The sequence below is a fragment of the Carassius auratus genome, chromosome 14 (assembly GCF_003368295.1).
Source record: "Carassius auratus strain Wakin chromosome 14, ASM336829v1, whole genome shotgun sequence".
Lineage (NCBI taxonomy): Eukaryota > Metazoa > Chordata > Actinopteri > Cypriniformes > Cyprinidae > Carassius > Carassius auratus.
Genome location: NC_039256.1, coordinates 25,571,827 through 25,713,888, shown reverse-complemented (window position 1 = coordinate 25,713,888; position 142,062 = coordinate 25,571,827). Strand labels below are relative to the sequence as shown.

Genomic DNA, 142,062 nt, shown 5'->3' with positions numbered 1-142,062 from the left:
AAATATCATTAGTAATTCTCAATATTACAGTTTTATTTTTATTTTTAATCAAACTTGTTGAGAATAAGAATAGGCTGTAAAATTCATACAAACCACAAACTTTTGAATGATAGTATATGTACATCAGATTTTTTTATTGTAATGGCTTTTTACCATAAGCATTATAAAACTATGCAAATACATTAATATTGTATTAACGGCATTTTATTTAAGCCGGGTTTATAATGAACCATCTCTCTATACGCTAAGGAGTCTTAGCCCATTAAAATGTTTAAGAGTCCTGTACAATAAATGGCTGAAATAATTAATCTTTATCAGTGGATATGTAAACCACTGAAATTGTTTAATTGGCTTTATAATGTAGATAAACATCACATCGAGTCCAGAACGGAGAGTTTGTAGTGTATTTAAGATACACTATGAATCAACAAAAAAGAACCTTACTCTGGTTATTGCTTGTAGAAATGACAATGTGACTCATGATCAGATGACTACAGCCCACACCTGCCCACACTGCCTCTCTTTTAGCTGACGGGTTGTCTCGTCTCTCCGGTGCCACTTGTCATGAATTGGTCTGGAGAACAGCTGAGCCTTCAGACACTGGGCATATAACAAGAAGCAAAGAAAATTAAGCATTCAAGTGACAGAAACCGGACCACTCAAGCAACAATACCAAAACCAAAAGCAGATGTCACATTCGGAATACAGCTCTATTTCAGTAAGCCCTGGAAGCTGTTGTTGATGTTGTTGTTTTTTTCTCTCTCATTTTTGGCTCTCAATCAAATCTCAAAACATAATGTGAAAGAGATCTGCAAAGATGGATTAGGGGTTTTTGTTTGCAGGGTTTTTTTTTTTCCTGTCTCAATTTTTCCAGCTGGGGACTCTTAAAAGATCTCTCATGAATGCCAAATAGATGGGCGCTCCTTGGAAAAGTGGTGTCCTTGTAAACAGATGCAGCACTTATGAGGCCTGAGCCAGGGAAGCGCAAAACGAGAAGTAACATGTCATTATGCAAAAGATGTCTCCTTAGGCTTTGAGCCTACCCTCTCCTCCGGCAGCCAGCCGCTTAGTGTCTGCTCTCTTGTGTCTCTAGCTTTCTCTCTCTCTTTCCTTCGAACTCTTTCTCTTATATCAGTGCCTTAAGTTCAGGGATGTTAGCTTCAGCTGTGTCCTTTTAATTTTACTGTCTGCAAATTATTTTGAGAAGTGGCTGCCTTTCATCTCACTCACTCTAAAATGCCCTTTTGACTGAGAAGCGAATAGAAAACTTATCAAAGCATATCAATTAAATGTATACTTTTATACATTCACAACTCAAAGGCCATATTATGCCTAAATAAAAATTAACTGTGCAGTGTGTGTCAACCTACGCAGATGGTAGGCTAAAGAACACCTGATGTGGAAATATTTACTGCCCTCTAGTTGCTGAAGAAGGTATAGCCATGACCCTGATTTATGTAGTTAATGCCCCTTGCAGTTTTTCTTTTTATGTGGTACTTTATGTGGTCTTTTTACATGGTATGCAGAATACAGGTATAAAATCTCTACTTTAAAAAATTTAATTTACTGTATTTCATGTATATTGATGAACAATAACTGTCACTCATTCAAACAGTAACTGAAAACTGTTCATTTGATTAATTTCAACAAAACTGTAAATATGTCTTCTGGATAAATTTGAAGGCATTAATCAACAATGGATCCTCTACAGTGACTGGGTGCCGTCAGAATCCAATTTGTATTATGGATTTTAAACTGTATTTTTTGCCAGAAATAAATAATAAAATGGATTAACAATGGGTTTGTTTGTTTTTAAAAACATGCAACTTTTTACATCACAAAATGCTGTTTATCGGCTGTTTGAACTCTCATTCACTGCGGACGGCACCCATTCACTGCAGAGGATCCATTACTGATACAATGCAAAATTTTGTCCAAATCTGTTTACATGAAGAAACACTCATCTATATTTTGGATGGCCTGAGTAAAGTTTACAGCAAATTTTCATTTTTAGGTGTACTATTTCTTTTAAGACTATAAGATTTAAATATAATTTACCTTAGCAGCCTACACTCTAAAAACTGCTGGGTTGAAAACAACCCAATTTGGGTTATTTTGACAACCCAGCGCTGGGTCAAAAAGGGACGAACCCAGCGCTGGGTTGTTTTAACCCAACCAGTTGGGTTATCATATTTAACCCAGCCTGCTGGGTTGCCTTTTTTATGGTTTAAAATGACTATATTGCAGGGTTTCAAAAAACAGAGCGGGTGTTTTTTTATCACTGTATTTCAGAAGGAAAACTACTGTATTTAGAAAATGTTCGATATCATTTCGCATGTGCTTGATAAGGCAGCGTTTGTGAGCTCAGTACCACTCCTGCAGCCGTTACCGGAGAAACCTACCTCTCCCGCTCTTAGCGCCTCCTGCTGGCAGAAAATAAACTCGCAGAGTGCAGCCATGTGGGGAAACAATGCATTTCTACGTTAAAAATAACCCAAATTGAGCTAGGCATTAAACCTACAAATGTTGTTCATTTTAAATATCACTTTTACACACAAATAATAATTACCAAAAGGAAAATATTTATTAAAAACAAGAGAAAAGTCAAAAAGTAACATGTTAGAAGAAATGCAGAAATGGATGGCATTAACAGCTACAGAGTTCATAAACAAAGCATTGAACATTTGATGAATATAACTTAAGATCAAATTGGACTTTGTTCAATTGTATATATTGTATAAAAATATACGAAAACACATACAATAAATTTACAATTAGTTAGGTTTTTTTCCAACTATTCTGGCATGACAGTACACAAATAAATCACAACATTAACTTTGATATTATAACATTTAACAGACGCGTGTGTGTGTGTGTGTGTGTGTGTGTGTGTGTGTGTGTGTGTGTGTGTGTGTGTGTGAAAGAAAGTGACAGGTGTATGAATGACAGAGTGTAAACTCTTCTACTAAACAACGCAGAAAAAGCATTTAACTTTTTTTTTTTAACAAATTATACACTTACAGTTTGTTTCAAAGTCCATGAATACAGATCATGCATCACGGTAAATTTTCATGATCTCTTTAGCATAACTGATGTAATCATGAAGAAACCCCATCAGCACAGTATCTGACATCTTCTACATCATCCAGGGCAGCGTCCTCCTTTAAAACCACCGCTGCATCAGTTTAGGGGAAAGAAGATTCTCCTCTCTGACCAGGATTCATCCCAGTCACCGCCTGCTCTTCATCAGTGGCCTAAGAGAAACACATTTGAAAAAATTAAACATTTAATTAAACTATCCATTTTCAGGTAGAGGTGCATTCACATCCGTAACGATAGGTAAATAATCGGTTTTAAAGTTTCAACACTTTGTGCGGTTGTTTAATGTCTCAGTCCACCACAGCGCTCCAGAATGCTATAATGACAGCACTAGTGTGAGGACAGGTGATATTGTTTGAATAAATATTGCTTTCAGAAAGCTTCTTTACTGAAACATTAAAACAGACATGACATTCACATACCTCACAATATTCACGTACATGGAGGGCTGCTCTTCAAACCGTTAGTTCACCAAATAATTAAAATGTTTATAATTTACTCTCCTCATGTTTTTCCAGACTCATACAAAATCTGCTAATTTTTTGGAAAACGTATGAATATATTTAATATTCTCTTTTTGTGTCCTCCATTGCTGGTCTGGGAGATCAGTATTTTATTTTGAACATACATGTTTGCTATCATATAATTTAAGATGTATTCATATATAAATATCAGAATCTACTTCTACAATAACTCTATATTTATGAAGCTTGTAAATACTGATTATCTAAACTATAAATGGATTAACAAATCTTATGAGAAAACTAAAAATATATTAATTTATGTTGTAAAGACAGACAAAAGTCTTATAGGTTTGGAATGACATGAGGGCAAGTAAATGATTTTTTGTGTGAACTTTACCTTTAAGAGCGAAGACCAAGAATAATGACTCTCCAAATCAGACAACTCCAAAGTTGGTTTGAGTTCTGCAATAAAAAACACAGACATCAATGGTTTTAATGAAATGAGCAAGTAATCACACTGTTGTTGCATCAAAATGTGAAGTAAACTGGCAGGAGACAACAGAAAAATTTATTTTCTAAAAATAACTTACATAAAATCTCAAAGGAATGGTGCTCTCCCATGTCTCTTGCTTTTAACATCTACAAAAACAAAAAACAAACATTATTTTACTCTTAGTAAAACACAACAACAACTGATAACATGAAATTATGAAGTTTACTTGCCTTAAACGATCTTTCCCTCTCTTCAGAAGAAGCTGAGAAAACCACCTTCTCACACAAGCAGACTTGTGTGTCCTTAACTCCAGTTAGTTTGAGTTCTGCAAAGAGGGACATCAATGGCTTCAATAAAATATTAACATATACATACATACATAAAATCACACTGTTTTTGCATAAAAATGTGAAGTTAACAGGCAGGACACAACAGAAACATTAATTTTCAAAAAAAAAAGTAATAATAATTTAACTTACATCAGTCTCAAAAGAATGAAGTTATCTTGTCTCTGGATTTCAACATCTAAAAAAAACACACACATTATTTTAGTCTTAGTCAAAATAAAGATAACTTGATGTTATTCTGAAGTTTACTCTCCTTAAACCGTCTGTCCCTCTCTTCAGAAGAACACCTCCTCCTCATCCTCACACAAACAGCTTCTGTGTCTTTAACTCTCAGCGCGAGGACAATGAAGACACGAGCTGGACAAGTCTGAAATATTACATGTAAAACATACTTTTAACAGTTCCCACTTCAACAGCCTCAAAATAATTATGCTAGTCTTTACTACACAATGCCGTTTCCTTTAGGAGACAAACATACATTCAGTTTAACCGCGAAAAAAAAGACAAATTCACATGAGCGTAACCGTGACCATAACCGTCTGTTAACGCCTCAAAGAGAACAGATAATGTAAAATCTTATGTGAATATGACAAAATACATTCACAGACGTTATATTAAAAGTACATCCTCCGTTCAGTAACGTTACATGAGGCAAGACCTCTGTGTCCGAGGCGAAAACCGCGTCCGTTTTTTTATATATATATAACGTTAAGCTCCTTTGTTTCCGCCTTTCATAAAACCTTCCGCCTTTCATACAACCGGGTAAACAATAAAAGATAACTTTACATTTTGAATATTTAACGTTACTTACCATAGTCTTTCACTCGCTTCTCGCTTCTATCACGCTGAGAAAATGGCGGCTGCTCGCACTGGAGACGTACGATTTTGACGTGACGTGCGTGCTCTCCTTCACGTCCGCGTCCTCAACCCACCCCGCTGGGTTAAAAAAGAAAGTTATTTTCAACCCAAACTTGGGTTAAAACATCCCAAAGTCCTATCCAACGGCCTCAACCCAGCAGTTGGGTTGAAAAAACAACCCAGCGTTTTTTAGAGTGTATGTAAGAGAATATATTTGTAATACAAACAACAATAAAATAATAATAATAATAATAATAATAATAATGCTTTGATACAGTTTAATTGCTATGCTTTTAAACATATACAAATTAAAAACCTTATATTACTGATATGTAAATCTAGAAAACAAAGTCAGCCTTCAGATTTCAGCCTTGACTTGTTGAAATGTTTTAGCTCCTCTGAAATCTGTTGCATTATAAAATGTATTCTGTAAATAAAATTTTCCTTTAAAATTGTACTGTCCACAAATAATGTAGAAAGCAAATGCAATTTTGGAACAGGAAAAGTTTGAGCTTATTAAAATGTCTGGTATTGTAACAATTATCTCAAAGAGCCAAGGTGTTTAGGATTACAGAATTACTTCCCAATGACTCCTCTGTGAGGCTGTAGTAAGAACTAAACAGAGCTTGTGCAAACATTGCAATGCATTATTTATTGATGTGTACATTACAGAACACACTGCAAGAGCTTTGGTCTTGTGGGAATAGTGTGGCCAAGCATACAAATACTCATACAATAGCTGTATATATCTTCTCTCTTTTTCTGTCTCTGTTTTTCTATTCTTTTTTTTTCTTTGTCCCTCCACAGGGACCAAGCTTATGCGAATTTGTTGGTGGGACAATACAAGCTACAAAGACTACAGAATTAGAGTTTAAAAGGAGTGGAAATAAAAACAAATAAAGGCAAAGCTCTGGGACAGGACCTGTGCATTGATTAGTAATTCTTGGTCAAAAAGACAAAATGAAAACATGCCAAAGCATTGCATATGATTTTTTGACCATCACTGGTATTTTTGACTTTGATTTTAAATTTTAATTAAATTTGAATTAATAATTTTATTTATATCTAAGGTACCTTGAGCAACCAGCAAAAAGTTGTCCAGTCCTGCAGAGCATGGAATGCATGGAGAATGTCTCCACCTGCCCCAAAACCAGGTAGCAGCAAGTGATCTGCTCAGCTGAGAAAGTCACCAAGATTTATTTTCCTTCCATAAATATACTCATATGTGTTCATATTATCTGTGTAAAACATTGCAAATATCATATAGTTCAATAAACAATCAGTTCATATAGAGGAACTTACATTTTATAGACTATATTCATAGTAAATCCTTGTAAAAATATGTCAGAATAATAAAAATGTTATGGTAATATGTTTTCTGAATTTTGCGTGTCACTTTGTTTCTGAATCAAGAAGTTTTGTCATTTTTAAGATACCAGTAATCTCAAGTTTGCATGATTCTCTTCTTGATGTCATTCATATTAAAGGACAAGCCCCCGTCAGAGAGTGGAAAGCAGGGAGATTGAATCTCATCTTGTGCTTTATTTTGTTTGTCTCAGAGGATTCTGAATAATGTGTCTCAACCCGTCCACCTTACTGTGTCACCAGGCCAAAATCCCACAGCTGCCACTCCTCATCATCTCCTCTCGCTCTCATCAAATGGAACTTGTCTCAGCATCCAGACCCAGACATCTCTGGCTTTCATTTATAATTGGTTTTAAGCAGTTGGTCAAATGAAGTGAGATGTTACATTTCAACAGGCTGACTGGCTGTCTTGTGAGATGGGGAAAAGGGTTTTGTCTGAGCATGCAGATTGATGATACGTTTACATGATCTTCATTGGCAGATGCAGTAATGGTGTAATCAATTATCGCTCACTTGAGCTGTGGATTGAAGTCTTCACACAGGCACGAGAAATGTGTTCCTATTTCTCAAGATGATTGTTTTAGCAGTGTTCCAATCACGTTTCTCAATCTGTAAATAAATTTGGTGCAAGACTTGATTTGGTCCCAGACAGGAGCATCTCATTTACTTAAATTTCAGCATACTAGAAATATACTAAAACATGCTATCAACACTTAGCTAAGTGCTAAAGCATGCAATTAATGCAGTGAAACAGGATGTTGCTGTAACTCAGGCACGCAGTTTCCAATCTGCCCCAAATTTAACAGGTTTGATAAGAGTCCTGTCCTGAACACATCTACATGCCTGTATTCGGTTACAGACGTAGGGATGCAAAGATTTGCTTGTTTCATCGATACATTGATTAAGAACCCTGAAGATGCATATACATCGATCTTGAAACATAATTTTTTTAATTGTGAATCACAGTAATCGATTTAAAACGCTAAGAAATCAAATTCTTAAAAAGTTAATTTTTCCTGTGCTCATTTCATATAAGAAAAGAACAACAAATAACTAAGTATGCCTGAGGATGATAGATGAAAATCTGGCAAATTCCTGTTCACTCTTTGATAGCATTAATCTTTAAAGGTGCTTTTCTCATTTTCCTATATGATTGCCAATGTTATTATTGATGTTATGAGGTGACCTCTCCTCAGGCTGTGTTCAGCTTTCTGTATCTCCACATTTGTAGCAGGCAGTTTTATCAGGGTCCCAGCTATGCACTTCATGTCTGAGTTAACTTGCCCAAAGCCCTGAGCCAATTTATGAAAAATTCCTAGTTACAGCTCTCTATGGTTTTATACCAGATTTCACTCAGTTTTCATCATACTCCAGATTTTAGGGTATTGTAATTGTCGAAAGGATTGAAATGATTTGATAGGGAAGATTAGTGGACAGTGTCAGGCAGCTGCTTGAACTCAATCATTTATGTGCACAATGTAATCATATTTTCACCCCAGAGTACATGTGACTGGTGCTACACACATGCCATTTAATCAAATCATAAGCTAGTAAGATTTCCCTGATTGTTATCGCACATTTTCGAGAAAATTGCATGTATCAGATATTGATATTAGACTCTTCATCTTCATGGTATCTGCATATCCTAACTATGAATGTGCTTCTGTACAAGCTAGTTTATGGTCATCCCAAGCTTCTGACTGATGTCTTCTCCTTTTCTGTGCAAGTTAATGTACATTAAAATTGTATTTGTTTCTAAATGGCTGATGGGTTGCCATTTCTATTGCTACATTGTAGTTTATCCTTGTCCACACTACTAAATTAATGTTTTTATAAACACATGGAAAAATGGGCAAATATCACTTTAAATAAAGAATTTATGAAAAGCATTGACAACACTGACAAATTAACCCAATGATGGTATGTGGTGCAGATGAGTAACTGAAAATAAGCAGAATGGGTCTATACGTAGACAGACATGACATTTTGATCCTTTCAAATTTAAATCCATAATTGCTTGTTGACTTTGAAGCTCTGTCATATAGACAGACTACCTGGCATTGCAAATATTTAAACCTAAGATGTCTGGATGTCTGTCTACATTTAATCAATAATTCTCTGTTCGTACACTGGTATTTCTTCCTTTTTAGTTGCTAATACTTAAGGAGTTGGCCTATCAAGAACGTTCAAAACAATGAATGAATGGGTTAATTATAAATTATCGTTCACTTAGATAAATAAATATGTATATACATATATATATACTAGATTATTATATGCTTTATTGTCCTTTTGAAAAGTTTGCATTGTGTTTGACCAATAAGCAAATGCCCAAGCCTACTACAAGTGACTTTTTTATTGATTTTTCTAGTTTAAGTATTTGTTAAACATTTCCTGATAATCAAATCACGTCTTGTGGGGTTTATGATAAAAACAGCAGCATTACTAACAGCAGCAAAGTCTAAACTGCAGCTGGTTATTGATATTACAGCAAATTAATTAATTTTAAGATATTTCTTCTGTAATTTAGAATCTCCCTTTCGTAAGCAAAACATTAAATCCAGTACATTTGCCAGTTATCCGCGTCTTTTATTTTGTAAAAAAAAATACATCTGAACTTCCTGTTTGTATTTGGAAGGCCAACGCTGGCTTCACGTCGCTACTGGACGCGGATTCAGAAAGACAGCAGCCGCTGCTCACCTTCAAACTAATCACAAATCCCACTTATGAGCTCGACTGAAAACCAGATAATATAAATGGACCAATTTCAGCTGAACGTTTCTTCATAAAGGTTTTGTTACAGCACTGTTAGATCTATATATTTATACAACAGTAGTGAGGTTGCTAACAGCTGATTGCTAGCTAGAGCTGGGGATCATAACTTCATAACAGCAGCATCATCAACAGCATCTCTCCTCACATTCTGCGATTATTGAACGGCTCAGGTCTTCTTCATCTGAGCCATGATGCCTCTAAACTACCAGTGTTAAAATCATGACATAGATCCTGCTAGCTTAGCCTGCTGTGAGTGCTACAGCCGGTTTGATGTAGAGTAATGTCCATTGTTTTGTTTTTTTTTACCTCACTGAGCTGTTAATTAGTTTTGGGTGTTTTGACAGCTGTGAAAATTATCGTGAATTATTTACATGTAATGTGAAAATGACCCCAACCCCCCTTTTCGTTTTAATTGATGTAGGAGTGAGTGATGATTGTTTGTTGATGCCCCAACCAAGAAGACCAGGACAAAGGGAGTGAGTTTATTGCCTTTCCTTGGTGGATATCTCACTGCCCTGGACATGATGGGCCCACGGCGCAAGGTCACCAGGACTCATAGTTTGGGGGGAGGAACATTAAGCTCGCTTGGACATGAGGAACCTAAAGACTATATCAATGAGCTCTCACATGAGGTGCTCTGTCACATATTCCGGTCAGTACAACATCCCACCACTAGTGTGTACAGTAGTCAGCAAATGTGTTCCCTGCGATTCTATTCTCAACTCAAGTGATTTTTGACAGAGCTTTCATAGGTTAACTCTAATTGCAATGGTTTATAGTTTACTTGAATTATGATGCATAAATCCATCTCCCGGCAGATATTTACCCATGCAGGACATAATGTGTATGGAGTGTCTGTCACGGAAACTGCGAGAGGCGGTGACTCTGTACTTGCGGGTGGTGAAGGTTGTGGACCTTTGTGCCAGCCGGTGGTGGGAGTACATGCCCTCAGGTAGATGACACACTTAATGCTCAAAAATTCAGTTTGTTTAGAACTAAACCTGGTATCAATGTGTAGTCAATATGTAAGACTTTTTTTCTGCCTAATGGCTTTGAGGTTGCCTGAATTTAAAATCAGATTAAGTAACATACTCATTCATTTGACATGCTTTCACATGCCTCTACCCTGCATTTTTGTGTATTGAAAGTTTTCAATACATTTTCTACACTGTACTACTCTCAGATGTATATAGTTTATTACTGAGTACTTTCATCTTAATTTACTTCTTACAATACTTTAATCTAGTGGAAGGTAATGGTTTATGCGGAGATATAGAATGCAAGGTGTCTAGTGGAAGATTTTTCTTTGATGGCAAAGCTAAATTTCAGCTTAGACTAGAAATAATTCAAATATGCTGATCAAGAAATGTTTCTCATTATTGTCATTGTTGGGAACTGTTATTATTTATTATAATAGTAATATTTTATGGAAATTGTGATTTGTATATTTATTTTTTTCAGGATTTTTTTTTAGGATAATTTGAAGAATAGAAAGTAAAAGAACAGCATTTATTTGAAATAAAAATGTTTTGTAACATTATAAATGTCTTTACTGTCACTTCTGATTAATTTAATGCATCATCGCTGAATAAAATGATTCACTTCATTAAAAAAATCTGACCCAAGATATGTGTTTGTGTGTGTGTGTATGTATATATATATATATATATATATATATATATATATATATATATATATATATATATATATATACATACTAGGGGTGTAACGGTTCACAAAATTCACGGTTCGATACGATACACTGATGTCACGGTTCGGTTCGGTTCGGTTCGATACGTTTTAGATACAGCAAAATGTAAAAACATCTCAACTTTTCAGAATGCCGCAAGCGCACCGCGGGTCATGTGACAAGAACCAACCAATCAGCTTCATCCTTTCCCGTAACAACGTTGAGAGCTCAGCCAAGATGAAGGAACAGCTGATCATAGTTGTATATGGATTGCAATTTTGAAATAAATTCAGTAGCAGAGCTACTGCAAGCGATTTTTAGAGCTGCAAATCCATTTATCCTTCGCTGAAATTTCATTTCAATGTCATTGTTGCTTAGCAAAGACAGACGCCTCAGGAGAAAGACGCGCTTAGCGTTTTCCATGCGTTTTTAGGCACGACATGTGAACGGCCCCTAAGGCGCTCGCTCACTCAGCACGCGCTGAAGGCTCGTTGCAAAATGTCTAATGCATTTAACAGACCAGAAATATAAGATCCTAAAATAACCAACAGGTCTGGTGTTTGGGTTGGATTCCCTGTAAGCTATAGTGTCTAAATGCTGCAGGGATAGTTTGCTGCGTGCATGTTTCTCCTTTTTTTCGTCTTTTCCCAGATAGTACTGACGCATATATCCCAGATATTCCCGCTGTTTTTTTTTTTTTTTTTTTTTTGTAATCCCGCTGGTGTACCCTGTCATGTTGCAGATGCGACATACCGTTGTTTATTTATCCACCACTCTCTTGCCATCACCATTATAGCTTAAAGGGAATCCAAAGTGCACCCAAACACCAGACCTGTTGGTTATTGGAGGATCTTCTCATTTCTAGTCTGTTAAACGCATTGGCTATTTTGCAACGAGCCTTCAGCGTGTACTGAGTGAACGAGCGCCTGCTGAGTAGCCTAACATAAACATATAAGATGGTGTTTTTTTCTTCTTCGGGAGTGTCAGGGGCGTTGCCTGTTACGTTGTTTGGGTTATTGGGCTACCTTGTTGAGCGCATATCATTATATTTCTTTCTCTCTCTTTTTTTTTTTTTTTTTCAAATATAATTAATTACTCCAACGAACCGTTCGGTATACATAATGCGTACCGCGTACCGAACCGAAAGCGTCGTACCGAACGGTTCAATACGAATACGCGTATCGTTACACCCCTAATACATACACACACACACACACACACAGTTGTAACTAGAGTTGTTTTACCAATTTTACTTGTTTATTACCTTTTACCAAAGCTGTTGATAGATATTGGCCAGTGCCAATGATTTATGGTGATCTCTGTAAACCTTTCTTGAAAGATACATTTGTTTTTAACAGTATTCCAAATCAGTGAAGCCCGAGAATACCAATCCTAAAGCCGTAGAACACTTAAAACACTTGTGTCCATTTTTATTAATTCAGTTGTTATTATTAATGTGTAACTCAGGTTTCACAGACTCCAGTTTCCTCATGCTAATGAAGAAGATGCCTGATTTGGAACAGCTGTATGGCCTTCATCCACGTTACCTAGAGAGAAGGAGGGTCCGAGGTTATGAGGCTTTTAGCATCCCTGGTGTTTTGGAGGCTCTACAGGCCTGTCCCAACCTTATAGTGAGTATATGATATATACAAGATCGTTGTCGTTTCAGTTTATAAAAATGCTTGTCAGTCTGTTTTCAGCTGTTGAAAATAAGAACAATATCTGCTCTGACAGGGTGTGGAGACATCGCATTTGGAGCTGGTGGAGGCGATATGGAACTACATGCCTCAGGTTCACATTCTAGGGAAGTTCAGGAACCGAAACGGGGCCTTTCCTATTCCCTCGGAGAACAAACTCACTATTCCAGCTGCAGCTAAAATCCAGACCCTCCATCTTGTCGGTGAGTTTTAGATTGCTTTCACTGTGCAAATAGTTTTCCACATCATCTAGATCATCTTTCCTATAGGTGTCAATGTGCCGGAGATCCCCTGTCTGTCCATGCTCAGGCATCTGTACCTGAAATGGGTTCGCCTCACTAAGCCTCAGCCCTTCAAAGACTTTCTTTGTGTGAATCTGCGGACGTTCGTCATGAGAAACTGTGCCGGTCCCACTAATTCTCTCAAGTATGTGCCTCTTGTCACCGGTCTGGCCTCTGCCCGCAACCTAGAGCAGCTGGAGCTGGTGAGGGTGCCCTTTTTAGGGGGACTGATTCAGCATGTTGTGGAGGATAGCTGGAGGTCAGGTAAGATGAACATTTTGCTAGCTCCTTATAAGCTGCTGAGCGATATATTATAGTATTGTAAAACAAGTTTTTCTTGCAATAACTATTTCTCGTTCACTATGTGAATGCAATAATTGCATATTTTGAGCAAGAATAATAAATTTGGCATATTGATAAATAATTCTCTTCTAGGAGGATTTCGTAATTTGCACACAATTGTATTTGGTGCCTGTAAAAATGCACTTGAAGTGGATATGGGCTACCTCATCATTACTGCTGCTCGCAGGTAAATCTGTGTTTTAACATTTAACGAACACAGTTACAGTATTTTCCGGACTATAAGTCACACTTTTTTCATAGTTTGGCTGGTCCTGCGACTTATAGTTAGGTGCGACTTATTTATCAAAATTAATTTGACATGAACCAAGAGAAATGAACCAAGAGAAAACATTACCTTCTCCAGCCACGAGATGGCGCTCTGTGCTGCTCTGTGCTCCTCTAGTCTACCACTGAAGACATAGATCGCGGCTGTAGACGGTAATGTTTTCTCTCGGTTCTTGGTTCTATAAGTTCTATAAGTGCGACTTATAGTCCAGTGCGACTTATATATGTCTTTTTTCCTCGTCATGATGTATTTTTGGACTGATGCGACTTATATTCTGGTGCGACTTATAGTCCAAAAAATACGATAACTTATCCTGATTCATATATAGCTGTTGACAGAATTATCTCTGGTTGTCCAGATTGCATGAAGTTCGAATCCAGCCTTCCTTAACCAAAGATGGGGTGTTCTCCGCATTGAAGATGGCTGAACTGGAGTTCCCCCAGTTTGAGACTTTGCACCTTGGATATGTAGATGAATTTCTGTTGCAGTGTAAGTAAATATCTGTCATTACCGTCATCTCGTTCCAAACCTTTTGTTCATCTTTAAAAGATTTTTTTTTTATGAAACCTGAGAGATTTCTGTTCCTTTACCTGATATCCAAGCAAGTTTGAGCGTGTGTTTACCATATTTAGTGTTTGTCTCTTCAGAAGACTTGGATAAAACTGATTCATATGGATTCGTTTTATGATGTCAAGTTTTTGGTTGAACAGACTTTTAATGGAGGAACGTGTATCTTGTAAATCTTAATTTGTGTTTCAAAGATTAATGACATTCTTATGCATTTGGAACAACATTGAGGTGAGCACATTTTAAGGGGTGAACTAACCCTTGATGTATATAAATAGTAATAAAATCAAATGCAATAAAACATGTTTTACACAGGTAACATGAGCCATGCTGAGTTAGTCAAATACGGTCTTGCTGATGTAATTGAGAATCCTGGAATCATCACAGACATCGGAATGAAGGCTGTTAATGAGGTGTTTACCGCCATCAAGTATCTGGTTATTTATAACTGTCCACATCTTCACAATCCACACAACTGGATCACAGGTAATGGATCCATCCTCATTTATTTATGTATTTCCTGACTTTAAGATGCTTTTTTTTTTAACCGTACCATTTCTATCGTAATTATCTGGAAACCTGAAAGTTGATTGTATGCATTTTTTTAGTATTGGTTTTTAAATCTGACAAATTAGCTGCTCTTTGTTATAGACCACTCCCGCTGGAGTCGCTTGGTGGACCTCACTCTAGTGCGCTGTCATGCTATCAAGCTGGAGTCATTCAGTCAGTTCATTGAGATGCTCCCCAGCCTGGAATTCATCTCTCTGGACCAGATGTTTCGTGAACCTCCCAAGGTGAGCTGTTGTCCCATAAAAACAGAGTTAATGGAGTGATATTCATTCATTACCTTGACACCATCACTTAGATATCTTTACCATTTGAAGTAAGCAGACAGATCAATGTCATTCCATGTACTTTAATTACAAAATCTGTACTTTTAAACAGTAAAGAAGTCACAATATAAATGAAAATGATATATACTATAGGAGATGAAATGTTATGAGGCATGCTAACTTTATTTGTTCACCGCAGGGCTGTGCCCGCGTGGGACTCAGTGCAGGCACGGGTATCGGAGTTTCGTCTGCCCTGGTCAGCAATCAGAATTCCAACAATGATAATGATAACAATAACAACAACAATCACCAGAACAATAACAATGCAAACATTCCACCAAATAACAACGACGACCGGAATGAAGATGTGCCTCAGCAACACCCCCGTGGCCCAGAGGGTATATATATGTTACCATTCAAATGTTTTTTTGACAGAAATATATATTTTTATTCAGTGAATTCGAACAATGAATCATGATTAATTGCATCCAAAAAAAAAAAAAATTTGTTTAATAATATACATGTGTGTACTGTTTATATTTTGTATATATAAATACAAACACATACAGTATATATTTACGTGTATATATTAATATTCATATAATTTATATATTTTATATATATTTTATATATATATATATATATATATATATATATATATATATATATATATATATATATATATATATATATATATATATATATATATATATATATATATATATATATATATATATATATATATATATATATATATAAGCATAACCTAATTATCTTATATTATATATACATATTAAATATATACAGTACAAGCATATACACATTATGTAAACGCAAAAAGGATTTATTATTTTATTTTGGATGCATTTAATCGTTTGTCAGCACTAGCAAGGATGCATTAAATGGATCAAAAGTGACAGTAAAAAAGTCAGCTTTTACAGACTTTTTGAACAAATCAATGCCTCTTTGGTGCACACTAGATACTGCATTCAGGAAAATTTACCAAAATCTTACTTGTCTAGTGTTTGATGATTGTTTATTTGTTGAAAGCCTTGAATTTACTCTTATTCCTGTCTTCAATCAGAGATTCCTGACGTTGAGGGCATAGTGGCAGACAACATGGAGCCTGAGCCGGTTCTTGTGGCTACCAATCCAGAGGAAGAGACCCAGGGTTCCAGCCAAACAACTAATCCTTCACGTGAACAGGATGAAGAACAAGCAGGTCTTAAATAACCTAGCAAACAATGCAAACAGATGGGATACCTATGATTAAAAAATAACATTTGTGCTTTTTCTTTTATGATTTATTTCAGGGCCTAGTGGAGTTCAAACCTCAGTGAAGAAGCAGTCGGTGGTGGTGTCAGACTCGGACAGTGAGGATGAGTACTGTCCAATCAGGACACCAGCTGCCGCTCGCTCTCAAGGCCAGTACCCTGAGACAGAAGCCCAGGGGAAGAGCAGTACAGCTATGACTCCACATGGTAGTTCATAAATGTATATTATCAGTATACACTGTTCAATTTTTATCATGTCATTCATACAGTTTATCTGTATATGTAACTTAGGTGCCAAAACGTATATAATATTATTGGGGCCATATAAATTCAGAAAATTGTATCTGTTTGACTGCACTGACACTATTAGAAGAGAACAAACTTGATGGCTGACTTATGCTGATACACTTGTTGTGTTGTATTCTGAAAGGTAAAGGTAAAACTCCACTTCGTAGACGTGGACCACAACCTCAGGAGCTCAGCTCTGAAAAAGGCTGTCAGGTGACCAGTGAGCAGATCAAGGCTGACATGAAAGCAGCCACTGAGACGGCTGAGCGTGGGTCCAGAGACAGAAACAGTGGACCAGGGTCTGCTTCAGGCTATACTGCCGGCAGCTGTGTTTGCTCCATTCGCTGGAGGGAGGAATCGGCTAATCAGGACGACCAGGGTGGGGCGGATAGAGGGGAGGATGACCTGGAGAGGACTCGCTGCACGTGCAGCAGGTCTCGTCCCGGCTCAGGAAACAGAACTCGTGGTGGCCATGGCCTGCCAGCAGGGGGCGACAGCCATAGATCAGAACATCACAGCCCAGAGCAGAGGGCAGGAGATGAGATGGAGGACAGGCACTCCAACGCTCCACCCAGGACTCAGGGCTCTTCTGAGGGGCACTGTGAAAGGACTGCAGGCCACCAGCTAGGATCATCACACAGAAGCACTACAGATGAGTGTCCCAGGAGACCGGTCACTCGTGCCTGCAGCAGACTTTCCTCTGTGCCCCTGGTGTGTGAGTCAGGTAAGGCGAGAGCAGAGGTTCCTCACAGTGGGATGTCAGAGAGTCAACTGAAAAATGGAAAAAAGGCACAGTTGGGTAGAAACTGACCCTCGTGGCGTGCCGTTTGTGCATGGCATAAAAGCAGATGGCGGAATGCTGGAGGTCTGAATTGCTTCACTGTTAAACTATATTGGCAGTTATATTGCAGTATGTTTCCTTGTGTTCATGACATCTAGAAAAAGCAGAACACTTATTTTGATTCCTAATGAACCTACAGTGCTAAAAAGAATAGTGCACTTAGGAAATTATACTTTTTCTGATAAAAGAATGCATGCATAAAGACACTGACGGTGTAGAATGTCTTATATGTGTAGGTTCATTTATTTCAGGAATATTTTTTTTACTCTTTCAGTGTTGCATTTTGAGTATAAGTATAATAGATACCTTTATAACATACTGAATATTTATTGCATTACATACTTGTAATGCTTTCACTGTATACTACCATTCAAACATTTGGGGTTGGTTAGATATTTACTTACTTATTTATGTTTTTTAAGTTCTTTTGTGGGACAGTGATGCATTTTTTCATGATTCAATTACTAAAAAGGAAAAAACTGCATTTATTTAAAATAGATATCTTTTGTAACATCATAAGTCTTTACTGTCAGTTGATATATTTGATCTGTCCTCACTGATTACACTTTCTTACTGACCCCCAAGTTTTGAATGGAGGTGTATTAACAAATGCATATACTTTTATAATTACATTCAAATTTTACGTGGAAAAAATATTTCACCAAAAATGAAAAATTCTAACATTATTTATCCACCAGCTTCAAAAAGGGCTCAACAGCACCATAAAAGTTGTTCACCAGGCTCATAAAACAGACTGAAATCAATGTTGATGAGCACTGGGAATCTTGACATCCCTCTCAGTATTTTGTTGCGTTTATGTGAGCAAAGTAGCTATGTTCGATTTAAATGGAGACATTTTTTAAAGCAAATCTTTGGCTGATCCATGGAAAATTGCATTCATAGAAATCCTTTGAGACTAAAATGACACAAGGTCCGTGGTATGTTACCTTTTTTTCTCCTATGACAGTAGTATAGTTGAGATGAGATTTAACAAAGATGAATTGGACAGTCAGAAAAACTTCCATTTAATTTCACACTACCTTTTGGTATATCCAGAACTACCCAAAGCAAAGCCTCGGGTTGTAGTGAAGAGGAAACGGATGGCAGACAAGTCCACCAGCACCAGTGATCCTGTGACTGAAGATGACCATGTGCAGGTGGGGTCATGATCTTGTTTCAACTAAATGCTTCTTCAATGCACTTTCTTAATGAATTATCTTTCACATCATACAGGTGCTCAGCCTTAAATCTAAAAACTTGGTAGGAATCACACTTACAAACTGTGGAATCACTGACCTGGTCCTCAAGGAGTGCCCCAAAATGATGTTTGTCCATGGTGAGTTCATAGCAGAACATGATGACTTTGAAATAGGAGTCAAACTGTATCAGATCTTAAGGTGGAATTTGATTCTTTCTTCCCCAAGCAACACGCTGTAGGGTGCTGAAGCACTTGGTGGTAGAAAGTGCCCCCATAGTAAACCGCTTTGATTACGCACAATGTAAGAAGTTGGACATGGAGCAGGTGCTTGACCAGATCTTACGGATGCCACCGGAGAGAAACCGCATCATCTACATGAGGCCTATGCAGCAGGTCAGTGCTATTCTGAATATTGTGTTGACGTAAGACTTCCAGTTTTCATATCTGATGAAACTCATGAATATACAATATTTTGATTGCATAAGTGCAACATTCAAAAAAGTATAGAAATGCTTTTCAATAGAAATGTGTTTATAAATTCAGCTTATCTTCCCCCAGATTTACAGTATATTTAAAACATGGCCCAACAGCAAGAATGGCCCCGGGCCAGTGTGAGAAAGTTTGCTGACTGTTTTCTGCAATTTTAACAGCATTTTATGTTCATTGTTCAAGTGTAAATGTTTTTATGATTCACAAACTTATACATTTAGATTATTGAGATATATTGGATATTGTTATTAAATAGTTTTGAAAGAAATTAATACTTTTATTCAGAAATACTGCATTTAACTGTTCAGAAGTGTCAGGAAAGAACAATTAATTTTTAATTAAGTGCTGTGTGTTTGTGTGTGTGTGTGTGTGTATATATATATATATATATATATATATTAACACGTGCAACTATTTTCCAGCAAATGTGTATTTTGCATTTATAATTTCTTAAAATTTAGCCATTTAAATGGTATGAGGTATTTCTTTTCTACATCCAGATTGATTCTCTAGCTCTGGAGAAAAAGCTCTTCAGTGGTCCGTATCCATACCATATTGCTATTATCCATGAGTTCAGCAACCCACCCAATGTCAGGAACAAGGTGCGCGTACGTAGCTGGATGGACACCATTGCCAACATTAGCCAGTGAGTGGACTACATAACTCATAATACAGTACTCACAAAACAGCATCAGTAATAAGACTACTTACATTTTAACAGATTCTGATACACACCAAGAATAAAAGCATTGTATAGCATTGGTTTAGTGTCTTTATAATGCTGTAATATCTTTTTGTTGTTGTTGCATGTCTCATCACACTTAGATTCTGCAAAATTATGCCTGCTTTCCGAATGACTTGTCTGATTTCCATCCACCAGATGGCATTATTTTCTTATCATGGTAGACCCAAAAACTCACAAGCTGTGTTTTTATCCTTTCACAAGAGAACTCATCAAGTATGAATTCTTTCCGGAGGCCACACGGACGGAAGAGGATGTAAAGAAGTATCCCAGCTATCCCTGGGGGCGAGACATCTACACTTTAGAGGGTGAGAGGAAACAGATCAGGGTCCTTCGAGACTAACCCCAAGTTCCCCTCACTTCCTCTGGAAACACATTTATAGTATGTGTGAGAGCGAGGAGAGAGAAATTTACAGTTGCATTTACATTTCCCAAATCCCTTCCACAAACTTAGTCATCTTAATGGGTGAGAAAAGTTGCAGACTCCCATAATGTCGAAGCTGCTAATAAACATTTACAAGATCTGTTTCAGTTTTAAAGGAATAAAAAAGTAACGGCATTCAATCTTTCCCACACTCCCTGTGCTTTAGGAGTAGTAGATGGGGCGCCGTATTCGATGATCACAGATTTCCCGTGGCTTCGCTCGTTACGCACCGCAGAGCCCAACAGTTACGCCCGATACGACTTTGAGGATGATGAAAGTAGTAAGTAACACACTGTCCATCATGAAAGTTCAGGTGTTAATATTCACAGACAGGTGCATCATAACTATAGCACAACTTATATTTGGTAAACCAGTGTTGTTTTTGATTATACAATTACATGAATTATAGAACATAAGTTTGAGCTGGGTTAGATTGTTTAATGCTCTTTTGTGAAAATACCTTTTGTCTCTCTCGCTCCCTCTGAAATGTTCCTTTCTGTCAGCCACTATCTATGCGCCTCGGCGTAAGGGACAGCTCTCGGCTGACATCTGCATGGAGACCATCGGTGAGGAGATCTCAGAACGACGGCAGACACGTAGGGGGGTTTTCCAGCGTGTGGTGGTCGTCTTCATCCACTACTGCGACGTTCGGGGGGAACCGGTGGATGACGACTACATCTAGAAAAATCACTGCTCTGCCAGAGGGCCTGGTGATGCCGGAGAGGGCTCTTCAGCTCTCTGCCAGGCTCTGACCACCTCTGTCCAGGAACAGAGAAGCATCTTAGACGCAGCCTCAGTGTGGAATACAGAGGCATTTCCAGTTGCCTTTATCTCGAAGTTGACTTGAAACAGAGTGTGATTGCTTTCAATTAGCCATTGTCTTTTTGTGAGTTCATTCTAGACTAATGAACTAATGATGTCACCAGGCTCCTTTGCTGGTGTTCATTACTTGTCCTTCCAGGGAGTGCCAGCACACTTAGTGTAGAGAGGGGTGATGGTGTCAGCAGGAGTTTTTGTTGCTACAGTTGCACACATGGGGAAAGACATGCAGAGCCATGACAGGTGGCATATGAAATCACTTGTTTGGGTTTTGGTGGAGACAGAAATGTTGGTCTGGGTAGAATTATTTTTTGTTTTTTTGGCCACTTGGCATGATTTCACGGTGTGTTTGCACCGTTTCAGGCAATAACATAGTTCTCTCTCTCTCTCTCTTTTTTTTTTGCACATCATACATTTTGAGAGATCTTTGTTTTAACAAGTCAGATTTTATTTTTGTCTTTCTCTCACCTCTTCTCCAGAAGCTGGCCTGTGTGTTTTTTCACTATTAACGGTGCTGTGAGTGAAGAGATTAAATGTTTCTTGGCCCATGGAAGGAACGTGGCAGAATCAGTGAATAAGTGTAGCTCATTTTCCTTTTTGTGCTCTTCACAGAGCTATAGAATTGTGGAATAAAGAAAAGCTGAGAGTATTTTATGCACAAAAGGTATTTTTTTCTTTTTTTAATAGACTTTTCCCCTTAGTTAAACCCACTTTTTATGAAACTCCAGTAGAATAGTTTTAAATCAGAAGCACAGTGGCTAAAGTTGCCAGACATATCCCTTATTCATCTTCAGATGACTTGACACACATACTCTTTTCGTCACAAACTCGCTCTTTTTATATGGCATCTTCAGAAATGGCCCTGTGCCGTTAACTTGCATTATAACCTACAACAGAGTCAGCATTACTGTTTCTGGATGATTTTGTTTCTCCTCCTTGACTATTCCTTCACATAATTGCATTACTCAAATAATTTTAAATACACACTGTGTCTTAAGTGCCTGCTTGGTGCACAATAGAGTTCACCAACTGGTGTTTGTTGTGAATGGTAAAGAAAGAGGATTGAGAGTCTAGGACCTGTAAATGCATGAAACCCCCGTCTTGCTGCTCTACTTGTGCTTTTCTAGGTGACCCCCTCTCTCATGTTTAAAAGCCAAGAAACTGGATGGATTGAATCTGCACCCATGCTCTACAGAAACTTGTGTACAAAGTTTGTGTACAGATGTTCTGTATTTAAACGATTTGTTTTATATGTTTATATAAAAGAATAAATATTTCACCAAGACATTCTGTCATTGTTTTTCTCAGTTTTTGTGTATATACAGTATATAATTAATCTTGGTATAAGTACACACTACTTCGACCATATATAATGTTCTGTTTATTATAAGCGTGCATTGCAGTTATGCTGTCTGGAGCTTTAAATGTTTGAGCTTTTAAAATGTGTCATTGTTTTTATCATTCATTAGATATAAATAATCACTCTGAAACTGATTCCAATCATTTTCCTCTTTGTCCTTATAGGTCTGAGAAATGATAAAAACACTGATAGCAATCAGAATCCACCCAATGCTAAAGCTTTTGAGCAATTAAAATGGTAGGTGACATAACTTTTTCTATTGTATCTTTTTATTTATAACAAAAAAATATATATAACCCTTTTAACACTAGCTGTCTATTCTATTTCTATTCTATCTACTTATAATTTATTAAAAACCCTTGCTACATCACAGCATTAGTATATTGTTGCTCTTTTGTTTTTTGTGATTGCTGTTATCACTTTGGATAAAAGCATCTGCTAAATGGTTAAATGTAAATGTAGGATAAATGTTACAGATGTAGTGAATCATTCACTCGGTCGATTTGTTAAAAAATGCAGATAAATGATTCATTGCTGCATGTGTCTAATTATGTGAGCAAAGTAGAAGTCAGTTTCTCAATTAGTCTGTATTTATAGTATAACAGCCCCACATGCCTTCAGTACATGAAACGTGCATGTAAAACCATTTCCATACTCCGACACGGGCTGCATTCAGGAACCCACAGGGCAAAACAGGGGAGCTTGTCTACACACTTCGCTGTTGTAAATGACCCATTCTGGATTTAGTCCTGTCACGTTATTCACAATGTGTCACTGACACCGCAAAGGTGTTTAATGTTTCAGGTCATTTTTCACTTAACACTGTATAAGCAGGAAGAGGAGAGATTTGTGGTTCGAGCAGAACCCCTCCTGTCCTCAGTTCCTGTCTGACGGGGCTGGCCAAACCTGCAACATTTCCAAATGAAATCCAAATCAATCTCAGTGGTGAAACAGACTTTTTCCTTGTAGGACACATGTTAATCGGTTTCGGCTGTCTTGAGCCAAACACGTGAAGAAGTAAACACAAGCGTCTGGTTAGTTTTGATGTTTTCTTCTTTATAGAGAAACTGATTTTATATAATGCATAAACCTTCCACCGATCCACCATGACATCTTAGATAATATTTCTCTTTTTTGTTATTATAGAGTATATATATTTCCTATATAATCCATCATTTTTATTTTGATCGTCTCTCTAAAAGCTTAATAGGGTTAACAGTAGTTAAACTGTCAAGCACAGTCTTGTACCTTTGTCTTTTTGCACTTTTTGCTTCAAATCAAAGTAAGCAGTATTGCGATTAACCTCATAGGTAAGACTTTTAAAATCCCTGTGGAATAAAAAATTATAATAATATGAAGAATATTTCCAGAACCAGAAATTGTGGTTAAAGAACACTATGGGGCACATTGCAAAATCATCAGGTCAGTCATCTTATGATACAACCTAGAACTTCTTATTTGCATATATCTAAATCTTAAAATATTTTGTTTTTACATAAAAAATCATTGGCTATAAATCCATTTAAATTTATAAAACTCCATTTAAAGTTTTTTTATTTTTATTTTAATTTTTATCTTGGTTAATTTTTTGTCTGGAAACACACTTTTACTTTTGTCAGCTAGCGCTTTGAATTGTCTCCTGTTGTTGTTCACAGTTCATGTAAACATAATTTCCTCTCTTCGAGGCTCTCCGGAGCCACTTACTCTGCTCTATTATGTTGTTAGAAAAATAATCCTGCTTCAGACAAGAGAGTCCTTTTTAAACTCTGCATACATCGATCATCTTTGCATGGATTGACTGCATGAATCAATACAGTCAGGTTGCAGCTGGTCTCACTGAGTTTAATTTCCTGATGGAGTTTTTCCTCCTTTGTCCCATTCCAGCTAATTAAACTCCCAAGGAGATTTTTTTTTCCACCAGCATTATTTGTTTTCCAGCCCCTAACATTCCTTCTCCTTCCTCGGTTAAGGGCAAAAGATGCAAGTGGTTGGTGACGTAATGCGTTCTCAAAGGGAGGACAAACATCTTAGGGGTTAATGCACCATGTTGAAATGTTAAGAGTCAAAGCCTTATAAAGAGAAAAAACTCCTCCAAGCTGAAAGCTTTATCATCTTTAGAGCGTTTGCAGATAGTTTTCAGAGAGTGTGGCTAAGCTAGTCTTTATGTAAATAAAGGCCAGTCATGAATGTATAGTGGAATAAAAGTCAGACCACAGTAATTAGCTGTCATTTTCATTTAAATCAGGAAATGCAGGAATTTTGAGTTGTTTAAAATAAATAAAAGTAATGACGTAAAATTAAGATTTTTAACCTTTGGGTTCTGTTAGGGCCTGAGACATCCCAAGGCTTTTTAATAGCTAAAAAAAGAAAAAAAATTAAATATGCTGATTGTGATTAACTTTTCATAATCTCCAACTGCTTATAAACAATATTTCGATTTGATAATGTGCTTTACATAACCTCCGTAAAAAAATCCTCTAGACCTCTAAAACCTTTCAAACTTGATGCAATTAATTTCTAGATACTAAGGTTATCTGACTAGTGTACACTCAAAAATCTCATTTTAATACATATTACTGGTACATTTAATACATATAATTAACAGTTTATAGGGAGGAGACTGCAAGTAAAATATTTGTATGATTTCTTTAAATATTTTACTTATAGTAATAGGTAATATATATATATATATATATATATATATATATATATATATATATATATAATTTTTTTTTTTTTTTTTTTTTTTTTTTTATTCATTTCCAGTAAATCATGAACCTCTGGAATTTTTTTTATTTTTTTTTTAATGGTCGTTAACACTTCTGTTGTACATTTGTCAGTTGCATTAAAATGATATGGGGAAGGTATTACATTTATTTATATTCATCTAAAATTAACTTCCTTTTCTCATTATATTCATAAAATTAATTAAATTGTATAAAAAACAATCTGTTATTAATTACTCACCCTCATGTCGTTATAAACCTGTAAGGTCTTTGTTCATCATTTTAACACAAATTAAGATATTAAGATATTTTTTTATGAAATCCAAATGCTTTCTGACCCTGCACAGCAATGGATAACGGAAAGGTAGTAAGGACATCATTGAAATGTGACATCAGTGGTTCACCCTGATGTTATGAAGCTGCAAGAATACTTTTTGTGCACAAAGATACATTTTATTCAACAATTTCTTCTCTTCCATGTCAGTGTTTGATGCATGTTCACAAAACGTATTCTCATAGCTTCATAATATTGTGGTTTAACCACTTAATTTAATGATTTCCTAACTATCTATGGCTTGAACGTGGCAGTTCCATTGCTGTCTAAGCAGGGTCAGAAAGTCAAAAATATCTTAAGTTGTGTTCCAATGATGAACGAATGTCTTTCAGCTTTGGGACAACATGAATGTGAGTAATTAATGACAGAATTTTCATTTTGGTGTGAACTATCCCTTTAACAGGCTTCTTCAGTGCAAATAAATGTATCTTCACAAGTGGTCCTAGACTTTTGAATGCACTGAACAAAGAAACCCGTAAGATCCAGCGGTGTCAGATGTAGTGTAAACAGTGCTGCAGGAATACATGTAAAGAATGAGAACACCCCACTGGTCTCCATCAAACACAGAGCACAGCTCCAGCTGTCAGGCACTGGGAATCTATTGTTCTCCCTTTGCTGATACATCCTGCCATGTGTGTGCGCATGGCTTTTGTCATTTACCTCCCTGGCTACGTGCTAAAGGATGTGCTGAACCTGCTCTGGTGGACGTAAGTACAACCAGATGTGACAGGCCGGTTAAATTAGACACCTTGGCTGGCTCTCTTCCTTCAGGGCATGTGAAGGTAAAGCAAATGAATCTGGAGCGTGTAGAGATAATCCAGTGTCTGTCATATGAGTGTGGCCAAGGAACGGTGATCTACTGCAAGATATTCCTGCCGTACAGAGAGGTCATTCAGAGGACAGCGCCAGAATATGACTCTTAAGTGATAAACATGCTTTTATAACATTTAGCTTGACTGGAAATGTCCATAAGCCAGTCACAGTAAGTACGTTTTTATTAATTATTAGCAAATGGAAGTGTAGATTTGAAATCTTATTTTCCTGTGATGCTTTTCAATGCCCTTTTTGTTAATTCTGGGTCACTGCTAATGCACTAGCTTTCATAAATCGTAAAGAAAGCATCAGAGGACACAAAAATAAATATACATATTATGAAATCTAAATGCTTGTCCAAAGACTTGCCCTCTTTATCTATTTTGAGTCAATGACCTGCTGTATCCTCTGCAGAGTGGTTCATCTGACCCAGCTGAAACTTGTATGTTTGCAGTGGGGTCTGTACCATCTCTCCTGATAAAAGGATGCTTTTTGAGAAACGTGGTTGAGTTGCTTGCCACTGAAATCTCACTGCCTTTTGTAATTACTTATATTCATTTATATAGCCATTTTAACCATTTGCGAAATTAGCCTGTGTTACAATACTGGGAAACTGCTTGTATTTATATGGACCATAAATATGGCTTATAAACCCCTTATTGAAAGTTGTAAATATGCAGCCTGCTGTCTAAGGTTTCATATATTTGGTCAAAGATACAATAAAAACAGTAAAACCATGAAATAATAGCTGCTTTCTATATGTAAATTATTTCTGTAATGGCAAAGCTGAATTTTCAGCATCATTACTCCAGTCTTCAGTATCACATGATCTTTTAGAAATCAATCTAATATGCTGATTTGGTGCTCAAGATACATTTTCTTATCACTGTTGAAATCAATTGACGGTGCTACAATTATTATTGTTTAGTTATTTTTTTTTCAGGATTCTTTGATAAATAGAAGGATCAAAAGAACAGCACTCATTTGAAATAGAAATCTTTTGTGAAATCCTTTATATTTCATACAACAAATGTTACGTGATGAGTCACACGCTGAACCTCTTGCAGGTCCCACTAATTAAAGACACCAGTATGATATTTTTCATGGAAATGGACTGTAAAATTGGTCTCAGAATTGCAGAACCAGTTTTTGCAATGGTTTCAAGATGTTACCTGCATTGTTAACTTAAAAGTTCAGAATCGGCCCGTAACAGTTTGTTAGCCCAAGCAAAAAATAAAATCCAAAAATACACATTAATGTAAACAGTCTTGCAGATTGTATTCATCTTTGTATATCTGAGCTGTGTACAAGTCTTAACGAGTCATCTATCACTAGAACTAAACACGTTGTAAACTAAACACAAGTCTGTGGCAGAAAACAGCTACAAAACATATGGCTATAGAGTTAAAATGATGCATTTAGTTGCAAAAATAAAATGTATTAAAAACAACAACAATGAAGCATTTTATGTAATTGTTCTGCACTCTTCATTGTTTTATGCTTTTCTATAAATGTTTTCAGATGGCCAGATTTGATATTTTAAAATATACTTTTGAATTTATTGACAAAAAAAAAAGTATTGCAAAGTAACTACAGCCCAAAAATCGGTAGCACTTTATTTTACAGTCCTGTTCCTCATGTACATACTATGTACTTATTATAGTAATTTCAATAACTATGTAATAACTAGGTACAAACCCTGAACCTACCCCTAAACCTAACCCTACCCCATGTAGTTACCTTGTGTTACCAGAACTTTCTTAGATAAATACACTGTAAGTTCACTATAAGTACATGTTAGTACACGTACAGTAAAATAAAGTGCAACCAAAAAAATCTCTTGGCTAGAAAAGGTTTTATAATTCTTTCCATTTTGTTTACAATTTACATTATTTTTGCAATTAAAACGAGCTTTGCTTCTGCAATGCTTTGTTTTTTCAGCTATATACATCATCATTTTGACACCATAAAAAGAATAAAGCCCACGCATTCATCCAGAGCCATTATTCAAATATCATAAAATAAAGAAATCTAGCAAATAGGGAAATTACACTGCTACGCTCCACTAGTATGACGCACTCTATTTGGAGGAAAAGAACTCATCAGCCAGGCCATTAACGCTCAGGGCTGCCAAGCCACGAGGCACGGGTTGGCTGCTGTTTTTAAAAGCCCCTGTTTCACCAAATGTAAACAGAGAATCTTCCCCAAACATTGCCTTTTTAAGACTTCTCGGTGAGAGCTAGGGGGCGACCTCTTCTGCCACTCGCTGAAGCTAATGAAGGACTCGCTGAACAACGGCTCGCACTGACACCGTGTTGTCACGCTTCTCCATTTCACTCCTGTCTAAATTTAGTCTTTCCAGAGCATGGGTCTGGAGGAGACAGCCCCTCTAAACATTAGGCTTTTGCAGGCTCCTTTATGGACGAAGGAAAGAAGGGGATCTAACCGTGATAGACATTTCACAGACAGACCTCACCACCCCCTCGCTCTCTCTTTAGCCATAGCCAATCTGCCTCTTTGACCTCTGTGGCTTGACGTGTCCAAGAGGAAAATTCATCTGCCGGCGAGCACGGCCCAAGGTCAAGGCTTTGTCTTGCTTTCTTTTATAATCGCTCTTATCTCTCCCCTCAGCAGATGTCTCATCTATTGATGCCTAGACACGGTGTGAATGAATGTCTGGTTTGTCCAAGGTCTGCTGCTTATATGTACATTTTCAGAATTAGAAAGGGGTCAGCATATGTAAGACGACACTGAGCATTACATTACAATTAAATACATTTTTTAAAAAAATGCTTAAAGAATATCAAATCTGGCCATCTGAAGACCTCCACAAAAAGCTAATTGGCTAATAGATTAACCATTAACACACAGATTCCAGTTCATCTGTGCGGGTGTGTGATTTCATTAGCAAAATGTTTGTGTTGCCAGTGGTCAGCGTTATGATGATCTCCAGAGCCATATTATATTATTAGATAACAGTTTTCCCTAGGCCTTTTACACACACAATGTCCATCATCCTGAAGATGACCATTTCACTGTCGTTAATCTTTGTGTCATGTAAGCAAAAACATAGAGCGGCTTCATCTAAATATTTTTCAGATGTATAGAGAAGCCCAAGACTAGATGTCACATGGCAAAGTTTTCACAAAGGTTGTGTGTCTTACAAGGTTTTGAGTCAAAAGTCTAGCAGTGGTTGGTTTCAAACTATCCACTTCACAACTAGAATGTTTAGAATTATAAAGATAACAAGATTTTTGTCCTCTAGGTTAAAACAAAATATTAAAATAGTTTTAGCTCTAAAGGTGTGTTTTTTTTTCAGTGATGATATAGAAGAAAAATGTTGGGTTCCCCAAAGAACTTTCAACATAACAGTTTTTCTTAATGTGAAGAACATTTCAATAATCCAAAGAATCTTTTTCCCACTATAAAGAACGCTTTGTGCATTCAAAAGATTCCATGGATGTTAAAAAGTTTTTAATGGAACCATTGATGCAAGTAAAGAAATGTGTATTTGGAAATAATAAACCCACACTGGTGTATTACATGTGTTTTTCCTAATCATTTAAATGTTCAATAGTGTTTTTAGAGCCATGACTTTAGGATGAGTATAATAATCAATAGAGTAAAAACTGTGACAACTTGCTCTGGCTTTTATTTGTAAACTGTGATATAACTTTTCAATTTTGGCTTGATATTCTGATTTGCACAAATGTATTGTGACGTTTTATCTGGTAACAGTTTGACCAGTCGCCAACAGAGAACGTCTTTGTGTGAAGACCCAGTTTTTGAGCCCAACTGCGATTCTGCCTCCTTGAGGAACATAAACAAACGTCTTTCTCTTTTTTCTTACCCCCTCTTTAACTCTTTTCTAACTGTGACTTCTAGATGATTCCCAGCATTCTGTAAGCAAATGCTTGCCCATATGGGGAAGCGCATTGCTTTTGAGAGGAAGTTAATTATTTTAAATAACTGTGTCTGTGCAAAGCCTGTGTGTTCCCAGGCAGGAATGGCAAGGAGCCCTCTGTTGTTAATGCTTTCCACATGGACTCTCAGAGAGGCCGGCCAAGACTCCAGCACGGGCAGAAATCTCCAAATTTAGAAGAAATATGAAAATTGTCAAACGTGCCTTCCTTAGGCTGAGACGGCGGGCCCGGCCCCCTACCCTGAGCCCTCCCTCCCCGTCTCTTCTCATCCTCACACACCGCGGGTCACAGCTCGGGGTCACGGGGGCTCTTACACAAGCCAATCAGACAGCTCGGGAGGCTTTCCCTGACGTGCCGCTCTGATAGTAATCCGGCCCCTTGCCTCATATAAGGTAAAAGAAAAGTCTTTGCTCCCCAAGCCGGCCATGCTTCAAAAAGGAGCCTCGCTCCGGGAACCCCCTTCAGACGGTGGAGCGCACAGTGTCCATGAGCGGGGACCACCTCTCTGCATCTCTACCCATCCCGACAACCAACCACCCTCCCCACGAAACCATATCGGCCAGGACCAGTGTGAAACGATCCTTCTTCTTCAAAACACAGACTGTGGTAAGTCTATCTCAACCAACTATTATAAACATCCGACTCAGTTCGTAAAGGTAATTAATAGCAAATTAATTTGTTGGGTGGTCATCGCCCATGTTGCTCATGAGATACTGTGACATACCAGGCATATCAAGCTGTCATTGAGAGCAGGGTGACACCGAACTGATCCAGCTGGCTAAAAACACTTCACACGTTCCCCTTCAGGTACTGAGAGCAATAGGGTGCTAGGAATCAATCACCAAATGTGGCTTTCTGTAGGTGTGCACTTATGAATCAAAACTCAATCAAAGCCCTCTGATTAAGAATTACTCATGGAAACCTAGTTTTATGTTTTCAGATGGTATTGATGAATCGCTGATGACTTGCACTGTGCTTGCGTGGTGCAGGTTGACTGTGTGCTAGGGAGTGTAACAGGAGAGTTCACCTGGGGATAGTGGGATGAAATATGAATTGACCTCACAGAGCACAGTATCGAAAGCTTCTTTGGGGAATGTGATTCGGCTGCTGTTTAACTGGCCTTTGAACTTGACTTTGAACTTGAATTCTGTGAAAGCAATGTGTCCCCTAATTGTACTAAATCAAAGTAATTTTACTTTCATGTCCACTTTTTAGCAGTTATTATTACATTTTCAGAAAACCGACTTTCATTGTCTCAGTAAGTTCTCAGACTACACCAACTTTCCACCATGTGCAGTGTCTCTTGTCAATAAGCACATTAGGAAGTTTACTAAATATCTCAGCAGCAGCGGCCAATGAAATTGTTAGAGCGAGAGAAATGAGGGGCAGAACTCCATCCCCCTACACTCTCTCCTCCATTCCTCCTTTCCTTTGTTTCTGGAAAGACCCTGTTGCAAATGTCAGATGTGGGGGGGGGGAGAGATGCGGAGGAGGAGGATTGCCAGCAGATGTGGCCAGCTGTTGTTCGGCTATGGGTCAGCATTTAACTTTCCTAGTCCAGGGATACCACTCTGGTGACCTACTGAAACACACTCTGTGTCTTTCACACGCACACACATTCCAACACATTCGAGCTGAATCTTAGCATGCCCATATAAAGTAAAAGACATGTTAATCTACCGCTTGAACACATTGTAGAAGGACTGAAAGTTGGCACCAACAGCTTAAAAAGAACAGTTATGGCCCATCTGGTATAGCTTTTAGATTTTTCATGACAGATTTTGAGCACACTCAATCCGGCTGCATTCAACATAAACACTAGATTTTGACAACGTTCACAACTGTTCAAACCAGTATCTCTGTAAAACATCTATTAGCTAGTTTGTGTGGAGTATATTACAAATTATTATATTGTATTGTGTTATACTATATATATAGTATATTGTGTTGCATTGTTTGTTACTGTATTATTTACTCATAATATACACTTGTAGCACAAAATTGGAAAAAGTTCAAATGAGCACCAACAGTTCCTCATTAGCTGTGGAAAAATTTCCTTTGTATGCACATTTGCTTATCGTATCGTTGGCAGTGCTGCCCAAAGTCCTGTAACTCTCAAAGTCTTATATTCTAATCTACATTATACTGTAAGTCTTATTCTGCAGGGATGAACATCACATGTGAGTTGATGGACAGATTAGATAGAGGGTTATTGAGTTGGAGACAGTAAGGGAGGGAAAGGAAGTGCATTATTTATTTTCTGAGGAGTCAAAAGTCTGGCAGCCATAACAGCAGAGTGCTTTCACATGACCCTGTGGTGGCCTTGGTGCTTTGGCCTGTCCCCCGCATCACTTGCTCCCCTCCCCGAGCCCCTGGGGACCCCAGTTCCCAGGGTCACTTTCACATGAACAGTGGGAAAAGGGAAAGAAGGGGGGTTAGGTGCTCACCAGGGACTACCCAAAGCCCAATGTCCAATCACTCATATGGGTCCACACAGCCTTGGGCCCCCTAAAAACTCACATGTGACATTTAGGGACTATAGCACAACCCCCGGTTAAGCTCTGAGGTGCTGATAGAGAGCGTTGTCATGTCTGACTGGGAGTTTTTTTCCACATACACACCACTCTACATTCCATTTACTTGCGAATGCTTTAGGGGTTTGTCAGTTCCTTTTTGGGCTGTAAAGCGCTCCTGCTGGGCCTTTGGCTTGTAAAAGGGGATGTTGGTTTTAATGATGTTTAGATGTACCTGAGAAATGTTTATGATCTCATATCTCTTTGTCAAATGCAAATGTTTCCTTTTAAGCTTGTCAAATGAATATTACACATTTGTTGAAGAAAGATGTGGCTTATGAGAATGAGAAGAGAACGTTTGAAGGCATCAGGCATAAAATTGACCTAAGAAGTAACATACAAACAATGCATAAATAGGCCTTTCTATAGCTTTCTTCTTTTTGCCATAATAATTGCCACTAAATAGCTAACATCTTTTCTCAGAACTGAGTATGATAAATCTGGCCTTAATATTCTCTCATATATTTGTTATTTTAACAGGAAAAAGCAAAACTGTGACAATAAAACTTGGTTAATTAGTTATAAATTATATTTACTAAATATGGGATATATATATATATATATATATATATATATATATATATATATATATATATATATATATATATATATATATATATATATAAGAAAAAAAAGTTTGCCTATAAACATGGCACATCACATTTAATTTTATTAACATGTTTCAGTTTCTCCTTATTTATTTGAACAGTTATGTACATTAGGTTGTTTGTCACTTTTTATGCTGTTTGGTTAATATTTATTACATTATTTTACCCCTCAAGTGGTGAAATAGCCTTTTAATTAATAATTATGGTGGTTATGTTGTCTCCATATTTCCTACAGGAACAGCTGCAAGTTTAACCATCTATTTTTCACATTGTAAGTTCACCGAAATCATTTCTGATCATCATAGTAGTGATCGCTTAAAAAAGGATTGTATGGTGAGATTCATAGTACAAGTGCTGAGCAGAACAAACCCCATAGCATTGCTCTAATTACACTACATCTCATTCTCAGTAAAACGCTACAAGGTGTGCGTCAACAATGCATCTTTCTGAATTACATATGTTTCTCGAAAGAATCTAAAAGTAGATAGCGGCTATTCATTTGATGTTCCATTTGAATGGATGAATGTTTGCATTTGTGGTCCATGCATAAGCCTAATCTTCAGAAGAGAGATTAGCTTCAAGAGCTAGACAGAGCAGAGAGAGGTAATAGGCAGGGTGCCCTCCCTCCTCCCTCCCCTCCTTCACGTTTCCTGTCGTGATGATTTAAGGAGATGGGGAGAAATGAGAGGGAACCATAAAAGGCAATGTTTAGGCTTGCTCGAGCTCTCCATTATCAAGCCAGAGTCTGTGTCTGTGTAAACACAGCATCTGCCTCATCTGTGGAGGTGAGCGTTTTGGCACTAGTCTGGCCTGTCCCTGTAATAACTCTCTCTTTCGCTCCTTCACCGTATCTCTCTCTCTCTCTCTCTCTCTCTCTCTCTCTGTCCTGATCACATACACACATTTACACAGATCACATGTCATTTCCATCACCCCTATGATTCACTCTGCTCTGTTTCAGTTTTAGTGTTTTATGAGAAGTGTACTAATATAGCTTTTATGTATTTAGTCAGATTTTATTATCTTCTAATTATGAACAGTTCTTCCATTTTTTTGAAGTTTCCATTTATTTTCCTATGCTCATTTTTTATGTCGATTTATTTTTATATTCATTTCATATAAGTTATAAGATATTTGTCTTTATCTTTCTTCAGAATAAATGCCACAAGATGTATAACATCTTTTCTTAGAACTTACTGTAATTTAATATTAATATTAAAATGCATTTGTTTCATGTTTAATCAGGTATATTATACACAACATTAATTTAAAATATTGTGTATAATATACCTGATTAAACATGAAACAAATGCATTTTAATATTAATATTAAATTACAGTAATTTGGATTTAAATTAAAACCAAAGAGTAATTTATATTTTTATAAGAATTATTTCAGTTTATACAATTATTTTAGCTTGCATTTTTATTTCATTTTAGTTTCAGTTCACATTGAGCTAACAAAAATAATGTTAAAAATGTGTACACTATTTGTAAGTGACTTTCAAACTGGAAACTTTTTATGTTTGTCTCTGGGATGTTTTTTTGTTTTATAACTATTGCAAAAACAGAACAGCTGGCGTGCTGTAAAGTGTGTAAAGCTGGTAACACTTAGGCAATCTTTAGATCAGGACTGTAGACTTCCTCCTTAATGGCCAGACTATGTGTGTGTGTATCAGTGTTTGCAGAAACTGAAGGCCATCTGGCGTGAGTGGAGGTGTGTGAGGTTCACCTCAGCATACAGCCAAACCGCCAGAACTGCCTCATACAACACAACAAGCCAATAAATCTGAGCCATTCTTTGCATGTCATGCTTGAAATAACCATTAACATATTTTGGCCGATTTTGAAAAAGTATCCTAACAAAAAAAATAGGACATAGGATAGCTTTTGATTCACATATCTGGTCTATTCCCACTGTGAGACAAATTTAACTTTAAAAATTTAACCCAAGCAGGACAGAGCCTGGGAACTAGGGTTTAACCAACAGGATGTGATGTTTATTATTGGGGCTCGCTTATTAGGCAGTAGTTCAGTATGAGTTTATCCACAAGCGTAGAGCCTGGGAGCGGGATGTGTTTGTTGAGTTTTCCCTCACATGGAATACTAACTTGAGACATCCGGCTCCATAATATCTCACAGAAAGAATATTCACAGCTGTCAAACATGAGACCCAAGGCCTCGGCTACACATACCGAGGCAGATTGCCCTTGAAGTCGTGGTTGCCACTAAGTTTTCTGGCTTCTTCTACACCTTCGGTTCACATTTGCCTTTTAGGTCAGGCTCCAGCCGGCTGTGACTAGAAAAGGGAATGTATGCAGGCAGTACAGAGGAGAGCGACCCGGGGAGGGGAGGGCACACGGAGCTGTGACAAACTATCTGCTTCCACAATCACTGGCCGTAAGAGGCTGAAAGAGTGAATGTTTATCGAAAGCGCAGCTACATTTTCCATTATCCCAAAATAAAATCCCTTCAGAATTCCTTATAAGGGCTGAGGGAGATTCCAGAAGGGGGATACGAGACAACCTAAAGCTCTCAGTTGTTGGAAAAGACTCAAAAAAAAAAAAGACTTAGGAATTTTCATGTTGTTTCTCCACTTTTTCCTCCATTTTTTGGAAGAGCCTTTCTGTTTTGTAGCTAATTTGATACACCACAAATTCAATTAAGCAGGATTTGTTGGGATTCTTAACCTCCTTATCAAAGCCGCCCGGGGCATTCTGAAACCCTATAAGGATAATTGTTGATAATGTCTTTTCACACAAAGTCAACTGAGAAATGTGTGGATAATCACTGATATTTGAACCTCTTGGCTGAGATATTCTTTAGCATTGTTGCACGTGATACTGGAATGGTAGATTTAGCAGTGACATTATCCTGGAATTTCTGCTCATGAGATTCCATCTTTATCTCTCATTACAGAGTCTGCAGGGGGGGAACACAACATGGACAGTTGACACAAAATGCTTCAGGTGATAACATACTTTATTCTCTTCCATATCCTTGAGATTTATTTTATTTTTATGGATGCTCGTTTCCACTTTCTATTTCTGTGTAACAATAATAATAACCAAGGTAATTGCAACTTTTTTTTCCTCACAATGTAATTTTAAATCTTGCAGTTGCGACTTCATATTTCACAGTGTGACTTTATAATTCAAATAGTACATTTTATAGCTCGTAATTTTGACAATATCTCACAATTTGACATTAAATCTTGCAATTGTGACTAAATTTTATATCTCATAATTGTGACAATATCTCACATTTTGGACTTTATGTCTCACAGTTTGACTTTAATTTGTACATCGTATGACTGTCACAATTTGACTTGCAGTTTACTATCTCTGAATGTACATTTTATACTTCAATATTTTGCATCTCATAATTGTGACATTATCTGACATTTTTAGACCGTATCTGTCACACTTTTACTTTCTCACAGTTGTGACTTTATATCTCAAAAAGTAAATTGTATTATTTGTAATTGTGATATTATCTCAATTTGACTTGAAATCATGCACTTGTGACTGACAGTGTGATTTTATATCTCAAATCTTAATCTTGTAATTGTGACAGTATCTCATATTTGTGATTTTATATCTCAACATTTGACTTTAAATCTCTCAATATCTCTACATCGTGCAGTTGTAACTATAATCTCAGAATTGTATTTTTATATCTCATACATATAACTATATCTCACAAATATATATTTTGTTACTTTATGTTTCACAGCTGTGACATTATAGTCCACAATTTGACTTGAAATTGTAAGTGATTCTAGCTACATCTCACAGTCATGACTTCATATCTCACAATGTATTTATTTATTTATTTTTTTTACTTCACCTCACAATTAACCTGTACTCTAAAATGGAAAAAGGATTCTATATAAAATACCTAAAAAGAAGACTAAGTGGAAGTTTTTCCTTTGTTGTACTCAGAAATAGGTCACCGTGCTTCATTTCAGTCTATAAACAGCAACAAAGCGGAGCCAGACGTGCTTGTCAACCGAGCCCTTGAGTGCTTCTCCAAAGGATTTTTACTGTAAACTGTGAACAGTACCTTGTGGATAAGCTGCATATCTGTCTGTTAATGTCTGCTGCCCTCATCTCTCCCCATAAACCACCGCACTGCTGGAAAAGCCATTAGAGAGCTGTGTCAGAGCGAGCGAATGATCCTGCATAATCACACCCGCTTCCTGGATGGAGAAGTGAAAACGATCCACAAAATTAGGAGCGCAAAGAGTTGCCTGTCTGTGAGAATGAGCTCAGCTTTGGGTTCTGTACAGTAGCATTTTGTGGTTTCCACACACCACAGCAGCACATTCAGAGAGCTGACAGCACTGCTATGCACATGCCAGTGTGGTGTTATCACATGATTGGGAAGGGGCTCAGACTCTTTTAAACATATTTGAACCATGTCATCTCCTACTTAGAGAAGATAAAACTGGACTCTGACAGGTTTATGAATTTTTCAGACATCCTGCTTCTTGAATATGTGTCAAATCAGCCTGTTTAACCACCTCTGTTCGATTGTATAGGACGATTTTATAGGATGAGAAAGGACGTCCCCTTGAACCCGGCATGGCCCGTTCTGATTGAGACAGAGGAAGTGGTTGTGTATAAAGGGGTGTGGCCTCGCATTCTGCAGTACACTAACTCAGGGGCACTACAGCAGACGGCTGCATTGATGTTGCTTTGAACTTGAGTACAGATGTGCACTGCAGGAATAAACATCCTGTTCTGTAACCACCGATCTAGCAGAGCCACTCTGTGCCATATACCGCTGGGGGCAGGAAAGCGCTGGAAGTCAGAGCGAGTGTGCCGTTGTTTGTTTAATGAATTGGAGTCCCGCAGCTCCAAGGTTTTTCTTGGGTGACGGCCACCTTCAGAGGCAAGAGCTCATGCTAAATATCCCGCTGTCAGGCTGGCAAGCTTATTTCTGTCTGAATCACTACATAAAGGCTTTCCGTTATCCCGGGTGGCATATTACAAAACATAGGATCAAGACTGGAATAGGAAGGAAAAGCTGATAGGTTTATATAGGGAGATCAGGGCATGTAGGTCAAAGCCATTTCCTGTACACCCTCAACACTTCCCCCACAAAAACATCCATCAACTTCCATCAGTGTTTTTGTCCAGAAAGGGAGAAAATAGAAAATAAATACCATCTATCCATGTGTAATTGAATATTCATCTTCTTCCCCTGATCTTTAGGTTTAATAGCTGCAGGTCAGACCGGCTGGCTCGTGACAAACTAAGGTATTCATCCAAATTCATCCTCTGGTTCTTTATTTGAGACTGAGTCACCTCCCATGTAATCAACAATGATCAAAGATGGTAAGATGGAAAACACAAAAGGAGTCCTGCATGATTCGTTCGCCCTCCAGTCCTCAGACCCAAGGTGCAGTGCTGCATCTCTGGTCAACTGGGAGTCTGAGATGAAGCACTGTAGCTCGGGAGGAAGGGCAATACACTTTTAATTTACAAATTTGAGATTGTTATTGAATAAAATACTTACTTATAATAAGCAGTAGCCTAACCATTGTTGTTTAACATTAGCTTTATTTGGTAGACCAGGTGTTAGTATTTCTAGGATTAAATGGGCTTCTATTGTTGCCAGTCTTCTGTCAGTGCAATCCATCATTTCCCCATCCCCGGGGTCCAGTTTTCCCAGGAATCCCTTGGGCAATCATAAGGGGGATTCCTGGAAATACTGTTCTTGGGGGTGGGGCTGGACAACTGAATTTATCGAATAATATTTTGGAATGTGATCACTGGTTATACTCCATTTTAACATTTAAAAAAGTGTAACATGTATTGACATATATGCCATATGTTATATTGAAGATGAAGATTGTTATATTTTAAAGATGAAGATGCTATATATTATATTTTAATTAATTTACAGATTTAAATACTTGTAAATTTATAAAGAAACATGAACTGATCTTGACCTCCTTCAATGTTTTATTAAAACTAATGTTTACTCATCTGAAAGTGTTGAATTTGTTGTTTTTTTCATCAAAAAGTGTTGATACTGACTTTGTAATATATCCCTATATAAAAAACTGTTTATACTGCTTTGCAAGATATTGTAAAGCCTTTACTTACATGACATGAGAAAACAGCGCCACCTATTAGTGAAAATGTACAGAGCATCGAACACAATGTCCACAGGGGGGCGCAGTTTACATGGAAAGGCATTTCAAAGAGAAGCCGCAGCCAACACGTGGTGACTCAGATTACAGGAAATTTCCTTAAGTGTGACTGGAACTATATAAGTTTTACAATTCAGTTATCACAGCAGTCCTACTATAAGACCATGTATGGTAAATGTGAACAAGAAAGAAAATGTGAACAGGTAGCCTAATCAAAGAGATCATTCATTAAATAATGTATTTTGATATTGTTTTATAATACTGCTGTAGTGTACACAGATTTGAGTGAGCGCCTGTATACAGATGCTTAGGCACCTATGTGCAGTGAGTCATTCAGGATTAAGTGGGCGGTTGATGCTCATACATTTATGTGAGATTTCTTCTACTGTTTGCCAGTGCTGCCACTGAAATGTGTGACACTGTGTGAAGGAAAAAGATCCACACATTTTGCCCTCTGACAATTATATACATTTAAATAATAGTAAACAAGAAACTGCAAAGCAATTGAAATTCAAAACTACTCTCACACTTATCATCTTACTCTTATCAAGGTCTCCTGATAGAGATCAGTCGCATAAATGTTTATATGGTTTGCGTACATGCGAGGAGGGGGGAGGGAAAGGCACGAGGATCTGTGCTGAGTTGCACCGTGTCACGTTCAGCCCAAAAGCTGCCTGGTGGTGATTCTGATCCTCTGAATCCACATTGGCAGAGACATTGATACAAAGACAGCTGTGTGTGCTTCAGACGACAAGATGGTAAATAAGTGACAGGATAGAATAGCTTCAAGGCCGAATCAAACATTTCTGAATTTTTCTACATCTGTGTTATTTTGGGATATGCAGTACATCTGCATAAGGTAAAGCTACATAACCAGAAACAACAATAGATAGGCCCGAGGTCAAAACACTTTGCCATAGCAAAACACAGGAGGCAAAATAATTTATTCATATGATTTTATTCGTATTATGTAGTGCCTTTTATGTTGTTTCTTTCTGGCACAATAAAGTGAACTTGCTGGGTATATTTGCTATTAATGTAATAATTAATACAAATACTATTATTTGGGGCAGTGCTATTTTAGCATACATAAACTTAAACAAAATTAAAATTAGCTAAAATAAAACATATATATATATATATATATATATATATATATATATATATATATATATATATATATATATATATATATATATATTATTTTTTTTTTTTTCATAAAATAAAACATGTATATATATTTTTTTCATTATGAGAAAAGGAGTAAACATATGCCTTTTTTAGTAGTTCATATATATATATATATATATATATATATATAGCAAAAAAACATATGATGTTTTTGTAAGATCCATTGTAACATATTTTTATTTCATTCATTAATTCATTTAGATGAAAAACAGTGTTAGGAATTTACTAATTATGTGTATAATTACAATACTTGTATTTTTTTATATACATGTTATTTGCAGTTTGGTTTGCAATGTGTCTATTTGCAACTGTAAAAATGCCCTGTAAACATGCTGCTCGTGTCTTTTGTTTGAGGACTGCAGTTTAGCAATAAAAGTCTGAGTCATGATTCTCTGTTCAAACATGAAAATCACAATAGGCTAGTACACGTGTCTAAGAGCATTAGAGGAATAATAAAAATGCTGTTTTAGAAATAGTTATTGTGATCAAGTATAGTTCAGCAAAGAGTGCAGTAACATGTTTAGACATGAGTTAGATGGAATGCCTGAATTGAATCAAACTCAAACATTTAATCAGGTTATGGAAAGATTTTGAAGGTGGAGCTTTTATATGACCCGTTTTTGTATAAAATGCACTGAAATGTGATTAAATAAAGTTGACTAAATGCTAGTACAAACTCTGACCTACATGTAAAACAAATCTCTCCATTCTGGCTCAGACTTGCACATAATGACGCAGAGTAAGAGATCTACAGGGTGGAAGGACTTGCATGGCTGGTAATGCTGTGGAAATGTGACGCACAGAACTGATTAATCTGCTCATGGCACACCTGGCATGCCAAGGTGTGTTCTTCCTTTTCCCTCCATTTTTCTCATTCAAATGCCAACGTTTCCAAGGCCAAACGTCTTTAGCCATCTGCTTAACCAAGACCACACACTGCCATTCCATTTGGAGTGAGAAGATTTCCCGTGATTTGCCACACTGTCCGCCATGTGCTGGGTAAGACAGGAAGTATTGAGTGTGTTTCTCTGTGTGTGTTTCTAGTGACACATTACAGGGAAAATAAAAATAAAAACACTGTTAGATTATGAGGCAATTAATCAGCAAGCAAATGTACATTTTTTTCAAACATTATATTATAGTTTTTTTTATATTATAAAAAAAAATAAACTGGTCCAGTTTTCTTAGTGTTTCTTAGTGTAACTCAAAATATATATGTCTAGTTAACATTATTTTAATAAAATGTTATTTGATGGTTATCATAGTGTTCCTGCAACAGTCTTTCAGTTTGTTTTTTATATTAACAACTCAACATTCATAGGAATGCTTATTTGCAACATTTCCAGAATGTAAAACTGTCAAATATTTTACTGTTAGCATTATGTTCCTGCAACATTGTTTCAACTTACTTTTAACTCAACAAGGAACTAGGAACTAAGAAAATAACCGTTTCCATATGTCCAAACATGTTAAGTAAGCCGTTTTTTGTTAACATGTGAGACTTCCGGTTTGTTAGCGGCTGTAGGGAAATACCAAACACAGTAACAGTACGGTAAACAGTAAAACTGTTTGCACTACAAACAATTATGATCATAAATGAGATAATACATTAAATAATATTGTGAGGCATCATCTTGCAATGTCAAGCACCAAAACAAACTGTTTTGTAAAGATACAAATAGCTGGAAGCTAATGAAACGGACACAATAATTTACAAATGGTCTCATCCGCTCTTACGGGAAAAAACAAGGTGGATAGGTTTGAATGTTCCTCAGCATTCTTTCAAATGAATTTTCATTTTTAGGAAGCCGACCTGAAACATGCCAAAAATATTTAAAAAACATCCCAGGAAGTAAAACTTTAAAGAATTACATAATCTCTGCATTTTTTGCAACAATATACATCTTACCCACGTTTGAGTGCTTTGGGAACTGTGGTGTTTTACTAGCTTCACTTATTAACCATTTTTTGCTATTTTTTTAACAACATCTCAATAGTGGGCCTGATGCTAGTCACTGCAGATACTCTGGAATTTAAATCGCATGTCATTATGCAAATTACACTGATTAACCACAAGGTCATGAAAAGTGAACTAAAATTTACAAACTTGATAGTCTGGTCCATTCTTAAGGTCATTAAACAAGCCTAGGGACCATCACGGGCCTTTCGTTTTCTGTATGAGGAGTGGCTAAACCTTTAGCATGAATAATTCACACTCGCTCGTTCATTCAGCATTGTCCTCTGATGGATTCTGCTCTAGGATTAATGCAGTTGAAAGACTGTACTATCTGCGTGTTAAGTGCGCATTGCGAAACGTCAAAGCAAATGCCAGTTTAACAGGGTGTGTCGGAAATGTGTGAGACGGTGAATGACACCACATGCTGGGGGCATTTCCAGAGCACTGGGTGTGTCTGGACGTGTAAAGGTGCCTCGGTACTTTTCATTACGGTTTCATGAGAAGCACTAATTAAATATTTGAACCCCGTAATCCTTATTTCGTTATGAACATTACCATTTTGTTTGCCAAAACGGCACCTACTTACTACTTTACTTTTTGTATGAAATAACTAAATAACTGTATCGCCTAAAGTAAAAGAAAAGTATTACACTGTTTGCTTTGGTTTTTTGGATTCTTTCTTTTCCCACAGCTTGAGTCTTTCCAGTAATTACCGGTGCACACAGACAGTGCGCGCAGGGGAGACCTGCAACACAATCCCCTGACTCGGATAGCTCTGTTACAACACACTGATATTATTTCACATGGGTTGGCTTTCATTTACCCCTTGTAGTAAGCATACAATTACTGAACCCAGCCCACCAGCTGACGCTGAAACAACAGGATGAAAGGTGATCTTTTGTACAGGCTGTGTGTCACAAAGGCTCATCGAAACCGATGCAGTGCCCCATTAATGCCACAAGGAGGCGCGTGTGTTTGACTATGGAGGATTCACGGGTAAGCATTATATATGCATATGTGTGTGTGCGTGTGTGTGTACACATATATATATATATATATATATATATATATATATATAAAACTATCTATCTATCTATCTATCCCCGGAGCTGTCGCAGTTGGGTGTATGAGCCATAGTATAAATATATGGATGGTGTGAGAATATTAAAAGCTTTGCATTATTGTGCCCCTCATTAAAATATGCGACTTATACATAAAATTTTCTTGCCATGTCAACGAAAATCCAGAATAAACTAAAATGGATCTTGTATTGATTCAATGTGTCATTCTCGGTAGCTAAAAAGCTGGAGTGTTTATTCTTAGGGTGTGCTCTCTCTCACTTATGTGCAGATGCCCTACCGGAGGCGTGTTGTGCTGTATATGGATTGGCCACTCCCAGTTCATCCAGTAGCTCAAAGAGATTAATCTGCTGTTTGGATGAGATTACCCTAAATCTGATGTACATTCACCTCATGACACACGGACATTTTCAATCCTCAGACGCAGACATCACAGGGTTTTTTTCTTCCTCCAAAGATTTTATCCCAAAAAGCATGAATGAGGTGGAATGAATGTAGCAACTTTGTTGTCACCCTGAGGTTAAATAAAGAATATAAATTATTTGCTTTACAAGCACAGAATTCATGAGAGGCAAATCAAAAATGGTTAATAATGAACATACTTAATCATTTGTGATAACAAAAAGGGCATATTCTGGGCCAAATTACATCATAGTGACATTTTTCGGCCACGATGCACTGGGAAACTGTCATCAGAAAACCTTTTGTAGCATTTTTCACATGAAAAGAAAAAAAGGAATGAAGTTATATAATAATGCAATAAATTTGTTTAAAGTCAATAATCATTGTCCTAATAGAAGCTAAATGAATAGACAAAAGTAAAATAAATAAATAAACCTTTGATAACCTTCAAGGCACATCATTTGTCCCTCCCTACATGTTTAGTTAATTATTTTTAAATTATATTGTTTCCTTAAGTAAATTCAACCCCTAAAAAAAAAAAAAGGTAATATTTTTAAACATGGATTTCATGATGCCTTCAGAGAGATAGAGGAACTGAGGTAAATTAGTGTAGCATGGATTACATTACACAGCTACAGCAGTACAGCGTGCGGTCATGTGACGCCTGACTCAACTCCATAAAGGGAAGAGAGGCCTTCAGTGGGCAAGAAGTCATTCATACTTTATGAATGAAGGCAGTCTTTAAATAAAACACCAAAGGCTATACAAAGACTGTGTTTAAAAAGAGTATTTGTAGAATACAAACTCGTACATTATCATATTAGGCAGTTCTATGTAAGTTTTGGGTTTAAACTACACATACTGACGCTTTTTGTTGGAAAGGGTTGGTTCTACGAGCCTTTCTATTCACTCCCCCAACAGGCAGCAGCTGTTTTGTCCATGTGTTGATCTGAACCCCACCCCACCCCTTCTTTCATTTCCTTGAAGTGTCCCATTTAAGTCTTTAGACCGATCCACCGCACATTTTAAACCACTTTGTCATTTCCTTAATTTAATAACAGGCAAGTTGTGACTATGCTTTGATTTTGAAACACCTACAGATGACTCGGTAACAAGTCTGACAAAGCTGCTGCCCTAAAATAACATAGGATTTATTAAACTATATAGTTAGTAACACAAATGCATTAATGATCCAATTTCCACACCTGCCATTTGAAGCAATTTTAATATTTACAGATATAAATCCTGGAATTTTGAAACCCCATGAGCACACAGAACTACCCACCACCCCCAAAAGAACTTCTTTTCTGGATTACAGCAATGTCTTGAGATCATTTCCATAAAGATGTCCCTTTAAACACTTGAGACAGTCATTCAAAGCTTTACATTTTTTTTTTTCGAGAACCAAGCATTTTGCCTTCTCATTTTTAAAGCATTTCATTTTAATTTTCAGTTTCAAAAACAAAAGAAGTTTGACACCTGGTTGTGTGGTACTTCAACAGTAAATGTGCAGACTGGAGACAGATACCTGAACAAATGAAGGGGGGGGGGGTCTCAGTAATCGGAGTTTGTGCATTCTCATAAAATTACGTGAGACTGGGACAGCATTTCTGAGAAGTCATTTTAATTTATTCTGACATGCTAAAAGGGAATAAATTACACTTTTATAGAATGTCCAGCTGTAAAGTACTTATCGCTGGTTCTGAGGGACAATTTGGAGGCAAGGAAAACAACAAAAAGGAAAAGAAAGCCAGGTTACTGGTGTGCATTTGTCATGGCTAAAGGCTGTAAAAAAAAAAAAAAAAAAAATCTAATTGCTCTTGCCTCACAAGACCCAAAACTATATAGAAAAGAAACCTTCCAACCATGTTTCTTTGCAATAAAAAAAGAAAAGGAAATGAGCAAAAGACCGCTACCAAATAGCAGCGAAAAACTGTTGCAGAGAGAAAGTCCCAGAGATATTTTACAAGAGGATCTGCTTCACCACAGGAAGAAGCAACAAAAAACCCTTTCCCCAAAATGATCGATTCAATACAGGGAAAGACAAGTCTATAAAACTGAAAAAGTATATATATATATTTTTCGGATTAAAAAAAAAAAAAAAAAAAAAAAAGATATATGCATATAAAAAATGGTAATGGGAAGGGTGGAGTGAGCACATTTTTCTCTCAAAAACAGAACATTGAGCCTATCATAGCAATTAATCGCACGAATTGTTACGTTCTCAATCAACATGAACATTTTCCAGAGAAAAAACCCAGATCATATGCATACAATTTTCATCTAAGCATTTAACATACAGGTTTAGTTCAGAGTGATGCCTAATTTGTAATGAATATGCTTCTGTGGAGTTTATTCTTTTATTTTTTTAGACTTCAGAATACCAAGTACAATATAGTTAATGCAGCGTTCTATAGAGAAACCTAGTAGTCACTAGAATGTTTTTTTTTTTTTTTTTTTTTTTAATCTTCACATTAGAAGCTCTCTAGCACATCAGCAGGCAGAATCGTAATTACCTTTTTAGAAAATAAAAACAAATCCCAATGTTTGCCTTTAATTATTTGGATACATTTAAAAAAAAAAAAAATTGAATCTCAGATGTTTCAATTTGCTCGTGTAAAAGAAGAAAAAATATTGAAGGATGAAAGTGTGTCTCAGATGTCTCCATTCTGACAAGAGTGTCTGGGTTCGTGCCACGCTTGGTGACGAGAGGACGATGAGAAGGGAAAGAGGGGCCAAAACTGCTCTGATGGGCAACCAAGAATTCAGGAAGGACCCCAAACAGCTTTCCTGAAGGAGAAAACTCGGGAAAATATTGGCATGTGCACAATTATATCCCCATTTTCTACAGTTTGCAGTTTCATAGGAGGAGGGGCAAAAAGTCTTAAGGGACAGGACAATAGAAAAGGCTACAGCTTCCAACTCCAAACCAAGCCTGCTCTCTGTGTGGATATAGTATATACATACCAATATATAGATTTATGCAGAGCATCTTATCTATATATACCGATTACATATATAGTATATGGAACAAAAGTTCTTTAACAGGAAAAAGGTTGCCCACAGTGCCTGGCAGGTTCTGGTGAATTTGATCCTAGATGCCGGGGTGTGATTGGAAGGCAAATCCTGCTACGACCACTCTGCTCTGCTTCATTACATTGTCTTAATGCTTAGAAACCTGCAAGACAGGGAGACAGATAGATAGAGAGGAGAGGGTTAAGAGTTGGTGGCACAGATCTGAACGGGGTTGAGCAACTGTAATCAATGCGGCCAACCCAGTCCAAGCATTATTCAGTCCTGGAAGAGAGAAAGTGCAAAGTCATCAGCCCCTCTCTGCAGTAAAGTCGAGACTTGCTGCAGAGAATCTCAGAAAAACATTCATGGCATCAAACTCACGGGGGGATCAACTCTTTCACACAACAATCCAAGCTAAGTGTTTACCCCCGAGTAAAGTCTGAGCGGCTGCATAAGTGCTGAAGGGGTGCTTCCCTAACCATGACTGATACAGGTTACTCCTACACTTCTATAACCGACTGACACTTTAAACCAACTCAGCTGCTGCATGATCACAGTTAAATAAAACCAGCTCAGAGTGAAGCAGCTGTCCCTTCAAGAATCCTTCATGTCAAGAACTAAATGAGGGGCATGACTTTATTCACTTCAACACATACTAGATGATGCTACCAACCTTAAAATCAGCCCAATTGCCATCTAAAAGGTACCGGTTAAAGGGATAGTCCACTTAAAAAAAGTTCAATTCATGCACTTCAAAACCTCTGTGACTTACTCTGAAGAATATTGGAAACACTGGAAGCCAGTTGAATTTCAATAAAAAGGACCAAAAACTAAAAAATGATGTGCGTTTATTTGTATATATTTTTAGAATATAAATAAAAAAGTGCTGGGTGGACAGATTTTCAGAAATATATCAGTGTTCCACAGAAGAAAGTCACACAGCTAAGTAAATGACAATTTTAATTTCAAGGTGAACTATCCTTTTAAGATAATGTGAATTAAACTGACTGAGACAAACGAGACGGGTACAGATGTGATCTGAAAATGTAATTGCTAACCTTGCAAGGAACTTCAAGTCATGTACAATCACAATCCTGACCATAAAAAAAAAAAAACCACTGACAGACCTGTGACGCATTTTGAAATGTTTCCAGTGCAGCACTCTCAGCTGTGGTCTGCTTCTAAAAATCAATGTGCTTTTGCCTCAGGCAAACAGTGCACAATGATCAAACTGTATAATATGGACAGGGAATACAATCTAAAGAGTTGTTTTAAGACTGCAGTTTCAACATTAATCTTTTTAAAAAATTATAAATTGATATTACTTGGAAAACATAATATTTACTAGTTTCCTCATAAAAATCCTATTCAGGCTTTTAGAAGCTACAGAAAGAGATGTGCTTTGAAATGCAAGATTCCAAAGCAGAGTTGCTGCCCATTCATGCTTGTGTCATTTAGAAGTAATCCACAATGGACAGATGATTCAAACCAGTTGCCAAGTAACCTGATTGTTAGGTTCAAGCTGCTACTACTTGCAGAGTACAGTTACATTTAGCTACTGCAGTCTTGACATTTCTATAGACACTAATGGAACATTTGAGGAGTGAAAAAAGACGAGGGGAAGGGAAGAAAATTAAATGCTTGACAAGTCTCCTTTTTATTGAGCGTGAGGAACTATGCTGACGCAGCACTCTCTGGACAAATCTCACAATAATACAGTAGCACAAGCTCCAGGCCTTCATTGTTGCAGAACTAACAAAGTTACGCCGGTAACCAAGAAACCAACAATCCCCTGCAAATAAAGTTCTTTCAAGCTCAAACACTACTGAGCGTCACCACTTAAATTCTTGGCTGCAGCAATTCAGCCAAAAAGGAATCTTAAAGGGACAGTAATCTCAAGCCGGTCTCAGTTTCTCAAGCCTGTAAGAAGCATAAATCTTTTGACGGATGGAATTATCGCAATCCAAATGTGACAATTATATTTCTAAGCAAGGTACATGGTGATCAAACTAAAACAGCATGAACAAAGGATCAGGCCAATACCACCTCATCAGCAAATGCTATTCTTAGCCCTGCCACTTTTAACAGCAGTTGTTCTCTGCCTTAATTCAGGATGTACCTTCAGTGTAAAACAGTCTTCCTGCTTTTCAGCCAGCATTTATCAACAAAGAACATGACTTGTACCATGGGATTGAGAAAAAAAACTACTCTAAAAGCCATGTATAACGTCATAGAGGAAATAGATCACAAAGCTTAGCTGAAAAAAAAAAAAAAAAAAACTGCCTGCGTGTGTTGACAGCAAAGTTATTATATTAAACCTCCAAGTCCTGTGGCCATTTCTGCCTACAGATAAAAATACAAAAATCCATTCATTTCGTAATATAGATCACGGACCCTCAAATCTAGACCTCGAGATCCACTTTCCTGCAGAGTTTAGCACTAACCCTGATCAAACACACCTGAGCATGCTAACTAATGCCAATCAATGTATTTGGGATCGTTAGAAAAATCACAGGCAGGTGACTTGATCAGGGTTGGAGCTGAACTCTACATCGCATTAGATATTTTGAGGAACCCTGATATAGATAATTAAAGAACGATACGTATCTAAGTATCAGAACTACCAGAAATGTCTACACTATTATGGAATATATTCCAATATACACAACCTACAAACAGGGCTATTTTATAAATCCTGTAGAGATAAAGTAGTTTAATCAGACTGCAGATGTGACATTTAGGACTATTAAGCACTAAAGGTTACTCCTAGGTAGAATGATATTGATCTTTAAAACCAGAGATGTATAGCATTAATAGTCAAACACACAAACTGAATACTTGTTTAGTCCAGGGAACTAAAGGACAGAGCAGTGGAAGAGGAGTGACAGCAGCCTTTCCACTTAACTGTGCTCTTGCAAGTGTCAAGCCTACTCTGCATTAGATGCACAACAGATTTAGACCACATTAAAGCCTACACCACCTGACCAAGGCTACTTATCGCTAATGTAGACCCAAACAGACTCTATATGCTCATTAACATCCCTTTTAAAATCACCAACAGGAAATATAATATGATGGGATGAAAAATAAAAGCGCTCCAAGTCCAACTCCAAATCCATATACCTAGAATGGGCTACGCCTTTTGCTGGAAAGCAGATCCACAACTAGAAATCACAAAAAAAATATCACTGTTGAGTTATCACATGAACATAGAACAACATCACATGTCCCTCAACACCAAACATATAGAAAAGTACAGTAAGAGTCAATTAAGAAATGTGTACATGACATGATCTTGGTTAGTTTGTGGTTAGAAATCACTTCCACGTATCAATGTTTGAACTGAAGAGACCAATATAATCAAGACTAACAAGTGTTAGATCCAGGAACAATGATTGGGAGATATGTGTCAAATAGAGCATCCCATTTAGAAAGGGGTTAATTTGAGGGATGTTATCTGACATTCAAAGAAAAGATTATGAAGCCAACCCTTCGTCCCAGAGAAGAATGTACATTTTTTGGTACAAAGTTAGTAGTCAAATTTCCCAAGGACGTATTTGCTTTTGAAAGACATACCAATTGAATTATTTATTTATTTATTTATTTGGAGTGGGGTGCATCCTTGAACTAACACCGTTTCTTTGCATTTCATGAATCTTTTGGGGTGCAAATGATCCAAATCCACTTTTGTTTTTACAAATGTGAACAATTGGTGTCTCTGTTTTGCGCTGAAAACGTCGCTTGGCTGTTTGCTACTAACCTTTCATGTTACTCTTGGGTTTGTCAGTTTGCTTGCCTGTGGGGGTTTGTGCCGGTTGCCCCTGTCCCCCTGAGGAGGCTGCTTGCTGTGCTGCTTTCTGCTTCAGCATGGTCCAGTCAAATGTGTAGTCATACTGGTGGTTCAGAGTCCTGGAAGCGATCAAGCGAGAGTGAGTATACCCATAACAACCAAATTAATTTACAAGTAAAGAAATAATCAAGGAGTCCACAACTGGAAAGACTTTCTACTTGAAAATTTGACCTCAGTTGTGACTAGGGAGTGTCTCTGTTCTGGGCCAAAAAGGAGTGTTGAGGCAATGCAATAAATTGTCAGGCACCTGAAAAGAATGCGGAAAAGCTGACGCAGGTACATGTAGTCAGGTGCCTCTTCAAACCGCAACCCACGACAGTAGTTCAGGTACATGGCAAACTCTGCTGGGAACCCCTGGAGAAAGAGTCAAATACATATTATGAAAGAAAACTACTAAGCTCTATAAATGTCATGTCAACCTGACCGGCCATTTCTGAAAAGGCTGCTATTATGCGTTTTCACTTTTTCAACTTAAGTAATGTTGCTGTTTGAGCATAAAAAAAAAGATCTGCAAAGTTACAAAGCTCAAAGTCCAAATCAAAAGGAGATATTTTATTTAACAGAAATCACTTTAAAAAAACTACAACGAAGGACTCGTTTGGACTACAACAGATTTTCTGGGATTTGTGATATCACAAAGATCGACGAATGGGACGAGACCTGGTTGAGCTGCAAGCACGGTCAAACTGATTTTATTTTGAGGCAATATTTACACTGAAGCTTGCAGCAGGAAGCTTTGGTAAGAGGCAGGACATTTCCCGACCAGGTGCTGAGTGCTGTCAATCACAACACACACTAGCCCAGCTAACCAATCACAGCACATCTCGTATTCCAGAAGGCGGGTCTTTATTTGATACAGGGACTATTTTAGCACTTCATGCCAGACTGGGGAGAGAAGTGTTGTAATAATGTAAAATGTGAAAAATAATGTGTTTTTCGAACAACCTGCCTGTTCTATTACACCCCCAAAACAAAATCACGACTTTGTAAGAGAGCATAAGAGGACCCCTTTAAAAGGAAATTAACAAAAAGAAAAAACAATCTTTCTATTATAATGAATAACCAGCACTACTAGCAGGAAGCTAGTAAGGAAGTCTGTCTGAAATTACAGTCAAGTAGGTTAGAACAGAATAAGCTTCTTATAAGTTTCTTATAAGAGTTTCTTATAAGCTACTGGATGTTTGTACATAATTTGCTGACAAACGATATTTAAGCATTTATATTCTTAATAAGCACACACACATACACACAAAAGCTATGTAAAAATGGTCAAGCATCATATTTAAAGATGCACCGATTGACCGGCCAGGGACCAGAATTAGCCAGTTTTCCACATGACTGGGCTGAACCGGTGAGTCCAGTGGGAAAGTCAGTCTTCCTATTCCGAGTCTGTTTTGACGTCACACTTACTGCGACTGATAATGTATTTGTCATGTCAGATGAGTCTCACACAGCCTAAGCGAGTGTGTGAGAGACTTCAAAAATCAAAACAAATGAGCGAAACAACACACAGATGCATACTGCGATAGTAAAAAAAAAAAAAAAAAAAAAAAAGAGGAAATAATATGATTTAGGTACGCAACATTGCACTACCAAAAGGTTTCAACACGACTGCAGTGTGTAGTTAATTAATAGCCTTACATTTTAGACACAATATTGACCGTTTATGCTGAATTTCGCTGATGAAAATAGTTCCAATCAAAGCAACAGCAGAACTGTTTTGTGACTGAGCAAAGCGGTTTCTCGTTACTGAAGAAATCCATGTTTAGCAAATTGAGTTAAGTCAATGTTTCAGTAACCCACTCATAAAGACAGTAGTCACTTGCCTCGTTTCCGAATCAGTCATTTGAATGAATTTGTTGAATAAAGGACTAAATGACTCATTCAAACAGTCATTTGCCACCACCTACTGGTTTGGTTTCATTTAAACCAGTCATTAAAATTTTTAAAAATATTTACATCTAATAAAAATATTTATTCATTCGAAATTTTTCAGTGTAAATGCCTTTATGGCACCTTAGCTTCACCAAACAGTCTGTGTAAATACATCTAATGTCACTTCACTGCAGCGTCTGTGTTTCCTGCAGTGGAGAGATGGAGTTTCATGATACTGATTTGATTTGAAAAGGTAGCAGCTCTATAGTTTATTATTTTAACTGAATTAACTGAAACAAATGTAAGAATTTGATGTGAAAGATGACATTTAATAATGTCAGTGGGGGAAAAATAAGTTACAATACAAAACAGTGGAAAGTGACGTGTTACAGCAAATCCTTTTCAGTTAATTGTTATTTCTACCGCTTTTCTAGTCACAGAGTCCTTTATTCTTTTCTTTTTTTTTCAGAGTTTCAGAGAACATCTGTAACTTTGTCCAGATTGGGGGAACTGTAATGTTGAATTATATATATATATGTGTGTGTGTGTGTGTGTGTGTGTGTGTGTGTGTGTGTGTGTGTGTGTGTGTGTGTGTGTGTGTGTGTGTGTGTGTGTGTGTGTGTGTGTGTGTGTGTATATATATATATATATATATATATATATATATATATATATGGCAATAACGTATACGTTTGTTTTGTATGTTACCGTTTTTAGGAAAAAAATTGGAATCGGCAAAAGTCTGTATTAGCAGGTCACACTTAAAAAAAAATACATTTGAATCGGTGCATCTCTAGTCATATTGATATCCAGTGTCTATTTTAGCAGTATTGAACGTTCAGGACATGACAATTATAATGGAAGCCGAGAATTGTAGCATCACAACCTTTAAACTGAGCAGAGGTTTTGTGGCATGTATGCGCATACAATGTACGAGTGCAGACTTTTGAAGAGCCTTACTGGGAGGATGTACAAATTCACATACCTTACACAAGACCTCGACAGGAGTCGACATCTTTTTCTCACTAATCTTCTCATACTTCTGTTTCTTTGTGGCAGCCTGTGGGCAAAAATGGAAATGTTGCACACTATGATCTGGTACTGGCTGTCCATCAGTGTGCAATCCCACAGTGCTGGAGGCCATAAATAACCCAGCTGAAAGAAGATTTACAGCACTTTTTTAGGCACCACCTGTTGGCCTGTTCCATACTGCCTAGCAATTTTACGTTTATTCTTTTTTGGTTCTTCCCTCCACAGTAATAAATATTGAGCAGTATTGAGCTTTAATTACATAACAGCAAATGTACATACTAAATATAACCTGCATGCAAGATGAAACTATAATATATATATATATATATATATATATATATATATGTGTGTATGTATGTATGTATGTATGTATGTATGAATGTATATATCACTTATAAACTATAAATCAGTGTCTTAGAAACAAGTACATTCAACAAACCTGTCTCAGGCATTAGAATCTAAAATCCAGCTTTATAAATAAACTCCTGCATTATCTGTACTTCCTACCTTTAGTCCCTGCCATGGCAGGCTGGTTCTGTTGAAGTACATCAGCACGTATCCTAGTGACTCCATGTCATCTCGACGACTGTTAAGATGAGATAAGATTAAAAATCAAGAAAGGCTTTTTAACAAGTTTGAGGGCAGATCTATAAGAAAATAATCAAAAATGCAAAAGTAGCACGTAGAACATGAGCTGATGTGATTGTGTAAACCATCCACAATTAACTTGCTGACCACCAACATGCCAATCCACAGGTAAAGGGCAAGATAGCAGAGTCCAATCACTTAAGATCACAAAATGTCACGATGATACATTTGTTATGCTACTTGCCATTATAAAGATTTCAACAAGCTAAGGGCTTAGTACGGTTTAAGAAATTAATTTAGTAAGTATACATTAAATAAATTGACAATGGTATTTCTTAAATTCCCATTTCCAATAAATGTTTTTCCTTTGTACTATTTTTCAAAATAGCTTATTTTAAACCATTATAAATACTATTATTAGAATAATTTGACTAAAATTTGTAACCAACTTCAGCACAATGAGCAAAAATTTTATAAATATTCTGTGCCGGAGTGCTCACCTCTGCTCGATGCCCAAGTGTGCGTTGATGCTGGCATAGCGAGCTGTGCCTGTAAGATTTTTGTCTTCTCTGTACGGTATGTGCTGTCGTGTCCTGTTGTCTCGATATTTCTTGGCCAGACCAAAGTCGATGAGGAACAACTATACAAATAAATTGAAAAAGAGAAGCACAAACAGACATTTCATTTTTAGAACTGACTTTAAACAAGAACACACTTGAGTTCAAATACATTTTCCATTTTCTTCGAACTTCCTCCTGTGAGCTCTCTGACCTATTACCTGGACCTCAGAACAAAAACAATACATCAGCGGCTGTAATCAATGAAGCGATGGGGTCAGAGTCTACAACGCAAATGAAGCCTACTGGGAAAGGAAATACACCCTTTATCCAAGCAGAGATGTTGGAGTCAGCTCTAAGAGCCTGTCATTGACTGAAATATTCTCATTAGTGGAAAGCCACTCAGATCCTGTCCCCCACACACACACACACACACATACAGGCCAACCCAGCGAGAGTGCCTCAACCAACTGCTTATTCACTAAGGCAGCAGCCATATTGTAACATATCCACTCAGCCGTGCCTCTGTTTGCTTGGCTCAACCAGGGATTTGAAACGTATTTCCTCTTGTCAAGACAATTAGTTACACCAACCATGCAATTCCACTTAGACCATTCTATTAAAAAGGTCAAGTCAGGAGACAAGAGCTACAACCAAAGCTTACTAGAAATGCATTTAAATAATTATGATTTACCTTGTTCAACTTGAAAAAGTGTAAAAAAAAAAAAAAAAAAAAACACCTGGAAAACAACACACTGAGGCAAAGATGCCTCAAAGAGCACCTCCCAGGAATGGAACACCGTTTAGACTTAAAAGTATCAAGAAAACACAATCTTTAACGATAAAGAAAAAGCATTAAGTAAAAAGTGTTTTTCTGGCCAAACTGATTTAAACATTTTCAAATTATGTAAGAGCCATTCTCCTCTGAAATAGCTGGAGGTGCAAGTACTTGGCCATCACTGTAAAAACCCACGCAAACATTTAATATTTTGCCATTTTAACTTCCTGACAGTGCTCTGAAGATGACTACAATAGCGGAGATGCCAACAATCTTTGACTCCAGGAGCGGAGTACCAAATGTTATATCTAATTGTATTTCGCTAAACTTAACAATGAAATAAAGATGAGCACATCTCAAGACAAGAACATGCAAAAAATTTTGAAGGCCAGTGTTCAAGTGTGTTCAAGAGGTCAACCCTGTTAATACCAGGCCATAGTTTTCACGTGGCTTGTGCAATTGGTTGCAGGCTAGCAACATTCTGACAGCATGTTCCAAGAAAACAAGCTTCAGTACCATGAAGTGCTGCTGATAAACTGAAAGATCAATTCTGCAACAAGAACAAGCACCCAATGCAGTTTAACTTGGCCAATCAAATTATTCCATCAGAAAGTACTTGATCACAAATAACAGTAGAGCACTGGGCTTTGTCTATCTGTAACAACTCCTAAATAGAAAACAGTTCATTCTCTTACACTAAATATGGCAATTCTAGCTACAAAAAAAGCAAAAAAATAAATAAATAAAAAAGACGAGAAAATCAAGTTATGAAAGAATAATTTTAGTATTGACTAGGACTGAAAACAATGAGCTACTTCGTCCCGAAGTATCAAGTTCTTCACCCGCCTGTACAGAGATCCCTTCAATCTGGATTAGGAGTTAAATCTCTAGTTATGTTTAGCATGTGTGTCTGGTTTAATGCCAACAAATATTAATGGTAACTGTTGAAAATCAAAATTAAATGGGAAAGAGAACCCCAAAAGGCAAATAATAATAATAAAATAAAACAAATAAAAATAATTTGGGGCGATTATTAGGTGGTGGTTGTGGTTTCAGACCTGGTTTAATCCTGAGAAAGATGGATCTTGAGAAGAACTAACAGCCAAGCTTCTTTTCCTCTTCCCCACTGGAGATTCTAAACACTGAACAGACAATAGAGGGTGCAGTGCATCAAAAGTATTGCTGACAACCGCACACGGCCAGCGCAGACAGGCAACACCAAGGCTCAGAAAAAGAACGCAAGGAAGAGCAGAGGGAGGGGAAGAGAAAGCCTACGGCAATCCTTCATCCACTAGCAAGCGTCCTAGCTCAAACTCAGAGGAGGCTCTGCTAATGGCAGACGTCTTCCCATAAGCCCAGGCTCAGATACTAACCAATAGTTGTTTTTTCAGACTACATAATGCAGGGCACGTTTGCCTCCTCAGTTCTCGAGCCATAGAGGCAAACTGTACATGGCACCTCTGGCCGCCCAACCCAGTGATCTTTATCTCATCTATACCAATTGTTCCCAAGCCTGATTCTCTTTTTTGACTTTGCCAAGGCTTTATCCATAAACATTCCTTTAACATTATTTAACAATAGCTGTGCCATATGGTATTTAGCAGTTAAGTCCACCACAGCACAAAGTGAACGAGACAAATGGCACAACTAGGGTTAAGAAGGGCAAACTTTAAAGGCCATTCCCTATAATGGGCACCCGTTTTAAAATTAGGCATGAGAAGCTTTGAGAAATGCAACGAACCAAAACTCAGCCCCACCCCTTTAAAAGTCCTGTGATTGATTAATACTGCATTTCATATTTGACAGATTATTCGACCACCTACAGTAAGGAAGAGGCTAGAATACTTTGGCGTGTGGAAGGCCAAATCAGGTAGGGATGAAGTTCTGAAGAACAAAACATCAAAAAAAGCATGCAGTTTAAGATGTGCAAGACTTAACCTGCATGTTATTGCAAAAACAGTTTTAGTTTAGTTACAAAAGACAAGATGGGATAGCTTCGGTGGAAGTGACATTGGAGATTTCAATACAGCAGCCCAGGGTAAAGCAACAAAACAAGCCATTAGTTAACAATGGTGCGGAGCAGAGTACTGTTATTCGCAATGTGACACGAGAGTGGGGGACTGTGTGAGGAGAATATGTCAGGCTTAAAGTACGCTGCAAAATTTTGTTCTTTTAAATTAAGGAATTTTTGGACCTCATCTTTCTAAGTTATTCTAGGAAAATATCATTGCATGAAGCATTAGCAATTACCTCTCAAACAATTCCATTTTTAGACTTACTCTCGTGTGGAACTGATGTCACTTGTTGGCCTGCACCATTCTGGGTCAAGATATCCACATGCTTTACTCTTTCACCAAGTTAAGATAGTTAATCTTGAAAAAGGTTTTAACAGGGGCTGGATCAAGAGTGGTAATGATTGTATGAGAGATGTAAGCAGAGAGCAGTGAATAATGCAAAAGAACAGGCCTTTTGATTCCTCACCAAAAGAGAATGCGTTTGCGAAGCAATAGCTAAATCAGATTTTCCCATCAGCTGAGTTTACTGCACTTTCTTAACTACGTTTCTTTTCCAGGGTGGATGTCGACAGCTACACATCCAAAGCAGAGCGTGTGCATCCAGAATTTTTTTGAAAAAGGTGACAATTCCATGTGTATGTATCAAAATAAAAGCTTGAGGCTGGCATTCACACAGACACACAATGGTAAACATTTATTCCAGACAGCACTGCCAAAAATGGTAATACAGGCTTCACTGAAGTACTACAAAGTACCAGAATTTGTAGTGGAAACTGATCTGAACTGTTAGACGACCATCAGAGCTTGTACTTGTAAGTCACTGTATTATTTTGCACATGATGCTTTAACTTTGCCAAATGTTGCCTGTCTGCAAAGGCTCAAAATTAAGAGTTATCCGAAACGAAATACAAATCAGGCAACTTCTGTACATTTGAATAGAGAAATAAAACTGTGCAAAGCACTTCGAAGGCTCTTTGTCGAAAGGGAGAGAAAAAAATAAAATAAATAAATAAAAAAAACAACCACAAGTCACATATCATGCACAAGTTCCATTTGAGGAGTGAAAGACATACAATCCATGTCCACAGATGTCCACAGCCCAACCGTGAGGTGTTGTCAAACCACTGCCAAGTTAAGCTGTAAACATTGTGTCTAAGGACTCAATGCAGTTTTAATTATCTGCTCCTATGATTTCCCACCAAATCATCTTTGTCAAACCCAGCCATCCCAAATCAGCAGAGCAACATCAAACGTAACTATATAACAGGCTCTCAAGCCAGTGTTCGTCCATGTGAATCTCGGTGTAACAAGAAACCTTTGTGATCTGCTTAGCGATCAGTTTTATTCAGTCAATCCTCCATGTCACTTTAAAATCTTGACTGTCTCTCACATAAATAAAGAAATAGTAGGAGTTTACCTTATTACAGTGACGGCCAATACCCATTAAAAAGTTGTCTGGCTTGATATCTCTGTGGATGAAATTTTTTGTGTGCACATACTCGATTCTGCTGATCATCTGTGGAAACAAAAGAACCAGGTTAAGACAGTGCCACAGGACCATCATATTTTTGCTATAAAAAGCCTGAATTAACCATTGATTACCTGGTCTGCAAGCATTAGGACAGTTTTCATTGTGAATCTGCGGGAACAGAAGTTAAAGAGATCCTCCAGACTTGGCCCCAGCAGGTCCATCACTAGAACATTATAGTCCTTTTCTTGGCCATACCACCTGAAAAACAGCATCACGATTCATGAACACCAACATATGACAACTCAAAACTGCCTGACAATTATTAGAAAAGCAAGAGAACGATGAAAGCTGTGCTTCCCTCAAAAAGAAAAGATACTTTAAATCGATTAATTGATAAATGACACTTTGCTCCGGTTTACAAGATGAGGTTTTTCCACAAACAAATTAGTTAAAACATTAAAATTTAGCATAACTAAGTTATATTGAGCCATTAAAGCATGAATCTTATCAGTTAAGGAAGTGCTGGAGTTACAAGGCACACCCTGCTGGCAATGGCATCCAATATATCCAGCTTAGTGACATGACTGCGTTTAGAGTCAGCAGTAACAACTATATAGTCTGTGTCAGATTAGACTTTAACCATTCACTTTAGACACATTCTTCCAGAGTGGTTAACCCCCTTAAGGACCCCCAAAAAAGTAGAGTTTAGAGTATGCTTATGGCATGTACAAAATCAACTAAGGGGCTCTAACAAATACTGCAACTTAGACAACCAGAACTCCGATACACAACTTAGCAGGTTGAGGTTCAGAAGAGTTGCACATTTAGTGAACACATTGCTAGAGCAGTCTCCAAGCAACTATCATGCTAGAAAGTCTCCTAAACAAAGAGGTATTGTGGAGACACAAGGTGCAGCAGCAGTCTAGTGTTCATTCAGTCATGTGTGCCAGCAAACCAACATCTACCATTTCACAATGACAATAGAAAATGTACTTTTAGCCACAAACTGGCTCTTTATCCTTGTGATGGTTATATTGCAGAAGCAATCACATCCATTCAAAAAGCTGATATAAAAAGGGAAACTTTTTGGGATATTTAGTTTTAGGCCTTTTCATGTAAGTTCACAGGTGTGCAATTAGCAACTAGGGGTGTGCAATATATATATATATATATATATATATATATATATATATATATATATATATATATATATATATATATATAGTCTGCAATATCAATTTGTTTTAATGACATGAGATTTGCCACTAGTATTATGCAAAAACCTACATCTATGAGTGCGCATTTAAAGAGCATTCTTTCACTGAATAATTCAGTCTAACAAAGTGAATTTAGAATGATCACAAAATTCAAAATACTGGACAGAAAATGTATACATTTATATAATTTCATATAGTTAATTTCACACAGAGTGCCGGTTTTCTTCAAAAATTACCATGATTACAAATGTAATATTGATTTTTATTTTCAACAGTTCAAGTAGTTAATTAAGAGACTTATGTTTTAGACACCATATTGCCTGGTTTTGCTCTATTTCGACTACTACAATAATTCCAAACACTGCCTCAATTCTATTTTGCCTCTCTGAACAACATGATGGGTGTTTCGTTCCTGAATTAATCAGGTTAAATTATTTGGTTCAATAACAGTATTTAACATTTTATGTTTAATATATCAAAACATTATTCATGCATTTGTATTTGCAGGTTAAGTGTACATGTTCTCTACTAAACAGTATACATCTAAGTGCCACTTCAGATGCAACTTCTGTTTCCTCTGCATTGCAAAGGTGAATTTTATTGATCGTGATTTCATTTTCTTTCTAATGTAAATATACAGGCCTAACATGAACCTGTTTTACTGTTTTACAAGCATACTCAAATTCACAATGCTTACAGAAATTCATATCAACAGCAATCTCTTGCTTACGGAAACTACAGGCCTCTCTGTGGGACACCCATTTCCTCTTTTCAAAGCAAAACTAAGGGGAACGCTGAACAACACCGTGTAGTTTGCCTGAACATGTTAACTTTACTAAACTGACTTGTATTTAAATCACAGAGGTGTCAGTGTAAAAGTATACATATTTTTATATAATGCGAGTAGACAATATACGGTGATTGAGCTTACATAAAAGACTTTGAAGAGCACACAAAGCTCTTTTCTTAGATTAGCAAAGGCAGTGAGTGGTTTTAAGGAGTGTGGGGGAGGGAGAGCTTGTATGGCAGGTTTTCCCAGCTCTAGTAACCAGCAACTGAAACCCGTACTTTTACACATCCTTTCCACTGGAAACTTCAATTCATTCAATAAAAACAAGTTTAAGCCAAAGTGGCTCACAATTATGAGAAATTCACAGTTTTTTTTAAAACAAAGAAAGGTAGTTAAGTAGGTAGTCATTCAAAAACGTTTTTCTGCATTCAATCCAGTCATTGTGTAGAACATGAAGTACACTTAGCTTAAAAGCAGTAGGAGTTAAACTAGAAAGGAGTTTAATATGATATACTTTTAATTTAAACTAAACGTTGAATCTGGTCTGGTCCTTAAAGTGTTTGGTAAAACCATACATCCATGACAGGAGTTACCTATCTCTCAAGGCCGACGAGGGGCTAGTTTGTTTGGTGTGTTCCATTCGTCGGTGGCACGAGTGAGAGCTCTGATTGGATGTTCAAGTCATAGCCCAAAAATTAAAGAAAAAGTGATTATTGTTGATTTACAGATGCATAAACAGTATTAAGCGATTTAGAAAAAGTCTGTGTGAACTTGAATTAGCTACACTTCAGAAATCACTGATCCCAGATCAGGCATTAATGAACACTGTTACTCACAGTTTGTGGCAGTGCTGTCAAATACATATCATAAAAGTCTGTTTGTAACGCCTGTGCTGACATTGCGACTGAATTACATGTAAATATTTGGGCGGGCAAAGCAGAAAAAGGGGAGGTAACATTTCTCCTTATAACGTCACAAGGAGGAGATTCAAGAGCCTGTTTGAGCTTCCATTTTCTCAAAGGCAAAAAAAGATAGCAAAATCTCGATTTACACAGATTAAAATTTCTAGAAACTTGGGGACCATATACAGGCTAGGGGAACTCATATTAATGTAAAAAAAACCTCAGAAGGTGAAAATGTTATGCCATGGGCCCTTTAAAATTATCCAAGTTACCAACATTACTGATTTACAATGGTAAGCAAGCACTGCTTTGAATTATGTTCCATGAATGTGCGTTTATCTTGTGTATGTTTTTGGTTTCTCATTTTGAATTATGAATGCAGTGTGTTTGAGCGCAGCTTTGTGGTTTGACGATAGACGGCAACACTGTCAGCTTTCGTTGCCACTAGTTCTTTGAAGTCGGCTTGGTGTGTCCTGTAACTGCACAGGGTTAATTAACAAGCTACGGTCTAAGAGTTCAGATTTCTAATCAGCCAAGCTGCTGTCAGAATGAGATGCAATAGAAATCGACACCCTAATAAAACCTTCTAAAAGCTGGATTAGTTTACTAAATGATACATTACAACCTACGATAAAATGAGCAAATAATGAGAAATAAAAATCATGGCTGAAGAAGCATTTATTGCTACTTTAGAGCAAGCGATTTGGTTTTAATTGATGGATGAAATTAGGTGGTCAGATTTACCACTGAAATAGTGCAAAATTCCAGTCATTTCAACTGAAATACAAGCAATCTGGAATCTCACGCAAGGACATAACATTTCTCTATGCAGGTTGGACACAAGTTGGTTAATGTGACTCATTATTGCAAAATAAATGTTAATATAAATAAATAGAAAACTTCATTTTCACTTAAAAAATGGTATTAAAGATCACTATCTGCTGTCTGTAATATGTAGTACATTGATTTAAACATCAATTCTTTTTTTAAATAAACCAATCCGCTACCTCTTACCAATTTGAAATCTGCATTAAAGTTCATTTTTAATATATAGTCACCACTGTATTACATGTATATACAGCCAAGAGTGGAGGTTCATAATATGAATAATAAAAAAATCTGAAAGCAGATAAAGACTTATCTATCACATCTTCAAGTTAATTAAACTTAAACATATTTGAAATATTACTTATATTTTTTTTATTTAACAACTTCTATGTATATAGCATGTAAAAGTCTTGGGTTGCAACCTTCTAACATCAAACTACCTACGATGTAACTTTTAAATAAAATGGTTTACACTCGAAGTCATACACCACCCCAGGTAAATAAATATCCCAGGATAATGGTCAAAATTGGCACATACTGCACAACATCAATAATTTTTTTTTAAAGAAACTACGAGGAAGTAGCAAATACAAATTCTACACTAATTTAACAAATACTTTATCCAGTAGACAACTTCTGCAATCAGACTGTAAAACGTATGACGTTACATATAATTCAATGATAACATCCAAATCAAAAAACATACGTGAAAAACTCTCCCTTTTCCGTGTGAAACCAAAACAGCGACTACGTTTTATTTAAATGTGCATATAGAATCAGTTATTGAAGCTTCCTTGTCAATGGTTAGCTCTTGTACACAATTACAGTTTATATTATAGAACAAACGACTCTTTAAAGATGTTTTGACACGAATAGCAGCGCTCGCATTGCTCAGTCACCTTGAGAAGAGAGCAGCAGTATCACCAGGCCCTCAAACTTGTTTTCCCTCATCCGCCATTTTCTGATCGAGAGGGAGGACATGTTGAACAAACACAACAAAAGAGCAGCGGCCATTTCCCACTCGCTCCTTACTCATTACTCAGCAACGCACAAACACACACTTCGTGATCAAACCCGATTCATCACAGCACCTTATACTAGATCACAGAGAACACGGAACGTGATTAAAGACATTTAAAAACGCTGTTCATTCACGCGACTCATAGAAACGCTAACGAACTGGCTAACTGTTAGTTAGCCGGTCGACTCTTATCATAGGTGTAAAATCATATAACGTTATATTTATTAGATCATCCCATTCTCATACAGGTATATAATAAATTGATGATCTATTAAGAGAAGTATCGTGCGTAGGTGGCGTGTACTTTGTACTCGACCCGTTGCTTTCGATCTCACGCTAATCTATAATCCAGCTCAAACTAGTCCAGCTAACGTTAACGCATCACCATCTACATCAAAATCCATTATAATTTTCCGTTTAATAATCAGACATCTGTACTCACCTGATGTGTGGGATTCCGACTCCTCCCTGGAGAATTTTGTACAACTTGCTTTCATACAGAAGTTGAGGGTGTCTGGCTTTCTGCGATTCCAATTTCACAGCTACCTCCTGAAAATATTCAAAATTAAGATTATCGTTTAATTTATCTGATTAATATTTGAGAGTATACCATCCTTTATTCTTTGGGGGAATCATTCATTTCTATTCAAATCTGCATTAACATTGTTGACTGATCTCCCCAAAATTGTAACACTCAAGTCAACCAAATATTACAATATGCCAAACTTTCAAAGCTACATGAACTAACGTTTATTTTTCGATGACCAAACGAATTGTGTCCTTGTCATCAGATTGACCCCTCAAACGTTTTAGCCAAGTCACTCAGTACATTAATTAAACATCAATTTCATCTTTACCTCTCCATTTGTGATGTTGATTGCCAAATAAATGTCACCAAAGGATCCAGATCCGATTTTCCGAACGAGCTTGTATTTCCCACCGACTATGAACTCGGCTTTAGAGCCACTGCTGCTGGCCATGTCCTAAAATCCGAGAAGTACTCTGAAACTGTGTGAACGGGTGAGGTTTTCAGGCTGCTCTCTCTCTTCTTCAGTCCAGTAGAAACAATGCTAGCTAGCCTAAAAGCTGTTCTTCCTCACTAGCTGTGTCCTGAACAACTCACAACGACGAAATTGAGATAATAACAGACATTGGTTTCAAGAGAAGATTAGTTGTCTCTACATTTAAGTAAAAAAAAAAAACAAGACTACTTCCCCTGAGGCTTTTTCCTCTTGAGCAATTCCCAGATTAGCTGACTAGCAGCTTAGCCTGAAAGGACACTGAGGAGTCGGTGTCCTCGACGCTCTCTTCAAAACACCTCGCTTTGAGGGGCGACTTTTCTTCTTAAATACGGGCTTTCCAGTTTATTCGAACGTACATCAAGTGAACCGACGTTTTAACGTTGAAAGAATTGTGTGAGTCGCTGCTTTCTTTTCAAAGCGCAACCCACTCACTTCGCCATCTTGTCCGTCTCCAGATGAACAGATTCTGCTGATCTGAAGAGAGGAGCGAGACCTCGCTAAAGCGCGCCGCCGCGGGCAGGGGAGGGGTTCGCGCGTGACGTCAGCGGGGCTGCGGGAACGCGCAAGGGAATTTGTGGATGTTGTGAAGTCAGTGCCCTACTTATGTTCTTTTAAATTAAGGTTATATATTTATAATCAAGGAATATAACACCGAAATGATAAAACATTTGGTCTGCATACCATAATATTAATACTCGACTGAAATGTCAAGGTCTTACATTTCTGTCAACATATCAGAGCAATTTGTGGCATATTTCCTCACAGGATTTATTTTATATGCATATCTCTGTCACCATATAAATAGTTTTTAATAGCACAGATTTAATATTTTCAATATTAACACGTCTCGCGCATAGACGGTATAAAAACAGGTCTCGCGATGACAGTGCACGGTCACGCGCGTCGATGACCTGCGCTTAATGGTTCACTGATGCCACCTAGTGAGATCCTGCGACTAACAAGGTATAGCATAAATCACCAGAAAAGTGTGCTCACACTCATGATTTTTCAACCATATGTGACTGTCTTTCTTCCAGAACACAAAACAAGATATTAAGACAGAATGACATTCTCGGTCAGCATTCGCTTTCTTGTATGAAACAAAAGATTTCATTAAAACAATAATGTTTAATCAGAATGGTCTTCAAAGAGAAGGCAATCATAAAGGTCTGCGACAACATAAGGGTGAGTAAATTATTTTAAATGAAATATCTCTTTAAAGGATTCTCTCAAGTTATTCCCTCTTAATTATAGTTTTAGTTCTTTCTGACTACTCATCAAAACCGTTGAATTATTATCTGATCTCTTGATCGAATGTTCATGACAGGATGGATTTTTAGCACTTACTGCAGTCTTCAGTCACGTTATTCTTCAGAAATCATTCTTAGTTGGCCTGCAAGAAACATTTCTTCTTATTATCAATGTTGAGTTGTGATGCTCAATATTTTATTCTAATATTTTTAAGATGATTTGATGAATGTAAGTTATTAATGAAAAAAAGCATTTTATATACATTTAGCATTTACTACACATATATTATAAATGTCTCGTTGCTGAATAAAATAATGATTTTTTACCACAACTCACTACAAAAACCAGATTCAGAAAAACAAAAGCATCCCAAACTGATAGGTGGCCATCTGGAAAATCAAGCAAATGAGCAATTACTGCATATGTGAAGACCATGGAGATTTTGAAATTGAGGCATTTAGTGACCGTGAAACAATTACAGGTAACGAGCCATCATTTTCAGCAACAAGCATTTTGTGATTTCATGAAGTTAGTCATGTTTGTAAAAAGAGTCTATTATTTAGACCCGATTATCTAGCTTTGATCCTATCATGGACAAGGGGGACTTTATGCTTCAAAGCACGGCTTTCTGTTGCTATTTCTATTTATTAAAAAGTCAGGATAAATAGTAAGAAGCAGAAGCAGTTTCTTTAGGATGCATTTGGTTGACGAAGATTTCTCTTATCTAGAAACCACAAACAAATGACCTCAGTCCCAAATGCCCTTAGTCATTGTTTGTGGACCATTGCATGAATGTCACCCGTCAGGTTCTTTCTGCGTAGGCAGGAACAATGAGAGGGAGGGAGGAGTGTTGGTAATGTAAAAAGCTATATAACTACAGAGCCCTGGATACAAAGATACAGCTGCCGAATTTCCCACTGTCAACTCACACGACAACCGTGACCATGAAGTTTGCTATCCTGGTCTGCGTTTCTGTTCTCTTTTACCTCTCTGGTAAGTATCAAAATTGACATTTATAAATACAATCAAGTGTGAATATTGTCTGTAAATGATTAAATTTAAATGTAATATTGTTTAATAATTATTAATTAAATCCAAATCCAGATTTATACTTACTCAGGCTAATGCTATTGTTTAACATACATCATGTGACACTGATGTGTCATAATAAGTGTCATGTTTAAGATACACAATGTTTCTTTCACATATGGATGGTGACATCGTTTGCTCACAAGATGAAACATTTGTTCTTTAGACCCATTATTCATGGACCCAGACAGACCCACTCTGTGATATTTTGGAATGGGTCCATGTTGTAGAGATCCATGATAGCTGACACGACACTGATGAGGACTGGGATACTGCTTAGTGGGCCAGACTTTTTGCTGTTTTAAAAAAAATGAGAAAATATGGACAGAAACAGGGCAGAATCTCAAGGTTGTATTGTTGACATAGGGTTAGATATCCTTTATCCAGCCTGATTCTCTGATCACAGCCTTCTGAAGTATTGAAGGAAAATATATCCCTTTAATCTATGCAAATACGCTCAAGAACATTAAAGTCAAGGGCATTCATTGTGTTTGAAGTTACAAAGATCATAACAAAAGGGAGAAAGAAAGAAAAAGACGAGCACAAATACGTACAATAGTTAAATGTACAATAGGTTAAATAGAAAGTACAAAACTTGCTTAGCCACTTTTTTTCTTTTTTTTTTCTCCGAAGTCTTGTCTGGAATTTCAACAGGGAAAAACTAGTGCATTTCCTGGTTTATATCTCATAATAATATACAATTTTTAAATATTATTTCCACAGTGGCAGAAGCACAACAGAGCGAGGTAAGTTAAAGTAAAACTAGTCATTTTAAAGTTACCAGATGTTGAATTAACTATATCAGATTTTTATGTTTTATGCTCAGCAAGTTTGCATTTATTTGAACAAAAATACACTAGAAAGAGTAAAATTGCCATACTCCAGTATTTAGTGTTACACGTTCCTTCAGAAATAATTCTGATTTGGTGTTTAAGAAACATTTATTATTTTTTTTATGTTAAAAATGTTTTTTTTTTTTTTTGTGGAAAACTGTCGCACTGTTTTCAGGATTCTTTGATGATTAGAATTTTTTAGCATTTTTTTTTAATATAAATATTTTGTAACATTATACATGTTTTTTACTGTCACTTTTGATCAATTTAATGTGTCCTTGCTTGAAATGATTAATGTCTTTAAAAATTAAATGTACTGACCCCAAACTTTTGAACATTTGTAGAGTATAATCAAATAAAATGGAGGTAAAGTGTCATGATATTTGGTTTTATTTTGGGAATCTTTCTGAAATCTTCATAATAGGGCAACAATGTTCCTGATTTTGGATGTACTCGTGAGTATGTTCCAGTGTGTGGAGAAGATGGAGTCACATACTCCAATGAGTGCATGCTACACTGGGAGAACAAGTACGTGAGCAATATGTGAAAATGTACATCAATGTACAGCAATTCAATCAGTATTTGTACATCTTCTAACCTGTCTTCTCTATTTAGGCAGCATAACAAGAACATCAACCTAAAGCACACAGGAGTGTGTGAGACCTCCTAAACTCACAGCAGTTAGATCTATGGCATCCAAAATGGCTTTCCATTTAGATACTAGAGCAACTACCAGTGATTTTCTGTCTTATGTTAATCAGTATCATATAATGATGTATGCTATTGGAACTTTTTCAGACATTGCTTTGTCAACATGTAATTTCATGCAATAAAACAATTAAGCATTTAAGAGCTCTATCTTATTAATAAATAAGAACTGTAATTCAAATAAACCATATTTATAATGTACATTTTCTTTCTTCCTTCATAATTACTATGACTCTGTCCTTAAAAGGGCAACAGCGGGAATTTTTTATAGCTTTTTTATTTTATTTTTTGGGCCTGATAGATATATATATATCTTCAAAAAACTAAAATACTTAAACTAAAAAATTTAGTATATGGATGAATACGATTAGTTTTTGTTTCAATCATTCAAAAAAAAAACAATATACACACCAGCTTCAACATATATTTTCTATGATATAAATGTTTTTTTTTCTGAATTGCATTTTATTTATACATTTTTTGAAGGCCATAAAGTAAAAAGTAAAAACATATTGAGGGTGATACAACTGTCCTTATATTATAATCACCTGATTATAATTATAATGTTAAAAAGAAGGAAAAAGTGAAAAAAAAGTCCCACAAGAGAACACTTCTAAAATATTTAGGTTGTCCTTTTTTGTTGGTGAACACATTTTAAATGATCATTACTTATCATTTGCTCATCTAATTATGTGAAAATTATAAAAAAAAAAAAAAAAAAAAAAAAAAAATCTAGCGCTACAGCTGTAAAATTCTGATTTTAAGTTTTTTGATTTGTTATTAAAATTATATTTCATCTATAGGGGCTTCTTTCAATTGTTAAATAGCATGGTGAAGAAACTAATTTGTATTCCATTGTCTTAATGGAGCAACCAGACAAATCCATCATTTACAACTCAAATATTTTATTAGTTCACGGTGTTCCAAGAAAGCAGTAGCAGTACCAATTTATACCTGTTGCATTTTAACAACCACAGTGTCCACAAGTGCCAGGATCTCCGCAAAATAACCGTCCTGCTCTCCTACATCCTGCTCTGTGAGCACCAGTTCTTGGTACTGTTTTTGTAGTTCACTAAGGGAGGCTGTCAATGCGGGATTCTGTTTATATTGAGTCTGACATTGAGCCATCATGGCAAGCAGAGTGCGCAGAGCCTTCTCTCTGGAGTCATGCTCAGGTGACACTAAAAGCTCAGGCACAAGGCTGCACCACCCCTGCTCCACCAACACGGGCAGGAGGGAGACTTCAGCATACTGTCGCAAACGTTCCTGATGAGACGAATCTGGTATAAGGTCCATTCCCACCTGTGACATCAACTCCTTCAACACAGAGTACAACTTGTATTATTAGTATTATTATTAGTTCTGCTGTTCTGGATGGTAGTGTATCAAGGTTTAACCTTATAAACAAATATATTAACCTTCTCAGTGATCATATCATAGAGAACCGTGATGATTCTCACACGCAGAGGTTCTGTCCCTGATGTTTGAAACAGTTCGCTAAGCACCTGCACACCACCAAGTTTCAAAAAGTGACTTTGTGCAAATGGGAAGTGACGCAGGAGTGATGCCACAGCAAATAACACCTGTGTTAAATCAGAATGTCAACAGTTAATGGTAATAATAACTATTGACTACCCATATTAACAGCATAATGCCCATGGTTTCTGGTTGGTCATACCTTTTTCTTTACTGTTATTGGTTTCTGAGTGGCAAGCAATGTCAACAATTTCTGTAAAGCACCGCCTTCTATTGCCTCAACTTGCACTGATGGATTACTAGAAAAATGTAGATGACAATGGATTGCGTGCATCAATGTAAATGTGCATTCAGGTTTCACAAAATGTACAGAATCAGCTTGACCAAATTAGACCTTTTGCAAAATTTGCATGGTGAAATCCCTCCTGACTGCATGGATTTCTAATGAAATCACTGGATTTTGGCCCACAAAGCTGAACTTATCAGTAAACATGACCACCCTTTAAATAATTTGTAAGCAGCAGTTTTGATGGAGGGAAATGCCACTTACCTTGAAACAGCAGATCCAAGCACAAATGCAGCACTTTCTTGGAGACGGATGTCTGTACTGTTTAAAACATTTATAACCAGTTGCATACCTCCCATGGACACCAAATTCTGGGCATTATCTACCTATAAAAGGGATTCAGTAACTTTGAGAAACAGTGAACTGTATTTCAAAGACACTTTGTCTTAGAAACATAACTGAGGGTTCACCTGGTGCACAAGGTACTCCAAGTCAAGAAGTGCCCTGATTTTTTCCTCAGTTGTGCTGTTGGTATTATTAAATTGATTTAAAAGCCTCCTCATAACTTGAACATCTGTTTCCACAAGCATGTCGAGTTCCTCCATGTCTTTTTTCAGCTCTTCGATGGGGCGAAATTGAGCCTTCACTGCATTCTCATCCTATAATCAAACAACTTGATAAAAAAAAAAAAAAAACTCAAATAACAAAGCCAAATGGCTAGTGCTAAACTGAAATGAACATACTTGTTTTGAGTCCACAGGATCATCCATTCCTTCTTTAAACTTTTTCAAAGCCTCTTTCAACTCTTCAGATGTGAATGATGGGCTGTGAATGTTCATCATCCCTTGCCTGCTCCAATGATGCATAATAAGCTATGTGATACACATGTTTATTTTAGATTGCAACATTCTTCTAATCGCTATACCTATTTCCATCTCTCCAGTATTTGAGACCTTCTTCCTCTTCCATCTTGACCTCTCTTTGGCCCGTCTGAAGATTCAATCTGACATGAGAGCCTGCTGGAACTGCAAGACCTACATTTAAATACAGACAAATAAGTAACGTAATTGATCTGTTCACAACAGTCAGCATGGGAATAAACACACCTGGTTTGAGAGTTTGCCACTTGTCTGTAGGTCTGAACACCTCTAAATCTTCAGAATCCTCATCCTCTAATAGTGTCTCTTCACCCTTGTTATGATCATCAGAGCCTTCTTTGATGGAAAGGGCTGATGGTGACTTGAGTAGCCAAGAATTATAATGTTATTAAAGTGTTGCAATAAAAGAAATACTAAGATGTGCAACAACAGATCTCACCTTCTTGTGGGCACATACGAGATGAACACTGACAAGCCAGAGGGCGACTGACAATCCAAGTTTCCACTTATTTTGCATTATACGTCTGGTTATCAATATCTTGTACGAAACAAAAAGAAAATCGAAATCTACGCGCAGATAAAATATGAACAATAATCTGATAAACAAATCGCACGTCATCTATGCACAGGAGACCACCTGAAAGTAAAATCCATTCGAAATGTTTGGCGATGCAAGGTTACTAAATTAACTCAGTCCAGATTTGCCCGTTCTACGGATAAAATATCAAAATATGTTTTGTTTAAGCACGTTGATATACCGGGTTCAACGTCAGCACCATCCAGAAATAAACAAGCAGAAACCACGTGCATTTCTGCAGTCCATCCTGACGGAATACGTGAACCAATCAGACAACTGCAAGTGTGTATTTTTCGGAAAACGTCATTCATTCTGGTCGCAATGATTGGCTAAAGGAAGATGCACCTTTTCATGACGCAATACAAGGCAAGTTCAACTGATCGCTTTTTATTATCATTAAACAGAAAATGGAACTTATTTTTTTTATATTATGTCTTTAAAATAGGACAAGGCTATAAAATGTAATGTTAACTTCCTGTTAATTACGCAAATATGGACCCCCCCCCCCATCAGCAATAAGGCTATAGTAATAACTAATGGTTATATAAAGGTACCATTTGCACAAATACTGCTGAAGCAGAATTTATAAAATGGCAAAACTGTACTCAGTATACAACAACACAATAGCTTATACACTGCATGTTTGTAAACGGTTATAAAAAAAAAAATATATATAAAATAGGCACACAAGTTGAAAAAAAAATTAATCAATTAATTAGGCTGGATTAGTTCAGTTTTTTATTTTTTATTAAATAGTTCAAATAGTGAACTATATTACAAAGTATTAATACAAGTATAAAAGTAAATTTTTCTAAAAAGCATGTGCATATACAGGACAAGCCACAAAATAATGTTGTAAATTATACACTTGTAAAATACATACACAATATCTTCTTTTTTTTTAAACTATGAAAAACAATGACAAAGGATTCACATTTTACATTAGCCAAACTATTGTTGAGCACACTCGTTTGCCATAGTTTTTTCTGAGCTAACGTGAGTGGGCTGTTGGTACTTTCTCCTCTTCTTTTCAGTTCTCCAGTTCTCCTCCGTTTCACTGCTTTGATGAGTTTGATCCTCATTCTTGCTATTGGGGTCACTTACAGCAGACCTACAGGCAAATCATTCAGTTTGTGGTGGTTCAAAATACAGACCTTAAGTGCTAAAATGTAAATGTCATAAAACCGCATCAAGTTAATTGCAACTACCATTACTGCTACTGCCACAGGAGTGTTTTGTTAAAAGTGCAACTTTTAATTATCGCAAATTACTGTGCAAAATGTTAACAACTATGTATTTCTAATATTAATAACAATTTCTAATATTAGGCTACATTTCACAATGTTTTAACAGTCCTTTAACAGTTCATCTTCGCATAGTGTAGTCATTAAACCAAGATCAAATGAGCTTAAATGTCAAAATAAGTTCCTTCGAGCTACAGGGTTCCTGAGAGGTAGAGCGGGAAGTGACGGTCGAGGAGTGAGTGTTCTCATAAAACCCAGGAAGAGGAAGATGACAAAGACTGTAAAGTTGACACAGCGCAGGAGAAAAGAGATTGGTTGGCATGCAGAGGTTGGCACTGACCTGGGTGCATCAGGAATGCAGACTGGGGGATCGTCGCAGATTCGAACAGACTTGCTTTCACGGGGGTTGGGTTCTGTAGGTTGTGCGGACTGCAACGGGATCACAACCGGCTTCTCAACGGGATGACTGAGGGTTTCTTCCTCTGTATTTTCACTGGAGCCTTTGCTTGGCTCAGTATCCATGGTTGTAGTTTCCGCTTTGCTAGATGCTGACTTCTCCTCTGGAACAGGTACAGGAAACTTCTCCCGTCGGCGTTTCTGTACTTGTGCTTTGTTCACTTCTGAATACATAATGGTACATTTATTACCAGCATATAATTGCAGCACAAAGATGATTTATTACAGCAGTTAACCAATAGAGTGCAAAAGTACCCACCCACTTTTTCCGTGGCCTTTTCCTATACTTTTTTAGGAAAGTCTTCATGAAAGAGTTCATGAACCTAACCAACCAGCTAACCATACCAGCCTGTTTCACAGTGCCTTGAGGAAATGGATGCTAAAGAGTGCTTTTTTTAATTCACTTGGCATGATTCTAAATTGGTGCAGTTCTTTGCACAATTTGTCACTCTTGAGAAAACGAAAGTAATTCTTACTTACAGAAACTGACTGTTGCACTCTAAACTGACTTATGCACAAAACTAAGGTTCAGAGATGAAGAAAAAAAATTACCATTAGGTGTATATTTCATCTTTAGTTCTTCAAGTTTGACTTGGAGCCTCATATTGTCACTGTGTCTTTGTTTTAGTGCTTGCTCTGTGCCATAGAGTTTCCTCTCCAACTCCAGCACTCTCTGACTTTCAGAGAGAGCCTTCATTCTTGCCATGGACAACTCGTCCTTCAGTTTCTCTGCATCCTTCCTATACACATACATATCATATGCTTTGAAAGAGTCTGAGGTAACACCACCAGTACAAATAATTAATGAGAGATCACATACTTCGAATTTGAAAGTTGCATTTTTAATAGGTCTGTGTAATAAGTCTCATCCACAAGTTCGCCCTCTTTAGAGGGGGCAGGTGGATGCTGGTCTTTTACAGTCATCTGTTGGTGACAGAGTTAATAATTTTAGTTTCTCAAACTGTAATATTTTTACTTTTTATGTTGAATGTAATATGCAAAGCTCACCTTTTCTTTCTCCAGTTCTCTTACTTTCATCATCAGGCTTTCTATCTCATTGTTCTTTTCAGATAACATGAATTGCAATCTTTCAAGCTGTGCTGGGTCGGCCCTGTTGCCCTGGAGCTGCATAAGGGTGGCTATCTGCATCTAAAACAACAGACAAAAGGAAAGATAAAAAATAAAACCTAAAATAAAACACAAAACATTTCTCATAAAATATTATTTACCTTCATGCGGTGCATATGTTGCTTGGTAAGAGCATGCTGCTTTTGTAGAGACTCGTGCTGTCGTTTCATGCTGTTCAGCTGCCGCTCCATCTCTGCTCTCTTGTCCTCTAACTGTGCAATTCCGAATATTTTGTGTTATGGCACAAAGGAATTTAAGTATAACCCCTTGCAACATTTAATAATAACTATTTCTATATTAATCGTTTACAGCAATTTTACTATGTATTTTTTAACCAAAAAAAAGGGGTATTGCATAGGTATTATAAAATGTTTTTCAGATGCTTTCAAAATTAAGCTAGAGTTAGGATGAAATCTCTTAGCAGACATAAATATCTTTAGTAGAAGAAGCAATGCATAATTATGTACCTCAGAAAACAAGGAATTGCCTTTGCTGTTTGGATCTTGTGCCTGCTGCAACACCTGTTCCAGCTGGATTTGAAGGTCTTGGTTGGCTTCACGAGCTTTCTACATAAAAAAGAACAAATAATGTAATTTTATTTATTTTTTTAAATCTTGTAAAAAAATAATAATAATAGATCTTTCACTTGATTATGTTTTACACTGAATCAGCAAAAGAAAAAGTGCATCAGAATTCTGTGTTTTTACAACTTTCTATTTATCAAACAATCCCCCCCCCAAAAAAAATCAAGCAGCACGACTGCCACCAACACCAAAAGAATATTTCATCAGCACTAAATTAACATATAAAATTGATTCCTGAAGCATCATGTGACACACTAATGACTGTAATAATGGCTGCTGAAAACCACAGCTTTGCCATCACAGGAATAAACTACATTTTGAAATATATTAAAATTCAACAAAAGTTATCTTAAAGGGGTCATATGATGTGATTTCAAGTTTTCTTAACTCTTTGGAGTGTTACATGGTGCATAAAGAAGATTTGTAAAGTTGCAAAGACTAAAGTCTAAAATCCAAAGAGAACAGAAGATTTGCATTACGCAACCCAAATTTTCACACAAAGAAAGGAGTAACTTTTATTCTCGTTGTTACAGCCGGCGCCATGTTGTGGAGGACACGCTGTGTTTCACTGGCCTTCTAAAAGAGGACACACTAGAACTAGAAACACTAAAAATCAATGGTTAAATTGTATTTACAACACTGTTCCAGAACAGTTCAACCCAAATATTCAGATGTGTGGTGTGCATTTTATGGAGGGTGAAGACTGTTTCCTGAACCAGTAGCCTACAGTGCCTCTGTGCCACAACAGTTGTTTCTATAAAGTGAGGCAGTTCCAACTTTGCAAGGACAGTCTGCCACTTCTGACTCACAGCCTTTAAGTAATGTTAGGTTTTTTATATTTATTTGCCACTGATGATTCAAATGTGAGTTTTGAGCAGTACAGAGTTCCAGTTCACCAAATCAAACTGAATCGTTTGAAATGGTTTGCATCTTCAGTATGCACTAATCCACAAATAACTTCAGTTATTCGGTTTATTAACGTGCCTGACACTGCCTCTGATGCAAAAAAAAAAACTAATCTTGAGTCATTCAGTTACTCTCAACAGTACATTGACTGAACTGCTAAAGAGAACTGATGATGGGATGTGCACGAGCAGAGCAGCTGGATTGAGTCTTGTCCTGTTGGGAGATGGTATGACAGTTTGTTAAGAGGCGCAACATTTCCATCACACGCTTGAGGCATTTGGCCAATCTCAATGCACGGATAGCTGGCCGATCAAAGCTCACCTTTTTAGAACGATGAGCTTTGTCCAAATCAACGCGTTTCAGAAAGGCGGGGCATAGAGGAGAAACAATAATGTACTATATATGGAAAATGTGTTTTTAGAATCTTAAACTTCATAAACACATTGCATTACACCAAATACACAAAATAATGTGCTTTTTAGCAACATCATATGACCCCTTTAAATTGTAATATTTCAATTACTGTATTTTATCAAATAAACGCAGCCTTGGTGAGCCACAAGAGACTTCTATTAAAATATCTTACCGACATAATTTTGAAAGGTAGTGTTAATACATGTTGTTGTTTTTTCTAAAATGTTTACTATAAACATGCCTCCAATGCATTGTAGCAGGACACTGCCTCTTTCTCTCTCTCTTCCTTCTCTTCTGTGAGTCTCTCTAGTTGTCTTTGGAGGGTGGTGTTGGCCAAAAGTAATTGCTCTTCTTTGTATCTTGCCTCCTGAAGCTCCTGCTCCAAAGTCTCCTGCAAGACAAGGTCACACTTCAGTAATTTCTATGAAACCATGTTCTTCAATTAAAAATAAAGATGGTGAAGTACTTTACCATTGCTGATTCCATATTCATATTCTGCATTTGCAGCTCAAGGATCTCTGAGGACATTGTTTCATGTGCACGTTCTGTAAGGACACGAAGTTCTTCGGTTTTGCCGTTTAGGGCTTCAGACTGCTGGTCCAACTTGTGTCTCATCTGCTTCCCAGCAAGTTGAGCCTCCTCTAAATCGGTCTTAATTTTTTCCAACTACAAAGAAAGATATGAGATTTTTTTTTCAGGACAATATGTTACACAATTAGTAAGTTTTTGAAATTATGCTTTTTTTTGCTACTACTTAAAATTTAAAATGGTTTTCAGATTTCCTGCCCACTCATACCTTTATCAAATTATCAGAAATAATTTTAACACAAAAAAAGTTACATACTTGAATTTAATTGGATTAAAACATTGAAGATAAATGAATCCAATGGCAACTTCTGGTTCATATACAGAGAACAAAATAAAACATACTACTTTTGAAGATGAAAACAGCAAATATACTGACCTTATTTTTTAAATCACTGAGCTCAAGTGCATGGTTCCTCTCCAGCAGAGTTTTTTGCTGCTCGATTTGATGTTTCTGCTGGGTTTTGACAAGATCAAATTCTGATCGCAGACTCTCCAGCATCCGGGCCTTTAACTCAGTTTCCCTTTGCAACGAGTATTTCTCTTGTTCCAGGGCCTGCAATTAGAGAACATTTAAGGACTTGTTAACGGATAAACAGTACTGTCAATTGTCATACTGTGGCGATAAAATGCTGGGTCAGTAGTACCTCAATGACATTGGACATCTCAATTCGTTGTTCCTCCAATTTGTTGTGCAGATCCATTTTGTCATCCAAGAGTTGAAGTCCATACTGCCCAGCCCTCTGAAGAGCCTCTTCTCCTTCCTGGACCTTCCGCCGCAACACTTTAATCTCATCCTCTAGATCTGACATCTAAAAATCAGAGAATATGTGATAATCTACCTGTGTAGAGGAATCTGTACTCTTTTTGTCTCTCTCCTGAGATATATAAATATATATATATATATATATATATATATATATATATATATATATATATATATATATATATGTGTGTGTGTGTGTGTGTGTGTGTGTGTGTGTGTGTGTGTCTTTAAAATGTTTGCCCCAGTACGTTACAGCCCATTCACTTTCATTGCATCTTTCTCCAAATAGTAACAGTGATTCTCTTATTTTCATTTAAGAAAGAATGTCAAATAGGTCAGGAACAGCATGAGGATGAGTAAATGATAACATGATCTGATGTTTTTATCACTATAGCGTTAAACACATTAGTTTGTTACAAAGCGCTAACTGCAAACTTCGATCAAAAACATCGCTTGTCACTAGTAATAAGAACGTTTTTATAATGTCACATTTAATTCACAGCTACACAACAAAATACATATCTAAAAGTGTTTTCCTTTAGGTTTAAAATTTGGCGATACCAACCTTATACTGAAGAATGAAAAGCCCTAACCGCTTTCTAGCTCGAGATGTTTGTTTCAATTCAAACGGCTAGTTTGAATTCTGCAGCAGTCGTCAAACACGTATCGCGAGAAAACACGAGATGTACTATCCTTTACAAAACACCCCAATAGCGCCCTCTAGTCTCTCCAATCTCACCCAGTGGTCATACTTGTTATTTAAATAACTAATTTAGATCAGAGGTGGGCAAACATTTTTCTACATTAATATATATATATATATATATATATATATATATATATATATATATATATACTCACCCAGTGGTCATACTTGTTATTAAAATAACTCATTTAGATCAGAGGTGGGCAAACATTTTTCTACATTTTCTATATATATATATCAGTTAAGTTTCTCTATTTTTGGCCCACTCTTGTAATATGGCATGTAAACCATTCTATAAAATGTCAGTAAAATACATTTAGTCTAAATTAAATTATAAACAACAAAAGTCTATAAGCAGCAAGTGTTGTCTTGAAAATGTAACTGCAAAAGCTGCCCTTGTTGCAACTGAACATCTAACATTTAACTGAGAATGATTTATTTAAACAAGAACATAGTATACAAAAAAATATATTTTTTAATAATGACTGGCTGGGATACAACAAATACAATACCATTCAAAAGCAAGATTGTTTTATGTTTTCATAAGAAGTCTCAGTCTCAGCAGTGCTGTTTAATATTTTTTAAGGAAACCCTAACATTCTTTTTTTCAGGATTATTTGATTAATTCGAAAGGACAGTATTTATTAGTTTTTTGTAGCATTATAAATGTTTTACTGTTACTGAGTAATAGTACTGTTACTGATCAATTTAATGTGTCCTTCCTGGCTGAATAAAAGTATTGTAAAATAAAAGAAACTTGTTAAAAGTTTCATTCATAATATTTTAGTGCAAAATTGCATTTCATTATTTGTGTGGGTCTATTTAAAGTCCTGCCCTTGGTATAAATGAGATTGTAATAACCAAGAAACAAATATATGAAGTATTTTGAATGACATTAGTTTTATTTTTATTTTTTCCTTCAGGAAGTGTGAGGGTGGAGGGGGTTACACATCACTTAACATATGGTTCCTGGGGAGGTTGTCAACGGGTCCAAATTCCTTGCTTTTAGTTTCTAAATACACTCAGTCTGCAAACAACATGGCACTATTTAAACCAGGTATTAACATCTTTCTTGGGTGACCTGATCACAAGAACTGATCAGATTTGTAAATGTTAAATACCAAGTGTAGAACCCATGAATCACATTCTCATACTTATTGTGTCATTTGGATAAGGCCAAAAGTAATGCATTTCTACCTTATGCAATACAGTTAGTCATATTGCATATCTAAATTCTTTAGGTCAATTCAAAATAAGCAGCTATAACAGCTTGAGACCTCATCTCACACTTAGATGGTGGATGTGTTTTGCATATTAAAAGGTGAGATATTCTCATACAAAGACACAATCTCCGCCCATCAACAGTAAGTGTCACCAAATTTCTGTAAAGTGCTGGCTCCAGACATTTCATCTGTTATGCAGATCTCGCCTATCAGTTCCTATTGCTCATGCTGAGTGGAAAAGTCATGTATCTGCCCTCTCAATGAAACTCAAATAAAATGGAACAGCTTTATAAAGTTATAAAGTTCATTATAAAATTCAGCTTTAGTTACATTTACATTTACATTTATTCATTTAGCAGACACTTTTATCCAAAGCAACTTACAGATGAAGACAGTGGAAGTAATCAAAAACAACAACAAAAAAGCAATGATATATAAGTGCTATAACAAGTCTTAACACAGTACACGTAGCATGGGATTTTAAGTAATATAATAAATAAAAAGAAAACAGCTAGAATAAAAAATAAAAATAAAAAAAAGAATAGAGCAAGCTAGAGGTCTTTGCACACACACACACACACACACACACACACACACACACATATACAATTGCATAATAAATGAAAAGAAAATAGAATACAAAAAGATTAAAAAGGTAGTTAGATTTTTTTAAAGAATAGAAATAGAATAGTGAGTGTTAAAGTTAGATGGTCAAATAAAGATGGAAGAGATGTGTTTTAAGCCGATTCTTGAAGATGGCTAAGGACTGAGCTACTCGGATTGAGTTGGGAAGTTCATTCCACCAGAAGGGAAAATTTAACTTAAAAGTCCGTAAAAGTGACTTTGTGCTTCTTTGGGATGGCACAATCAAGCGACGTTCACTTGCAGAACGCAAGTTTCTAGAGGGCACATAAGTCTGAAGTAACAAATTTAGGTAAATGGGTGCAGAGCCAGTGGTAGTTTTGTAGGCAAACATCAATGCCTTGAATTTTATGCAAGCAGCTATTGGAAGCCAGTGCAAATTGATAAACAGAGGTGTGACGTGTATTCTTTTTGGCTCATTAAAAATGTATCTTGCTGCCGCGTTCTGAATTAATTGTAAAGGTTTAATTAATATGTTTGCTTTAGTTAGCAAGCAAATTTGTCTGTGATGTCTGACTTTTCCACCGGCCACACATTAGAAAATAATATTTGTGTGTGTGTGTGTGTGTGTGTGCACATAGGCCGATAGCCAACATGAATTATTATAAATAATCTAAATAAATACATTAAAATAGGATTTGTTTTACTATTTCATGTTACCACTAGTCAAAATCCATAGGCCTATATATTTTTTAGACAATTAAGCTGCCACCATCATGTAGATTCAACTTTTTAGGTTGAAGTTGTTAAACCCTACAGAGAATTAACATTTTCTAGATGGGTTCCTTCAAAAAAATGCATTGCCTCTATGTTTTTTTAAAACGTAAATTTTAGACCTATGAATACAAAAAGTTAGCATTTGAAGTGACTTTCACATTTTATGCTACCACATAAATTACAAGTGATTAAACTAACTTTACATACCAAGTTGTAGAAAATAAGATCCATATTTGAGAATTCGTTTTAAAATTAGGTATAGGCCTATTTAGAAATTTTATTTTAATTTGACATTCACAATTATAATTTTTTTATTTTTATTTCACATTTTATACGTTATAAACTGTGGTTTTTCAAAATGCTATGTAAAATGCAGTGATATATGTGATTTTTATTTTGTTTGTTTTGTTGCATAGACTGTATAAAATAGTCTTTTTTTTCAGTTTTTTTTTTTTACACAATTCCACAAAGCCCGCCTTTTCCAGCGAATGGGGTGGGGTTTACTGCAGGAGAGGACACTGCGTCATGACGACAGTCGTTTAAAAAAAGGCCCTTTCTTTAACAGTAGAGTCGTTACGGCGGTTGAGTGGAACGATATGTCAGCAATGGAGCAGCTTTGCAAACTTTTCGTTGGTGGCCTGAACGTCCAAACAACCAACGATGGGCTCCGCGCTCATTTTGAACAGTACGGGACACTAACGGACTGCGTGGTGGTCCAAAACGATCAACTGCAGCGGTCTCGTTGTTTCGGCTTCGTAACATACTCCACCGCTGAGGAGGCTGATGCAGCAATGGCCGCCAGGCCACATGTAGTAGACGGTAAAACTGTGGAGCTGAAGAGAGCCGTGGCTCGCGAGGACGCCGGGAAACCCGAAGCACTCGCCAAAGTCAAAAAGATATTCGTCGGAGGCTTAAAAGAAGACATCGAGGAGAACACCCTCACCGATTATTTCTCGCAGTTCGGCATGATCGAGAAATCCGAGGTCATCACTGACAAAGACACCGGCAAGAAGCGTGGATTCGGCTTTGTCCACTTCGAAGATAACGACTCGGCCGACAAAGCCGTCGTGCTCAAGTTCCACATGATCAACGGACACAAAGTGGAGGTCAAGAAAGCGCTCACGAAACAAGAGATCCAGGCAGCCGGCGGAGCTCGAGGCGGCAGGGGGAGAGGAGGAGGAAGAGGTATGGGGCGGAATCAAAATGGCTTCGGCGGCGGGAGAGGAGGCTACGGCGGCTACGGGGGTGGCTATGGCGGAGGCTACGGCGGCAGTGATGGCGGCTACGGCGGCGGCTATGCAAGCGGAGGCTACGGGGGTGGATACGGAGGAGGCTACGGCGAACAGATGGGAGGCTATGGTGGTGGTAACGGTTACAGTGACTTTGGTAGCGGATACGGCCAGCAGTCCTCCGGCTACGGGCCCATGAAGAGTGGAAACACGTACGCCGGCAGAGGCGGAGCCCCCTACTCCCGTGGCGGTGGGTCTGGATACGGCAGGGGTGGCTACGGGGGCTACTAAAGCGCGTTGGGAGAAGACTCAGAAAGCTGCCTCCCCCCCTCCCCCAGGCTCTCTCGGTTTCCACATTGGGCTCATTCACCCGGCCATGCAAGAGATGGCGGACACTGTGAACGCGTACCTTAAAGACCTCAATTCTTCACAGGTAGGAAGAAGATCTCTTCCCAGAAACCTGACTTGCTCGACCAGCTTTAGTTTTAGGACACGTTCTATTATATATCATTTATTTTCCACGTTTTAGGGTATGCAGCAAAGTTGGCCCTGGCTGTTTTCTTTTCTTTTTTAAGATGCGATTTGTTCGTAACCCATTCGTTTTAAAAATCAGTTTTGTTAAACACTGGCGATTTGTTGTCAAAATGCATTCTCAGTAACGTAGACCTGTTTTCTATATAAACTGTTGCCTATTGTCATGGGGGGGTAAACGCATGCAGTTTTGAGTTTTTGTTCGTCTGTATAAAACCCACCACGAGTTTTTCCAAATTAGTTTATCATGATGGGATAGATTAGGCTTCCTTATGTCTTTTTATTTTGTAAACCAGCGCGGAAACCCACTCATGTTCAGTTCAACGCTGTATGAGCATTTACTTCCAACATTCTCTTGTGTATTGTATATTATGTCTTCAGATCAATCCAGTATTGTTAAACATTGATATGCAATTGTATGTTACTTTTAAATAAAAGTTTCACAGCTTAATTATCCTTTCAGACGGCGTTTTGGCTGATAAGACTTTAAAGGTTTTCCTTCACACCTGAGATTTAAGCATATATATATTATATGTAGTTATATTAATACTTGACATCAACCTAACACTGCCCCACATTCAGTGCTATATAAGTATATATTTATATAGTGTTTATGGTTTATATTTACTTTTGATTCCCAAATATAGGTGTTCTTTCAGTTATTCCAGTACTTCAAAATAGCTGTAGCAGTTTGTTTGTACAGGGAACCTGTTCAGTACCTGGGTGCGATTGTGATAGGACTGAAATATCTCATTAGGATATCACCCTGCAATCTAGGTATGTAATCAACCTGTCTTCACTACGTGTTGGTCAAGTATTGCAATTTTTTATATAAATGGTTTATATTTATTCCTTAAGTTGTTTTTAATTAGTCTCCATAAGTCAAGTGGACTTTAGATGACCTGGTGCGATGGAATTTGGGTTTGTAACACCGCTGCTTATTAGGGCCTTTACTTGCTCTGCTATTTTAAGGATTTTTTTTTCTCTTGAGCAACTTTTTTTTTGAATGACTAATGTGTTCCCCTTTCTTCCTGTCTTCCTACTTAGGAAACCTTGGATTCCGGACTCTGCCCACATCAACTGTGGCCATGGAGTTTGGTTATCTACACAATCCACAGAGTAGTTATGATTTTAATAATGGACTGGTGAAATGATGACATGGAATTTTATTTTTTCAATTTAAATCATTTTATAAAGGTTTACATTTTAATAAAAAACATTAAAACCCATTTTTTTGTGTGTTTTTTAGTGTCTTTTTATAAATATTTGTATACATTTTTAATAAAGTTTTTTGAAATTATTCTTGTGTGTTTGAGAGAGATTATTTTGAGATGGATTTGTGCGCATGTGCCCACGCGGGTGGTCAAATAGATTGGGCAGGGGGATTTAAAGTATCACTTTTAAATTTGACTTGCATAACATGCAAACAGCTCTTTCTATAGCAGCTACACAGTACTGAGTATTTATGCATTGTGATATTGATGCAGGCGCTCTGATGTTGGTATGCATTTAAATTATACTTGTGTGGACTTTTTGTTATGTATTTGCATTATTAAAAAATAGCTGCAACCTGTTTCTTGCATTGGTAATGAAGCAGTAAGTCAGGTACTTTACTAATTTTTACTGAAATTTTCTGGGTGTCTTAACATTTATGAAAGTAATCTAAAAGCAATAGCTGTGCTAATCTTTTGTGTAAAATTGTATGTAATCTTATGTCTGATCTCTTCACTTTATACGTATGAATAAGATTGAATAGTAGTTTGGATTAATTAAATACTTCTGTTAATGTTTTAACATTTAACAAGAATGTTTTCCTTTTTTTGTGCCAAAATCACTTAAAGATACAAAAAGCAGACAACATTGGTGACCGCAACAAAGCCAAACATCTGATCTAACTTAAAACTTAATCTAAGTAAAGTTACCTTGGGGTTGTTCATAGTGCTTCCAGGCTATTCTACAAAATATAATATTTTTCTAATAAAAATATACTTTTTTAGAATAACAAACTCATTTGTGTAGAGTAGTTTTGCTCACCATGAACCGCTATCGTAATATGGTAAACTGGCCATAAAATTTTAAAAAGTGTTTTAAAATAGGATTTAACTTTGTAATGGGGTTTAAATGTGCATAGTTATAGTGTGTGTGATTTCTTCGCTTTTAGAAATTTACTACTAGACCGTACAGAGATTTAAAATATATTTTATATAAATTGCACTCAAATATTATTTGCAGCAAAATAAATACTACAATACTGGGTATAACAAATTTTTTTTTTTTTTATATACACAATAGAAATGTAAAAAAAATTATCGCACTTTTTCAATTCCCTTATATTTCCTGTATTCAATGAAGAATGGCATTTGCTACATGAATGTACAAGGTCACATATAACACATTTAATAATGTGCTTACTACAAAAATACATTTTTAAATCCAAATCGAATGGATGCACAAATTAGCTTTGATTCTAGTTCCAGTCTACAATGCGTCTTGCTAATTAAGGATGGGTTTAATTTAAGTGCTTTGCTTTGTATCCAATCAGAGTCCACTACGTATGTGTTGACGCGCAGAAAAGGAAACGCATTGACTTCTTTCTTCCGCTCCGCGTGTTCTCAGCCAGTACGTCCATTGTAAGAAAATGACTAACCAGCTCTGTAAACTGTTTGTTGGCGGCCTGAACGTCCAAACAACCGACGAAGGCTTGCGGGCACATTTTGAACAGTATGGACAGCTGACCGACTGCGTAGTGGTGATGAACCAGCAGCTGCAGCGTTCCCGGTGCTTCGGCTTTGTAACGTACTCGAGCGTCGAGGAAGCGGACGCCGCCATGGCAGCTAGGCCTCATGTCGTTGACGGCAACAACGTGGATCTGAAGCGAGCGGTGGCCCGGGAAGACGCCGGTAGACCGGAGGCACTAGCCAAGGTCAAGAAAATATTTGTCGGGGGACTGAAAGACGACATCGAGGACGAACACCTCCAAGAATATTTCTCCCAGTTCGGTGCCATCGAGAAAGCTCAGGTCATCACCGACAAAGACACCGGGAAAAAGCGAGGTTTCGGTTTTGTTTACTTTGAAGATAACGACTCCGCCGATAAAGCCGTCGTAATGAAGTTCCACGTGATCAGCGGACATAAGGTGGAGGTGAAGAAGGCTCTCACCAAACAGGAGATGCAAGGTGCCGGAGGACGCGGCGGCAGGGGAGGCCGAGGAATGGGCCGGGGAAGCGGCTACGGCGGCGGAAGAGGCGGTTACTATAGCGACTACAGCTATCAGAACGGCGGCTACGGTAACGATGGCAACTACGAAAGCCAAAGTAGCTACGGAGGAGGCTATAGCGACCAGATGGGCAGCGGATACGGCACCGGGAATGGCTACAGTGACTTCGGCGAGGGTTATGGACAGCAACCTTCAGGTTACGGCGCTGTGAAAACCGGCTACTATGCCGGCAGGAGCAGTGCGCCCTACCCACGCGGAGGCGGCGGCGGTGGTGGTGGATATGGAAGAGGCGGCTATGGTGGATATTAGAAGCACAGATGTGACTCTTTAAGCTGTACTTCTATTTGAATTTTTTTTTTCTTTTTTTACGCAAACTACTTGGACTCTGGACTTTTAAAACTAATTGTTTGGTATTGGGTATAAATGAGAAATGTTCTGTGCCATTACCAGTACCAGCAGACACGCATTGCGTTTTTTTGTTTAGGTTGAAGTGGTCATGTTTAACGCAAGTCAAGCCTGGTTAAAAACCGTGTAGGCTTCTGTATGATCTGTTTTCGGTTTATTGCCTGTCCATCGTTTGAGATGAAACTCAGGGGTAATGAAATTTAAGCAGCTCATTGTTTCACTTCATGGCTGCCTTTTTGTTTTAAAATGCAACTTAATTTGTTTTAATGGTACTACACAGTTCCTATTATAAAACTATTTTAAGTAATATTTAATTTGATCCAACAGTGGCCATTAAGAGCATTTTAACCATTAAACAACCTCTTTTCATAAACCTTGTCTGTATGGTCCATTTCTTCAATTGTCTTTTGATCTTTTCATAATGCTTTCACGTTTTGTCTTTTTAAGCTCTTGGGCAAATATTACTTTTTTTTGGGTTCTATATACTGAGGAATATGCAATGTGTAGGCATAAGTGTACTATGATTTGCGCAATTTATTTTGTAAACCCTTATTCTGAAGTCACCAGATCGGTGTAATCGTAACAGTGGTTTTCAGATTTTGTATGTGTTCTTTTATATGACACACTCCACTGAGTTCATGGAGCACTTATGAGTTGATCTCTGGCATGTCTGTTAAGGGAGCCATACAAAAATGGTTGAAAACCACTGTATTGGGATTTCTGCAGGATTATGTGACTGAAAACTGGAGTAATGGATGCTGGTGTTGCATCCAAGCTTTGAATAAAACCTATTAAAATCTGTATTAGTTATTTTAAGATGAATTTTGTTATGGTTTAATTTACGAGCATGTTGAGTAGAACACCTCATTCAAAAACATTGTCTCACTAATTCCATATTAAATTCACTAATTCACAATTTTACACTAATTCCTAATTCCATATTAAAATATTTTTTTTTGCTGGTAGTGTAGAGGTAAATTTGTAAAAGTTTCATAAGCCCACAACCAGTTAGGTTAATATATGAGCTTTTAATGGTGTTATATGTTGGCTGTGAATGAGAACTTTAATGCCAGTGAAATGTACTCCAAATGGACATCATCCCCTAATGCAGAACTCATAATACAGCCTTTGGATCACATCTCATAAAAAGATGGTGTTTAGAGACCAAACTTAGCCAACAGCCATATTCATATACTACCTCAGTCTTTTTATTACGAATGTCATTCTGAACAGTTGCTTTATGAGTTCACTAGCCTTCAATGCCTTTTATAAATGCAACACTTTAACCTTTCGGAAAATTGCTGTAAGATTTTATGAAAAGTGACAGGTTTATTAAAAGTATATTGACAAAATCGATACAGATTTTAAGAAAAGATCAGTTAACCACACAAAGACACCAATTTGTTTTGTAAATGTATTTATGGGTGTATGCCCAAGTGCTGAACTGTGCATATCCACAATTTTATTTTACATATATTAAGTAAGCCCTACCTACTACCCTCTACAACTGAAATCAACTCTCTGAATCCAACCAACCTTTAAAAATGTAAAGGTTAAGCGACAGTGTTTGACTATAAACAGATTTAATTTCACTTTTAGCTTCAAGTCTTCATCTGACCCTGTTCCAATCAAACAATAATACCGGGGTGATGGGGTACAACAATGTAATGTACAAGAGACACAGCCTGATGAACGGTAGTATTGTGTCTTTCTTAATCACTGGTGATAATACATGACCCCAGAGATAAAACAAACCAAATATATGCTTCTTGTCATTACAAAATACTAATGTTGGGAGAATAGTCAAAGAAATATCATTTTTTTTATTGTTTAGATTGGAACAAAGCTTCATCTTGAAATACGAACACTCGATTAGCGCAGAGTTACTAGCTCCTCTGAGGACGTTGGGTGGATGGCAATGGTTCTGTCAAAGTCTTCTTTAGTAGCTCCCATGTTAACGGCCACAGCAAAACCCTGAAGCATCTCATCACAGCCAAAACCCTGCATGTGGAGACCAACCACCTAAAAAGAAAAATGACTTATGACTTAATGTAATGCCTAAATCTTCAAATAAAATAATATATTATTCAAGAACCTTCTTGATATTTTCTACCTATTTATGATCAATGGACTGATTATGACCTCACCTTCTCATTTTTGCCAGCACACACCAACTTCATGATGCACTGACTCTTTCGAGTGGTGATGGCATAATACATGGGGGTGAAAGAAGTGGTATAAACCTTCACATTGTCCTTTCCCCAGGTCTTGATTGCTTCATCTGCAAAACATGATATTTTTTTAATATTTTTTGTGTGGGCAGTTTGTTAATATGTCAGTCAGTATATTGAACACACATTAGGACATGCTAAACGAAGACTTAGGACTGGACCAGGCAGACATAGATAGATAGATAGATAGATAGATAGATAGATAGATAGATAGATAGATAGATAGATAGATAGATAGCTAGATAATATTAGGAGAGGGACAGACAGCAGCACTGGCTCCAAGATACGTGTGGATGTGCCAAAGCCTGAGAGACTGCTGGTGAATGTATGTGTGTGTGTGCGTGTGTGTGTGTGTGTGTGAGAGAGAGAGAGAGAGAGAGAGAGAGAGAGAGAGAGAGAGCAGGTGAATGTGTGTGTTGTGTCTGACCCCAGTGTGTTACCCTACTGTCCACCACAGTGATCCTTAGTATGTTTGTGTGTTTCTATGTTTCAGAAGTTACTTACAAGTTAAAGACTGTGGTATCACATGTTCACACGCCGTGATTTGTTATAGTTTAATATTTCTAAGATGTTCTAATATTCCATTCTATTACTGTGATTTTCATTTAATTACTGTTAATACATTATACTTTTGTACATGTATACTAAGCAGACAGACAGACAGACAGAAAGACAGAAAGATAGATAGAGGCTGATCATCAATATACTGTAAGGAAGCATTATGTGCACATAAGCTCACCTTCAGTTAGTCCCACTGTGCCAATAGGTGGGTGGCTGAACACAACAGTAGGGATATTATCATAACTGATTTTGGAGTCTGCTTTGCCCTCAAACAGCCGGTGAGCAAGCTTTCTGCCAGCAGCAATAGCAACTGTCCATAAAAACAAGAACAGGAACCAACAACAGCTTATCAGAAAACAAAACTGGATATGCATTCCCCTTTAAACATATGATTTTTATATTTAAGTTTGATGTATGGTAAGCATGTCCAATCTACTCTGACCAGTTGATGTCGCTAGAGTAAAAAAGAAATTCACAAAATCTACTTCCTCATGAATGGAGGAGCTGTCATTTTAAACACAATGTGAAAGGTCATTTTACATAAACTTAATTGCACAATGGGCATCATGATCTTTTAAGCTTAATGAATTGTTTTAAGACTTTAAATCTCTTACGTAATTGGTTTCTTAATATGCTTAATGAATACCATGCCGAAAGAGAGTACAGTGTATAAAAATGATTTTATGTTTAAAAAAAAAAAAAAACACTCAGAATTGAATGCATGTAGGAATAAATTCTCCATAAGGATATGATCCTGGAATCATACCAGGTGTAAGAAGAGCTCTCCCACAAACATCCCCAACTGCATAGACACCTGCACGAGTGGTGTTCTGGAACTCATCCACCACGATTTGTTCCCTTTCATCAAGCTTCACACCCTGAATAACAATACATTCAACTGTTAGCCTTTATCACCAACTGATACAGTGCAAAGATAAAGCTTACAATACTATCTTGTGTAGCTCCTGCGGTTTAAAATAATGTACTGTGTTCAGCTGAACTTTATCAACAGCATCTGTGGAATGTTTCACTGACGCCTCATTTTGTAAAAAGCAAAAGTGGTGTTTACAATATGTGACAAAGCATTCCAGAAAGCTTACAAGCAGAAATGTACGGCTTGTATTTTTGTCAAAGCATTATTCAGTTTTTAAAGTTGTAGAGTGTACGTCTCTATCGTACTAGCTACATGAACGTAATAGCTACTAGTAAAGCATTAGCAAAATAATTCTTGTCCGCAGAAATTTGCACAGGCAAGACTGAGATTTAATCACACTAGTCTTATTATAACACATATCATAACTGAAGTTGCAAATTAATAGAACTAGCAACAGATCTATTCTTCTATATTGTAACGTACATCTGAGTAAAACTGATTATTGATCAAATAAAAAACAAATTGTAGGACTTGGATCTATCAGTCTGTCATTGATTGGATTAAAGAAGAACTAAATGAGAGCTTGAGGATGATTTCAAGAAGGGACGGAGTTTAAACTAAGTTACTGGAGAAGTTCAGCATATATCACCACAAGACTGACCATTCAATGGAAGATATATTTTAGGACATTTTGATAAAACATTGTGAGGTCCACAATTATGTTTATATGTATATATAAAATTATATATGTTTTACATGTAATATATGCAGTTCCACCCCCCATAAGATTAAATTGTATGTGCACTACTGTAAAAAATAAAAAAAAAGTGAGGAATTTGAATTATTTGGAAATTAACATCATGCCACAGATTTTATCAACAGAGTTTAATTTATAATCCTGTAACAAACCTTTAAGCTTATTATTATTATTACTAATAATATTATAATAAAAATATTAAGATTAATCAAAGTGAAATTCAGGTTTACTATTGATCTGAGATTGAGGCCAGCGGTGTTGGGTTCCCTGCCAATAGCCCAGAGCAGACAGTCCACCTCATGGATGGTATCGTACTTCTCCTGTGCATCTTTTTCGTCAGGATCTTTTGTCACCAGCGTAACAGAAAGGCCTTGGTCAGTTTTCTTCACTGACCTCACCTGTGAACAATATCAAAATACTTAGATATATTTTGCGGGAACCGCTACTGAAACATCACACTGGAAAGATAGACCAGCTACATAATACCTTTCTGAATAATACTCACTACTAGTTACCTGAGAATTTTTCCGTAAATCAATACCATGATTTTGCAATTCTTTTGTGCAATTTGAGCTTATCAAGGCATCGAAGTTCCTCAGTACCTTGAAAAGAAAGAACCCAGTAATTGCTTACTCTGGGATATGCATGACAGTAGCATTTAACCAGATGACAACCAGCACGGCTCTTACCCCTCCTTGCCGTATGATGATGGATGTTTTAGACCCCAGAGTGGAAAGGATACCAGCCATCTCCACAGCAATATATCCTGCCCCAACTATCACACTACGTCTAGATGGATACAGTAATCAGTTATTTTAGGATCACGAGAAAATACAATAATATAAGTAGAAATCAGCAATCAATCACTTACTTAGGGCAAGACTCAAGTTCAAAGAATCCATCACTGGTAATGCCTAAACTGGCTCCTGCAATAACATTGAAATTAACAAAATGCTGTCAAAAAAGTGATGAAAATAAGTACAAAAATCACACTAATGGCAAGTGTACATAACAAGGATGCACTGATAAGTAAAGCAGAATAAGGGGCAAACATAAGATCACCTGGAACATCATTCTCACTGACAGTGGACGGGTGGCCACCAGTGGCGATTAAGATATGAGGAGCCGTGTATTTTTTTCCATTGACTTCAACAGTAGGTTCAGGATCATCTGTGAACCTTGCATAGCCATGAATGGACTCAATTTTGGCCTGTGTACAACCACAAACAACTTCTTAACCTGCACATCAATATCAATTCTAAAGGTTTAAAGAGGTCATATCATGCATTTTCATTATGCTGCTTAAAGGGATAGTTGACCCAAAAATGAAAATTCTGTCATTAATTGCTCACCCTCATGTCATTCCAAACCCTTAAGACCTTAGTTCATCTTTTGAACACAAATTATGATATTTTTGTTGAAATCCGAGAGGTTTCTAACCCTCTATAGACAACAATGCAACTTAAAGTGATACTACACCCTAAACTGAAAATGTTGACATTAATCAATTACCCCCATGACGTTCAAAACCCGTAAAAGCTCTGTTCATCTTTGGAACACAATTTAAGATATTTTGGATGAAAACCTGGAGGCTTGAGACTGTCCCATAGACTGCCAAATAAATAACAGTGTCAAGGTTCATAAAAGGTAAGAAAAGTCATTTGGCAGAATAATCATCGGAAACCCTTTTTGTAAGCAAAGAAAACAAAAATAACGATTTTATTTAATAAACCCTTTGTCAAAGGGCTCCTCTGTGTCACTCCATATCACCGTGCTGCGGATGCTCTTCTGTGTCCTCCGCACCACAAGGATGCACAGTTTTATTTCAAATCAAAGTTAAATACACATAGAAACAGCGCATCCTTGTGGTGTTGATGACACAGAAGAGCCCTTTGGCAAAGGATTTATTAAATAAAATCGTTATTTTTGTTTTGAAAAGTAGTAAGTTATTATAGTCCATGTGACATCAGTGGTTCAACCAAAATATTATGAAGCTACAAGAATATTTTTTGTGGTCAAAGAAAACAAAAATAATGACTTTATCCAGCGATTTCCTCTCTTCCAGGTCAGTCAGTCTCTGCCTCTATTCAGGAGAATACCACAACGTTATTGTTTATTGATGTCCCATGGACTATTTTTACAATTTCCTTACTACCTTGTTGGGTCATAAAACATTTCAGTTGCATTGCTGTCTATGAAGGGTCAGAAAGCTCTCGAATTTCATAAAATATATATTTTAGTTTGCGGGTTTGGAATGACATGAGAGTGAGTAATTAATGACAAATTTTCATTTTGTGGTTAAACTATCCCTTTAATTTCTCCCTCGAGAACCACAGTCAGGAATATGCTTCAGGGGCTAGATAGTCCACCCTGTCTCTGACGATTAAATTTGCTTTTAGTATTTCTACATAAAACTTTCATAGTATAATGTAGTACTAGTACTGTAATTCCTCATGATATGACCACTTAAAACCATGCTCCATCCAAATCAAAGATTTTTTTTTTTATTTAGTACAAATTCACATTTCATTTGCTGATTTAAATGTAGCTTATTGCAGCCTACCTTGTCAAGGTTGTTCCGGTAAATCTGATTCAGGCGACTAACGTAAGCATCCCTTTTGCGTTTAATGAGCCTGAAAATACACATACCCAAAGAGTGACCTTTATTCTATTAATTTAGCTTTGTCATATCACAGAAATCCTGATAGCTGAACTCTCTACAGCATAACTCACCTACTACCACAACAAACTACTCCACCTCATGCCTTTGTGTCTGACAGAAACATCTACTTAAAGCTTTACTGATACTATATAGCACAAAAGGGAAGCAAAACAAACACTGAAAGCTTTAATGAATCAGAGCGTGCGGGAACTTGACTATCCTTAACTGTCACAAGAGTAAAAAAAAGCCTTTTTTGTGAAATTAATTACAACATCTTGCAGAAACAATATCCTCTATGGCAAACTGTCATTACATGTTTCCCTTAAAACTTATTATCTTTACTGATGTTGCTATAGTACTTATTTTTAAATACTATTAACTAATTACAAGTAAAAACAGAATAGGTACTTCCTTTTTAATTACTATTAACTAATTACTAGTAGAATAGGTACTTGAAATAAGTAACATAGAAAATGCATTTGAAATGTATACTAGTTAGAAGTGAATGGTTGATGTTAACTGCAAATAAATAATGTTCTAGTAATAACAGAGTGTTTACTGGTATGTTATAAACATAATTGGAAATTAAAACCAGCTAACTCACCAAATGTGGGTGAAAACCCACTGTGACATGTAGCATATATACTTTCTATAGCCAATTTGGCCGGTTGTGATTCATAATAATGAGCCTCCAAAAATAGAAAAACAAAGAATTTGTTTTTGTGCTTGAATAGAGTCATATATATATATCCTAGACTGTAAGGTGGGTGTGAATTGAGTCTTAGGAACAGCTCATTACTTCATGAATTGGTAGCCAGCCCAGTAATCTTCAATGTGTTAATCAATAAACTATTACGATTTTGACGTGAGCTACATTTAGAAAAAAAAAAAAAAGCTATTTTAAGAGAATTGGGGAGAATTTGTTTTTTAATATCTATTAAATTTTTATGTAGATAATAAACAGTGTGTGATTGTAGTAAAATTGAAAACCTGCTAATGATTTAGAATCAGATTTAATAATAAATGTAAATCTAAGCAGTGGTTTATTACTGACATTTACTGATATTTTTGGTTTGACTAATAATTCTGAATGAACTTTTTTAGCAGCCAAACTGACTGGTGAGTGATAAAGTAAATTTCAAACCTTGGTTATTTATAAGTATTAGTTACTGTCCGAATCAATACTATTATCTAATGAACCAACCCCAGCAATAGCAGAGAAGTAAATATACTAGTTATTAAAAAAAACAGACACTAGTAAAACAAAACTACATTTTATCAATGCATTTCTGTTCTTCAATTTTAGAATATTTAATGTTGCCTTGGCTTGCAATAACCCTATACACTCAACATATACACAAAAATAAAACCAAACAAGCCAGAAGAATCTTACTTACTGCCAGTTGAAATGTGCTTTTGCCCCCTCAAACCCATAGTCTTCATGATCATGGAGATACTCTGCATGGGTGGATGTGTTCCACATTACCTGGAAGCATGCAGAAAGGACACAACTTTATGAGCGTTTTTATTGGACAGCACTACTCACATTGTGCACCTAATCAATTTAGTGTAATGGGGGAAAAATACCTTTTTTGGAACACAACCAACATTCACCTGTACAAGAAAGATACGTTTTTTTAATGAACCAAGTCAATAATATCACAAGACAAACACGCATAGGTGCTGGTGCAAACCATTACACACAAAACCCCCCACAAAAAGCGCTGGATCTGGAGGTTTCCCAAAGCACCTCTGTTCATGAAGCCACCAGTTACTGTAAATAACTCGTCTAAAGAATACATCTCCGTGACTCTAAGGGAAATGTGGTGTTGCAGAAGCAGGACGGTCTTTACTCACGCAGGTACCTCCGAGTTTGTGACTTTCGATGACGGCAGCAGTGGCACCGAGTTCAGCCGCCCGGCGCGCACCGGCCAGCCCTCCGGATCCTCCGCCAATCACCAGAAAATCAAAGCGCGTAACTGTTGCAGAGGCCATGCTGCGACCGAAGAGTCTACGAGAAGATGACAGCGAACTTCCAAGAGTAACAAAAGACGCTCGCAGTCGAGCCAGAGGGCTTAATATCTCCATAAGCAGGAAGTCAACACCCTGGCAAACGCAGTGGTTGGACTAATGGGAGGGACGTGAAAGCCTGTGCTTAGTCATTGTGAATTGACACAATAGTGTGTAAATCCCAGAAGCAAATTTGGACAATAGTCATTAGTTACACATGCTTATTAAAGTCCTTCACTGTCAATCCCATCCCCAATATCCAGGGAGCTGAAGTTACTTTGAACTCACTCTTTGAACTCGCCATTGAGACAGACTGCTTTATTTGATAATGGGCAATATTTCGTATAAAAAGAAAAGAAAAGAAAATCAATTCACTGAACACAAGCTCACCGATTAAATGCAGTCGTTAGGCCTACATATACCTGTAGCGAAAATCCTTTTGCAGTAGGCTACTTTGTAAACATGTAAAAAATGACGTGTGGTTAATAAGAGGTGCTGAGTTTCAAACTCGTTAGGTGTATAGATGCTGCCCATCTTCGTATTCATTCGGTAGTGTTTATAACGGAATGAGTCGTTGTAAACTGAAGTCGGTATGAAAGCTGTACACTTAGCTAGACTGAGCATGCGCGTTCCAGCTTGCTGCGCCACTGAACACAAACACATGACAGAGCAGGCGTTATATTAATACACTGGAAGGAATGGAAAGTTCAGAATTTTGGGGTTCAGTAAGATTATTTCTAAATAAAAAACTTGTTATACTAATGCAATGACGCATTACATGGATCAAATATGACAGTAAGGATTTTTGAAATGTTAAAAACGTTATTCTTTTGAACGTTATATTAATCAAAGAACCCTGACAACTGCTTTCAACATTGATAATAATAATAATAAAGTTTAATGAGCAGCAAATCAGCATATTAGAATGATTTCTGACGAATCATGTGACTTGAGTAATGGCTGCTGAAAATCAACATTGCTATTGAAGAAATAAATTAGTTTCTAAATATAATCAAATAATAAAAAAAGTTATTTTAAATGACAATATTACTATTGTTAATTTTTGAAGGAGAGAAAAAAAGTAGCATTAGCGAAACATAAAATCTTTCCGCCCTCAAACATTTTAACAATCGTGGCATTGTTGTGTGTCCTGTCGGGCATATCCAAAAATAATAAAAACATTACCAAACATTTGAATGTATTCATTTGCATGTGTGGTTCAGTGTGCCAATGACAGAATTTGGGGTTTTGTAAAAACCTCTACCAAGTAATTAAGATGTCCATGAATAGTAGTGGGAGGGTAAATGGGTACATTTGTCAGCTTTCTGTACTGACACTGATCACTCTCATTGAAAAAGGCATGACCACTACAAATATTTTATTGAAATTCGTTAAATGTGAGAAATATTTACATGTTAGACAGCAGACTTTCTCATAATAGTGTTCATCTAACTTTCATGATCACATATAAAACCTCAACAGTTCTTCAAAATAAAAATAAATCTCTATAAAAAAACAATAAATCTTCCCTTCACATGGTATACAGTAGCAGGAGCAAAACAAACACTTGCCAGAAGACACCTGTTTTTCAAATACTTATTATGAACACAATAAATCAGAGGATAAATCTGAGTGAAGCATCTTATTAAGGTACTTTATTAAAGAGCTAAACTGAATTAAAGTGATTAATTGGCAACAAGTCAGAAATCCATTTTTCCCATAAATATTTCCTCTATTGAACAGAAACAAGATACACATTGACATCCTCAGGCAACGATTTCACTTGTCATTCTCATAGTCGGCAGGGTTCTTTCTTTTGGTCTGTTCGTGAACACGATTGCCCCATGTGTAGGTCAGGTACATCAGAACCATAGCTGTAAACAGAGATACAGTATAGAGGCATTTAACCACACAATGTTCGCTTCAGTTTATAGCTGGAATACAATAGATTATATATTTTAATAATTTTGGACAAAGATGACTCACGTGGTGCAACCTTGAATACAGATGTTTTGAATCGTCTCCAAACATTTGGGATTCCCTTAGAAAAGTAGTTTGGGAAAGCCCTCTGCTCAAAGGGAGAGATAGTGTAGGTGATCACATGCCTTATCTTGGCCAAATCTCCGAAGTGACGACCCATTGTGCCAAAAAAGCTGATCTAAGAGAAATTAAATTCAAGGTTCACATTAGTAATGTTTACAATTAAATAAGCATACACTTCCTAGACAGGAGTAATATTTCAATAAGTAACAATTGGCTGAAGCCACAGCCAATGGAGAAAGTTTTTGAGAAAGGAGACCCCGCCCCATTTTGGAGGTTCTGCCCAATTGAATGACAATGCAGTCTGCAGACAGACCCTTCTCAATTTTGGAGATCTCCGGTCTGCAGTTATACCATACCCACTCGGAACTCGGTGACCTGGCAAAAACTGTGACCAGGGGTCGCTGTTCAGCAGATGTTCACGCGGGAGCGCGCACACATTATCGGACACTGATACAGAAATTAATTAAACAATAATGCTGCAGCTGCAGGGCCGTCGCCAGAACAAACCAAATGGGGGGGCATTTAATTTTCATAGGGGGGCACACTTTTTTTTAATGATCTGAGACAGACCATAACATAAACCCATATTAGGCTATAACTAAAATAGACCACAATAATCTTGTTTTGTTCAATTATTCAAATAAAATACTTCACCGTTTGATCTCAACGTCTCTGTTTATTGTCTCTTAACATTTCCAAAACCGCCAAAAATTTATTCTGAGATCGCATGCAACGCGCAGCTCAGCTGCGCAAAGGAATTGCGTATAAACAATACAATACTGTATGCTTAACTAAATGAATTGCATGATTTATATATACATATACATATACTTACACACAAACTGCATATTGTAATTTGAATTAATAAAACTACTAACACAAAAATAACAAAAGGTCTGCTGCTGGAGACTTGCCATTGGATGTTGTATTTGAATAATTAATGAGGTAGGTCTTTGCAAGGTTTGGGAGCTGTTTTGGGATGTTTTAACAGTCATTTATGAATATAATTATATTTAAAATTATGTTCTGTGTAATAATGCGTTGAATAATGAACCTTCTGAATCATTTCTGAAGGTAATGTGTTATGCATTTCTAGTGTTACCGTTGTAGTGATTACTGTTCATGTGAGCCAACTTCTGCTGAAACAACGTTATCAGAGCAATGATCTAAATCAATAACAGTCACTGTCTAACTGCGCATTCACACAAGCGATGTCGGTAGCGTGAAAAATCGCCCTCGCTAGTCTGTTCACGACGCTGCAGAAATATTCGTGAGCGCTCAGATGCTCTGACGTACTCACGTAGACCGAATTCTTATTTTGTATTAAATGTTGCCGCAAAGCAAACAGACTTGTTGATCTTATGTAGACTAACCACAAGGAGGTTAACGTTAAAAGTTGATCTCATTAAATGTTGTTGTGGACGAAATATTAAGATCCTTTACTTAAAATGAACGATCTCAGACACATTGGTCCACGTATCACTTTGAATTATTTTCTTATGTCCCTGTACGCAAACAGGGACACATCATAGATTACCGCAAACGCGAAACAGCAATAATCAACCTGTCCTCTATTTTGCTTGGGAACTAATGTGATCGGAGCTGCGTCCTCTGGAATCCTCTCAAGCGGATGACTTTTACGTTCCGATTGGTTGCTGCCCAACCGCGTCATAGCTCATTACCATAAAGTTGCCTTGATTTAAACTCTGCTCGACGCTCTCAAAGGCCAAGTCGTGCCTCGCCGCTCCTCGCCACTGGTTTACATTGAAAATGAATGACTTCCGGCCACTTTGACGCTCTCGACGCCGGCGGTGTGAATGCACAGTAATGCAATTTTGGTTAATTGTTCTGTGCGTTACGTTTAGGGGGGCACTAAAAGTCATTTGGGGGGGCACTGCCCCCCAATGCCCCCCCTTGACGACGGGCCTGTGCAGCTGTCTGCTAATATTTTGGCCTACTACGAAGTTTCTTTATGAGATGTTTAGCACTTATTAAGCTATAACATATTCTGATTATCTGATAAATGTAGGTCTTTATTACTTTATTAATGTTTACTTTAATGTTGGAGATCCCACAGTCTGCCATGGTAACTGCAATCTGACATGTTAAAATAGCATAGCTAGAAATGTGGCCACTCTTAATTTAATAATAACTGACTATAAATATTTAAGAACATGGGTCATGTGATGTGTGAGCTCCTATTCTTTCTATTTTATAAAGCATATTTATCAGATATAGTATGGTATGATAGGTCACAATTATAGCTAACCAAAATGTTACCCATCCTTAAGTCTATGTTCTTTAAAATCATTTTAGCGATGTAAAGATTTCTCCTTTTTCCTAGAAGTTTATTCATGTTGTCTTTTGAGTAGCAGTCACCATTCACACATTACAGAAAAAAAAATCTCACTTATCTAATTTCTGTTTTTGTAGGTTATCATTTGTTTCTTGTGGCACCTCTAACCCTGCTGATTACAATTATCCACTGTATAAAACTTAAGTAAATAAATTGCTTTTAAGTTTTAAGTAGCCTACAATCAACTTAACTGTATAAGTAATTTCAACTTTAATTACATTAAACTGACATAAAAACATGAGTGTTGTAATGTTTCTTAACACACCTCTGTTTAGATGAGACAAGGCATTTATTATTCCTCCTGGTCGTAACAGTTGGTTGAAATTCTTTACACAATTTGAGTCAAGTATGTTTTATTTTTGATCACACATTGTATGCAATTAAAAACACCATAAGCTCACATATAGATTACTGAAGTGTGGAAACTTGCTCTTGAGCAGAGTTATGGCTCATGAAGTGATGCAAGAAGCAATGTGATTGGCTGATAAATAACATGTGTTGGATGCACTGGGTTGTATTTTTTTCTTCTTTTTTACACATTTACCACAAAACAATACATTGAACAAAAAATGGACATCCTTTTTTAAGAGCACGTGACTTATTGATTTAACCATTTTTATTGTACATTTATGTTTGCATACTAATAAAAATATGTAATAAAAATTATTTTGTATTTACTGAGATTCTCTCATGAGGTTTTACTTTCTTCTATGAGTATTTCTAGAAAAGTTAGGTAGTTGAAAAGTAAGAGAGGAGTTATTATTGAGGTAGGGTTCAAATTCTATATAATTTGAAAAAAAGTAGGATAAAATGTGTATGAATAAATAACAAGTCTTACGTAACTGTAAATACCTTATAGTGCATCATATCTGCTCACAGATCAACATTTAACAAAACAAATAAAGCAATACGGCTGCTTTCAGCTAAAACTGTACACGGTCAATATTCACTGTCCCTTAAACATGTCTAATTATTATTATTATTACTTTTACAACAAGTTTATAACACTATTTTACAATCAAATGCTAATTAAATCATGATAAACTACATTCACTTTGAAAGATCTTAGTTTTTCAGCATTACTGCATCTAAAAAACAGAGGAGAGGGTGAACATTAACAGAATACATTCATGTTCGGCCAAGGAATTCCTTCCTTCTCAATCTGCACAAGAATATCAGGATAAAAAACCTGTAAGCCTCAAAACAGGCATATAAATGTAATTTAATTCTGCTTTCTCCTGATGACACTGAATTCCTTTACTTATTAACATATTTTGATAAGTGCAGATTCTGATATCAATAACAAAAAGCTTATAGTAAAACAAGTTTACTGTATAGCTCTTATTCCTTTTTGGAAATGACTAAGCCAATTAATGGGAGGTACATGTCAAAACAACACTTGTGTAAAAGAAAAAAATAGAAGAGCTGAAACATCAAGAGTTACTTTATTAAGCATTAGTCACCTGCATGAAATAAAGAGTGGTAACATTTCAATAGCTAAAACCTGTCAGACCCATCTGATCTTTATTTATATAAAACAGAAAGAAGAGATCATCACACTTTATTAAACATTGATAGTCAGTTATTATGAAATAAATTGTGTTAACATTTGTAAACTGTAGGATATCCAACATTACTGGGTAATTAAAGTAAACAGTGATAAGAATAAATACCTAAATGTATCAGATAATCAGAATGGTATGTCTTTACTTACATAATAAATGCTAAACATCTCATTAGCAAACCATTCTTCGTAGTAGGCCAACATTTTAGCTGACAGCAGCATTAATATTGAATTACTTTTCTATATAAGCATGTAGATGCTCGTGTCGTGACAATATCTAGTTTGTCCAATGGAGGTCTTCTCTAGTATTAAGACAGAAAACTTATTTTACAGCACCGCTCAGCTCCTCTGACGCTGATCTTTCCGGTTCAGCGTCTGATAATGTGCGCGCTCCCGCGTGAACATCTTTTGAACATCGACTCCTGGTCACAACACCGGTTGCATAAACTGTTTAGACTTTAGACTGTTAGTCTTAAAACGTTAGTCATCTATTTTTTTTTCCTCAGGTCTGTTCATAACTTTTTATAATACAGTTATGAATAGGCAGATTGCATTGGAAATGTAAGACTGATTACGCATTGGCAACAGCTAGTTGGTCAAACTAACGTCACGGTCTTAACATGGTGGCTAAGTTTATGCAACGGACTCCTGTAACTTTACATGACCTAGCAAAGATGAAAGATAAGAATTAATAGGATTACTTATACATCAAAAAGATATCTACCATTTCTCAGCATAAAGAAACAGAGTGCAGAGAAAACTCAGTTGTACATTGATAAGTAGGTTTACGTGGCTAGGCTAGCAGCTTTCTGAAAGACCAATCTATCGCACTGTCTCCGTTTACTATATACATACACTTCTACTTCACAGACATGTAATTGCTAAATTAAGATAATGTCGCAATTTTTACCTCACCAAAATAAAAATACAAGACAAGGAAAGGAAAGACTTTCTTCTCACCAACCTCTCTGCTCTTTGACTCCCTTGTCGTGCTGTGGATTCTACAACTTCCGGCTGCAACTTCAAGTCACATCCGTTTCCTCTTGATTTCTCGCTTTCTCAATTCTCATTGGCGCTCCGTTTGACTGTTTCCTGGCTATAGAGACACGTGAAGGTCAGCATAGCGCTCGAACAGTGTACACAGTGGTCAAATATCATCATTTAGCGATTATTTATAGCATTTGCCATTGTTTTCCCCAATGGATAACCAAGGAGTCACGGCAGACCCTCAGCTGCAGCAGTTTATCGAGATCGAGTCTCAGAAGCAGAGGTTTCAGCAGCTGGTTCATCAGATGACAGAAGTGTGCTGGGTGAGTGTGTGTAGGTTTATGTATCCTGGTGGCAACTTAAACCTGTATACACAGACTAATGGGGACCTTAATTGAGGTCCCCATGGGTACAAAGGCTAATAAACATATAGCATTAGTTTTTTTTTTGGAAAGTAAAAATGCAGAAAGTTTCCTGTGATGGGTAGATGCTGGTGTAGGACGATATAAAATACTGTTTGTACATTATAAATAACATTACGCCTATGGACTATAGTCACTACAAGGATATCTGACCAGTCTTTCTCTCTCTCTCTGTGTGTATGTGTGTGTGTGTGTGTGTGTGTGTGTGGGGGGGGGGGGGTTCATAAGAAAAACATTTATTTGAAATGGAGTAACATAAGTCTTTACCGCCTTGCAGAATAAAAGTATTTTGATATCATGAGATGCATCAAGGTCATCAGTTATTGGTTTCTTTGGAGCTCATCGTGTGTTTTTTTTTTTTTTTTTTGCAGGAGAAGTGTATGGATAAGCCTGGCCCGAAGCTCGACTCCAGGACAGAGGTGTGCTTCGTAAACTGTGTGGAACGATTTATAGATACAAGTCAGTTCATTCTCAACAGACTAGAACAAACTCAGAGGAGTAGAGGAACCTTTTCTGACACAATGACAGACTAGTAGAACCACAGCCGATGACAAGACCGCATCATTTTAGCCACTTCTTGAGTAACGTGACAACTGTGAGGCAACAGCTATCAACAGGATTCAATTTATTTCTCAAAGACAAAGTGCCTCATTTTGCTCTTTTTATTAATGTAAAGGCCATATATTCAAACTCAGATGGATGCATGTCCCAGTCCCATTGCCTGTTTAAGACTTTGGTATGAAATCAAGGAAACATCATGGAACATCATCTGACAGGTCGGTTTTACGGATCTGATCTGGAATTTAGGAGGAAGCTCTGTTTTCGCTTTTTCTTCAACTTCCATACCAAGTCTGCACTCCACTGTCTTGCTGGGAATGCTTCAAGATCTTTTGCTTATTCAGTGTGTTTTGAAATGTGGACGTGAAATAAAAAGATAAAATACCTCCTGCAGTTATTCATATGATGTATACAATTTTGAAAGCCGAGGTCAAGTTGAATACTATTAGACATTTCAGAGGTTTCAGAGTCCTATTTATAAAAACAGATTACTGGGCAGTGGGAACCTCATAATATGTTATAATAAAATCAATGCACCACCTGAGAAATGTAGCAGTTGATAAAAAAAAAAAAAGAAAAAAAAAGAAAGGTTGTCTTAATATGATGATGTGTGTTCCCTAACACTAGTACAGGACATTTACACCACTGTCGAAACGTTTGGGGTATGCATTTAATTGATCAAAAGTGACAAAAGATTTAGGTTTCCAATAAATGCTGTTCCTTTGATCATTAATTTATTAAAGAATCCTGAAAAATATAACACTGTTTGCACAAAAGTATCAGCATATTAAAATTATTAACACTGGAAACTGGAGAAATGGCTGTTGTAAATCACCTCTGCCATCACAGGAATAAATTGCATTTAAAATATATTAAAATAAAATACAGTTCTTTTACATTGTAATAATATTTCACAATATTACAAGTTTGACATTATTTTTGATCAGATATAAAGACAGATTTGGACAGTATAAAATAATTTAAAAAAGGATGAGGCATTAAACAGTTGCTTGATATGAATATAATTCTATTTATATCCTAAACAAGGCTGGTTTGACCATAGAATAAATAATGTAACATTTAATAAGTTGTTGTACAGCAGATTTTTTAACACTTGCTACTTCAGGATTTTTCTATTTAAAACTAATGACTAGGCACACCATCTTGCACAAATTGCAAGATGGAAACAGAAATATTATAGAAAATATATAAGACAAGTACCTAAAGAAAAGAAAAGCAAATGAAAGTACTCTCACAGTATTAATGGTTTGCAATGCATGCCTGTAGAGTAGCGTACATCTGTGTTTTAGTAGTCACTCACATAAGCATTTTTGCTGATATTATGCTAAGTAATAAATGTACCATTGCTCTTTTTGTCTGAACTCTCAGGAAAAAAGCTCTTTGCATTTCTTTTCTTAGTCAGCTTGCTTTCATCGATCAAAGTAGTTCTCTCATCGTTTGGCAAAGCAATGTATGGTTGGTTCCACGTTCTGTTTTGAGAGCCAAGGTGCAGAAATAAAGGTAGAGAGTCCATCTTAAAGTTTATGTCCTTGAACGCATGGAGTAGAAAAATGCCAATGATGATGGTTAGAAAGCCGCTAACAGTCCCAGCAGCCCCGTCGGCAGACATCTGAAGCCACTCTTTAAACAAGATGGCTGAACAAGCCATGACGGATGTGGTGAAGAATACATAATAAATAGGTGTAACTATAGAAGTGTTGAAGATGTCAAGGGCTTTATTAAGGTAGCTTATCTGGATACTGATGCAGATCACAAGGCATATGAGAAGGGCCCAGAACAGCGGCTCTTTCAGAACGGCCTTTCCAGCGAACAGCTCTTTGATCCCAATGCCAAGGCCTTTCACACAGGACACAGACAACGAACCAATCACAGAGCAGATGAGGATGTATACCAGCACATTTTTCTGACCATAGCGTGGTGCGACAAAGAAGATCAGGGCCAGGCTGCTGACGACAATGCAGACGGCAAAAGCAATGAATCCTGTGATACATGCAAGAGAGACGACTATAAAAAAAAAGCAGCCCAGAGATCACAGTATGTCTAGTGTGTATATAAATTAGGTAGAAGAATACCTGGGTCTTTGAGTTTCTCTGCCATTGCAGTCAAAGAGGCAACTTCTTCCTCTTTCGGAGCATGGAGCACCATAACAGTGGAACCGAAGATGCACAGCAAACAGCCAACTTTGCCGTGGATATTCAGCCGCTCACTCAGGAAGTATGATGAAAGCACAGCACTAATGACAAAGAATTTATTTATTTGATCAAAAGTGACAGTAAAGACATTTATAACATAAGATTACAAAATATTGCTGTTTCTCATAAATCCTGTCATTTTTAACTTTATTTAAATCCTGAATATGACATTTTCCACAAAAATATTGCACTTCAACAATGATAATAGGACATATTTCTTGAGAACCAAATCAATGTATTTGAATGATTCTAAAGGATCATGCAACATTGATACTGGAGTAATGGCTGTAGAATATTAAGCTTTACATCAAAGAAATAAATTATATTAAAAAAAGAAAAAAAAAGAAAACATTATTCATTTTGAATTGTTATAATATTTATGACCCTTGTCGACAAAACCAGTCATAAGTGGCACAAGTATAATTGTAACAATAGCCAACAATACACTGTATAGGTCAAAATTAAAGATTTTTCTTTTATGCCAAAGATCATTAGGATATTAAGTAAGGATCATGTTCCATGAAGACATTTTGTAAATTTCCTACCATAAAAAGTACATCAAAACTTATTTTTAAGTAATATGCATTGCTAAAAGATTTATTTGGACAACATTAAAGGCAGTCCTCTCTCTCTCTCTCTCTCTCTCTCTCTCTCTCTCTCTCTCTCTCTCTCTCTCTCTATATATATATATATATATATATATATATACTTTTTTTTGCGCCCTCAGATTGCAGAATTTCAAATAGTTGTAAATCGGCCAAGTTTTTTTCTATCCTAACAAACCATACATCATTATAAATCTCAGTTTAAAAAAAACTGGCCCTGATTTTTTGATTCATGGTCACATTTAAAAATTTTACTGTATTTTTGTTCAAATAGGAAACACCAAACATTTAAGTGTTGTTGTGAGTAAATTTACCTGACCAAAACGCTCAATGCTCCCAGGGGTGTTACTAATGTGGCAGGAGCAAATGCATAAGCTGCAAAATTTGCTGCTTCACCTATTCCCACTAAAAATAAAACACATGACAAGACAAAAGATTCCGATGAGTGTCCATACTTACATTTGTACGTGTGAATGGCAAAAACGTACTCATGTAAACATGCACATTAAATTAACGTTGATATTCTGCTTATGCCTTGTAATTCAGCCCTGCTGATGACAAATAAATACATAAAATGATAATGTCATACTTAATATAAGTCCAGACCACCACAACCATTCTTTCAGGTATGCATATCCACCTTGACCTGAATAATGAAGTGAACAGACCTCATTAGACAGCACAAGAAAAATCCAGTGGGAATGTCAAAGGCATAAAAAAGGAAAACAATGCAATTCAAATAATGCCTAATAATATATTGTGCAATGATAGGTTACTCTGCAAATTTTATTGACCCACCTGCTCTAGTAGAGCCCTTTTTGGCCAGTCGTAGGAGGCCTTTCTTTTTCAATATAAAGCTGCCACCGATGAAGATAGTCGAGCTGACAGCAAGTGCCAAACCAATGTAGAAGTCAGAGCGGTTTGCAGCATCCATCTGAACACAGAAGTTCATCAGACATTAAAGTAACAGAAGTGGTTATGTCTAAGAACCTAGTAAGTTATCTACATAGACGGCATTTTGGAGCATTGTAAGCACAGCGGAGTAAGCTTACAGTTCCCCAACATAATGTCTATGTAGGCAGCACAATGAATTACAGCCACAGACTAGAAAAGGAAGCAAGTCAGATCATGTGATTCACGCCTGCTTTTCACATCGCCAGTTCATCAAAACAATAAAACATTATATTTTACTGTATACTGTTTGTCTATCTGCCCTATGCATTTATGACTACAGAAAATGGACAATCACAGCATTTCCAAACAAGGAAAACTACTTTTTTAGCATTTTGTGCTAGCAGGCAGTGAAGTTTCATGTTTCGGCAGTTATTTATATGAACATTTAAGAATACACTTGAAACACTGTAGAAATACGAATAAGTGTTAAACTGACTAACCTCGCATGCGAATCGTCCATCGGTGGCGTTCTAGTCTCGTGCGAATAAACTTCCTGTTGAAGTGACTCGAACGCGGGTTGCCAGATACTCTTGATTAACTTCACAAATAGTTGAACATTTTGTGGGTATTTATCTGAACGGAATTTGGCGAGATGTATACACCGTGACATTTTTGTCAGATGTCTTCTTTCGAACCCCCCGATTAATATCAAGTGTTTCATCAATTGTTCCACTGTCATAAATCTGCAGTTGGTATTTTGATGATAAAATATAAATAAATGTATTTGTGAAACATGGAAATATGTCAAGGTTAGTTTAGACCAGGACAGGAGACCATTTTAGACTTTTTTTTTTTTTTTTTTTTGTTGTTAATTATTAATCCAAATTATGTTTTTTTAAAGCATAACCGGCACTTAAAAGAACTGTCACTGTTCATTAAACAAGTGTTTATTGACATTAATGGTGACAAATGCATGTCATTTCAAACAGCATTAAAAGAGTGTTACAAAAATCAGTGGAGGCAGAGGAATGTTGGAAACTGTTCTCATTTTATTCAATAAACAGCCAGATGATAAAGACAAAGTGTAGTCTTTAATTAAATAGCCATCAGATTTCAACCACAGAAGAGAATGTGAAAAAAAAGTATTTACACATCAAGACTGGAAAATATATTCTAGATCGTACTTTCTTTTACTAAAGTTTACTTATTTATATACATTTTTTTTGTATACAAATACACAGCCAAATCAATAAAAAATCAATACACAGTCATTATTTATATGTACTTATACATTACAGTCATGAATTTTTATTTGTACTGTTGTTGCTGCTGGTTATTATATATATATATATATATATATATATATATATATATATATATATATATATATATATATATATATATATATATATATATATATATATATATATATATATATATATTAAAGAGTAGCTTTTGATTTAGATATGAAACTTCATAACGTGCCAAAGCTTTGAGGACAATGCAAGGAAAGACCGTTACGTGAGAAATCACATTCCAGTCTACTTTTTAGAAGTGTCTAACTCTGAATTCACATTATTGGGTTCCTTAGATTAAAGAAATTATGGAGGTTATTCAAGACTGACAAAAATAATGATTTTTGATATTCCATAGACAAGATTGCATATGAGGGACTGTATCCTTAACGTCCAAGGGTGCTCATAGTTACGTGTATTTTATTACATATTGAAAAGCAAATCCTTAATGATCGTGACAAGATCGCTGAATGTGGGCCGCTCATCTGGTCTCTACAAAAAGAGAGAGAGAGAGAGATTTACTTGAATTACTTGACTTTTGTCATGTTTAAATTGCATGATCTGTAAACTGTTTTGATTCACAAAATGTTTTCACTTAGTATAAACGTGTACCTCATGCCAACAAATGTTCATAATGGAATAAACTTTGTCATTGGCCAACTGTGGGCGATAAAGCCGATGACCTGCTGTAATTTTCTCGACTATCTCTGTGTTGTTCCACCGATCGTATGGCATTCTCCCCAAAGTGTACACCTCCCACATTAAAACACCTGTCAGAAAATTAATACAAGAGAAAATTAAACCATGATTTTTTTTAACCATTATTCTGCTGGAAATGAAGTGGTTTCGCACCAAATGCCCAGATATCTGACTTGCTGCTGAACTTGCAGTAAAGGAGGACTTCAGGAGGCGACCAGCGCACTGGAAACTTTGAACCTGCTGAGCTGGTGTATTCATCATCCAGAACATATCTGTAAAAAAAGCAGTAATTTTTATATAGAAAGTCAGTATGGAGAATTTCACTAAAATTGTGTCCTGTTCCATGCATAAAATTACCTGGACAATCCAAAATCAGTCACTTTAATGGTTCCATTTGAGTCTACTAAACAGTTCCTGGCAGCCTATGAGAAGAAAAAATCATTTTAGACATTTTAATGGTAAAATGGGTCATCCAGGTGAAAAGGAACATTATTGTGTCACACAAACCAGGTCTCTGTGGATGTACTGATTGTTCTCTAAGTAGGACATGCCCTCGCTGACATCTTTACACATCTCAAGGAGCAAAATACTTGAGGGGTGCTGCAGAACATCCTGTAAGTAATTCAGCAGACATCCATTGGCAAGATATTCTGTGACTATGTAGATGGGTCGCTGTTTTGTGCAGACGCCATAGAGCTGGACCAGGTTTTCGTGACACAGTTTCCTAGAGTTATACAGCACAAAATGATAAGATTATATACATAAACATGGTTAAAACAGATAAAAAATACTGTAAAACAGACTAGTTTTATGAAATATCACTACAATTTCACTTTTTATTGTTTTAATGTCATTTAAAATAAAATGTATTCCTGTGGTGTCAAGGCATTACTACAGTCTTCAGTGTCACACGATCCTGCAGAAGTCTTTCTAATATGAATCATTGTAATAATGTGGAGCCCAAGAAACATTTCTTCACATTATCAGTCTTGAAAACAATTGTGCCACTCAATTTTGTGGAAACCATTTTTATCAGGATATTTTGGTGAATATAAAGTTGAAAAAGATCAGCAAAACATTTTTGTTGTTTAACAACAGTGTAAACTTACATCATGACCTTGGCTTCCTCAATGAAGTCATCCTCTGACATTGAGCCCTCTTTGACCATTTTGATTGCCACGTCATGACGGCCTTGCCATTTTCCATACTTTACCACTCCAAATTGACCGTTGCCAAGTTCTCTGATAAATGTAAGCTGACGGGGATCAATCTCCCAACCTCCTGATGATGAAAAGTAGGAGAAGAGTTTTAATCAAACCCATAGTGAGAACCGTCAGAACCATACAGCCAAGAATTTACATGTTTACAATTATGCATTTGGCAGATGTGTTTATCACAAAACAACTTACATTGCATTCAAGCTATGTATTTTATCAGTTAATGCATTCCCAAGGAATCAATCCCAGTGCAATGCTCTAACAAATATTAACTTACCATAACCCAGACCAGCAGTGCAGGGAGCACTCTGAGCTCGATTTGACACAATGTATTTTAGTCTGCTTACCAGACCTGAAACAGACATATTTGCATTGATTAAATACTTTAACACCGACCATTTGTCATTGTGTAGTTAAAGTTAGATTTACCTGCTGCATTATGCTGGTGGTAATTAACAAGTTCTGGGATAGTGCTGAAGTTGTGCTTCTCTGCTAAATAGAACTGGCCTTCTGCGGTGACGCATATGTTGTAGTGTCTGCAGCTGCCAACATTCTCTCTGGAGAGAAACAAGAAATACAGTTCTCACAGTTACTTGGGAATCAAGTCAAATTCTTAATTTGTCTTACAGAAAATCTTGAGAGATGAACCGCACAGTCCCGTGACAATTTACACAGTGGGAAACCTGACCTATGATAGGAGTTTTGCATTGAGATTTACATCTCTCTTTCATAGGGGCAGTTTTCCACTTTCATTTTGATAAGTTAACTGTGAAACAAATGTGCAGCTTAATCGAACTTACCCGCCAGCCTTGGTGAATACAGAGACAGTGTATTTTCCAGTAAATTTGCCAGAGTCTCTCACCAAAAAACCACCATCTTTATTCTGTTTTTTTTTTAAAGACAACATTTCAGAATATAAATTAAACAAATACATAGAGTGAATTCAGCTCAGCAGTGCCACCTTATAGAGTTTAATTACAGATTTGTTGTTTCTGAGAATAATAAATCAACCCATTTTTTATTTATTTATTTTTTGCCACCACAGCTCTACTTACTTCTGTTTTGAGCAAATTCTCTGCTTGGCTACGGTTGATGTTCTTGCAGTACCAACTAGGAGACAGAAAATCTGTTCAAATGTGGCTGGACCGAGTTCATAAGGTTTAAAATCACCTTTTCAAACTAGCATTGATGGACAGAAATTGTCTATGTTCTTGAATGTTTACTTACTCATATTTCTCCAATCCATTTAAGGCCTGGGCGATGTAGTTACTTGGGATGTATCCTTCATTTCTGTAAACAGTGGAGAAGATCAGTTAAGTTTTTCATATCTGAAAAAACACAGCCCTGATTGCACAGCTAGTTCCACCTGACTACCACAGCCTGTAAAAAATTTCCCAGATATGTAAATAATTTGACAGGTGTTTTTTTATCAAATTCATTCTCCACTAGCAGATTCATACTATATATCTGTTCTTTTGATCAATGATTACTAGTCATAAACTTAATCATCGTCTCTTACCCATATGTATCTCTAGCTTTAAACCAATTGGGATCATTGATTTCTAAGAGTGTGTACTCCTCATCCTTTCTCAGCTCTAAGTCCTGGGGAGTCATAGGTAAATATTCATATTCAGCTACAACAGTCATGCCCACACTGAAGCCTGGGGTGGACACGGGGGGCTGGGGGGGCAGAGGCCTGGGCGGCTTTTCCTAAGGAAGTAGCATAGATCAGCTCTCAAGTGTAAATCTGAAGATATGTGTTGAATACATTGTCAGTCACTGGATAAATGGGTAACAGACCTCCTCTGGTGTTGGTGGGAGAGGCTTCCTGGAATCACGATTCTTCGAACCCCTTTTGAGAAACCCTTTGAAGAAGTGTAAAAGATATATTGACATGCATTGAAGAAATACAGATGATTAATATTGCACCATACTTAAAAGGACAGTTCACCCAAAAATAAAAATGATGTCATCATTTACTCACCCTCATTGAAGACTGCTGGTAATCAAACAGTAGGTGGTTGTCATTTGACTTTCCACAGTATTATTATATATTTTTTTCCCCATAGTATTTTGATTACCAGTAATTTACAAAATATCTTCTTTTAGGTTCAACATAAGAAAGCAACTCATACAGGTTTGGAACGACATAAAGGTGAGTAAATGAAGAATTTTCATTTCTGGGCGAACTATGCCTTTACATGAAATGATGAAGCAAAGGTGAATTGTTGAATATGGATGGAAATCATAAAGAATCATTAATGCTGTCCCATTAATGATTCTTTCAGCATGTTTAGAAAATAAATAAATGGAAGAAAGACAATTCCATTGCAAATTTATGATAATAATTTAAATTTAGACAATTTAAAAAGTGCATTTACACAGACTTTCTTAAAGGGGTCATGAACTGCGGTCATAAAAACTGTTTTTTTTATTTAGTTTTTTTACTGTTCTCTGAGGTCCACTTGTTATGTTATGAATATTTTTGCATTAAAAAACATAAACCTTTTTGTAACCCCCCTCATCAAAAATCAGTTTGAATCGTGGCAGATTGTAGACTTAGAAGTATATGGCCACTGCTATGATTGGCTATGATTCCATTCATAGAAGGAAGCTGCAGAAATTTAGGTTTAAAATGCATAAATACCACTGATCTATATTATAGATCAGTGATGAATACTCATATTTAATTATCTACTTAGCAGACAGAGCAGTAGTGACCTTGTAATAAAAACTATATATGCGACATTATCCAATATACTCAGCACAGCATCGTCTTTTAATTTCAGTCTTTTTGAAAATCCTGCAACCAATTGTGCATTACAAATAAAGTTTGTCCACTCTTTCCTAATAATGGCATCAGAAGGAAGGCAATGCAATTTTCCACAATTTGGCACTGCAGAGCATCTTGTTGTCTTCGGAGCGTCTTTATCATTTGGTTTCTGTGTAGATCTGCATTCGCTTCAGCGATGTAGAAGCGTGAGTTGATCTTCTTTTGTGGAGGCAGTGTTAATCCACACTATTCTGTCGTATAGTGGTACATTCCACAAGCTGCTGTTTTTTGCAGACCGGCTTCAATATAAGCCGTTTTTACACTCACAAGTTTTGAGTTCTGAAACTTACTGGGTGTTTTTATAGCACAATGACCTCTTTCATGTCCAAATGTTTCTAAGTTCATGACACATTTAAAAGGCATAAATGCAGCCCAATAACTGGCCTTAAAAGGATATTTCATCCAAAAATAAGAAATCTGTCATACTCATTCAAAACCTCTATGACCTTATTTCTTCAGAAGAGCACACACAGACACACACACATTTGTTTCTGTGAATTATGGGGACTTTCCATAGACTTCTATTACTTTTATACTGGCCAAATGATATTTTCTATAACCCAACCCTAAACCTACCCCTTACAGAAAACCTGTTTGAATTGTTACACTTTCAGATAAGCATCATTTTACACACACATACACAAGAAAGAAAGAAAAACAAAAACACAACACAAAACCCAAGTCATACAGCTTTGTAATGACATGAGGGTGAGTAAATCAAGTTTTTTTTTTTTTTTTTTTTTTTTTTTTTGAAAAGACACTTTAAGTACATATTAAACAACAACAGGCCTACTAAAAAAGCAAAAACGTGGTAACATACTTTTTACATATACCTAAACACATAAAGTGCATCTTTAGCTGCATTTTACATATCGGTGTAGTCATAACTTACTGTAATATGAGGTGCATCTTTAAGAATTTATGCAGCTCAAATAATAAATTACAGTAAATTACTCTATGTACCCATTACAGGTACCAACTGTAACATTAATCAGTAAATTACTGTCCTCCGACACTGCTCGAGTGCATTACGCCACATTATATTGTGAAGTGTACACATATTCAGGCAGAAACCAAGGATTTATGCAATATGCATTAACACACACATACACACGCGCTGACTGCCTTATCCTAAAAGTGAAGGTGTTGCCTCTTTAAGGCAGCCTGGTTGTCAAGTCATTTGTTTACTTTTTTAGCGTGCATTGTTAGTCAACCAGTTTTGACGTTTTCACGTTTTAAGCCTTAAAATGGAACCTTACACAAGGAGTAAGTAAACTGTTCAAATATAAGCGTGGTTTCTAGAATACTTTATGTGAAGTTAAATCATTATTATTTGTTCTTGGAGTTCCTTTGTTTCCAGAATGCTATATGGTTAGCTGAGATTTGAGCCTCTCCTCAAAACACATTGCATTGAAGAGAAGCTGGATTTTGCTGCAGCACTCTCTCCGTTTTTTGGTTGCTTTTATTTTTTTTAATATTGAGTACCAGGAGTCAGCCAGTGTCACACTTGAGCTTATTCAAAGGTAAGTGTTAAAAATCATTATGTCCAATCATGGTTTTATTTAAGGAATATCTCTTTTGCCAATATGTATTTGTTGTTGTACTTGGTTCTCATAATACAGTTTTTTTTTCTTTTTTTTTCTTTTTTCAGCCGCAAAACTGGGTCTACAGTTAAAAGAAAGGTTCAAAATGGGAATCCACATGTCCATACATTTTTGCAGAGCCTTACCGAATTTGAATAGAAAACATCTAATTAAGTAAGCAAAAGCAGTATTTCTTAAGACGTTCATTATAAAGACATAAACTGGTAATTAAATTTTTGTTGAATTATTACAGGTTTGGAACAACATGTGGGTCAATGGTGACTGAGTATTATATTTTGTCACTACATATTGTGTGTGTGTGTGTGTGTAATATTGTAAAGGAAGAAAACATTGTAAATATTGATTTCATTAATTTGCTTTTATTGAAAATATGCTTGATTAATTAAGTTACTAAAATACACTAGTGTTGTTGTTTATTTATTTTACTTCTGTTATTATATTGTTAAGGAAATAAGAATACTTGTATTTTGTTTATAAGTTTTACTGATGTTGTAAGATGTTATTTAGCCAATTCTATAGATAATGTGGTTGTTTTTATGTTTTTTTTTTTTTCATTTTAGTATATGTTCTGATTTGTTTAATTTTGTGATATATTTCATGTCACGTATTTGTTTTTCCCAAATTAATAAAATTTATTGTATGAAAATTTTATATGCATTCTCTTTAAAAAATAAAATAAAAAATATTGTCATTCTGGTGTTACACAAATATTATATACAGTAAATTTATATGCAGTATTATACTGAGTGGTTTCGTGTAATTACAGTAAATAACTGCCAACACTCCTGCCAGTTATTCACTGTAATTCTTTATTTACAGTATATAATCACCATAATGGTTCAGTTACAGTAAAATACTAGCAACACTGTTGTCAGTTAGTTACTGTTAAAGAGTCATTACAGCAACTTTACTGTAAAAAAACCTGGTAAGGTCTAACAGTGTATGCAAATTGTAGTGTCATTTTGTTGGAGTCGCTAAAAAGAAGCGACACATAAGTGTCATTTTGGCTCACTAGACGCATGCATTTGGAAATTAGACTGGATTGGCTGTAAGTTTTTGATTCACTAAGAATAGCCAGCTTGTAAGAGTTATTCATTTTGAATCAGAATACAGTGGTCATGCTGAGAAGTTTTGCATTGTATTGTATATTAAGTATTGCGGGAAATTATATGTTAGTACGACATTTAAGAAAAATCAAGCCATGAGAATGGAAATGAATGAAACCTAATTTAATTTCAACACTTATGTATAACTTTAACAGACCTCCATTTTTGGTGTCCAGCACCCTGCAGCCCATTGCCTGCTTCATCTCTTGCTGGCAACACTTCCATATGCCATCCTCCCAGAAGCACGGGTGATACTTCTGTGTGAGGTCCTTGTTGAATCGCACCACTTAAAGACAGGTACATTGGAAGTCATTTACATTGAATCAACACAGGGTTTTGCATAAGACTTGTTTGCTGTATTACAGGAAACACTCATACTTTTCTTCTTATCTTTTCTATGATGTAGCCCACATAAAGGTTGCTTGCTAATTTGAATAGAGTTTGTGATAATGACTTAAACACATACTGACCTTTTTTTAACTCATTTATCCAGTGCTTTCGAATTTGATCGGTCCTAGCAAATACATAAAGAGGACCTTCGTCATAGATTATCTGACGAGAGAGAGAGAGAGAGAGAGAGAGAGAGAGAAGAAAAAAGCATCACAATACAAAGTTATATATGACTTCGGCTGATAGATGAATCAACTGTTGCAATTTCAAAATAATCTACTATTGCCAAATGTTTCCTCTTTCTTTTGAAGTTTCATTTACTGTACAGTTTATTGAACTCAGTTTACATTTTTTAAGGTTTCCAATTATTTGTACATATAACCATCGCAAGTTATGTTTTAAAAAGATATATAAATACATATAGCTCATGATCTATGATCATGAAGAGTTAATCTCTTGAGAAACTGAAAACCACAAAATTTAGCTGTTTGACACGTTCATTTCCTGGCACCCTTTCTTTTTTACAGTTGTCTTGAGAATAGAAAATGCACTTTTTTGTGCTTAATTTGCTAAAGCTATGTACAAAGCTTGTATGCCTGAAAGTTTTACAATGTCAGCACCTGTTGAGTTTTGTTGTTCCTCTGATTTTAGACTGATTTTTAGAAGAGGAAAGGTTTCACTTCTGCTCCATTACTCTCAGCCTGTTATCATGGTTGAAAGCTTGAGCTGTGTTTCTTCTTGCACTCTGTCAGCCCAATGACACATTTCTACTAGCCTGAGTGATCATGTTAGCCTATACTTTTTTTTTTAATGACGTCGGTTTGATATCGATTCTCAAAAGCAGTGAATCTATCTTTTGAGGTAGTTACTTCTAGAAACATTTAAAAGAAGATCTGATTAATGTGAATCTTTTCATTAGTCTTCTCCACTAAATGTCACCCTCTTATTTACCTTGCGCAATGTTACAACAGAAAGCCTGTCACTCATTCAATACTAATCATGACGGAAATACTGTTGACAAGAACCAAGAACAAGCCAATATGGATGATTTGCAATGCTCAGGTAAAATCCTACTGTAATACTTATTATCTACGGACGCATTTGACATCATGCATAAAGGTGCCATTTTGTTTACACAAGTGCAGACCATGCTTGTGGTGTTTTCAGCCTCTGTCATCTCACTATGTTGATATGAATACATCTCCAGCTGCTCTGAGAGTCACTTCATTAGCATTTCACCATTTAATTTGACAAAACTAACGTCATATTACATACACAGCAGCTGCAAGTTATTCATGGCAACCCGTCAAAATAAAAGTTTAGTTTAACATGAAGAAACTATATTATTATTTAGCAGTCTTAAGACTCAATGTAACAACAATGCTACTACTATTTCTAATAATAAATATTAATACATATTTTTATATCTAAAAATATGGATATATTTTGCAGCACTTTGTTTGCCAAAAAAAAAAAAAAGTTTTTCATTTGAGTAGGAAAAGTTAAATTGTTTTATGCCTTCATCTGATTATCAGAAAAAATTAAGAAGAACATTGTATATGGCCATATTATTGTTTAAAAAAGGACCCTATACAAAAAAAAGACAAAAAGAGAAAAGGTTTAAAATACAGACCTGTGGCTCTTAATTTCTTTTTATAAATTCACCATTTGTAAACTGATGTTTACTGATAATTATTTTTTTTAAATATCAATAGCTATTATATTAAAACTATATTCACTGAATGTAGTCAACATTTTTAAGAAAAATTGATAATCGAACCAAGAGTCAAATAAAAGCGAATCAAATCGGAACAGCTAATGATGGAACTTTAATTACATTAGATACAGTGACACAGACTTCACTTAAAAATCACTTCAGCTCAACTTGAAAACTAAGACATGGTGATGTAAAATATATTAATGAGGGAAGTGGAAGCAACAAGATTACTGTAAATACTGTACACAAAGAATGCATTAAATATTTGTGTTGTGTTCCCACTGAAGTTGTGACAAGTATGATTTTTAATGTATTATTCTTTGCTGAGACTCACCTGAAATGGATAGAGTCGGTCAGGAGGTGCGCTGTCTTCTGGTAAAACCACCTCCACACATTTGATCTTTTCAATGTCCACATAACCTTTCAGGCCTTTCCTCTTCTAAAGAGTCAGAAGAAGAGGATTATGTTATTTAAAAAATAACATAAAAAGCACAAAAATACTGGAACTTGTAACAGTGATTTAAAAATAATCAAGTAATGATGTAACAGAACTAGCAACAGATCTTTTCTTCATATTGTGATGTACATATGTAAAAACGTAAGGACAGGGTTTAAGTAGATGAAATGATTACAGAAAAAAAGTCTGTCATTTTCACCAGAAGAATGAATTCTGACATTTCGATTGAAAATTAAAAGCAAAAAATAAAAAAAAAATAAACACATGGCAGACTAATTGTTTAGAATAAGATCAATTAGATGCATTTAGAAAACAGATGGAATATCCAATTCATGTTGACTTTAATAAATGCCTACATCAAAATCAAATCAGAATTATTTTCCAAACATACGGTTATGCTCATAAAATGAAAATTCAGAAATTCATAGATACCGCTTTTTCTGCGTCATAGTCGTAGTAGGATATCTTATCCTGAGTGAGTACAAACAGCCTTTCTTTGAAGTTTAAAGGTGAGGTCTTCTTTTTCTGCTGTGACCGTTTTATAAAAATCTCTTCAAGAATGATGTCCGGCATGTTGAGAACTGATGTGAACTTGGGGGAAAACAGACAAACTGTTATGTTTAATTTTGTTAGTTAAATTTGATTGATGGGTAACTCTATATTGATTATATTGGTAACTCTATATTGGTTATACTGGTATTTTAAATATGGGTTTCCTATGTTTCTAAAGAATGCTGTAGGGAACTTTTAATGCTTTTATGTCCCCGGCAGTTAAACCACTCTGTATCCCAATGTTAAAATCTCATGCTACGTTCTAGTTTTCCAACGGGACTGTTCTGGTCTTATACTGAAGGTGGATCCTGGTGGCTGTGCCCAATTAGGAATGGTTTGCATGGGTCCTCCTGTCAGTGTCAATGACATCCTTTGTTGCCAATATTTCCTCCTGTAGATCATCTGTTTCCTTTGAACACTTCTTCCTGGTCTGTTCTAAGCCATAAACCCACAACCTCTCTTCTTTTTCACTGCATATCTGCATCTCACCATGTATCTTCACTATCTACAAACCAAAACTGAACGTTCACATCCTTCTCCCCAAAAGGCCTGCGTATTAGTTTAATGCAACAGCAAGAGGTCCTATGAACACAATGTTTATTCAGCATTGATATTGTATGTTAAAATATATACAAAGAGTTTATTTGCAAAAACAGATAATTCAGTTTTTAACAATTAAAAAAAAAATCATGTTTTATTCTGTAAATTGTTTTTTAACCTAATATGCAGTTTGATTGAGATTAATTGAAATCCACAATAAAAAATGAAAATACATTTTTTTTAATTGCGTTCTCTGTTTTTGCAAATGAGCTCTTTAATACAAAACAAAACCTCACATTATTTTTGGACAAACATCTCAACATTAAACAACATCCTAATGGCCTTACTGGATGAGAAAAAATGTGATGAGGAAAAAAAGCATTTGTTAATCATTTAATGAACACGTTCACAAACATTTCATTTTGCTCTACAATCTCTAAGCTAATGCAACTTCACATATTTACATGAAGCTGTAAAGATTAGCCTACTAGGCAGTCTGCTTTTATATCTTCTTAATATACAAATACCTTTTTTGTATTTTTGCATTAAGATTTACTCTAGCATTGGCTAAATTTACCTGTATCTCAGTGTCCTTTAAAACATCATCTCAGTTAGTTCTGTTCCTCATTACTTTCAGTGCCTCCGCACTAAGCTTCTCTCATGTAATCGTTAAACGCTGAGTCGTCTGTGTTCTGTGGTAGAGAAACTTAACTGCTTATTTTAAACACCATGCAAGCATTTCCTGGTTTCTTCTTCTGCCACCAACACCGCCTTTTAACACCTTCAAAAGCTTGTCACAAAAACTTTGAGGTGAAAACTGTGGCAAATATGAACATTACTGACACTTTATGTTTGAGTTGACACTCTCTATTCTTTGACTATAACCATCCAGTCCTGTATTAAATGCACATCTGGATGATATAAGTGTGATAAGTGGTAAGTGGATTTGGTGTTGGTTTGACAGTTCAGGACTGCAGCGCACATGTAAAGCTCGACAGCTTTTTCAAAGGGCAATGACTTATAAGACTTGACACAGGGAAGTTGCATCAATGTTGCTCTGTGATACAGAGGAAGGGGAAACAGTTCGTATCGGCATCAGTAAGCAGTACGAGTCAGATAATAACTGTTAAGCTTGTCTCTGTTTCACATCAGGGTTTTTTTTTTTTTTCTCTCAGGCAGATGTCACACAAATGTAACCAATAATAGTTTGTTGATTTACTAAATACTGCCTTAATGAAGACCAGAACTTCCTATGTTACTAGGTGGCAGTGCAGGTGGGCCTTTATAGGCCAGATAGTAAAATGTTTTAGAAAAGTTGCTTATTTGACTCTTCTGTGTTCTTTGAGAGTGATATTGAGCAACAGGAACCTTCTAGAGTGACCTGTGTCTGTAAGGTTCCTGAATGATAAGTATGTGAGTATCACTCATGTTCGGAAGGAGGGAACTGGGCAAATGATAGTCTGCCACATGAGACCACAATTTATCTACACCGCTGTGGTTCCATACCAGTGAAACGTATTTTGCTTATTCATTTGGCTAATTTAAACTCAAATGCAAAAGTGCAAATATATATTGCAGTATTACATAAGCAGCGTTATGATTGGTGTTTTCAATTGTACCCTACTGAAGAGGTTTGACAAAAGAAAATCTATAATAATAATTTAAACTTTAGCAAAAAAAACAAAACAAAAAAAAAAACAAGGACAAGGCCTACTAAATGTGACAGATGATGATGATATGACGATCTCACAGTAAATGCTAATCAATGGAATTTAATTTTGCATGATATCCACCAAAATGTACTCTTTCTATTGTGTAAGGCAGAAATGCAAAGCACTTTTTTTCTGATTGTATCTTTCTTTTGCCTTACAAACGTAATGTCCACAAAGGTGTATAGGTGTATGGACATTTGTTTAAATGTTTATATGATTATACAAACACCATAAACACTGAAGAGGACAATTCCCTAAATTATTAGAATAATTATTGATAAATAGTGTCAAGATTCCTAAACTTTCCCTCTATATCTTCTAGGCTGCTTTGCTAAAACACCGGAACACTGGCTGAAAGAATGCAGCATGTGTCTCTAAAATAAAAACAACCTTATTGTACTTTTCGTGATCATTTATTTATTCACAGTCACTTTGGATAAAAGAATCTACTACATGAAGAACTATAAATAAAAAAAAAACATGGTTTAATTAGCTGTATTGTTTAGTTTTTTTTTTTTTACCTAACCAAAATAACCCAACTGCAGGTTGATTGAGATTAATAGGAATGCACAATGAAAAAACATGATTTTTATTAAAAACGGAGTTATCTGTTTTTGCAAATGAACTCTTCATATGCAAATGACGCTCATTAATAATACTATCAACCCTACAATACTGTTTTCAAAATGCTGTGGTATTGTCTGCGGATCTGTTTTTACAAAATGCATTGACATTATTGAGTAACACAGTAAAAGTAAAGTGTGAAGTAGACTAACCAGTGGAGTAGACTATTTTCATGTGCAAATAATCTCTGTAAACTCATTTCATATTAATACATATAATCTCTTATTCTATGAGGTAAACTGTTTCCCAAGACAAGCCACTTATTTCTCCCTTCTATAAGCCAGATATGTTTGCAGGATCCATCTAATTCAGTATAACTATGTTGAGTTGTATACAATGTATTAACAAGCAGATAAAGTGGAATGTCATTGTAGTAAGTCATTTTCTTATTTTAGTTATGCATTCTTATTTTTATACATATATATTTTATGTTATTATTAATATATTGTTGTGTATCCTGTGGTGTTCCTGTAAATATTACTGCAAAATATAATAAAATTGAATTAAAAATGTAGGCACGTTGATTTACTTTTATGATCATGAAGCAGCATGGCTAAACAGTAAAACTGGCCAAATAGAATTTGTACAGACTAGAGACAAGATCTTAAATGGATCAGTTAAGACATTTTAAGAGACTATCATTGGGTGTGTCTCTGTTACATTGTTAAAATCTCTATATAGCATGTTGCTATCTGTTAATTAACTGGAATTGTTTGCTTTGGCTAGTCACTTTATATCTATCAAGTAACAGCATTACTCTACGTCACAGCTAATGGCAGTTACGCAATCTTAGTGCTTGACAGAGGAACTCCAGTCTTAAGTTATTAAAGAAATCTATGAAATCTTACCTGAGCTCCGTTTTTTCCACTGTGATCTGGCACCGGGATGAAACCAGTCAGACTGAGTGCAGGCTATAAAACTGGACAGTGAATGTGATCAACAGTGGACAAGACTCCACCCAGCCACAGGACTCTTGTTACTCAGTTCCCCTTTTGCTTCCTGCTCATTTTCATACTGTCGCTCATGCAGGGCTACTGCTAATAGTTTCTTGTTAATACTCTGTTAATACTCACATACACTGCATGCAAGTGACCGGTATGCTCCTTTGATAAACTGTTTGAGAAGGCTGAATGTGGTTGATTCAAATAATTCATTCCAAAGCCTGCTTGACTCCTTTGATATGACCATTACAGATGGTTTCTCAGTTGTTATAGCACCATTTAAACCTACAAAATGATAAATAAAATGTGTATAGTTTGGATGTGATCTGTGTTGTTACCAGTAAGATCAAATAATTTACCTAGTCAAAGGGTTGATTTTTTTGAGCATTATATTCATGCTCTCACGTCAATAACTACGTTAAATATGTAAAATGATGCTGCAATTCAATCAAAATCATAAAAACCACCAGATGCTGCAATTCATACATGGTGTGGGTGACAAAAATGAACCCACTGACCCACTATGAAAACGAGTCATGTGCCTCCAAAACACATGGTGGCGCTATGACAATGTACTCACGAACTATAGCAATGACTTTTATTTGTAAAAAAATGTTACCTTTTGTATATGTCATGGGGAATTCATATTTGTTATGTTTATGACTTTGTTAAACTCTTTTTTTTAAGTCATTGGGCTATTTATAGAAATGTTATGATTACATGTTTTGTACTGTATGAATTTGTATGACAATTAACATGCGGTTTCCAACACAATACATAATTTATTGTAATTTGACATTTACTTGTACAAAAAAAAAATATTGTTGTTGGCCAACTTTTGGTTTAGGCCAATCTGAAAAGAGTTGTAAGAACACGAGAAAGAGACTAAAGAGATATATGAAATAAAGCTTCACCAGCATATTGATTCATATACTGAACTTAAAGTGCCCATCGCTTTATAGTGATGCAAAAAGTAACACTGAAACTTACAGAAACGCTTTTATTGAATTTAGGTATTCATTACAGAACAAGACAAATGATCTCTAAAATCCCTGAGGGTCTTTATGTATGTTAAAATAAGAAGTTAATTGGCAATGAAACCTTTAAACACACTGTAAGTCTTCACTGTGAAGTGGAACAGATTATCCATGAATATGATAAGGTTTTGTAGTACAGTACATCAGTAGAAAACTGAAAACATAGGTAAAACAGGTGTGTATAAAGGATAAACTCAACATTTCTTAGAGTTAAAGTGCTTTGAGAATGTTTTATGCACAGTAAGATGACAGATTACTACAACTGAATTTTGATTCCTTAGTGTGCACTTTTTAAATAGATTCTACAGCAATATTCAAAAGGGGGAACATCAGGAAGTTTAACTCGATTGCATTAGTGCAATAATACATTTCCCATTTCTTTGGAAAGTTTTGCTTTCCAAGTCATGTCACAGGGTGTCATGAGGATTGCTTTTGATAGGGGTGACAGTGAGAAGTGTTGTGCCTGTGGGATTGACTCGGACCATCACCTCTGAAATGAGATTCTGGACACCTATTTCCCGGTACACAGGCAGGATCTGTGTTACGTTGCACTTCGGATCACAGAGCTGCCAACTAGGCACCGTCGCTAAGGAAATGATGAATCTGCGTGGACCGCCGATCTCCTGTCTATTCATCACTGCCACGGCCAGCCTGTTGCCTGACAAGGGTCGCTCCCACACCTCAAAACTGTCACCCTGTGAACAAATGTATTCCAGCTCACTGACAGATACCGTAATGAAACAAAGGATAGGTTAAGACCGTCATTTGACACTAAAGTGGGCTAAGATACTTTACTTTTAATGTAAGATGGCCCTGCTTGCCCAGAGGGTCCTGGTTGATGGCAATGATCTGTTTGTTCTGCAGAAGTTCTTTGGCTTTGGGACAAATGTTTCGCAGGTCGTTGGACATCAGAAGTGGAGCAGCCATGATAGCCCACAAGGCCATCTGAGTCTGCTGCTGATCGTGGCTCAGGCCGAAGTTCCCTATGACCAGCTTGAGACGTCATAACCACAAATAAGATATGATAATAATTTCACATTAAGCTTATTTTAAAAGACCCAGTGTGAACTTGTGATTTCAGTGTAAAATAATCAGATGAGATGTTTCATACCATATCAGGGTCATTCCATCCACCTGGTCCTGCCACAGGGACCAAGATCTTCTGCTTATCAGCTGTCCAGTCCAGGATGCTCTTCACACTGGTCCACTGGTCATATACATCTCCATAGTTACGCCAGTGGTTACAGGTCTTGCGAATTGCATCATAGTCAGGCTGGAATATAAGATACACAGAACAATTTCACGTGGCCTAATGGTTAGAGAGTTGGACTCGCAACCGAAGGGTTGTAAGTTCGAGTCTCGGGCCGGCAGGAATTGTGGGTGGGGGGAGTGCATGTACAGTTCTCTCTCCACCTTCAATACCACGACTTAGGTGCCCTTGAGCAAGGCATCGAACCCCCAACTGCTCCCCGGGCACCGCAGCATAAATGGCTGCCCACTGCTCCGGGTGTGTGCTCACTGTGTGTGTGTGTGTGTGTTCACTGCTCTGTGTGTGTGCACTTCGGATGGGTTAAATGCAGAGCACGAATTCTGAGTATGGGTCACCATACTTGGCTGAATGTCACGCCACTTTCACTTCACTTTTTTCACTTTTTAAGAAGATCTTATAAAGAATTCGATTTCAAAGTATAGTACACCCAAACATGAATATTCTGTCATTATTTACTCACCCTCATGTCATTTCAAAACCGTATGACTTTCTGTCTTCTACTGAACACCAAAAAAGATATTTCAAAGAATGTTGGTAACTAAACAACAGCAGTTCCCAATGACTTCCATTGTATTGACCAAACTACAATGCAGGTCATTGTCAGGTTACAAACATTCTTCAAAATATATTTGTTGTCTTTAAGTGTCAATGTTTTGATGCAGAGTATTATTAACAGAAATTTAAAAAAAAGGGAAATGAAAAGAAAGGAGAAGAAAAAGACAAAATCAATGACAAAATCAATGACTTTTTTCTTTTTAGCAGAAAAAAGTCATACAGGTTTTGACAAACATAAGGCTGAGTAAACAATAGTTTTTTTCATTTTTAGATGAACTATCCCTTTAAGATAGCAATGATGCAAAAGTGAAACATAACTTGATGCACCTTTAATTAAAAAATCTCTATGTGTCTCACCTGTTGGTGTTGCCACTCATATAATGGCCATTCACAGGAGTAAACAATACTTCTGCCTGTCTGGTTTAGAGCTCTCGACATGTTCATATAACCTGGGAAACATCAAAACACTGTAAAACATTTCTTAGCAAAACTGAAATTTATCAGCATACTGCTCAGACTTGCAAATCAACCTACCTTCTCCTAGCTGATGCCAGTCAGGCATGAAGCATCCGTCGAATTTTAACAGATCCACACCCCAGTCTGCAAAGGTTTTAGCATCAATGTCATAGTAGCCCAAAGTCCCAGGGTAGCCTGCACATGTCTTTGTGCCAACATCTGCATATATCCCCAGCTTCAGACCTTTGGCATGGACCTTAGAACACAATAAAGCATTAATATTCATTGCAAATTATCTAACATGAGGTCAGAATGTCGTTTTATTGTGATATCAGTCAGACAACAGTAGGGGGCGATATATAACTGACAAAACAATTTGGAGCAGCCAAGCTATGGCAGTTTGCTAAATGACAACAAAAGATCATTTCTCAGTATTGTTATTGCGTGAAAAGTTAAGCGTGTGATAATTCATCTTTGAAATTACATTTATGTGGACATGAAGACACTTTCGTTAATTGGATCAAATTTTGAATGTACTGTACATAATGTTTTTTTTTTCCTTGAGGTATTGAACAAAGTGATTATATAAAATAGTACACAATGATTATGATATAAAATTACTCCTTCATAATTAATCTATTTATGTTTTTTTTTGTATATATTTATTAAATTAGTTTTGATAAAATTAAATTATTAGAATAATTAACTAGATGACCATTTAAAATATTTACCAAATAATTAGCAGAATATCCATTATAGCTTTGTGTGAGGACTACATTAAAAATATTTTATTTCCCGCTTAATATCATAAGGTGTACAACGTGAGATAAGGGCAGAATTGATTTGACAGAATTGTTTTGGAGAAGCATCCTTTCAATTCTAGGCAATGCCGCATGTGAGCCAGATGCATGTATTCTCTTCTAGCCTTTCATGAGACCAATAGATACCTACATAATCTGCTAGTTTTTTGATTCCACTGGGAAACCTCTTGGGGTCAGCCTGCAGACGCCCCTGGGCGTCCCTCTCGTGCAAGGGCCAGCAATCATCAATGCACACAAACTCATATCCAGCATCCTTCCATCCTTCTTTCACCATCACATCTGCCATCTCCATGAACAGTTCCTCTCTGCAAAGACACACAAGAGCATGAGGAACAAGGCATCATGGCCAAACATCTGCACACTGTACGGGATGGGTTCTCAGAGTTTGAAAGTGTGAAAAACAGCATCTGTTTTAAACAGTACCATATGAGACCCATAAACACCCTTGTCCTTCCCCCTTTGTGCACAGGATGAGAAGATATCTATGATGAGATCTTTCATCACATGCTGTAGCAGTCACCCATGTGACATAAGTATTCAGGTATATCATTTTCTTCTTCCTCATTCTCTTAGTCAACATGTATGCCTAATTCTATCACTGTATCCATGACAATATCAGTTTTTGTAACTATATAAACCTTTTTGAGTTTGGAGTACTACCTATTTATCTACTAATTCTGTACTAATTCTGCTCTTTTTATTAGTTTTCCATACCATGTTAGCCTAACATGAATGATACAGAAAGATTACCATATTCATATATAGATCATAAATTAGAAAAACATTCTGTCAAAAATATGGTGTTACTATGACACTTTTCGATGATAAGCATCCAAAACTGAACTTACTCCTAATATTATTTAATTTATCCATTATAATTTATTTAGTAAAACTTTGACAGTCATCAGGTCACGCTCTCACCTAATACAGTTCTGCGGATCCGCGTCACAGTCGGTGTTGCACATGAATCTCTCCCAGTGCAGCCAGCCCATGGTGGGAGTTAAAGCCAGCCCGTTATCCAGCGCCGGAGCTGGAACTAATAAAGACGCAAGCCCGATTAAAACTATATTTAAGACACTCATGTTTGTGCCGATGAATGACTGACTCTAGAGCAACAAGTTGTTTCACTTCCGTGTTCACAGCGTCAGTCAGGTGCAAACATGCACGCGCCTCGATCAGTGACGTCACACGTACGCTCCAGTCAAAACAATCATAAGCGTATGTATGATTTTGTTGGCTTTATTTCTTGGCGCTTAATCTGATGTTAACTGTGTTTTGTATGGTACATACAAGGAGAAACTTAAATGCTCAAGAAGACCAAGGAGTGTAATGCATTTAGTTTCTTTTAGTTGTCTTTAAACTGTGTAAATTAATGTCAACGTGTCCTTGTGTGTTGAATTGTAGTGACGCTAATAGAAAACATTTTGGGTATGGATTTTATTTTGGATTTTATTGTGGAAAAAACATTTATTTGTTCTAAAAATGTATTACTAACCACCCCCAAATTACTATGTGGGGCCAGATGAAGTGTTACGACCACTGATCTATAATATAGAGTTATATATATAGATAAGTGGTTACGACCCTTCCCACCACGTTAGTTTTTATATATATATATATTTTTTTATTTGGTTGATGCTAGTTTTGTCATTTAACATCCATGAACATGATAACAAAATTCTTAGAAAGGCATGACATTGTACTTAGGGTGTAGATTAAGTATGATTTTGGCATCATTCCTGTAGTTCATTTCTAATTGGTTGAACTGGTGATGCTACAACTTACTCCTTGTCACAACACCATTTTTTTTTTAGGTAGGCTACTGCATTTTATGTCAGGCATGGGTGTTAGGAAGAAATATAGATTGGAATGCTCTTCATTCTCCGATTCATTAAGTCTTCTACACACTGCACTATTTCCGGCTGTCCTAGACAAAAGACTGGCATTGTGAAACAATCGTGGCAATTTCTGGGATTGTGGCTCCTAATTGGTGCTCCTATGTCGTACAGTGAGTGAGGTTCAAAGACGGCCGTTGTTATAATCTTGCAACCAAAGAGAGTCTATGATTATTTTCTGACAGTTTCAGAAATCCAGCATGATCATCGCACAGTGTGTTTGCTTCTACGACCCACATTTACTGACAGTAAAAATGGGACATGAAATGGTGTGTTGATCAACTTAAAACTGCTTACCTCAAACTCTTTTAAGTAACTTGTGACGGAGCCTGCGAGTTGTGTCATCATTGTATAGTCTGCATACATGTTGTATCCAAGTTTATAAGATCCATGTCACACAGCGGGATTTGCAATGATATTATAGGATTGCTTGAATAAGAAGGCTTTACACCTCCTGGTATAAATCTTGTGCTTTTGTTGAGTGCGTTGGACAGCAATAGCAGTAAGAGTGTTTGCTGAACATGCTTCATATTTGCTAATTCATTTCCCAGCTATCAATTTCCCTGAATTGATTCAATGTATCCAGATCTACTTTTTCTATCAAATAAAAATCTCTTGCAAAACGCACTTGGCAGAGCATCTGTGAACAATTTATCAAACACTCCATAATCTGGCACTACTTTGATATGTCATTCTGTATTTCTCTGCTGTCTATGCCTGAAAATTTACTGTTTTGGGGAAACAAAGTCTGACCTTTTTTCCAAATGTCAAGAGTTTGGTTAACTGTAATATCAACCTAAATGTTGTTCCAAGGAGGGCAGGCATGGTAAAAACAATTTATCACTCACAGTTTCTATCAAAGCAATGGTGTAAAGGCCTTAAAATGTCAGAGTTCAGTTTTTCTTGGGCTTCTTGATGGATGGACCAGTCACTGGGTCTGGTATCAAAACTGGTTTCAGTAGTTTGGCAGCATCCGGGTTCACAGCAGAGATAAATTCTCCAATTTTTTGATGTTTGTTTCATTGCATTGAAGGAACTGTCCAACTCAGCTGTGTTTTCAAAGGATGGATTGTAGAGGCCCACAGCCCACTCATTTTCTTCCTAGTGCACAAATGCCTATCCATCACTTTCTGTTTTGCCACAGTGCCATTTAATTGAACGGGTTGTCACCTCTGGCTTATGTATAGACAGGTTATGAAATAATGGTTAAAAATGGAATGGAGTAAGGGAGGTGTTGGTGGGAGGCTCCCAGTGCTGTTTTATTATATTTTGTAAGATCTGACTTATCAGGACCTTTTGATAAAACAGCTTGCCCTTGCTTTAGCAGATGAAATTGATTATTTATTTTATTTAAGGGTTGAAAGCACTGGAAATTCCCTAAATACCTTTTCACAGGCCTTTCCTGTTCTTTGTGAATATGTAATATTTCACTGCCTGCTAAGCCATTAGTCTGGATGGAGCTGGTTGTACCAAACTAAAATTGGAAGATGGTTGCAACATCACCCCCCTCCTTAGTGCTCCTCTCCTTTATGAAGATGCCTGTCAAATGTGCAACTTGAGAAATTATGGTCTTAATTATAATCTTAGTGTTGGGTTGCTTTGAAAATGGTTTCCAATAATGGTTTGTTTTTTATTGCTCTCCAACATTATTAACAATGATCTCATAGCAAGTCCTTCACTGAGGAGTTACAAGGCTGAGGTGAGTGAGCTTTAGTGTATTTTGAGAAAATCAATTTTAATATTGTGATCAATACATGATCCTGCTTGCAGTCCTCCAAAGCATCATGGAGTGAGCAGAAATGACCTTCTTGTACGGCATGATTACTGCACTATAATAGTGTGGCCTTTTACAATCTACTTTTTGTAAGGACTGAATGATCTTTTGCTCTTGTGGTAATTAGATATAACTGCTTGTTACTGTGGTGTTGCAAGAGTGGTGGTGGGTTTTCTTATTATATTTTCTTGTAGGGTAGAGTTTTTTTAAACTGCAATTAGTCTATACTAAATAACTACTAAATAATTTTTGGTCTAAATGATTATTGGTCCTTGTTCCTGGAGGCACCCCTATCACTGCATATTTCCCATGTCTCCATTGTCAGACACACCCATTTCTGGGCTGCATCCGAAAACTGAAAAATGCTGCCTTCGGAGGTCGCATTCCAAGGTAGGAAGGCATCAGGCACATCCAAAATCAATGTTGAGTTAATTTCCTGTCTCCTAAGATGCCTTCATCTGGCTGGTTTTTGAAGGCAGCATAGATGTATCCTATGCTGCCTTTGATATCCCACAATCCCATGCGTTCCATTCTTTGACAGTTAAGCCAAAATATAAAGATGGCATCTGAAAGTTGCGGTCAGTGGTCAGTTTGTGTGTAAATGTATGTTTCTGAACAACGTTTTCCACTTTGTATGTAATTTCTAGCGAGAAATGAATATTGCAGTAATGAAATATCCACTTAGTTATCACCAAAGCTCTCTATATTTTGCTGTAGATCATTAAACCTTTACTGGTGCCTTCGTGCAAAAAAGCTGCCTGCAAAGTCATTGCCTGATTAGACAACAAGTCACCTGACTAAGTTTTCGGATGCAGCACTGGTCTTGGAGTCGCTGCTAACGAGCTGATGACCTGATTCAGGTGTGTTTGATTAGGAAGGCATGCAAAATGTGCAGTGTTTGGGTGCTTCCAGGAACAGGGTTGGGAACCACTGTCTCTTAGACAATAGCCAATGCAAAATTCTTGAGAAAGTTTGAATTCCTCTGGGCCCTAACATATAAAGATGCACACAGCACAGGCTCATTGGATCAAATTGCCTAATCCAGGCTTCAATATTCTGGTGTTTTTCTCCAGTGCACTCCATTGCAGATTGTCCATTACACTAAATGAAGCCAACACAATCCATTTCCTTTTTGTTACACATGAGTAGCACACCTAGCAGCATGGGATCCACTACTAAATTTGATCAAAATTAGTTTGCGTCCTTTTCAAACAAATCAGTTTAGGGAATGTGTATGAAATGGCTCCTGCAGGATTTATGTCGAAATTATTTTAAGCACAGATTCATAAAACCTATCTGAATGACGTTACTCTGGGACCAACTTCTAATTATTGTTTTATAGGAACCATGATAGTCATATGCCTTGTAGGTTTAGCAGAGAGCCGTAATGTGACCCTAAAGTGCTGACTGTGTGGGACAACCAAATTCTTGTTTTATGTCACTTCCGCCAATAATTATGAGCAGCAATATTGTGCAGAATTGTCAGGGGAATTGCCTACTTCTGGAAGCGAATGTCAACACAACTTTCAGCTTAAGAGATTTGGCTTCATTATGTGTTATGCCTCATACAGTTTTCCTCACCTCAGCCGTTTACTGTCAAGAGGCAGGAAACCACCTAATTAAGTTTCGCCCACTATTATGGGATTTGTTCTAGGCTGTTGTTGACCAAAACCTAGGTACACACTAGTATAGCAAGTGGAAATCTAATACTGAGAGCTGGACCAAATGCTTGACAGATAACTGCCATATTGTGTTTTTATTTATTTACATTAAAGAGCTGTGCCTGGAAAGACAAATGTGAGGCCTTTTTTTTTTGCACCAAGCAGCTTAAATAAAACATTGCAGAGGGTTGTCGGGAATGCCTGTTTGGACAGTGCACAGTTCCGTGGGCGGCAAGCAGTAAATAATGGGGTATAGGAACTCTTCCAGGTCGATTCTTCCCTCTGGAAACGGCACGTCGCTGGCCCCTGGACTGAAACGCCATCCTCCATGGGTGATGAGGCAAGCCTGAGCTGCTCTACCACAGTTGTAATAAAGAGACATGATGTGATTTTTATGATGGAGGCCCCAGCAGAGACAAATGTTGTTGATAGTGCTAATGATGGCACTGGGAGTTGAGGGTGGAGGTGGAGAAATGGTGCATGAGCTCGATTCACTCAGTTACATCTTTTTCCTCTCCTCCTTTCTGTTCCTTTCCCCTCTCTGCACCACATTCCCGCTCTCATCTATTTGCCTCCCTTTAGGTTTGATTACACCCTCCCCCACCCCCTGCCACTCCCATAGACTTATTACTTCTCCGTCCTTGGTAGGCAATGGTTACCGTGGCAACAAGGGCTGTTCCGTACCACTTGTTCCCCCATCAACATTTTTTGTTAAATAAAGTGACAAATGCAAATGTTGGTATGCTGATTGTATAATTCCTCTAAACTGACTCGAGTTTATGCAGCACATACATATGTACCATATCTTCTCCCTTCTTAGTACTAATCGTTATGTTTCAGTAATTTATGAGATGCACAGCTACATTGTTTTTTTTATCTATTTTTTTTTTATATGAAAAGTTTAACAAATACTAGGTAAGCACAGTAAATGGCACTGTACTATATCAGTTATTGTTTCAGTACAATTTTATTGGTATGAGTCAACATTTAATTTGTTATTTTAAATGTATATTTCCCCTATTTTTACATTTAGATGAACTTTTACATCATCTGTGCTTACCTAAAGTAAAGTGTTAAAAACATTATTAATTAATATCCTTAATTTACATCCTATAACTTAATAACCCTGTTAAATCTGTCATGCACATTATAATGATTTAATGTTTAAATTCATTATAGCATGTTAAAACAATTGACTTGTAGTTTTATTTTTTATTATAAAACATAGTTTCAAATTATAATAAGAAAAAGCTATTCCATTTCATCAGGGACAGACAGTGCATGCATAATAAATCCATATTTAGAGAGAGAATTCAGCGTTTTCTTTAAACATTCAAGTATAAATAATATATAATATGTATTTACATGAAATGTTAGGCTGTTGTCATAAATTCAATTCAATTCAAGTTTATTTGTATAGCGCTTTTTACAATATTTAGTAGTGGCAGAAATTTTCAGAAAAATTAATAAAAGACGTAGTTAAACTGACAATGAACACTATTAACAGCAATTATTGTATGATGCAGTCACACTTGTAGCAATATTTGTTAGTTCTGTATGTTGTTTCAGGGTAAGCATCATCTGGGGTCCTCTGAGGGGTTGGCATCATCTCTTTTCGGGTGTTCTGGATCCAGACTGAAGCTTGTGTAAATCCTAGTTTCGTGGCAAAACTTAGAAACAAATAGAGACATAATTAGCGTAGCTGATGTTCCAACCAAGTAAAATTAATAAATTTAACCCAAGCTAAAGAATAATAGTGCGCAAATAATGCGCATTTGATCAGATATAACTGCAGTCCAAAAGAGATGCGTTTTTAATCTAGATTTAAACAGAGAGAGAGAGTGTGTCTGAAACCCAAACATTATCCGAAAGGCTATTCCGGAGTAAATTACCCCTTACTGCACGGATTTGCACAGTATTTCAATAAGAAAGTAGACAAATAATATTCCACAATCACTGTAATGTGACCTGGTATTTTCATTATGTGTCTGAGATGCTTTATTGAATGGATAAAGTAAATTACTTTAAAACCCATGTAAAGCTTTCTATAAATGATTCAGTCTGGTCTTGTTTTGTTTTTATTGTACAAATAATATATTTATATTTCGAGGCTACTTAAGACATTTTATGTGGCTTCTAGAACATTTTTAAGCATCATATTTCAACATTTATCTACCTGCAACCAAAATGCGATGTTGTGAAATGTAGCGAAAGCATTTTATGATTGTCGGGCACTTCCAGTCACAATAGGATTCTGAAATGTATTTCTGTTGAGGTGATAAAAACAGTATATCACAAACCGTGGTTTAAATCTCTGAACTGTCTCTGTTGTTGGTTTTTTGCTTATTACCTAGAGCTTGAGTATTGATTATGTGTTGAAAAGCGAGGAAAGTGTTCTGTAAGATTCCCTCAACAATCTGAGTAAACAAGTGTCTGTCTGTTACTGGAGCAGCAAGCAAAGATCATGTAACAAACAACCCTAATCTTAAGAAACATCACAAATGGTCATTAATATGCTGCAGGTGACATTCTGAGATATCCAGTGTGTTATTTAGCAGAAGGACTTACCCCGTTTTAATTTTTATGGACACTATGTCGAAAAAACCATTTTCTTTTTAACAGTGTATGTCCTTTTTAATATTCAAATAATGTTTTCTTGACCTATCTTTAAAAACAGATTTTACCTTGTTCTTTCAGTGAAAATGGTCTGAGATGCTGACTTCATAAAACAACAAAATAAAAAATGTACTTTGAAAGTTTTATAGAGCTACAAGGTCAGTCTGTGACATTTTCGCTCTACAAATCTGTGGGTCACCAGACATCTTTGATTCATAGCATGTGCGTGAATTCATATGCAGTGTGTGTGTGTGTGTGTGTGCGCATGCCTGTTGTCATGGTGACAGACGGCTTGTGATGTCGGCTTTCAGTGCGGTACTGTGTGTGTTAGAGGGAGGTCCCGGCTTCACTTGGCCAATGGTAAAAACTGTAAAGCTATTGCACTTTAACCTGTCTGCCTTTGAATCAGGAACATCCACCTCCTTCTCTCCACAGAAAGTCATTATTTCTCATCTCACACTGCTGACCTGTGGCACTGATTCAATACGGCGTAGGACTAGCACACAGGTTGTCCTTTTCCAGCTGTCTCCAAGGTGTTAAAGTGTGAAGGACGGGTGGGGAGAAAGAGGAATGAGGAGAAATCCTCTGTTTACCCTGAATGCATAAGAAGAGAGGTTTTCTAATGAAGAGTGGAGGAAAGTGACAAATTAAAGGAATTTTTCACCTCAATATAAAAATTGTTCCAAAAAACAGCAGTTCATATTGACTAAAACCTGTAAATATCCTAAAAAGGACAAAAACTAAAGCACAATAAAAGTAGACCATATGATACATTTTCTGAAGCTTTGGGATAGGTTTGTGTTAGAAACACCATGTGGTTTAAATGATTATTCACTGATAATATTCCAGCTTTTGAATCAAATATGACATAATGGTGCAAGTTGAACGTTGGTCTCTTATGCCTTTTTTGGAGATTGACAGCCTGTGGTCACATTGAATTGTTTCGCTCTTCTTTAAAAAAAATATGAGGATTCTGTAAAACCTTTTTTTGTTTATGTTCTGTGGAAATTACATGACAGTGAGTAAATAATAGATTTTTTTTGGGGTTTGGCAGAATATTTTGCCTCTTCTCTCTTCTCTTTACTCTTTTTGAGAAGAGATTTGCCTTTTTTGCTTGTTCCTCCAGCTGAATCAACCAAACAGATAAAGAAAAAAGGGGTTTGCAAAAGGATCAATGGCCAGAGACATTACTTGCAGATGTTGTTAGCTAACGCAAACCTGTAGTGGTGTAAAACACCTGAATGGCAGAAGATAAATGCTTTCTTACTGGATATAGAAAAGAGTCGATGCACAAGGTGAAGCAATTATAGAAATTGCTGCACTTACCGGTATATGATTTCCTATCAATTTCTGAGTTAGCTCACCTCAGGCAGCCCCACTTAAAACCATTAACACAGGCGGAGAGAAAAGTTAGAGAGAAAAATGGGATTAAGAAGTGGTAGACATGGTGAACAGGAGGACAAAAGCAGTTGTTCACTTTTTTCTGACTATTTCTGGCAGGATCCATTGGTGAGCAAGCAATGTAATGGCTCTCTTCTGATGAAGAACTTTGGTGGCTTGAGGGTAAGTTTTTAGCAAAATGAAATTTTGGGGTGAACTATTCTTTTAATTCCATGTTTGTCTCGCTCATGATTGAGCTGTTTTTATGAATATCATCACCACTTGCTGTGTGATTGTATATTTGTGAAAAACAGCACTTGTGTGATATTGCTTAATCATAGCTGTTTTTGCTAGTTCTCTGGATGGGCAACACTCTTTTTCCAATTCTTGTCTTATCTGCTGTCCTCTAATTCTGACTGAGCCTGAATGAGACTCAGTGAAAGTAATGTAAAGCACAACCTCAATCATGTGAGTAATTCTAGCTGAATGATTGAAAAGAGCTTGGAAGGTGGTGAGATTGCGTAAGGCTGTCTTTCCTCCCATCTCTTCTCTTCTTCATCCTTCTCCTTTCATTTTTAACAGGGCCTAGTGTCTTAAAAAAAAAAAAATCTATATTCTATATCAAATATTGTCTCAACGTGACCTCTGGGCCCTTCAATTATAGGGGCTTTTAAGGCACCCACCCTGGGGTTGGGTCTGACAGATGTGCGGCTGGGCAGGAGAAAAATACTTTCCTCTTTCCTCTCGGAGAACACCTGAAGCATACCTAGCTAGCCTCCAAAATTAGTTTTCATCTCCGTAATGGGTACGTCTCTTTCCCCTGCAGACATGACTTGGCTCAAATAGTAAATGTGAGAGGAGGAAAGAAACAGGAGACATAAATCAACCCACTAAAACTCCTAATTTACAGAATATACGTACTATGATTGATTTTATGTGTTTGTTTAATATAGGTGATAATATGCACGTTTAAACTTTGTGTATGTTGTAAAGCCTGCTGCTTTAATGTAGATGTGGCATTCACTGAGAAACGAACCTTGACAGGAGCCTTTATAAGGCTGTCAGGGGACATCTTAAGAAATAGGATCACTCCACATTACACAAAAAGGCAAAGAAAGCCAGTGACATGACCACATATGAAAGGTACATTTCAATCCATTTTGACAAGCCCACGGACATAGAACAATTCACTTCTTACACATGCAAAACATATTCATACAGTGCCTTGGAAAACAAATCTTTACAAATAATACACTTTATTTTAATGCAAATGTTACATTGTTTTATATTTTGACAAATGTGTTGTTAATGCAGTTTGAATAATTGTAACAATTTTTACTGTTAGAATTAGTATCTAAGTGTGCTATAGCTTGACAGACTGCTTTGTTCAAGGTGTTTAAGGTTAGAATGATTCTTGTGTACAACACAAATTTCAAATAGTGCCATAGTTTCTTACTTGCAGTGGTGAATGTTTATACTCAGTCATTATATTGATCTGCTACTCAAGTATTTATGCTGAATGTGTTTGAGGTCATTGTTCATTGTCTCAGTATATTTATACATATTTTTCAAACTGCAGCATTTCTACTTGCGGTATTTCTCTGTTTCTGAAGGCCTATTGTTCCTTTTTAAAACTTTTCTGATACTTAACTCTGTAGCGCTTTCAAAGCAACTGCTAGTCTGGCATCTCTCTAAAGATTTTGGTTTAAAAACGCTTTTTAAAAGTGGTTTGATATAGTCTAGTCTTCACTTGCTGATAATTGGACAGAGACTGGGACATCTCAACGCTTGAATGTTCTTTTGTACCCTTTTTCCTAATCTGTGAAATTAATTGCATTGTATCTGTACGTTTCAAAGTAGTCCATCACATTTAGTAATAGGTGTTTTCTTATTCTTATAATATCAAACATCTAATTCTTATTTTGACCTCAGAAAGCCTTTGTATTTGGTTTGTGGAAAACCTGATGATCGTGCTATCCAGCTGATTTGAGAAAGATCCAAATCTTGTGCTTCAACGAAAGCAAGAACATCTGACCATCTGTTTAAAGTTTCACAAGCTCAGTGCTCACATTTGCTTCTTTGATTAGTGGCTGTTTAAATTCAATAACTTCTTGAACAAACAGACAGTTGAACCCCCACCCCCCACCCAATATCCGATCTTGCTGAAAATGTGAATGAGAGTGTGCTTCCAACAATATTACTTTCCCTAAGGCTCTATTAACATTCTACTCAGATAATTCCCTTGGGTTGGTGCAAGGACAGACCCAGGATAAGATCTGGACCTCTAATTCATCACACCAACAACCCTGCCTGCTTCCCATGTTATTGACTGCTTACATGAAGATGAACAATAAATGCAAAGACCCCAGTTGCTCTCCTGAGAATATGACTAATGTGTTTGGCTTGTGCTTTGTGGCGATTTGAACCGAATTCTTCCGGGAGAGAGAGAGATAAACTGAATATCAAAACATTCATTTGTGGCTACACTTCATCCACAACAGCATATTTCGAATCAATATATGTAGAGCAATATTGTTTCATTGATTTCTCTCAGGGATGTCCTTGAATGCATGTCTCTCTGTTTTCCTGTCTCTCTTCTCTTTTATTTATCTCTCATTTCCTCTCTTGCAAACACATATTCCGAGGTCTCATTATCCGAAGTCTCAGGACATCTGCACAGATCAGATATGCACATTTGTAGAAGTAAATGTTGTGGGGATGTATAGCGTAATGATGTCAGCTTATGAATCCTTGGCGCTTATTGAGGGGAAGAGCCACAGAACAATCTCACAGGAGGCGTCTGTGTGATTTCCTCTGTGATTGAAATCCATTAGAGTTTCTGTATCTGTGATACAGGCAGCACTGTGGGGAGATACACTAATCGAGTGGAGGGCAGAAGGAGTGTCGTTGTATGCTATAGATCACAGTCCTATTTTGTGTTTGTCAGTCAAGGGCTGCAGATTTAGAAAATCTTCTTAAATCCTACAAAGGCACAGTTTGGCCCCTAAATGCCACACCAAAGAACTCTGTGTAACAAAAGGGTTATGACTGGAGGAAATGAAGTAAACCAAAGGGTTGCTATATGGAAAAATATCCTTGCACTTTCATATTCTTTCTTTCTTTCTTTCTTTCTTTCTTTCTTTCTTTCTTTCTTTCCTTCTTTTTTTCCTTCTTTCTCAGTCATTCTATCCTTCATGGTCTTGCGTGGACCTTCTCAGAGGCAGTAAATGCAGTATCCCACTGTGTTAACTCAAAAAGCCTCTCATGGAAAATGCACATCGTGAGACACAATAGCCAATCTTTCTGACATTTGCCAATTGCCCCCAGATTTCCTCTTGGAAAAAAATCTACTTAAACTGTCAGCATGTGTGCAGGGCTTAAGCGAATATGTCAAGCCACCACATTCGCTCAAATTGAGAAACCTTGAACTATCCAAGGCTAGCTGCCATATGAGTGGGGTTTTAGTTTGTATTTGAATTAAAAAAAAAAAAAAACCTTCTCATCATGAAGCTTGCTTATTTGAAATGAGCCAAGGCTGAAATCTTGACAGCAGTGCATTATAGCTTGATAGGACTCCTACATCTTTGCATTTAGGGCTGGATGGGCTAGTTATTTTTAAACGAAAGTCAAGTAGAATTGCACAATAGACATGATCTCAGTGGTTATGTTTACAACATCCGTTCATACAACATTTATCCATAAAATCTGGAAACAGTTCCAAAAACTTAAATTATAATTTTGTTAATGTAAATGCTAGATAATCTAACATTTGAGAAAAGTTTTTGTGTTGCATTTTATTATGGCACATTTCAGTTCTTCTAGGTGACTAAACCAAACTGTTAATAAAAAATAAAAAATAAATAAATAAATAAATAAAAAATTATATATATATATACAGTGCTTTAAGTGGGCCGGTACGCACCGGCACTCAGTACCGCCACTTCCAAATATAGCTCTTGAGCGTACCGCCACCTCTCTGTGCGCCCAGAACGTGCTTTTTTTTGGACATCTGTTTTAATAGAGGTTTTAATCTTTTACCTGCACTGCCGATTTTCAGAGCGCCCTTCACAATGCAAGCTTCCTAATTCATCCCACCCAGAGCAGAAACTACATTACCCATTCACCCTTAAGTTATACAAGTGAATAGCGCATGTGTCGCTTTTCCCACTGTTAAGTGTCAACAACTCAAAGTGGCTGGAGAAGGTGTGTGAAACTCATTATGAGTGTACACCACACTGGGTTCTGTTAAAAATCATATACAGTTAACAACACTTAATACGTTCTCTTGGCTTCAGACTCTGAATACTGAAAGATCAAGATCAGAATCAGATGATTCGCTAACTGACACCTCACCAAGTCTGAATGGTGTCTCTGCAGGTCAGACTCAAGCTAATGAAGTAATGCAGCTCTTTCATGAAGGGTGACCAGACGTCCCGAAAAATCCGGGACAGTCCCGAAATCTAAACTGTTGTCCCGACTCCCGAATCTGGCCCTAATTGTCCCGAAAATTATACTAAAGCAAAATCTTGAGTATTTATTGTCTGATAAACATTAAAAACTGTCTGCGGAGGTTGAGTCGTCCTGCAGCCCCCGCTGGCTGCTCATTGGCTGCAGCATCTTTTTTCTATGTTCTAAAAAATACCGTAGGCGGCTAGGCACACATTTAGATATTCATTTATCTAATTAATCTATAGCCTATGCACAAAGACAATATGATCGTTTTGTCCCCTTTTTGTTTTAAAGCTTGATGAAGAGAGAGAGCGCAAGTAGCTGCAGCTGAGGAGGACAGTGATGCACGCGCACAGGAGTGATTGACAGTTCACGGCACTGTGTACAAAAAATACTCCGCTACACAATTATTTCGTTATTTTCGTTTAAGCTTATTAACGTTAGCGTTACAGAAAGGTCTGATTTACGCACTGTTACAACAGTCGCTGTTTTTTTTTTTTTTTTACAATGACATTTAAGTTCATGATTTTAATGTTGCTGTTTCTTGTGGCAGACTGAAGAGTAATGACAGACGGTTGATCTTGAAATAAAAATGTGTTTAGTTAAGGTTTG

General features: G+C 36.7%; 13 protein-coding genes across 24 annotated transcripts; 5 read left to right on the top strand and 8 right to left on the bottom strand.

Moving 5' to 3' along the window:
- Positions 1–9,259: 9,259 nt before the first annotated feature.
- On the top strand, positions 9,260–22,459 carry LOC113114137 (F-box only protein 38-like). Of its 4 annotated transcripts, XM_026280917.1 has the most exons (22): positions 9,260–9,650; positions 9,823–10,053; positions 10,220–10,353; positions 12,559–12,722; positions 12,826–12,991; positions 13,058–13,333; positions 13,505–13,598; positions 14,056–14,186; positions 14,580–14,750; positions 14,916–15,058; positions 15,297–15,495; positions 16,182–16,319; positions 16,411–16,578; positions 16,802–17,205; positions 17,242–17,383; positions 18,557–18,657; positions 18,734–18,836; positions 18,925–19,091; positions 19,688–19,833; positions 20,134–20,237; positions 20,520–20,633; positions 20,857–22,459. In XM_026280917.1, exons 2-22 carry the CDS (start codon positions 9,923–9,925, stop codon positions 21,033–21,035), a joined length of 3,375 nt encoding a protein of 1,124 aa, XP_026136702.1. In that variant the 5' UTR covers positions 9,260–9,650; positions 9,823–9,922; the 3' UTR covers positions 21,036–22,459. The 4 variants fall into 4 exon arrangements, with proteins under 4 accessions (XP_026136702.1, XP_026136700.1, XP_026136699.1 ...); XM_026280915.1 differs by having other exon boundaries at positions 9,260–9,417; positions 16,802–17,383; XM_026280914.1 differs by having other exon boundaries at positions 16,802–17,383.
- Positions 22,460–45,721: 23,262 nt separating this feature from the next.
- LOC113114136 (casein kinase I) lies at positions 45,722–65,744 on the bottom strand. Of its 5 annotated transcripts, none has more exons than XM_026280908.1 (11): positions 65,097–65,744; positions 64,682–64,788; positions 59,613–59,739; positions 59,428–59,526; positions 57,054–57,137; positions 55,161–55,300; positions 54,580–54,658; positions 54,026–54,100; positions 51,413–51,519; positions 51,076–51,224; positions 45,722–47,478 (listed from the first exon to the last, which is right to left on the bottom strand). In XM_026280908.1, exons 1-11 carry the CDS (start codon positions 65,217–65,219, stop codon positions 47,471–47,473), a joined length of 1,098 nt encoding a protein of 365 aa, XP_026136693.1. In that variant the 5' UTR covers positions 65,220–65,744; the 3' UTR covers positions 45,722–47,470. The 5 variants fall into 5 exon arrangements, with proteins under 5 accessions (XP_026136693.1, XP_026136696.1, XP_026136697.1 ...); XM_026280911.1 differs by having other exon boundaries at positions 51,112–51,224; positions 65,097–65,743; XM_026280912.1 differs by lacking the exon at positions 57,054–57,137 and having other exon boundaries at positions 65,097–65,741.
- A 1,605-nt stretch (positions 65,745–67,349) lies between these two features.
- Positions 67,350–69,343, top strand: LOC113114135 (protease inhibitor 2). The gene is made up of 4 exons (XM_026280907.1): positions 67,350–67,505; positions 68,325–68,347; positions 68,859–68,962; positions 69,050–69,343. Exons 1-4 carry the CDS (start codon positions 67,457–67,459, stop codon positions 69,102–69,104), a joined length of 231 nt encoding a protein of 76 aa, XP_026136692.1. The 5' UTR covers positions 67,350–67,456; the 3' UTR covers positions 69,105–69,343.
- Positions 69,344–70,030: 687 nt separating this feature from the next.
- LOC113114129 (nucleotide exchange factor SIL1-like) lies at positions 70,031–72,605 on the bottom strand. The gene is made up of 9 exons (XM_026280897.1): positions 72,222–72,605; positions 72,011–72,143; positions 71,830–71,938; positions 71,648–71,753; positions 71,375–71,563; positions 71,169–71,290; positions 70,821–70,917; positions 70,561–70,725; positions 70,031–70,459 (listed from the first exon to the last, which is right to left on the bottom strand). Exons 1-9 carry the CDS (start codon positions 72,399–72,401, stop codon positions 70,091–70,093), a joined length of 1,470 nt encoding a protein of 489 aa, XP_026136682.1. The 5' UTR covers positions 72,402–72,605; the 3' UTR covers positions 70,031–70,090.
- A 485-nt stretch (positions 72,606–73,090) lies between these two features.
- Positions 73,091–79,117, bottom strand: spdl1 (spindle apparatus coiled-coil protein 1). Of its 2 annotated transcripts, none has more exons than XM_026280894.1 (12): positions 79,008–79,117; positions 78,324–78,488; positions 78,056–78,232; positions 77,563–77,757; positions 77,333–77,482; positions 75,655–75,753; positions 75,289–75,399; positions 75,068–75,208; positions 74,880–74,983; positions 74,612–74,799; positions 73,944–74,223; positions 73,091–73,470 (listed from the first exon to the last, which is right to left on the bottom strand). In XM_026280894.1, the coding sequence occupies exons 2-12, from the start codon at positions 78,486–78,488 to the stop codon at positions 73,311–73,313; spliced, it is 1,770 nt and encodes a 589-aa protein (XP_026136679.1). In that variant the 5' UTR covers positions 79,008–79,117; the 3' UTR covers positions 73,091–73,310. The 2 variants fall into 2 exon arrangements, with proteins under 2 accessions (XP_026136679.1, XP_026136680.1); XM_026280895.1 differs by lacking the exon at positions 79,008–79,117 and adding an exon at positions 78,979–78,996.
- Positions 79,118–82,266: 3,149 nt separating this feature from the next.
- On the top strand, positions 82,267–83,952 carry LOC113114131 (heterogeneous nuclear ribonucleoprotein A0-like). The gene has a single exon (XM_026280899.1). The coding sequence runs from the start codon at positions 82,327–82,329 to the stop codon at positions 83,248–83,250; it is 924 nt and encodes a 307-aa protein (XP_026136684.1). The 5' UTR covers positions 82,267–82,326; the 3' UTR covers positions 83,251–83,952.
- Positions 83,953–85,870: 1,918 nt separating this feature from the next.
- Positions 85,871–87,485, top strand: LOC113114132 (heterogeneous nuclear ribonucleoprotein A0-like). Its single transcript, XM_026280902.1, has one exon. It carries the CDS (start codon positions 86,129–86,131, stop codon positions 87,014–87,016), a length of 888 nt encoding a protein of 295 aa, XP_026136687.1. The 5' UTR covers positions 85,871–86,128; the 3' UTR covers positions 87,017–87,485.
- A 948-nt stretch (positions 87,486–88,433) lies between these two features.
- LOC113114128 (glutathione reductase) lies at positions 88,434–96,822 on the bottom strand. Its single transcript, XM_026280896.1, has 13 exons — positions 96,055–96,822; positions 95,785–95,811; positions 95,595–95,683; positions 94,099–94,168; positions 92,598–92,745; positions 92,407–92,461; positions 92,225–92,324; positions 92,051–92,137; positions 91,766–91,933; positions 90,671–90,782; positions 90,083–90,214; positions 89,260–89,393; positions 88,434–89,134 (listed from the first exon to the last, which is right to left on the bottom strand). Exons 1-13 carry the CDS (start codon positions 96,283–96,285, stop codon positions 88,985–88,987), a joined length of 1,503 nt encoding a protein of 500 aa, XP_026136681.1. The 5' UTR covers positions 96,286–96,822; the 3' UTR covers positions 88,434–88,984.
- A 746-nt stretch (positions 96,823–97,568) lies between these two features.
- LOC113114134 (cytochrome b-c1 complex subunit 8-like) lies at positions 97,569–103,216 on the bottom strand. 3 transcript variants are annotated; one of them, XM_026280904.1, is made up of 3 exons: positions 103,135–103,216; positions 98,194–98,365; positions 97,569–98,081 (listed from the first exon to the last, which is right to left on the bottom strand). In XM_026280904.1, the coding sequence occupies exons 2-3, from the start codon at positions 98,345–98,347 to the stop codon at positions 97,987–97,989; spliced, it is 249 nt and encodes an 82-aa protein (XP_026136689.1). In that variant the 5' UTR covers positions 98,348–98,365; positions 103,135–103,216; the 3' UTR covers positions 97,569–97,986. The 3 variants fall into 3 exon arrangements, with proteins under 3 accessions (XP_026136689.1, XP_026136690.1, XP_026136691.1); XM_026280905.1 differs by having other exon boundaries at positions 98,194–98,360; positions 103,135–103,210; XM_026280906.1 differs by having other exon boundaries at positions 103,131–103,171.
- A 28-nt stretch (positions 103,217–103,244) lies between these two features.
- LOC113114133 (mitochondrial import inner membrane translocase subunit Tim8 A) lies at positions 103,245–104,523 on the top strand. The gene is made up of 2 exons (XM_026280903.1): positions 103,245–103,480; positions 103,951–104,523. The coding sequence occupies exons 1-2, from the start codon at positions 103,370–103,372 to the stop codon at positions 104,110–104,112; spliced, it is 273 nt and encodes a 90-aa protein (XP_026136688.1). The 5' UTR covers positions 103,245–103,369; the 3' UTR covers positions 104,113–104,523.
- A 266-nt stretch (positions 104,524–104,789) lies between these two features.
- On the bottom strand, positions 104,790–108,433 carry LOC113114130 (magnesium transporter NIPA2-like). The gene is made up of 6 exons (XM_026280898.1): positions 108,350–108,433; positions 107,754–107,889; positions 107,545–107,601; positions 107,270–107,360; positions 106,231–106,391; positions 104,790–106,138 (listed from the first exon to the last, which is right to left on the bottom strand). Exons 2-6 carry the CDS (start codon positions 107,887–107,889, stop codon positions 105,483–105,485), a joined length of 1,101 nt encoding a protein of 366 aa, XP_026136683.1. The 5' UTR covers positions 108,350–108,433; the 3' UTR covers positions 104,790–105,482.
- A 916-nt stretch (positions 108,434–109,349) lies between these two features.
- Positions 109,350–123,571, bottom strand: LOC113114126 (tyrosine-protein kinase BTK-like). Of its 2 annotated transcripts, XM_026280893.1 has the most exons (19): positions 123,444–123,549; positions 120,837–120,951; positions 119,600–119,758; positions 119,045–119,149; positions 117,074–117,155; positions 116,761–116,889; positions 112,861–112,925; positions 112,580–112,770; positions 112,288–112,350; positions 112,116–112,170; positions 111,861–111,943; positions 111,490–111,617; positions 111,338–111,412; positions 110,953–111,124; positions 110,351–110,567; positions 110,201–110,265; positions 109,997–110,115; positions 109,757–109,914; positions 109,350–109,636 (listed from the first exon to the last, which is right to left on the bottom strand). In XM_026280893.1, the coding sequence occupies exons 3-19, from the start codon at positions 119,738–119,740 to the stop codon at positions 109,568–109,570; spliced, it is 1,917 nt and encodes a 638-aa protein (XP_026136678.1). In that variant the 5' UTR covers positions 119,741–119,758; positions 120,837–120,951; positions 123,444–123,549; the 3' UTR covers positions 109,350–109,567. The 2 variants fall into 2 exon arrangements, with proteins under 2 accessions (XP_026136678.1, XP_026136676.1); XM_026280891.1 differs by lacking the exon at positions 120,837–120,951 and having other exon boundaries at positions 123,444–123,571.
- A 951-nt stretch (positions 123,572–124,522) lies between these two features.
- On the bottom strand, positions 124,523–128,858 carry gla (galactosidase, alpha). The gene is made up of 7 exons (XM_026280890.1): positions 128,597–128,858; positions 127,806–127,980; positions 126,933–127,110; positions 126,756–126,847; positions 125,685–125,846; positions 125,369–125,566; positions 124,523–125,268 (listed from the first exon to the last, which is right to left on the bottom strand). The coding sequence occupies exons 1-7, from the start codon at positions 128,755–128,757 to the stop codon at positions 124,981–124,983; spliced, it is 1,254 nt and encodes a 417-aa protein (XP_026136675.1). The 5' UTR covers positions 128,758–128,858; the 3' UTR covers positions 124,523–124,980.
- Between the last annotated feature and the right edge of the window lie 13,204 nt (positions 128,859–142,062).

Bases quoted from the DNA above. Each gene is read 5' to 3' on its own strand.
- LOC113114137 (XM_026280915.1), top strand. From the start codon at position 9,923: ATGATGGGCCCACGGCGCAAGGTCACCAGGACTCATAGTTTGGGGGGA. The intron at 13,334-13,504 runs GTAAGATGAACA...ATTCTCTTCTAG, and splicing joins GGAGGATAGCTGGAGGTCAG to GAGGATTTCGTAATTTGCAC. The intron at 15,496-16,181 runs GTATATATATGT...GTCTTCAATCAG, and splicing joins ACACCCCCGTGGCCCAGAGG to AGATTCCTGACGTTGAGGGC.
- LOC113114136 (XM_026280908.1), bottom strand. From the start codon at position 65,219: ATGGCCAGCAGCAGTGGCTCTAAAGCCGAGTTCATAGTCGGTGGGAAA. The intron at 57,138-59,427 runs GTAAACTCCTAC...TTGTCTGTTCAG, and splicing joins TTGGCCGTCACTGTAATAAG to TGTTTAGAATCTCCAGTGGG. The intron at 51,225-51,412 runs GTGCCTGACAAT...GATCGCTTCCAG, and splicing joins CTTTTCCGCATTCTTTTCAG to GACTCTGAACCACCAGTATG.
- LOC113114135 (XM_026280907.1), top strand. From the start codon at position 67,457: ATGAAGTTTGCTATCCTGGTCTGCGTTTCTGTTCTCTTTTACCTCTCT. The intron at 68,348-68,858 runs GTAAGTTAAAGT...TCTTCATAATAG, and splicing joins CAGAAGCACAACAGAGCGAG to GGCAACAATGTTCCTGATTT. The intron at 68,963-69,049 runs GTACGTGAGCAA...TTCTCTATTTAG, and splicing joins ATGCTACACTGGGAGAACAA to GCAGCATAACAAGAACATCA.
- LOC113114129 (XM_026280897.1), bottom strand. From the start codon at position 72,401: ATGACGTGCGATTTGTTTATCAGATTATTGTTCATATTTTATCTGCGC. The intron at 71,939-72,010 runs GTGTGTTTATTC...ATTTAAATGTAG, and splicing joins GTGGCAAACTCTCAAACCAG to GTCTTGCAGTTCCAGCAGGC. The intron at 70,918-71,168 runs GTAAGTGGCATT...ACATTTTTCTAG, and splicing joins CTTGGATCTGCTGTTTCAAG to TAATCCATCAGTGCAAGTTG.
- spdl1 (XM_026280894.1), bottom strand. From the start codon at position 78,488: ATGTCAGATCTAGAGGATGAGATTAAAGTGTTGCGGCGGAAGGTCCAG. The intron at 77,483-77,562 runs GTAAAGTACTTC...CTTGTCTTGCAG, and splicing joins TGAATATGGAATCAGCAATG to GAGACTTTGGAGCAGGAGCT. The intron at 75,754-77,332 runs GCATGTTTATAG...TTTTTTATGTAG, and splicing joins CCTGCTACAATGCATTGGAG to AAAGCTCGTGAAGCCAACCA.
- LOC113114131 (XM_026280899.1), top strand. From the start codon at position 82,327: ATGTCAGCAATGGAGCAGCTTTGCAAACTTTTCGTTGGTGGCCTGAAC.
- LOC113114132 (XM_026280902.1), top strand. From the start codon at position 86,129: ATGACTAACCAGCTCTGTAAACTGTTTGTTGGCGGCCTGAACGTCCAA.
- LOC113114128 (XM_026280896.1), bottom strand. From the start codon at position 96,285: ATGGAGATATTAAGCCCTCTGGCTCGACTGCGAGCGTCTTTTGTTACT. The intron at 95,684-95,784 runs GTATTTTTCCCC...GCATGCTTCCAG, and splicing joins TTGGTTGTGTTCCAAAAAAG to GTAATGTGGAACACATCCAC. The intron at 90,215-90,670 runs GTATGATTCCAG...TTTTATGGACAG, and splicing joins GAGAGCTCTTCTTACACCTG to TTGCTATTGCTGCTGGCAGA.
- LOC113114134 (XM_026280904.1), bottom strand. From the start codon at position 98,347: ATGGGTCGTCACTTCGGAGATTTGGCCAAGATAAGGCATGTGATCACC. The intron at 98,082-98,193 runs GTGAGTCATCTT...CTCTGTTTACAG, and splicing joins TGTATTCAAGGTTGCACCAC to CTATGGTTCTGATGTACCTG.
- LOC113114133 (XM_026280903.1), top strand. From the start codon at position 103,370: ATGGATAACCAAGGAGTCACGGCAGACCCTCAGCTGCAGCAGTTTATC. The intron at 103,481-103,950 runs GTGAGTGTGTGT...TTTTTTTTGCAG, and splicing joins AGATGACAGAAGTGTGCTGG to GAGAAGTGTATGGATAAGCC.
- LOC113114130 (XM_026280898.1), bottom strand. From the start codon at position 107,889: ATGGATGCTGCAAACCGCTCTGACTTCTACATTGGTTTGGCACTTGCT. The intron at 107,361-107,544 runs GTATGACATTAT...TTTTATTTTTAG, and splicing joins GTGGTCTGGACTTATATTAA to TGGGAATAGGTGAAGCAGCA. The intron at 106,392-107,269 runs GTAAATTTACTC...CTTTGTCATTAG, and splicing joins GCATTGAGCGTTTTGGTCAG to TGCTGTGCTTTCATCATACT.
- LOC113114126 (XM_026280891.1), bottom strand. From the start codon at position 119,740: ATGCCGGACATCATTCTTGAAGAGATTTTTATAAAACGGTCACAGCAG. The intron at 116,890-117,073 runs GTCAGTATGTGT...CCTGTCTTTAAG, and splicing joins GATAAATGAGTTAAAAAAAG to TGGTGCGATTCAACAAGGAC. The intron at 110,266-110,350 runs GTTTGTGTGACA...TTCTTCTCATAG, and splicing joins AGTACATCCACAGAGACCTG to GCTGCCAGGAACTGTTTAGT.
- gla (XM_026280890.1), bottom strand. From the start codon at position 128,757: ATGAGTGTCTTAAATATAGTTTTAATCGGGCTTGCGTCTTTATTAGTT. The intron at 127,981-128,596 runs GTGAGAGCGTGA...GTGTCTTTGCAG, and splicing joins GATCCGCAGAACTGTATTAG to AGAGGAACTGTTCATGGAGA. The intron at 127,111-127,805 runs GTAGGTATCTAT...TTGTGTTCTAAG, and splicing joins TCAAAAAACTAGCAGATTAT to GTCCATGCCAAAGGTCTGAA.